Source organism: Onychostruthus taczanowskii, unplaced genomic scaffold (assembly GCF_017590055.1).
Source record: "Onychostruthus taczanowskii isolate IOZ18803 unplaced genomic scaffold, ASM1759005v1 scaffold38, whole genome shotgun sequence".
Classification (NCBI taxonomy): Eukaryota; Metazoa; Chordata; class Aves; order Passeriformes; family Passeridae; genus Onychostruthus; species Onychostruthus taczanowskii.
The window spans coordinates 13953279-14097091 of record NW_024501237.1 but is presented as its reverse complement, the minus strand read 5'-3'; the positions used below and the strand labels follow the sequence as shown (position 1 = coordinate 14097091).

Sequence of the window (143813 nt, the reverse complement as noted above, 5' to 3'; positions counted from 1 at the left end):
CCATTCTTTTTCAGCTTCTTTAAACTGAATGAATGAAGTAAACACCTGAAATATGAAAACAGATAGCACAGCTAGAATTTATTATAATAAAATAGCAGGAAATATATTCAGGTTCTTAGACTAAACTACCACAGCATTAAGACCTTGCAGGTCTATGAGGCACCTAAATGAGCAGATATGCACTTAGGTAAGATTGGGAAAAGTGATGGGGAAAAAGATCATTTAGGGAATTATCCCCTGGGGTTATCCCTTACTAGAACTACTCTCACAGGCACAGTGACAATTATTAATTTGAAAATAAATCTAACTTGTTTGTTGAAAATTGTGTTGTAGACACTAATACCTCCTCGTTCAAACCAAATGATTTAGAGTTAAGAACCATCAACATGCGAGGAACTTCTAGTAATAATTTCCCTCATGGAACAACTTGTATGCTACATGCCAAATTATTATTTTTCTGCTTTGTTTAAAAAAAAAAAAAAAAAGGAAGAGTAACTTCCATGAAGAAACAAAACTGGTTTTTATTTTCTTGAAGTGACAGGTGAAGAGAAGCAAAAAGACACTCATGGTAATGCTAGAAATAGAATCCAGGTCGTGCAGTACATTGAACCCTTCTCTAATGTGTGTGTACTACTTTTACAAAAATTGGGAAGTTGGTGGGAATAGCAACAGTGTAATGAAAGCAAAATTGGCCTTCTTTGCCTCATACTGGGAATTTGCCTACTTGCCAAGAACCCAGTGTTTTCAAGGACATTTAGCTCCTACATCAAGGACTTCTATGAAAGTCTAAACAGGTTAAATCAGCGTGAAGGAAAAAGGAGTGATGTGATGTCACTGATCTGTAAGCAGATCTCAGCCTCAGAACTAATATTATGGTTTAAGGCTTTTTACATGAGATGAAAAGACACATTCCTGAGACTTGAGCTGGTAATTTCAGGCACCCTGTGCAGCCATTCATGCGAAGTGAGTGGGTATAAAATGCTGTCAAATCACCTACAGCAAACCAGGCCCCTAGAGCTGTGAATTGCAAGGGTACTATGTGGTCTACTTTATAATAATAGAAGGCTACTGAAGAGCCAGTGGTACCATGAGATAGACACTAGCTACATTTTAAAAGAGAAAATGGACAAATACTCTTTCTTTTTCTGGCATTAAGTGGCAACTACATGTACATTTACATATTTGCACCAATTAGTTCCTTTTTTCCTAAGGCAAGCCAGGTATGTCTCTAGACAAATCCAATCCACTTTTGAACAAGTCCACAGGATCCTGAGCTTGTGCCAATTAAGTTTTATTCCTCTCTTTTCAGTCCTACTTGTAGAAATTAGAAGTTAGCAGACTTGCCACTTGGAAAGAGACTGCAGAATCAATTTCCCTTATCTCTGCATTGCCCTGGGGACTGAATGTAGCTTATAACCTCTATAAACTTTACTTTCTTAAGGTTTGCTTATCGTTTATATATAAAGGCTGGATTTTTCCCCCTGGATTGGTTTCCCTGTCCCTGTGTCAGCCAATACTCCTTGAAAATGTAAACATGAACCTTAGTCTACAGCTGAGTGCTAGGAACCACATGTTAAGTAGATTTATTGTCACAAGCCAACATCTTTAACAAATCATTTTTCTTTTTGACAGTGATGCAAATATGGGTGGGTGAATGAAATGTGCCCTCCTGTCCCCTTGCTGGTTGACAGCAGAAGATACTTCAGGGGTATTTCCAGTGTTTCAACTAATGAGGCTGAGGGTTGCAATGGATGTGTGGAATGCACAGTAGCTCTTATTTTAGCAAGTTATCAATGATTTCCATCCTGTGTAAGTAATTAAGTCTGAGTATTTTTGGACACGGTTTCATCTTTCTCTGATTGGGGGATTTGAGTCACTGTGGGGATCAGAACAGAGGAAGCAGGACATAATAAAAATAATAGCAAGAGGCAAAAAGGTCAAGTGATGATTGAAAACAGTTCACGGTGATTTTTATACCCAGAAACAAGTGGCTTTTTCATGCTGTTTTTTGTTGTAATGTATTTTAATCTGTAGACACATTCTCACTTTGTGACTCCTTAGCAGAAAGAGCTTTAAGCAACAGCAGCTCACTGGTATGAAAGACAAATCTGAGTGAGAAACGTGGCTCCCTGAGGAGGAGAAAACCCTTCATCCAGGTTTGCACCATTCTAAGCCCCCTTGTCTAGGGTGTCTGGCAGTTTTGACTGAAAGATTACCTGATTCTGTCATAGTTCAGAGCCTACTTTCCTTAAATCTCATCATTGGATAAATACCATTTGGTCCTAACTACTTGCCTTGCCTCAGAGCATTAAACTCCTCTGGTTGGAAGAGGAGTAAATACCACAGCGCACAGGGTTGATTGAAAATGTAATCTCTCCTTCCATGGGCTGCTGTGGAATAGGTGATAACACTCCAGCAGAGGTGCTCTCTGTTTGAGTGACAGCAGCTCAGGGGGTCATCCCAAAACCCTGCTTTCCATCCTGTGTCAGAGGGATGGACTGCTACAAGGGGGAAGAGATCAAAGGAAGATCCTGCTAAGGTAGCTATGCTGTGAGTGGGAGCACATCCTCCTGTGCAGCTCCAGAGTCATTTGGGGCCAAGAGAAAAAAAAACCTCATTATCTGATACAGCAAAAATCATGTTTCCATCTCTACCAAATAATTCCTACCCTTCAAATGCTGTTCAGTGCCGAGTGAAGGGCTGAGCACTCTGGGTGTCATCATTCCCAGGAGAGCCGGAGATGATATTGGCAACAATATCATCCAAGATGATACTGGATGATATTGGTGGGTTAGTCTTAAGCCCCCTGGTAATAAACTTCTTATAAAGAGGCCACAGCTCACCTCTGAACTAAGAAGCAGAGACATTAATTAGGAATTAATCAGAATTGATATCAGAGGCATGGTGAAGCCTGAAGTATGATTAAAGCAGCCACAGGTGCCAACACCCTGCTTTTCCATAGCATAGAACACGTTTAACTCATGGTAAGTTGAGGTGTTCTGTAAAGTTGGGGCTCCCATATACTGTGTTATGAAATGAAAACAAAAATCCTATATATACTTCTGTCACAGTTGTCCTGCCTTGTATGTAAGAAAAGCCACTGTTCATAAAAAGGAGTGAGGAAATGCCAACATTTCTAGCAATTGAGAAGTGCTCAATAACAAGAAGAAGAAAACCCCAAGCAAACAGGATATTTGGAAAAAGACTAGTCCTGTTACACTGCTGGTAACAATCTTTGAAACAAGTGACAGAGAAGATGAGAAAGTGTGGGAAAAGGGAGGTATGACATTATTATCAATTATTCCCTGCAGGCAATTTAGAATATATTGAAGATACAAAATCTTCTGCCATGAAAATTAGAATAACTCTTCTGTTGTCAATAACAGGTAATGTCCCATTGAATTAATATGTGTTTTGGGAAGGAAGAAATTTCTAGAGGTAAAAATAAGGAAAAAGAACCTCAGCATTTCTGTCTTGCATTGGTCCCTGTGGTACCCCAGCATGTGTGACCAGGTGCTGACACAGAGGTATGGACATCACATTTCCCACTTCACTTTCCAAATTAAGGAAAGCAAAAAAACCTTTAGGGATCTTTTCTGTTGTTTTGTTTTTTTTTTTTTTTCCTTTTTTTTTTTTTTGGGTTTTTTTTGGTTTTTTTTTTTTTTTTTTTTGTGAGTTTAGGTCAATTCCATCAATCTCATTGCAACACATTCAGTGAAGTTTAAGATTCATATTTGTCTTTCAGTAGAAACCCAGGAAAAGCTGGGAGAAATTTTCCTAGGGTTTCAGAGTAGAGCCAAGTCCAACTGGACTGGTACCTCAGACAAATTAAGGAGAAAAGGTAAAACTCAGGAGATTCCCCACGTTGCATTAATTTTTCAAACATCCATGTCCTGGTTTTTAGGAGTAAACTGCAACTATGGCTCCCATTAAAACTCAGAGGATGAGAGCTGAGGTGCTTATTCAGCAGAAGAGCTTCAGCAGAAGGCCAAGTATTTTGTGATAACATGACAGACAAGCACAAGGAAGTGTCTTTCATGCAGAAAGCATTTATATGCCTACAATAGAGGTATTTCCAGCTCCTTCAGTATTTTTCATTACATTACCAGAGCTGCTGTGTGGAAACTGCCTGCAACAATGAGGGCTTTGTCTAGGAATCCCACCCCCTCAGCTTCCAGGTTCAGCTAACAGGGATCTCTTACCAATAGAGAGCTCAAAGGAAATTCATCTGAATAACTAGAGGTAGAGTAAGCTCTGAAAAATTGAAATACTAAGCATCAAAATTAGTCCATAAGGGAAAAGTCATACAGTTTCCTTATCAGATGGAAAAGCTGTTGACAGAAATACGTGCCTGGCAAGTCAGAGATTTTGGAAGACTGGGAATCTGCACATTGTGGACTTTGATGTAGGCATAGAATTCATTTGAAGAGATCCAAAGGTTATTCAGGGGTTTGTTAAAGCCAGATGAGTATATATACATTAAGTATTCATCCTGTGTGTAAAACCAGTATGTTGAAAGACTTACAGAAGCATTTTAAAAATTTGCATTGTGGCCAAATAGGGTTCTCAAATTAATAAAATCCCTTTTACACATGTAATCAGCCAAAAATAACTAACCTGCAGTATTACATTAAAAAAGAAAACTTCAAGAGCCTTGCACATTTAAACTTTCTAACATTTACATTTGCATTGTTAAAAGGGGAGTGTGAATGTTATTCTGAGCATGAGCAAAGTTCTGAAAAAGGCCAAGAATGATACACTGACTTGTCCCCAAACCAGTGAGATACATAGGAAATTACTGAAATATTTTGAGGAAGAGGCAAGAGCTTGTTTCAGCCATCTTCAGAGGTGAGATCACCACAGAAAGGAGGTAGATATTGAGAGGGAAGGAAGCATATGTTTATCAGCCTTTTTGCTCTTTTCTCCTTGTGACATTCCCACAATTAACACAGCACAGCTCATTAGATCCTGAAAGGACTGCTAGACACCGTCCTGAGCAGTGTCTCCCTGCAGCCCTATTAGATTAGATATGCTGAGCCAATTAAATAATCAGCATCCAGTTTTGTGGAAACCACAAATAAAATCCAGATATAAGGCACAAGGATGCTCTTGACTTGCAGGAACTGAAAGATCCCTGTCACATACTGAGATGTTAAACCTGACTGTGCATCCCATGAAGAAAAATAAGCAAGAAATTTTGTGTTCCAAGGCACACAAATCTTGCTTGTTCCCATGTGAGTTCCCTGCTTATATTCCTTTACTTTGCCCTCTTTTCCCTCTGCTGCCATCCCCATGCAATGCAGCAATAATTATCAGTAGCTCTTACTGAGGCATCTGGACCCAGTTCAGCAGCAACAGAATATGATTCAAATGATGGTAATTCTATGGAGCACTCCTGCAAGGCTCTGATCAGTGCATCCTGTTTGTAGCTGTTTAATAGAAATATCCTCTTATGTCTATTTAAAATCAGAAGTGATTTTTTAATACTGGCCCAAAATGGTGGAGATTTGTGAATACTACTGATTTATTCAGCTGCTGAATTGAAATAGAAATGGGAGAGGTAATGAGAATGAATGTGAGCAGCATTGTGCACAAAAACAATTGACAGTTCAAGAGAAACAGACCCAACCAGAGCACAAACACGGCCTTAAATGTTATTAAAATATTAAACCAGTACATTGGGTCATTCATGCCATTTGATTACTTCAACATTTGCAACCACATGGGACAAGGACTTGACATGAAGGATGGAGTGGCTTTTGCACAATGGACTATTCAAATTGAAAAATTGGCCAAGTGCATGACGGACAATTTGCCTTCCTTTGAAGCATCTTGCGTTTGCCAAGCAGAGGGGACAGTATTGGACTTGATGGATCATGGGCTTAATGGAGCATGGCAGATCCTATGTTTCTATTAAAACTGACTGGCAGAGGGCATTGTTCCAGACAAAAGTTTGGGATTGAAAGTAAATGTATATATTCTTCTGAGCCTTGCCTATCTAAAAAAATTACAAGTTGCATGATTTTGGTAAAACTCATTATTTTATGTAGTTTGATTTTTTTGTGAATTGCTCTGATTTACAGATTTATTTATGAGACACAATATTATTATTAATTATATTACTATATGATAGTAATGTAAGGTGTTAAAATTTGCGTGGCTGGGACGTGTGGTCGTCTTGTTACAGAAGTACTTCTAGGTAAAATGGAGGGAATAGTCCTGGGGAACCAGAGATACAATTCAGTGATGGCTGTCTTTATAACCTTTCAGCCAGTGTAATGCAACAAAGCTACCTAGCCCACAGCCATAAAACCTCTTATCAGAATTAATTTTTTTTTTTTTTTTTGTGAAAAAAAAAAACAAAAAAAAAAAAAAAAAAAAAAAACAAAAAAAAAACCATTTAAACCTTTTTACAGGCAAAGGCAGGGCTGGAATGGATAAGTATCTCTGAATGACATAAGCTTCCACTCTGTCCTCTTTGCGGCAGGTCTCCACCCCTAGAAAAAGAGCAAGGCAGGGATCTGCTTCCTGGGCACCCATTAGTGCTACAAAATGCTCTCCCTAAATCTAAAGGGACTTGTTCTGAAAGGAATTATGTGTTTCACCTGCTTCTGTCTTGTGCTTTGTTAGAACGCTACTCTAGAATCTTTCATCTTTGTCCAAGAAAATAATTTTCCATGGCTGGAAACCATTGTTGTCTAGGGACTACATGCAGCAACGCAGTGGATTTGTGCATGTCATTTTTTCAAGCTAGAAAAATATTGCAGTATTAAAGGCAAAGAGCCTTTTAAATCCATCTCCCTCCAATTTGCATCATAATTATTAAATTGCCTCAGAGCTCAGGTGAACATCCTGCAGTGAGCCATAGCAGGAGCAGAGAAGACTATCACACTGTATAGCTTCTAAATTAAGTAATGAATTAAGAGCCTTCCTACCTCCTTTATGTATAAGTGGAGAAAAGGAGCATCTCTTCCAAACAGTCGCTCTAAATGCTTGCATTAGGGAATGTAATAGGGCAATCTAACTGGCTTTTCTAGTTTAGCCACCTACATTTGGTCCCAGAGGTCAGGTGGTACATTACGGTCAGAAAGGGGAAGCTCTGAAAGGGATTGCTTTACCAGCTTTATCTAAGTTTTTCTGTATTATCACAGGCACATTAGAGGCATGGTAAGAACTTTGAGACAACAGCTCTACCAGAATCCACTGCTGGTAGTGGGGGTTTAAATGCCAAAAGGGTAACTGCAAGATTTCCTCTGATTCCTATCAGACTTGGACACTTCCTCGGCGAAAACACAGGTAGAGGGCATGAGGGAGAAGGTGAAAAGGTCCCAAGTAAAAAAGCCACCTTGGATTTCTACTCAAAGCCTGCAGTGTTCAGTTTCCTCCTTCCTGATAATCCCAACTCATCCAGGGAGCTTCACTTGTCAGAGCGATGTGAACATGACAAGTGGGCACTGCTAACAGGGCCCATGGGCAAAGTGCAGAAAGGAGACCTGAGTCCACCTGAATTTCATGCTTCTTAAAAGTGTTTTCATTTTAGACCTTTCAGCCTTGTGCAAGCACTCACCTGGGAACGCTCGTGTTGCCGTATGAACAGATGTTTAATGCTTACAGAGTGCTTCATTTTTTTTCCAAAGAGCTTAAAGAACATAAATAATTGCTATGGTGTATCCACTACTCAAAATGTTAAGTTCAAGTTTAGGGCCAGATGATCTGCCTGTACCTCAAGAAAAGATTTGAAAGTGCTTTCAAAAGCAGTCATAGCTGGTAGCTGTAAAGAGATGATGATAATTTCTTCCCTTTACAGAAGTCAGAGAAGACATTGAAAAGGCACAAGCTGTCACAAATAACCACTTCCCTGTCAGAGGACAGGCAGGATTTTGTGAGAGCTGAAAAAATATGAGCCAAGTAGTAGTTTTTCACACTGATGACAGCTTGGGCACAAACTGAAGTCATCTCTGAGAACCCTGAAAGTGGAGGTGGCAAAGAAGATAGTGGGTAATAAGCCAAGACAGTTATATGACGAGGTTTCTTTTCAAGTTTTCAGGGTTGATGATTCCTGCTGCTTTCTGAACATATTTCTTTGGAGCATGGAGGTAAACAGGTATGTCCCTCGATGCTGCAGATGCCTGCAAATGCCTCCTGGCTTCCAAAACACAGTAAAACCTAAATTTTTACTACATCTTTCAGCTTGAAGGGATTTATGAGAAGCTTGCCCTCATCTGTGCAGCTCTGTGCAGCCAGGGAATATGAGGTCTCAAGGGGTTTCCTTTTTATTAGAACAAACCCATTAGTTTTATGAGCTTTTAAGTAAAGCATTGGCAAAAAAGCGAAAAATAGTAGCTGATATAAAAGATGCATACCTCTTTATCTGTGCATGAGAAATTAAATAATTTTCATTAATTTTCAGGAATAAAAAAGGACTTTGACATACATCTAAAATCAGGCCAGGCTGGGGATAAGGCAAATAAAGCATTCTGTGTGAGAGCTGCTCTTAACCAAAATGTTCATTTCTCATTCACTAAGTCACAACTCAGGCAAATATATTTGGGTCATTGCCCAGCTCCTTTGCTCTGAATTTGGATTGGCCATCTTGCTGCTGTATTAGCAGTCACTGTGCTCTACTCCAGAGTATGCTTCTGGGAATACATTTTTATGTTGTGATTGCAGTAACAGTAAAGACAACTGGTCTTTCAGATTATGAAATACTGAACATGTACAGGTCACTCCACTTAGTCTGGCTGCTTTTTGAGTGCATTTCCTCTCCTGCCTTTGGAGACAGCAAGGTCAACCAATAGGTTGGCCAAATGTGATGAGAGTTTCTTACTCTGGTTGTGGAAAATGGGTATTCATATACATCCATTACTAGTGTACAGAACAACTTATAAATTATGCATCAAGCTTTCTTACCTACAAAACCATTAAGGTGAATAATATAATATGGCAGGGGTTGATTAGAGACTACCATGTTTAAACGAAAATCTGCTTTGCTACAGTAGAGGTCTATGAAACCAGATATGTGGGACTGTGTATAATCCCAGCCATAAATTCTGTTTTCTGGGATCAAGTGCAGTGACTCACATAGATATTTGTATAGCCTGTTCTTATGCATGCCCAGAAATGCAGATTCCACAAATTCTATCAATTACCTCTGCATTGCTAAAATGTAGTTGGAAAGTTAGAATTTTTAAAATTATTTTTTCCTTTCCATGAAAAAGTAGATTTAATTTACAAAATGACAACTCTGTAATTTGTTCTCTTGGTGCACTCAGGGCCTTGAAAATGCTAAGTAAGCTCTTGCTAACTTATTTCCCTACTCTTCCTCTTATTATTTTAATTTTTAATTTCATTGTGCAATGTGTAGATCAAAAATTGATTTTTTGGCTGAAACCATTCTAACCCAATTTGATTTATTCTGAGTGCAATCAGGGTACCATATTATCACAATCTTTTGAAATCATAAGCTTCAAGGACAGTTTCCCTGCAGAGACCTCACAATGGGAGTGCTTTATCCACTTATTTCCATAGACTGGACATAATTATTTTTACACTAGATAGACTATTATGTATTTATTTTCCAGGTAGAGTGGTACATCTTTGGCATGTAGAAAAAGGTGTTTTGCAGACAATTATGGAACAGTTTGGTTTGGAAGGGACCTTAAAATCACCTCATTCCAACCCCCTGCTATGGGCAGGAACAGCTTCCAGTAGACCAGGTTGCTCCAAGCCCTGCCCAACCTGGCCTTGAACCCTTCCAGGGATAGGACATCCATTTATAAGCCTCTTTTTTTTCTCCTCAGTTACTCCTTGGCTGCTACTCATAAGTAAGGGAAGTATCAGGCTGCTTCGGTATCTTTAGACAGATAAAACAGAGAGGTTGTGTTCTTAAGAATAATAAAACAATTTTTGTAGCCATTAATAATAAGTAAATAACGTTGAATTGATAAAAATAGAAGAATTAGCCTTAACTCAAGCATTATTTTTGAGGGATCATAGTTCTAGCAGCATGTTATTGGACTGCTTTGCTTTTGTATATGGATTTATCAACATTTCTGGAGGTAATATCACTGTTTTAGCAAGAAAAATACTGTATGTTTTCACTGGCAGGCATGCAACATTTTTTCACTAAAGCAAGGACCACATCACCAGGCATGGGGTTGAATGTACAAACTAAATTAATAGGATAGCTTCACCATCTGATAGAGCCTGCAAGTCCTCATCTCCTGACCACCCAGCTGAGGGAGATGCAAAATACTTGGCCAGACAGCATGTGTGCACAGCCTTTATAGGACCACATGAAAGAAATTTTTATGAAAACAGCATTTCTGCAGAAGCTGGTGTGGAAGAGGAGCCTGCCTGCTGCTCCTGCTCTACCTGCCCATGAAGGGGTAGACTGGGCCTATTTCCACAACTATCAGTGAGCATTTTCACAATTAGGGTATCCTCTCCTCCCCTTTTGTGTGAAAGGTGCTTGCTGGGGAATTGCAGCTTTGCCTCATTCTTTCTCCCTTTTCTGCCACAAGTCTTGGTGACAGGCTGGAATAATGTCAGTTGTCCTGATAATAAGAACCACTGATTTTCTTGCCGCTGTGAAGTAAAACAATAAGTTGCTTTACGATAATATTTGCCTCGAACCACACTTAGACAAAGCTCTGAATTCCCCCTGAGAGGCTAAACTCAGCTCTGTGGGTTATTTATAGATCCTCTGCTGGCTGGTGATAATGATCCTCCTCAGGCTTAAGTCACAGGCAGAATAATCCCCTGAATTGGAGACCTTTTATTAATTGTTCCTGTGGTTTTGCTTTGTGGGAGGAGAGCTACGTCCTACCTGCGTGCTTGGATGCTATTAACAAAACACCTCAAAGAGCATATTGTACTGTTCCAAAGGAACCTAACCTCAGAGAACAGGGACCTGCAGTACCTTGGCTCAGCTTCCCAAGAAACTGCACAAACTTTATCCTGTGGAGGGTAAAATTCTCAGGCTTTATCCTGAGAATTTGCTTATTCCAAACCACCATGGCTGAGGCATCCTTCACATGCCCACAGCAGCAAGAGCCAAGAGCAGTCATCCCAAACCACAGAGCCAAGCAGATGTGTTGTCCAAGGTATTCAACCCTGTAGATGCTAAAATAATTTTTTCCTCCTTTTTATTTATTTTCCCTTTAATTTTTAATGAATTTGGAATGTAGCAAGCCCTAATCAGATAACAGAAATGATCGCTCATTATTCAGAAAGAAACAGACAGAGAACAAATTCTCCCTCCTCTTTAATGTGCCTTTGGGAATGAAGAAGCAGGAAAATTGGAAAATTGAAATTGGAGCAGAGAGTCTTAGTGCTTCTGTAAGGGAGGAATAATGTAGCCTTTGCTACACAGTTCTTCTGACCTCCTTCACTCAAGCCTCTTCCATGATGTCCTCACTAATGGTGCAGGTGCTGTAGAGGTACTTGGGAGCAGAAGGTGTTAATAAAACAATTCTCTGCTTTTATTCATTCTCCTAAGGCTTGTGTAAGTTTGTGGGGGCGGGGAAATAATATTCTTTTGCTGGTGTATGGGAAGAGAATGCATTCTTTGGGGGTTTGTCATCATGCTTAGCAAGGTATTATTTTCATGTGACTCTCACTCTGGAAAACAGATATTTCCTGAAGTGATAAAATTATTTTCATCACAATTTTATTTCCTTCATGACATTTTACCCAGTTTTCTGCAGGTGTATGTGATGAAAAAGAAACCACATTCCATGGAAATCTTGAAAAAGATGGGAGCACTTGAAAAATCATTGGCATTACAGATCTCCTACCAGCAATTCCACTGAAGAGTGCAATGAGAAAGCAAATGGCAGATTATTTCCCCTCACTTTTCATGCTTCCAAAAGAGTTACAGGTGAGAAGTAATATCATAATGAAGTCAATGAAGAAAAGCTTTACATTGCCCCACAGATTAAGAAGGGTCAAAACGTTGTTAGAGGGTCAGGTCCTACATTAAAGGAAAAATAATTGTATAATCAGACAGTTCATTGGTGACACAATGGAGCATTACTTGCACCATCAATAGCTGCTAGAATGCAGCTCCATTCTGGAAAATGTTTTAAATTAATTTCTAATAGACCATGCCTGCTATACAAGAGCAGGCAACAAGTTCTCATGAGATTCCTTCAGAGAAACATCTTACTGAGGGACCTGAGGAGAAATCTCTTTGGGAAAACACTTTAAAGTTGCTTTTAAGATTAGAATGTTGTACTACCAGATAAAAAGACAAAGTTAAAAGTGCTGCAGATTTGCTGATAGGAAGAGTACCTGCAGAAATTTCTTTGTAGTCTCCCATAAAAGTTGAAAATATTCATATTTCTAATGTTGAGGAACTGGTCTCTGTTAATCTGCTTCAGTATTTGAGCTATTGGAACCCAGAAATAATAAATTGCCCAAATCAGGGTTATGTGTAATATGTGCATTAACTCAGAAAAAGAAATGCAGACACTGCAATGTTAGGAACTGCCCAGTGAATGGGAGGAATATCCAGAATAATTCAACAAGGAATACTGATAATGTTTGAGTAAGTGATCCTTCACAGGTATTTTGTATAAACCACAAAGTTTTACAGCACTGCACAGACATGTCGAGCAGTTTAACCAGATGCTTATGCTTAGAAATTAATATTATAAAATATAATTTAAAAAATCATCTTTTTATCCAAATTTGCCATATCTGAGGCTCCACTGGTAATTATGGAAAAGACCCCCATAACCAGCCACCCCATTTGATTTCAAAGAACTAAGTTAGTAGCAATAGAGCAAACACAAAATATATTATTTAGTCACAGTTTTGCAAAGCATCTGTGAAATAAGTAAATAAACAAAACCCCAGAGATTTTTTCAAAAAAATCTTCAAATGAGCCTACAAAACAGCACTTAGTACAGAACTTCATTAAAGAGAATTAATGACATAATCTCTCTGTGTGTTTACTTCTTCAGAACAATTACTTGAGGCAGGAAATCTTTAGATAAAAACCTTTAATGATGCTAAGTCTCCTATCTAACCTCCTTCCCGAAAACATTACAGTTAATGATGACAAATTCTTTCCTTTTGTACCATAATAAAATTCAGTCTTTGTATGTGGTTCAATAAAAACAAAAGACAATTTGCCCTTCTCTTTCTGATTATAGATTGACAGTGGTTATTAACTTATGAGAAGTTTAAAAAGGTGGAAAAAACTGTTTTTCTTCTTTTGTCAGTGTAGTTTTTATTTCTTCTGAACTTACAAGCAGATCAATTTAATTAAATACCAGTAAATTCAGAAGTTGTAGGGTACAGTGAATGAGGGACTCTGCATTTGTTTTTCTCTTTCATAGGCTGCAAAGAGAATGAGATGAACCCACAAGATGCAGTCAGACCAGGTGAGAAAGATAAAAATGTAGCTACAGATGGGGAAAAAAACCTACCTGGTGGTGTGCATCCTGTGAGAGTCAGGAGCTGTGAGAAGAATTTACAAACCAGGAAACTGGAAGGGAAAGCAAATACTGCCAGCCTGGAGTGTGGAATGTAGGTACTGTGGTGGGAAAGCTCATTTCCAGATAGTCCTATCTAAGGGCCACATGCTGCTTGGGAGCACAAAAGTGCCAGCAGACCTGCTTACCTACTGATACTGCCAAATATATTGGGAGTTTATCACAAGTTTTCAGTTATTATGCAGAAAATTAACTTGGGCCAGTTTTGTTTGCATCTAATGAGAAAAGTCAGTTTTGCAGAAGAAATTACGGAGCTAGGGATTACACACAGAGGACTGCAGGGCTGTTCTTCAGTTTAATTATGATTTTGCATCTGAGTCTAAAGTAAGTCCTGTCAGTGTTGCTTGTGGCAGTAAGTCCTCTACTACTCAGAGGATTTGCAGAAACCTTTTGCCCTTTCAAGAACCCACTGTTAGGGACATGCATGTAGAAAAGGCTCTGAAGCACTTTGGTGACATCATGTACTCCTGAGAAGGTGATATGGGGGTTTAAATCCTAACAGCAATTTTAGCATTTCCTGTCCTAAGGCTGTGTGCTGACAATCATTGCTGGGAAGGTGGTGGCAGCTTTACACACACAGAGCTGCTTGTTAGTGCTGTGCTAGAACTCATCTCAGCAGTTCAGCCAGGGGAATGAATCACTGGAGTGCTCCTCACCAACACTGCTGCAGCAGTCAGCCCATTCTAATCTGTGCTGCTGCTGTGGCTGCCTGAAGTAACTCGGCTGATTTTACACTGGAGTGGCTGAGGAGAGCTCATGTAAACTGTTCCCTGGCTGAGTTGTGGGGATGGAACTGCCCTCAAGCAGCTGCTGTTGACAAATAGGAGAGATTTTCTGCATAGATCATCTGAAGGACACCTAATGCTGCTGCCAGTGCTACCTTTGTCAGGCTGGAATCAATACCAGTTGCTTTAGAGGCTCCTTATCAGTCTGGGTAAAGCCAGAGACTCTACAGAAGCAGCATCTTAAAAGCTTGAAAAGCATAAAAACATAAAACTGATGTTTGAGGCAATGTAGGTCCACCAATACCAGAATTATTTTATGAAAGCTCTTACTGAAACAGTAAACGAAATTGTCTGAGCAATTGTCCCTTAACGTTGCACATGCAAAAGAAACATGTTTAATTTAATATGTCATGTCTTTGTCTTTTACAGAACCTGGCTAACAGAAAGGCATTGATAAAGTTCAATCAGGAACTTTAGGAAGCTCTTAGCTGAACAGAAGGTTCTGGTAGGCACTTTGTTACTGGAGCTGGGCCAGGGCAGTTGAGGAAGGACTCCCACAGCTCAGAGAATTGCTGATACTTTCTTCTAGGTCCAGCACAGAATGTAAAACAATACATGATAATCTTTTGAAGTACATGCTGGAGTTTCCACTTTTTGAATTGAAAATACACAGTACTGCAGTTCAGGCAAGAAAAACAAAACAACACACCCAGAGTGGACTCCCTCGCCTGAGTCTAAAATGTAAACAGAGCACACACCCTCAAACAAATACCCACCATAACCCCCAATCCCAAACATCAGCCCTTTTGAGTATACTGAATTCTGCTGTTACCTACAGGTGTTATCAGCTTTTATTATCCCCTTCTCTCACTCAAGGTAAAATCATGCTCAATTTCAGCTCTCAGGTCACGGTCTTTTCCTGGCTGAAAGAAAACACCTTTCCCAGAGAGAAATACCCAAAGAGCTCAATATTGCTGTAAAACACAAGAGCTTTGTTTAAAGTGATTTTCCATCTTTGTGGTTGCTGTGGCTGGGCTGAGGCAGAGGTGGCCATCAGAGGTGACTGAGGAAGTAGGAAAGAAGCTCAATGCTCATTTTCTCAAGGTCATTAGGTCTCAACTATGAGATCAAGGGCTGTGCTGTGTGTGCTCACATCTCATCCCAGTTGTGCACAGCCTTGCTGGGAGACAAACTGGGGTACTTTCAGCCCAGCATTCCTGGTGATACCCTCAGCTGGATAGATTAGAGTTGCAAGTTTTCAGCACATGCCCCTGCTGGCAGAACAGGCATCACCTCTAAGTCCCTGTCAGACCCACACTGAGGCCTGTGTGTCTTGGGAGCTGGAAAACTGCTAATACCACCAAAAGGCAGTGTCAAAGTCAGAAGACAGATCAACAACACAGCTGGAAAGCATCCAGGTACAGTTTCCAAGCCCTTTCTGAGTTCCCGGCCCTCATCATAACTCTTCTCCTCTACTCTCTTACTTCTGCAGAAGTTGTATCCACCTTGGAGAGGGGAGCAGGAGCTGCCAAGTCACCCTGTCAGAAACTCACTGCTCTGCTGGTGTGCAGTTTGTCCTTGTCCCTGCTCTCCTTGCCTCTTTCCAATCTGTCAGCACCAAACTCCTCCATCCCTCTGCATAAGATACACTCAGAGCTCTGGAGCTGGGGAGGGGCAGGTGGGTGATACAGCAGTGTCAAAGAGGGAAATGTAGAAAATTGAGAGCTCATAGTAAAAGAATAAATGAGTATTCAGGAGGATTTTGTGTTTGCAGATAGTTACACTGCATCCATCACTTCTGTCATCATCATCAGAGCCCTGTGACACAGCCTAAAACCCACAGGTTTTAGTGGGCTTCAGATTAGATCTGTAATCAATACAAAGTATTAAAAGAGCTGATTAAGAAACAACTCCAGGAGCTTGGCTGGTCAAAAGCCATTTTGGTGCTTGAATGATGCCCCCTGCTCAGCAGCCAGCTGCATCACTCTTGGGCCCTTTGCTTTCAGAGGATGTGTCTGTGGATGACAGTGACAAAGAGAAATACACCTATGGGACACCATTTGATCCAGGGCTGCTCCCTGCAAGGAAGGGCTGACTCTGGACTGATGAAGATGCTTGTTCTTAGATTGAAATATTAAGTTGGCATCTACATTGCACTAGGCCAAAAGGGAGTAGGCTTGTTTTTTTGTGGGAGAGCTGGTGCTAAAGCCAGCAGTTTTCCTTTTTGCTAAGTCTGCAAAAGCAATGACTAATATGGTCAAAGTCAAAGGAATACTGCCAGTTTAGCAGAAACCCTGTTTCTAAGGATTTTGAAGTCTCTTTTGTAAAATCTGGTAGGAACTGAGTTTCTTATATTGCACAGTTAATACTGAAAACACTTTCCATAGCAAGTTTGATTTTTTGTTTCCTTCCCTGCCTCGTGCAAATGTAAATTGAATAAAATTAAAAGTGTAAACTCCATAAACACATTTCAAAGTCTATCAACAAACCCTTTCCTGTGCACATGTTGAGCCAGGGAAGTGGGATATCTGCAGGCTGAAAGAGAAATTCTGCAGCTCCTTCTGCCAAAAGATAATGCTTCCCTGTCTCCCCATTCTGGCCACTGCTATAGGAAGCATCCAGGATTCCAGATAACAGCTTTTGAGGCAGCACAGAAATGGTGAGCAGTGCTCTCTTTTCAACAACAGTTTCAGTAACTTTGACCTGTGGTTCAAGAGCACCTGCTGGTGTTGACTGTTTTCAAGGATGGCTCAGGTAGACAGATAGGACACATTGTGCAAACAGAAAATGTTCAGCTGTCATTTTCCAGCTACCCACGAGATGGAAAAAATGAAGAGCTGATTTTATTTGAAGGCAAAAACCACCTCACTCTTGCAGGGTGGCAAACGGCAGAATAGTCAGAATATAATCAGGGAAGCTGCTTAGTTTAATGAATGCAAATGTGATAAATTGCTTGTTTATAAATTACTTACTCCTTGTAAATATAATTAGTGAAGTATTTATTAGTTAAAATCACCAAAATCATATATTTCCAAGCTTGTGAGCTGTGTATTAGCAATGCTAAATGTTACCATCAGCCAGTTTTCATCATCATATTTTATTATCAGTAACATTATATTTATTTGCATGGCTTTGTGCACTAGCCAGGTGGGATCTGCAGTGATTTCACTATGCAAGTGTCAGCAACATTTCCTCTGGGTCTCTGGGGAGTATTAATGGCATGCACCCTGCCTCCATGGATGCCATGGTCACAACTTCCAGTAATTTCACTAAGAACAGGAGCAAGCCTCACATGTGGTGCTCTGCTCTCTCCTGGCATGATCCCACTCTCCAAGATCTTGGGAGCTCCCCATGGGCCAGAGCTCCATGGTCAGCTGACACTTCATTAATTTATCTCCTGGATGCAGTATGTCTTGAATCCTTTCCTCTTCCATTTCTACTGCTGCTTGTTAATTTAGGGACATTTTTAAAGTCACCTTGCTCATGCTGAAGTGCTGTGAGCTGGAAGGTAAGATGCAGGAACTTTGCAATTTGACTCTGTAGCATTTGGAAGTGGAGGTATCCACCGTGAATTAAGACACTGTCCTTACAGCTTTTATTTTTCCCATTAACCCTGGAAAACACAGGAGACCTGGAAAATACGTGTAAAGAAGCCACTTTACCCATTCACAGGAGCAGACACTGCTGTATCTGAGTGTGGTCACCTCTGTGCCTCAAAGTAACCCTGCCAAGCAGCTATCCACAAAAGATTGGGAAAGATTACATTAGAGATGTATAATGTGCCAGAGGATCTCCTAGGCAACTTCCAAAGCCCTTGGTCGCTTAGGGCACAAGGATTTCAAGCACTGAACACAGGTAAGTTGCATTGCACAGTAATTTACAATACTAAACCATCACTGTTTTCTGTGTTTAATGGCTCTCCACAAGCACAATTTTGACAGCATTCGGTCTAGTTTTTGTGCCACAATTATTACCTTCACATCCCTTCTTTCACCCCTAAATAATTTTCCTAAAATCTGCACTTAAGCATCATTATTCCCTCAGTGGCACAATTATATCACCCCTTCAAATCCATGTTATATTTGTGCATGAAGAATTCACTGTTGGATTCCTCCATCCTTTTCACTTTTAAACCAAAAAATGAACAAGTAATGAAAGGAATAAACTCCCACAAAGTCTCAGTATGGTCCTGCCACACAGCAGTCATTGAGACACCAAGTGAAAAGTAGCTTCTCCAACAAAAACGCTGGAGGAGGTTTAAAAGAAATGTAGGTGGATATTTGCTATTAAAAAAGGCTTATTGTACAGAGCTGGTATTAAACATGGGGTGATACCCCTGTGTCTGTCTTTGTACACCCAAACTTCAAGTCTGTGGGAATTTCCAAAGTGCAAAGAACATGGAGTATAAGCCAGAATTATTTGTAAACATGGAATAGCTGAGATTTATATAACAGGCATCTGCAGATTTATGAATCCAGGAAAGGAAATAATTACAAAGGAAATTAAAGTTAAAAATAGTCACGAACCACCAAAAAGAATGTGCTTGCACCTCTTTCTCTGGCAACAGAGTGTAACACCCACTTGCTGTGTGGCAGTTCATTCTTGTAGATAATTAGTAGTGCCAGGAATGGGGTCTCCAGTTTAAAAAAGAAACTTTACTTGGTAAATACTTCTCATTATATGTTCAAAATGGGTTTTAGATTGCCTAGACAAAAGGCTTATACTATATGCCTATACATCTAGCACAAAAAGTCTAATAATAGTGTGTTTCAGTATAATGCACTTCTTTTGAGAGCCGGAATAACTAAAAATAAGAGAAATTTTAAAGCCTAAAGCTAACCTACCATCTGACGCCATTTATTACCAGCAGAACTGCGTAAAATGCAGCGTGTGAAATGTAAGATATGAATACTGGAGGAATGGCCACAGCTGCTTCTAGTTACCCTGCAGATAACTATTTATAAGGCTGGAGACACACAATAAAATCCAATATAAATCAAGAATGCAACTGGCCAGAAACAAGATGGGGAGAAAGAGCTCTACACAGCTGGATATTGCTGTCACCTGTGGTGCATATGGTGACACTGAGTCCATGTCAGGGAGCTGGGAGGATGTCCAGGATCTTTAGGGGCATCCAAATACTGCCCTGAAGCCAGGCACAGGTTTTTAGTGGGTTCAGTGAACACATCATAGCAAAACACAAGAGTGACCATTTTCTAAAGAGTAAGGAAATTATAATCTGTACCAAAAAATTCCATACTGAAAAAAGGAAGTAGTAGTACAATTAAGCTTCACGTGTGCACATCCAGCAAGTGATGTGGGGTAGAAAGGTGGGATTTTAAAATAATAAATGAAGGATTTTGTGAAAAAAAAAAAAAAAAAACATGTGCAGGTGCAACACAAGGACACTCAAGTGTGTTTTATGGACTGCCAAAATACAGCAATGGGATCTCATGGAATCCCTACTGGTTGCTTGCTTTCATCTGTCATTTTCTGAAATTAAAAGTACCAGTTGTTCACAGAAATAGGATGTTTAATGCTGTCTGAAAACACTTTTCATAGATGAATTTTAGCAAGTTTTTTGGTTTCTACAAGCTATACCCTGGACTTGCTGAAATCACTGTCAATTTTGTGTGTTTGATGCCTGTTTCCTCACAGGACAATTTGTTTCCAATAAGTCTGAACGAGAGGCACAAGAACAATCCTGAGAATCTGGCTAAATAACACTCGTATCGAAAATGCAGATTTTATTATCAGTGCTGGTTTTCTGTCACACTCATTAATTACACCAGAAGGAAATAGTTTATGAAAGTGATCGTTTGAAGAAATTAATAAAAATGAACATGTTTTGTTAGTATTCTCATATTCTACTCTGACTGCTGATCAAAGTGAAAATTATATTGCTTAGTTTAGAGGAATATGACAGCATATCCTTTATATAAGCTAAGTTATATTTTCCTTTGCATTTTATTTAGGGATTGAATTAAGAATATCTTGATCTTTCTACATTTTTCTTATATTCACATAAGATCTGGGTGCACAGATCCAGACAACAGTAAATTATTCATGGAGCAAGGATGATTTCCTCAGTTAAGGAACCTGTTTGAGAATCAGTTTTTGGGTGCACCACAGAATGGGGAACTCCTTTGGAAGACAGGCAATGTTCAGTGAAACTCCTTGAGCAAATATGCTTTGGAAGTTAAAAAGACACTGAGTACTGAAAGGTCAAGTATGAAATAAATTAATTCTGTAATTGATAAAAAGTGACTTCCAGCCCTGGCAAATTATGTACTTAAAACAAATTATTAATATTTGTTTGTTTTCTGAACTAAGTGTCTGTGATTTTATCCTCAGATGAAAAGAACCAAGGAATTTAAGATTTTGCCCTGAAGTTAAAGGATGTGGGTGTTTTGACCCAGCAGCTTCTGGTTTGTTGAAGTGAGTTTTCGCAGTGTTGTGAATATTTTGCATAAGGAATATTTATATTTCTTTATCTCTAAGCTCAGTGGTTGTTTGTTTTTAATGTAATCTAGAATGCACTCTTATAGTAAATGCTGATGTTATTTAGAGGAAGCATAAATCAACCACTGATATCCTCACAGCTCCAGCAACTTCAAACCCCTAACTAAAGCAGAGCTGAAGACAGAATAAAGCACAGAGAGACAGTAATATGCTTTTCTCTTTCCTATTTATTTGCAATTGTTGTCTCAGCTGGGAGCAAGAGGGAAACATTTGGAATTCTGAGTTGATTACATGCTGCTCTTGGTCCAGCAAAGGTGTGAGATGCCCATGTCTGTACCCTGCAGCCTCCAAACACAGCATCAGGAAAACAATTCCCTGGTATTCTTAGAGAACTCCCTGTAAGAGGATTGCCTTACAAGGGCTTTTCAATCTGATAAGGTTATGGAAGGGCTCTTTACAGCCTCCTGATTAAATGAATTGTCTCCTCAAGTAACTGATGCCACTGAATCAGCTTCCAGCTCCACGATAGTGAATGCCTCATTCTGCTTACTGGGTTGTTGAAGGATTTTTAGAGGGGTCTTACCTGTGAGTGTCATTTAATGTCAGTTGCAGTGACTGCTCCATTCCCCTAGAAAATGCCAAGGCTGCCCTAAAAAGGTGAATGGCTTAAGTCCCAGAAAAGGCTATGAATATTCATAGTCATATTTTTGCTTTTATTAAATAGTATCAAGTACCCAGCAGCTTCTGGTTCTGTCTGAATAAATTCTGGCAGTCTCAACATCAGCTTGTCTTTGACCCTTGGATGGCATCACCCAAAGATAAAGCAATGGGCTAAATGACTTGGGAGCTTTTAGAACAGTGTTCAGAGAAGCATGTTCCACTGCAAAGCAGAAGAGGCATAAATAATTTAAAGACAGCGCTTTTACTCAGCTACTCCTCTTTGCTTGCGAAGAAAGTCTTGGAATTTCAGGCATGAAAATAAACACAATGAGGTGAATGGTAATGCCACCCAATGTAAAACAAGTTAAAGCATAGAGGATGTAACTTTCCTTATCTTTCCTTAACTTGAAAGTTATATAATGAGACAACATTTATAAAATCTCTTTTCATTTGCTATGCTAATAACTAAAGATGCAACATCATATGCTGGGAAAAATTAAGGGTGAAATATTCTCTGTTTTCTGGACCATGAGAAAAAATTTGGGCAAGATTGAAAAGTTATACCCTAGAGACAACATTCAAGCCTGGGCCGTTCTTGCTGTGTGCATATACATAACACCATCAGAAGCTGCCAGCCTTGCCCCAAAAAGGAAATGAACCTCTGGTATGTTACAGAGCAGACAGGGGTTAAAGAACCCCTTGATTTAGCCCCAGCCTGCAAAATGTGAATCTAGATATTACAGTCATTTTGTTACTCTGCTTTAAAGGTATTGAATTGTGTTGCAGTGCATTATATTTCATCTGTTAATCTCAAGCTGCCTCGAGAATGGCTGAATGTGTCAGGAGAGGCTTTCCTGGTGCTTCAGATCTGAGTCATCAACTGGGTTACAGAAGAAAAAGGTAATTAATTTCTCCTAGGACATGAGCTTTTTGGTTTGTGTGGCTAAGGTATCTTGAAGCTTTGATTATTAGTTTACCCTTTTAAAAGTAACTTCTACAAATACATTTCAAATGTCAAATATATTTTATTGTCTGGAATCAGCGTACAGAAGGAAGGGCTGAGAAAATTGATTCAGCATCATTCCTTACTGGAAAGAAAATGAAGGAAAATCTCCTTCGAGAGAGAATGAAAAGAAAGCAGAGCAGGGGAAAAATATCAGGAACTAATTTGTAGACACTCCCCCAAAAGGTCATGGGAGGCAATGGAAGGAATGAAACTGGTGATGGAAATCAGCATCAGAGGCAAACATCCCAAAAATGCAATCTTCAAAAAAGCAGCAGGCAATCAGGCAGGGGTGCTGTGAGAATCCACAAAGCTCACGTCAGCACTAACCTACAGCAGCCACCAGCTCCAGTCCCTGTCACACCCAGGCAACACTCCTGCTTCCAGGGAGCTGCACTCAGGGGTCAGAAACGTGCACATAACACCAAGAGGCCACCTAAGAAGAGAAAATCCTGGCACCCATTTTCCATGGTCCCAGGCTGGGATACAGTGACACTGCATTGTCCATGTGCAAGGCATGGTGAGAGCCTGAGAAGAACCAATTTCCTTGAACCGAGTAAAATGATGCTGAAAAAATAATTCTCAGGTGTAAAAATAGAGGGATCAGAAAACAGAACAAATCTAGATCTTAAAAATTATATGAATTGTTGGCACTAATTGCTAAATTTACTCTTTGTTATCAGTTTTGGAAATAGTTCTTATTCTTGCTGCATTAACAAAGGAAGCAACAAAGACATAGAAAACTGCAATGCTGCTGACTCTCCTAAGGCAAAGTGAAGCTGTTAAATCCCAGGTTACAAATACACACAGGGTAGCTCATTTTTTAGATCAACATTTTGGACTTAAGCTGACCTTTGCTTAAAATTACTGTGTGGAATAACTTCTGCACTTGATTTTATCTGTTGCACAAGTAGAATTAAAGCCCCTCCATTTCCTGCCCACCAAGGGAATTGGAACAAGACCCAGAGTTCTGGCTATCCTGGCTTTTCTATTTCAAACCTGGTAACTTCAAGTTGTGGCATTACACTAAGAATAGAAATAATTTCTCCCTCTGCCTTATTTTGGTTGTTCTGGGACACATTCTGCCCTGTATTGATAAGAGTTTAAAAATAAGTCTAGTCAAACATAAAAATATTTTTGTGAGAAGAAAGTGCACATTTCTTTTACAGAGAATGTGAATATTAGTGTCCTTCAGAAAACAAATAAGTTCAAAGGTGTAGAGAGGTAAATATTTTTCCTTGTGTTAATTCCATATTTCAGTTTTCCAGCCAGGCCTGTATCAGCATTAAAGGTTTAACCTCCATCTCTTACAGCAGGCACTGGCGCACCTTCCCCAAGTTCTAATGATAGCTTTGAGCTAAAATTTCTTTGTGTGACTTATCTGCAGGGACCTCATTAAAGCCTTCAGGCACCATGTGGATAAAATAATTCGGAAGAGCCTCCCAAGGCTCCATCCCTTCGGCACAGCAGACCAGTGAAGAGTGCTGGAGTGCACCAGCAGGGAAGGAGGTGGAAGGGGGACCTTCAATACGAAAACCAGGAATACTTAAACAATATTTTTCTTACTATGCTTAGTATGATGGGAATGTAACAGACAACAGAGAGGATAAACCTCGTTAGGTAACGCTGGCTTTGATTCTGGTCCATCTGTGGGGTGGAGCATGCCTGGAGCTGCGCTGAGCACGGCTCTGTCCTGCAGGGTGCTGGAGGCAGCTAGGGTCAGGGTTCACCCGTGGTTTGTGGCACTGCTCAAGGGATAATCCTGCCAGTGCCTTTCTGTGCCAGGTTAAGAGCTCCTGCCAGGCCCCCAGGGGCATCCATGCCCTTGTGCAGCGAGCGGGCTCATGCTCCCTGTTTGCTGATCCAGCTGAAAGTTGGCTCTGCAGGGAAAACCATGCGGAATGCTGGAGCAGACATGAGCTAGGAGGCAGGAACACGTGGCTCACAGAGAGGAGCCACGAGTCCTCTGCTCAGCTGGGCTCAATTTCACTTTTGGCCCAAGCAAATCCAGGCAGCCCACAGACAGGTCTCACTGTCCGGCCAGTCAGAGCAGCACCATGGCTTAGGAAATCTGTGTTTCTCACCCACAGGATTTATTTTGCAGGTACAAGGGGATACAACAACCTTCTGATCCAGGAGCCCAAGGATGGGTATCCCTCAGGAAACACGGCATGGTGCAGCTTCTGGAAGCCTCGGGGGCATTGAGGGAACGTGGAGCTCAGCACCAGTGTTGACAGTGTGGAAGTGACCTCGTGGAAGAAGGTACATGTACACACACACACAGAGTCACTGTTTTGGTTTCCTCTAGTGTGCTACTGAAGGCTGGAGGAGGCACGCCTGGCTGATTTTAAAGAAATCTATGCGTTTTACCATGTCTGGGCGATTCTACAGAAATCTGTGTATTTATCATATTTGGCTACACCTGGCAGTCAGTCATGGCCACATGGGTCCAAAAACGCATGAAAAATTCACTTTTTATCTGGTGTCCGGGGGCCAGCTTTCTTCACCTGCTTCGGAGGGCACGGGAAAACGAACAGCCCGTTACCGGGCGGCTCGGCCAACAAACCCCTCCGGCACCTCGCAGTTAAGCGCTGCGAGGACAGGGGGAGCGGCAGGTACCCGCGGGCGCGCAGGCGCTCGCTCCGCCAGCCGCTGCCAGGCGGGCAGCACCCCTTCTCCCGACCTAACGGGCAGCCAACCGCGCCGGGAGCGGGATCCATTAGCGAGCCTCCAATTTCGGGGCCGTGTGCCCGCCAGCTCCGCAAGGCTCCGGCCCCGGCCACGCCCGCGGCCCCCGGCGCGCCGCGCACATCTGGCCGCTCCAGCTGTGCCCGCGCCTGCGCGCGCCGCGGAGGGGCGGGCGCGGCTCCCCGCACACACACACGGGGCAGGCACCGCCCCTCGCCATTGGCGGAGCGGCGTCTCTGTCCCGCCCCCGCGGGGGGCGGACGGCCTCGCCATTGGCCGTGCGGGCCGGCGGCGCCTCTCGGTTGGCCGCGGCGGCGCCGTGGGCGGGGCCGCGCCTTCACCGTGAGGTGCGGGAGGGCCCCGGCTGCTGCCGCCGCCGCCGGTTCCGGGTCCGCGGGGGAGAAGCCGCGGAGGGCGATGGCGTAAGTGCGGGGGGGAGCCGGGACCGGGCTGCGCTCCGCTCCCCACCGGGATGGGCCCGTCGCGCAGGGGTCGGCCCCGCCGCTCGCCCTGGGCCTGCCGGGAACACGCAGCCGCCCCCGCACCGGGAGGAGCCGGGGTTCGGCGCGGGGCTCTGCCGGGCCGGGACGGGGAGGAGGCCTGGTGCCTGTCCTTCCGCACCGGAGGGCGGTGTGGTGACCCTCGGGTGCCGGTCCCGCCGTGCTTCCCGTGGTCCTGGCCGCTCGGCGGGGGAGCGGTGCCAGGAGAGCCCCTCCGGTGTCTGGGATTCAGTGTTTTCCCTTTGGCGTGGGGTAACGCCGTGCAGAAAGGCTGTGAGGCCAGGGGGCGGGAGCTCAGGCGCCTCCGGTTGTGTTTGGCCTGCGAGGGAAGTTTCCCTGTGCTGGTCCCTGGGTGGTGAAAGGCGATGTCTGCCAGTGCCTCTGGTCCTGAGAGGGTTTAACACACACACGCTGTGCTTTAACACGACGTGCCCCTGCTTTTTGGTGTGTCTGAAGTTGTAGTGGTAATGATACATAATGATGTTATGATAACGTGTTTGCACTTTGCATTATCAATAAAAAACTCGATACCAATGTAAGGTGTGCATAACAGATATAATATGTAACATAACACTGATGCGGGGGAGGTGTGTTTTGGAGGTGGCCATGTAGCAAATATCCCAATCACAATTTCTGTCTGGACTGGTTTCCCATCATAAGACACATCTCCACAGCAGCTTTCACTCAACTTTGTGAAAACTTCCCAAGTTGGCAGTTTGCTGCAATGTGTAACTTTATCAGGTTTAATATAGAGAAGGCAACGTTGTTGCCATGTGAGTTCTTCTGTTGTGTCACTTAATCCAGTAATTCTGCTTTTCTGGCTTGTTCTTTTTATTTTGGCTGTGCAGGGCCTTTTTTCCCCACCTCTGCTTTTCATGTGTAGTGAGCAGTTACAGTGGGACCAGAAATTTTGGCAACTGAGAAGAAAAACTGGACGGGAGGAGGGACTATTGGTCTTGCTTGTTAAAGTATGTTAATAGGTTACTCAAACAGTCATTGACAAAAACAGTATTGAGCATCCACTTAGGCAGTTGGCTCTGAGTGGATGTTCAGGGGTGTTTGTTTAGGGTCATGGCCTGAATTTGCGCATTCTGACCGTGATCATGAGTAGGTTTTACCCGTGGTGGATAGTCTGGGCTCATTGTGTGAAGGTATGGACACATTTAAGGAGATCTTATCCTTGTTTATGGTGTGCTGAAATCACTCACCCTTTTGGGAATGCTGTTAGAGAACTTTGGCATGTGAAATGTGCATCAGCTGCTATTTGGTGCTTGCTCTTTTGCACCATTTTATCTGTGGGAAATAGGCAAGAGGTTAGTTAATGCTTTTAGTTAGCAGTGTGCAGAGTTATCCTGTGTTTACTGTCATGTGTAATAACTTCTCCTAGTCACTTCTTATCTCCTCACATAACTTATTCTAGCACTTGTTGCTGCACCAAAATCTTTGTGGTAACTCCAGGTATAGGTAGTTCCCTTAAGGATGATGATGTGTGTAGCTACAAGACTGACTCTTAGTTTGATTTATGGCAAAGACTTCCTCTTTCCCCGAAATTGTGGGGAAAGAGAAATTTAGAGGAAGTATACTTCTGGAAGAATTCATAGGTGTGGAGAAGATGGCTTACTTTCATAGAGTATTTCAAACGTACAGTGCTGTACTCAAATGAAAAAAAGAGGAGGCAAAAAAAGTTATTGCCTTCTTGTTGTTAAGACCAACAACAAAGGCCCCAAAGGCAATATTTTTATTTTTCTCTTGAAGTTGAGGAGTGTGCATGAGGGAAATTCTTATTTATTTCTCCTGTTGTAAGCCTTTAGGTTCCGCGTTTTGGGTTTTTTTTTTTGGTTTTTTTTTTTTTTTTTTTTTTTTTTTTTTTTTTTTTTTTTTTTTTTTTTTTTTTTTTGGTTTTGTCCTTCCTTTCCTCTGCAGCATCAAAGCCTGACATTGTAAGCAGGAAAAGAACCGGCTCCCCTGAAGAAGTCTGGAAAGCAAGGTTAAGAAGTATTTTACTTTTAAGCAGTTAAATGAAAAATCATCCCAATTCAACCTAGGGATTCCTAGGCTAGCAGTGGAAGTACTGTGTGTTGGTTGTCATAGCAGGAGTTTGTCTTTGATCTCTTTCCTAGGAAAACTCATGTCATGTACTATTAAAAATAGATAAATAAAAGCTACCTCTTGTGCTGTGAAACTCTGCCTCATTGGGTGGGTTGTTGTGAGAATGGTTTTTATCTTGTATCTTACTGTTCCTTTGAGTGTGCTTTAATTTTGATTTAATTAATTTTGAAGTAGATCTGTTATTTGCTAAGCTACTGTAGTGCAAATTTTGTTTGACTAAGGCTGTCCACACACCGGCTCAGCCAGGTGTGGCTGTGCTGGGCTCTGCTTTCAGCACAGCTGCTTCTGCTGGGGGTTGTAGCAGGATTTCATTAGTATAATTAAAGCTCTAGTTTATTTTGTTTACAGTTTACCGCTAGTGGGACTTCAAGCACCGGCAGACAGGAAGGGAAATAGACCTGATTCTTTGCTGTTTTCTTAGAAAAGCTCAGAGCTAATTTTAATTGGGTACCAGGTATGAAGGCAATGCAATTTGCCCTGTGGCAGAATTGCTCTGTGGGTGCTGTCACTTCCCTTGGTTTTTTGTCTGATTTTTTAAAAATTTTTTTTTAGTTTTTTTTGAGAACAACTTTCCTTCTCTTCCTTCCTCTTTCCTTTGCTTGCTGACTGAAGAGTAGCTGAGTTTGCTAAGCTGTGCTGGGATGGGTTTGGAGTGTTTGACCTAGCTGGAGAGTTTTGGGACAGGTGCCAAGGTTGGCAGCTTTTTGTTTTGTGAGTTGTGTTTAATGTGCCTCTGGGTGCTGACAGTGTAAGAATATCCTAAGAGGAAAGTTGAGTCTGTGTTGGTGAGCCTCCTTTATTATATCATTTACTTATCTCAACTTGTGATTTCAGAGCAGAAGTGCTGGAGACCCTTTGAAAGGCAGTGATGGAGTGGGTAATGCAAAAAATAACTTTTCTTTCCTTTAAAGAGCTGCATTAGGTATGGCTTCTTTTTTGAGATGAGGCATCCAGACGTGTCGTCTGTTTGCATTTATTGAGACCAGGGGGATTTGCCTCCTGTCATTTAATGTGTCACTTTGGGTGTAATTGTAACTCCACTGATTAGTAATTGCTGTAGAAGTTGGTAGTATCTTCGGAATGGCAGTTAACCTCTAATAACACCAATTAACATATATTCGATAAGCACTTGATTTCTGTGAAGATCTGAGGGATAGGTCTGGCAAATTTAACCTCCTGGTTTATTCCCCCTGAGAATTCCAGCAGTAATTAGAGAATTGGCCATGTCCATTATATTTCCCTACCCACTTCATGACCATATAAAAATATTTCTTATCAATATAAAATGCCAGTTTTCCCCCCACCTTTGGACACCCCTTTTATTCAGCTGTGTTTACAAGGGAGTGCCAGGAAAGTTACTTTACAAAGGATGCGGTAAACAGCCATTTCTTTTTCTTTCTCCTCTTCTTGCCCAGCTCAAGACCCACATCCCCCTAAGGTTCCCAGGCACTGAGTAAAACATTTGTTGCCTTTGTGCTCAGCTGTAGGTGCAGGACAGACCTTTTCCAGGTGGGTGCAGCTGTCCCTGCCAAGTGGCTGCACTCTGGTCACCGAGTTTCTGGTTTCTCTCCTGCCAGCTCTTGCATCTATGCATGCCTCCTGTAAATTTTTAATGACTTAGCTCAAGCAGAGGTTTGTTCTTGGTGTTGAGTTAATTTGCCAGGCTGAGGTTAAAACGAGTTTACCTATCTGATGTGATTGGAATGAGTTTATAAAGATTAGGAGCAGCTGCTTTTGAGTACTTGGCATTTTAGGGATGGAATATTTGCGGTGAAAATTGGTTTGGACTTGTAACACCGGAAGCAGGCTGAAAATGATGTGCATCCCCCCAGGATTATAACTTCCCTTGCATCTTTTTAGTACTGTGAAGAAAGGATTATGTGTGACACAAGTAATTAAAATTCACTTTTTACAGTGTGTTAAGTATATGTGTTTGCTGTAAAAACAGCCTGGCTGACCATGAGGTTCAACTTCACAGTAAAATCAAACCCTCATATCTTAAAGGCAGTCCAGTGTCTGCCTTGAGCCTGCTAAGTGTTCCAGACATGCATAAACTCAAAAGCAGGTCCCTAGTATTTCAGTTTGGGCATCGTAAATGAGGGATTTGGCCTTTATCTCTCCTTGCTTCAGATATTCATTTGGAGAAAGACAACTGCATGACACCCTAAAGGACTGCTGTGAAGATAAAGTATGAGTATCAGTGTTCTGTCACCTCAGTGCCACAGAATATTTCTTTTCTCCTGTCTTCTTCCCAGGAGAAAGCTAATACATTTTGTATTTATTAACGTGGTATGTGGTAAATGAGAGCCACAAGTGACATAATGAATAGTAAAAATGTGCTTAGAAAATAAAGCAAGGGGGAAGGCAAATAAATCCAAGCACTTGTCATGGTTTTGGACTGTATTTCAGCATGCTGACTGAGCTGTTCAGCACAGAACAGCACAGGCCTTGAGAAAAGATGATAAAATAAATGCAGAGATACAAATGTGAAGTTCTGGGTTTCTGTTCCTCTTTGTTACATTTTCTTTTATGTATTTTTATGGTTGGCAAGAGTCGGTTTCACACCCTCGGGTCTTGTCATTCCAAGAGCAGTTCCTTGTAGAGTTGACTTCAGCGAATACAGTAGGCAGTATGAAAGAACATTCCAGCCCCAGCAGCCTGTGGATCACCGTTCCTGGAGAGTGTGGTTTGCTCTGATGGCCAAGTTGTTTACACGCAGGAGTAAATGTAGCAGCGTGTGGGCAGCGAGAGGCCTGCGGGACTCCTCGCTGTGGTTACAGTGTACAGGCATGGAACAGGGAGGCTGCCAGGCCCAGGATTTAAACCAATAGTTACAGTGTGTAGGGGCTGGAAGGTGCAGCACTGTGGGCAGAAAGAAACGCTGGTTACTGAAAGTAACAAATACCCGTTCTGAAAAGACTGCATCCCTACCTCTAAGCAATCCTGATGGTGCAGATCCTGCCCCTTCATCCTCTGGGCTTTATAAATGCACAGGGACATTATGAACTGTGTGTACTCCTTAAGTCTCTGCTTGTATCCCCTTTTTATTGCAGTAATTAATCAGCTAAGTGGATTAAGCGCCTGATTGCTCTGAGAGGTGTGTTGAGAGCTTACATCCAGTACAGGTGCTGCTACTGCCTGGTTTTGGGTGGTTATACTTTTATTGCCAGCATCCTCCCGCCAGGAACTTGATCAAAGGCAAAGACTACCCTAAGTAAAGAAAAAAAAATCTGTGGGCCAGGGTGTTCAAGGATCATCTTTGGAGCTCAAATATGTTGTATTGACACGTGATGAATGATGGGGGATTCCTGAATTTATTTGCATGCAGGTAACAAATGTATCCCAGAAAAAAATTGAAAGTATGTCCAGTTTATGGTTATGGATAGTGATGACAAAAAAAAAAAAAAAGAACTCTGTCTTTATTTAAGTAACTAAGTATCAAGATTCAATACTTTTAGTCTCCAAGTTGTCTTGCCACGGTTTTCTTTAATGATTTTTAATCATGTTTCAGTATCTTGTGGTTTTGGGTGATAATTTCTTAGGAAAAAGCCATGGATTGCTTTCTTGATGAGATAAATATTGATGGTTGAGGAAAGAGATACGCAATCCTCACCTACTGACAACATTTCCGTGGTGGTCTTGGTCACAACAGAGTGACCCTGTTGTCCTTTGGTGAGAAAGGGCAAGGCCAAGTCCTTCCATCCTTTTATGCTGGAAGTGTTGATTTGGCTTTCTCTCTTTACCCTGTGATTCAGGGGTTAAAGGCTCCCCGAGGCTGCCTGCAGAGGCATCGTCTGCTCCATCATACAAACTGGCATGTGGCTTTTTTATTAAGGTACTGTGGATGTCTTAAAGCAAATCACAGTGCCATTATGTGATTTAATTTGCTGTTCTAAAGTCCCTTCTGAAACAACGGCTCCTTTCTTATCCTGTGTGCCTGTGCATGATGTTTATTCCTCTTATTCCTCCACCTTGTAGGGGAGTAAGGTGGTAGCTTTTTTATCATCCCTGCTGGAAACTGGTGTTGGTTCATGGTGTTTCTTTGTTGTTTCTTTTTTTCTGTTGTTTCTTTGTTCTGTTGCTGCTTTCATGTTATTTCCTCCCCATTCTATTCCTTCTTGCAGGAGGGGTAATGAACAAATTATTAACCCTTATTCTTGGGACTGTACTCCTATTGTTGTTCTAAACACAGGCTGTTGGTTCAGGGTACAACAAGATAAACAAGTGCATTAAAAGTAGTTTTTTCCCCAACTTCTTCCAGTTAAAATAATTAGAGTAGTTTGAGTATTAAAGGGAAAAACAGATGAATAGCTGCATTTACTGCAAACATTTGCAAATACTGATTATTCAAAGCTGTTATGCTGAAAAATTAAGGACTCATCAATATTAGTTTTATGTTCTAGAGCCCTTGATGGAGAAACCAGCAGAGACTTCATAACAAAGGGGAATCAAATCTACTCATATTTTTTGAGGGGTGAATGCTGTCAGGAAGACAGGCTGCCAGGAGCTGGAAAGTGTTAGAAAATAAAAAAAAGGAAGCAGAATTAATGCTTCTTTCTTTGTAAGGAGATTTGACTGATAACATCCAAGGGAGAAGACTTCAAATGAAACCAATGCAACAAAAATACTGCTGTGTAATTACAGATGTTGCTGAGTTGAGCAACTACCTGCTAATCACATTTAATTAATATAAACCCATTTGCAAGTGATTTGAATGTGTGTGTAAGATCAGAAGGGCTGGTTTTCTGTTCTCTATAACAGATCAACCAGATAGTCGGTTTTAACAGAATGATACAAATCCATCCTTAAGCAGAATTATGGACACAGCAGATCAGAGGGTTTTGGGAATTTTCTGTAACTCCTAGAAGTGTCGCCTTTGGCCTTCCCTTCTACAAGGGCAGGGGTTTAGTCTCATGTTACATTTTTGCATATTGGTAAGCTTAATACAGCCTCATTTTTACTTGTATGTTCAATTGCCTTTTGACTTACTGCCATGGCACAACAGTTTTAGACATTTATTTGCTTTTGTATGCTGTGCAGGGCATCCAGGGTACTAAATTTGGGGAGCATATTTTGGTATTTTGTTGCTCTGTAGTTTGTTTGGAGCAGTCTTGTGCCAGGAAACTGTTCCAGCAGAGATGAGTGAAAGTGTTTCTGGAGCTCTGGAGTAGAAGAGGAGGTAGCTGAGAATCATGAAGTTGTTATTGAAGGAATAAAACAAGTACATTTGTATTTGTGTGAAACAGACTGATGGAGATGATTTAAGATGGCACATAGTCCGTTTTTTCCGAACTGTACTGTGCTTGTTACTCATTTTGGTTTTGGAATGGTTTTCTTTTTCTTTCAGTTCTATAGGTGCTGGTGCAAAAACAGTGTAGCAATGGATCAAAGAAAAAATGATAGTTTTGTCCCAAGTATCACGCAGCTGGAAGATTTCCTCACAGAACATGACTCCAACGTGGTTTGGCTGTTAGTAGGTAAGGTTAACTCTTCTGTTTTGGTTAAATTTCTTCTATGATACCATGACAAAGGATTAGCATGGCAGTCAGCTACAATAACTTCCAATATGTGCCTACCTGCCATTTAATCTGGCGTAGTTTGGAAAGTGATCTAAGGAGTATTGTGTTTAATGACACAGCTTCCTGACTAAATTTTGTTCCACAATGAGCCTTTAAGCCCAGCTGTCATTTAATCAGTTATGAGCTGCATTTGTAAACATGCCTGATTTAGGTATGCTGATTTTTTTTTAGCACTAGTGCTATTGCTTATATTGGTGTAGGCATTTTTTCATCTATGAACAAGTGGCTCAAGGACACAAAATAAATATGAAGTTGTACTCAGGTCCATGTAACAATACTGAAAGTGTGAAATGAATTCAGACTTTTCCAGAGGTAGATAATGCCTGCTTTCCAGCCTTGACTCTTGGACTTGGAGTGAGGGGCAACACAGGATCAACAACTTTATTTTTTCACTTTCACTTCTGACAGGTTAAAGTCTACTGGCTGTTGACATACTGGAGTTATTTTTCAGTAGGCCAAATGGAACAGAAAGGATACAGATGAATTATTTGAGGGTGCTTACTGTTTGTTATGTATTTCACTTTTATTGTGTTGAAATGGAAAGTTTCTACTCAACATAAGAGTTCTCAGTGTAGTTGAGATGAAAATAGGGGAAGTCACTGGTAGTAGCCCATGGTAAAATGTGGAACAGACGCAAATAGATCTGAAAATTTTGTCTTCAAAAGCTTTGACTTGCTTCCTGTTATGAGGTTTGGATAGAAACACATTCGAGTGATGTTTATTAACTTATCCAGTTTCAACCAGCCTCTCCTCCTTTGCTTTTATCTGCTGACCTATGGCATCCTGTTATAAGGGGATATAAAAAGGCATCAGTGTTTTCCTCTCCTGAATGCTGAAACAGCTAACTACTGCTCTCAGTAAAAGGTGATCAATTCCAGAAATGAGCGTGCTCCTCAAAGAGCCATTGCTCACTTCTGGAACCATTTCTAAACATCACATGCAGGAAAACTTTGGAAATGCAGTTTCCAAAACTTGGTTTCAGTGAAGAGGCTTTAAAAACCAAGAATATAATAATGAAGTTAATGAAGTTTATGGGATTTGGTGAAGGAAAAGGCTACAGTTTGTGGCAGAGGTGAGTCTAGTAATGCAGGCAGTGGATCAAGACTGGAAAATGTACTGGTTTCCTAATTTTTCTCAGTATGTTTAACCTTGAGAGGGCATCTTCTTGACTGCAATCATCTAGCAGTGCCAAGTTGAACTTTAACCTCAAATTAAACTCCATGGACCCTCAGAGTATGAGTCATCCCACCTTTCTCCCTCCCCACAGAGGACCAGCAGGGAGGAGCTTACTCACCTGAAAGTGGGGGAGGTGAGCATTGTCCTTGGAGTGTGCCTGCCTTCAATGGCACCTGGAGTTTCTTTCCTGGGATGTAGCTTCCACCCTCCCTGCTCTTTCCTGTGTAATCACCCACACAGATTTGGTTTGTTTAACTTGTCAAGCAGCTTATTGCCCAAGGGTATGACTTGCTTGAATTTTGGTCACACTGGATCCATTTTCTAGTAAGGAAATGACAAAAGTCATGGGAGTCATTTTCACCTTCTCTTTCTCTTTCAACAAAGTACTGTCATGAAGCAGTGGAGTATCCCACTGAAAAAAATAAAGCAACCGTGGAAGAACAGCTAGGTTGTTTTTTTTTTCAGCAATTATCTGAACTCTCTTCAAAGTTAAGGCTCCTATGTGTTTCTGCACTTCAGTTTTTCCATAAAAATTTTCCATTTTTAGCATAAATAAAAAATTCTTTTGCAAAGTTCAGGGTTTTTTTTCCCCTGTTCTGCTGTGGGTGAAACAGAATGGTAATTATCAGTAAGGTGAATTAGAACTAGTCCATTCCTTGGCAGTGCCATTCCTTTTGGGTTTGTCCTTCTGGAAGCTTAGAGAACCCTTGTAATTAGAAATAGGTTACTAGCTCTTAATCAACTAAAGTAAAAATTACTTTGGGGATTAGCAGACCTAATTTTTTTTTTAAACTTGTTTCTCATTGGATTGCTATTTCCTTTTTTCCCTATCAAATTCCATGCTTGAACTGTTGAGGTATTTCTAACCCAAGGGCTGTGGTACATTTCTCTCAGGAGGCAGTGTAGGAAATGGTTTTGTATGTGATAATACTTCCTGTGATAATATATGAAAGACTAGAAATTTAAGTTACAGTTCACAATTTGGAGAAGAGTAGGGAAGGTATGTGGTATGACTTTGGTGGTGTTGGGGTTTTTTAGGGTGTTCTGAAATAAATGTCCATGTGGGACAGTGCATGTTACAATTCGATTTATAAAGTTTAGCTTCTTAGATGGTGAGTGATGTAATGAAATAATGTGGTGCCTTCTGCAGGTCCTCTGGGAGCACAGGTTTTTTTTTTTATATTGGGGAATGGAAGAGCAGTGAAGAATCTATATTTTTCTGGACTTCCCATTTCCCCTTTTCCCCCCCACCTCTTCATACCCTTCTCACAGCATCTCTCTGAAATCACCCATTAAATTGTCCGTTGGTTTCAAATTTTTTGGAGAGCAGGAAGAACACTGCTGTGCCTTGTAGTCCTAATGGGTAAGGTTTTTATCTGGGTCAGTGTACTTTAAAAAATGCTTTAATTCATTGTAATCTTTCAACAGCAACAATATTGTCCTGTGGATGGATTATCTACCTAACTTACTATAATTCCCGGAACATTGGACTCATTTTAACGTTGGTTCTTAACAGATTATATAAACATGGCTACATCCATATTGGTAAGTTATGATTAATGTAATGCCACTCTTTGTCTGCTGCTGTTTATCATACCTCAGTTTGCTAAAAACCTGAAGTAAACTCAGTGTTCCTTCGTTAGAGTGATTTGAAAACATTCAGTGGATTCCAAGCAGAGACTCAAGCATTCCAGCACTGCCCTTGCTTTCTAAATAAGCTGTCAGAACAACTAATCACAGGTTGATCCATACTGGGACTATGATATGTAGAATTGATACTGGCTAGAACATTTTGCATCAAAATCCATTAACTTTTTATTAAAATATTTTAAACTTTTTTCAATAAAACAGGTCAGTGCAAATCACTTGGGCACTCACCCACTTACAAAAATATCTGGTGCTGAGTCACCGAGGGCTGTAGCCCACAACCTCACTGATCACACTTTTAATTTTCTTTCACTTGCTCCTCTGCCTTCCTCTGTCTGCTTCACAGAATAGCAATGACTTCAGTTCTGGACTTTTTCTGCAACTATACCTCATAAATGTAATGAAAACTTAAAACCAAAAAATCCCACTCACACTTGGCCTGCCACAGACACCCTTGCAATTCAGTTGCTTATATCCTCAAGAACCAAAGAACTGTACTCCAAACCATGTTCAGATCCAGGTTTTTTGAAGAGCAAAATAGATTAAATACTTACTGGCTGCTACACTTATCTATAGCCTTTTATTAAAATTTCTCTGTGAGATTGCCATTAAGTAAGGGCAGCTGATATGGCTGGCCAAATATGTGGTATTCTTTATGAACCTCATCAGTAAGTAGAACATAACGTTAATTAAATCCTATGATTTGCAGCTTGGTTTCAGTTGTTTAATGTTGATTTTGGGTTTTTTTAAATTATGGTGTACTTTCTGTGAGTGAGGTGAAAAGCCTTAGGAGAAATCTGGGCTATTGCATTACCTGCTGGTCTTTTCATACTTATTAATCCTTTTTGATGCAAACATAATTTGTTGTAATAATTGGACCAAAATCCTTACAGCCATTTAATTTTTTTAAAAACAGTCCATCAGGAATCTTTGTTCCTCTGATTATGGTCTTGCACACCATGTCCTAGGACTTTAAATGTTCAAAACAGCTTTTTTAACTCTATTGAGATTTACATGGCCCCTGGGTGTTTCTGAGTGACTTTTGTACCTCAGGGGCTTGGTTGTATTGTTGGGTGGTGCCAAAGCCAGCATGCCTTAGTTGTGTACTTTGTCTTCTGTGTTCTGAATTTCTGACTTCCCATCCGAAAAGGAACTCAAGATACCCAGTTAACCCAGTTCAGATAATTGATAATTCTCTCTGTTCACAAAATCAACAGCTTTAGGGTAATAAGCATTTTTTTTTTTTTTTTTATAATTAGGTTCCTTTTCATTTTCTGTGCTGTCTGGAAAAGTCATGGTGCGTGAAATCTATTTCATCACAGAGGACATGTCCATCAGGTACATATTTACAAGGGAGTCCCCTTCTAAATAAGTATTTTAAATACAGGTCTAAATAGCACAAATCAAAATGTAGTTTTCCAAACGAGCAGTGTATTTATAAATGTTAGACTGTCTCTTTTGGTGCTAGTATTTAACACTCCTGCATACTTGGGAGCTCGTTTGCTGCTTTAGCCTTATCATTTAGAAGTGAGTGCTGGATAAGATGGTAGTTGTCCTTCATATTTGTCAAATAAACCACTTTGGAGTGCGAAGGAGAACGGTGTTTTCTTTTATGTCTTTGACTCGCTCTTGCTCCTAAATCTGGAAGATTCATGTTGGCCAAGTAGCTGGCATTTACTTACTGGGATACAGAATAATTTGTTTTGTGAACAGTACACCAGCAAATAGTTTGTAGTCTTGATTCTTGCTGTTAGAATTGGAAAGCCTTGAGGAGGCAATGGATGTGGGGTTTTATATGAGTTTCAGCTAAAGCAGGAATTGTGTAATACACCATGTGCAGTAATGCTTTGTGCTTTCATGTTGCTTGTAGACTGCCTCAGCTGCAGATCTCTGCATAAATTGCTTGTAGGATGTTGGATTGTCACTCTCTCAACTTCTGTTTTATTCCAATTTATTTGATTTAGAATTCAAGATGGATTTATCATTTTTCGCTGGTGGAAGATGTACAACCCAAAGCAGAAGCAGCACGGTAGGTTTTCCAAAAAGGTTTCAAAATTTCAGTTTACAGGTAGCCTACAGAAACACACTTCCTTTGCACAATCACAGGCATGCAATTGCTTTGTTAATATGTACCTGAAGTACTCTGGATCCTCAGAAGGTATGGATTTGTTCACTGGTTGCAGAGGAGATGAAATAAATACAGGATTCATTATCGGGGACACAAACCCTTCCTGATACAAACCATTAATCTTAATAGTAGCATTCATTAGCTGGAGTCCAAGCATAATTGTCTCTGTATTGAAGTTGATAACTATGATGAATAGAGATGTCTTATGTTCTGCAAGTGATTTTAGTTTGAGTTTCAGCGAGTGTGTACTTTCGGTATTTTAGCTAAAGTGTTACGGTAAGGGACATCCTTTAGTATTTGACAAGCCTGTGTCTTGGTGACATCTGTGGTTACAGAAATGGGGAAGTATAAAAAAATTCATTTTTCTTCCTTATCTCTGGCTGAAGATGGATGATTAACACAGATACAGGAGATTAATTCTATCTGCAGAAAACACAGAGAGAAAGCATAAGTAGCCTAGGGCTGTGTGCTTAATTATTTATAGGATTAGAATCTTGTTGGATGAGATTCGGGTTGTGTTTCTCTTGACTTTTGGAGCCATCACAGTTCCATTGCTCATTCAAGGAGGTCTGGAAATGTCAGCTATCTACAGCTGTGTACACGAATTGAGAGGGTCATTGAACTTTGGAGGGATTTTTTTCCCCACCTTGTCTTTGGAAGTGGCTTCTGCTTGTGTGAAGCCTCTTAGACTTGTCAGCAAGCTCATGGAGCTGTTGCTGTGTCAGTGCCAATTCAGCAGTGGCAGCAGTACTACATGCAGAGTCAGTCAGGTGAATGTGAGACACTGCTCTGGGCAGTGATAGGAGTTTGGAAGAGCTGCTCATTTCTATTTACTGAGGCACTGCTCACCCTATGAGGTGGTAGGGCACCATTCAAATTCATTATACTATAAAAAAGTAATTCAAGAAGTGGAACCCAGTCTTAGAGTTAATTAGATTTTGCCAACCACAGGTTGCTGTCCAATGGGTTTTCATAGGATTGTCTTCATCTGCTAGTTAAAACATATTTGTCTGGTGGCTCAGAGAATGAAAAAAGGAATTGAATTTAATGCAGTGAAGATGGTTGCCTGTCCTCTGTGGTGGCATTTTTGCTTGGCATCATTGCAGGTCTTTAATGTTTCTTGCTGGCATTTAAGGCCACGTGATTAGTGGACAAATAATCCAGGTAACCACAGAAGTTAGAGGTGTCCGGGTCTGACAAAAAAAGTAACGTGACTAAAATGCTCTTTAAGTGTTAAGTCATGCTGGGACTTGAGGTTTTGTATATATTTGGGAAATGAAAGTGGTTTAGGAACAAAAGGTGGAGGATCATGTTGTGGATAGGGCACACCCCAATGACTTGGCTTAGGTGCCACAGCCCATTATCAATTTTCACATTGTGAAACAATCTGGTAATTACTTGTACATAATCTACCTAAATGCTTCTTTGAATCATTTAGTATCATAACATTCAGATTTGCTTGTCTCTTTTTCCTTGCCCCTTTTTTCTTTCTTTTCCAAAAGTGTTTTAGCCAACCAAATTGATGTGTGGAGGTCAAACCTTATTTTTGTTGTTAGGAAAAAGAGATACTCGTCCCTTTAAATCCCGTTTAAGTAAATGAATTAGTATATATGATTTCATTTAGTAAATCAAGTCTAATGCTTGCATCCAGGAATTGAAAAATTACATTTATTTGTGTTCTTGATGCTGCTGAGATCTCCCGGGTGAGCAATTGTGTGTCCCAATCTTTGTCCACGTCATTGTTTGCCTGACTCTTATTGATGCAAGTTAAGATTGGCAACAAATGGATTTGATGGTGGTTTTATAAAAACAGGAAGGAACTGAAGCTGGCTCATTAACTTTTCTCTGTCTTCTGTTCAATAAACCTGTGATGTCAATGGGTTCCGGAAACTTACTTTCTATGTGTATATATTTTGATAATTACATGGAAATTTCTGGTACTTTAGGTGTGCTGGGGAAAAGTGGGTTGTTGTTGGGCCAGTGTTGCAGAGATGTGTGATTTTGAGGGACAGATGAGTTTTTTATCAAATTGGGTGCATTTAGTCAAGCAGATATCTCTAAACCTTGGATCTTGGGCATCTGCATTTCTTCATTTGACCCTGACCACGAATGTTTGCTCTGAGTTTTAATTTTCTGTTTCTTTGCTGCCTTCAGTTTGTACCCCCTGAATTACAGCTTGGAGACTGCTGTAATAACCATTGATTCTTCAGCTGCCTGAAGTCTGTTTGACTTAGAAAGACCAGATGAGGTTTTTAGAGCAGCTCAGGTCTCTTGAGTCAATGTGTAATGGGCACTCTTTCAACTGGGTAATTAGGGGGAAGTGGTGCAAGCTTTTCCCTCACATTAACTGCATAATTAGGTCACACTTTCTGAGGCAAAAGTATGTCAAAGTATGTCACAATCAGCTCTCTATATGATCAGCAGATGTTAAAATAGATTTTAAGGATCAGAGAGCCAAGCTGATATAACAGTTGAAATTTTAAATTTGTGAGAATGTTGGCTGATGGTGCAAAATGAGTATGATCTGGTTAATTCTGCATATTAATGTTTTCTGTTTCTCTGTAAAAGAAAGCTTTTTCCCACTTCAGGCATGCTGTACCAGGGAGCTTGGCTAGAAAACCATTTGGGTTTTGAGACTGAGTTGCTCTCAGTGATATCTGTGCTAAAAAGCAGACATTTTTGCCAAGGCTTCTGTTCTATGCATCAAGCGAGATATTTGTTTGTTTGTTTTCATACATGAGACTGAAAAACTTCATTTACCATTTTGTGCAGTTTTTGTCTGGGTTTATTTTTGGACTGTGACCTAGGGGTGAAATGCCTTTCAGATTTAATATTTTGTATGCAGCTGTCTTATTTGCCAAGTTTTACTCATTTGCTTAGAATGCTGTAATTATTTTGTGGAGTTTTTTACTGCTTTTTAATATGTACTTCAGCAGCTGTTCAGTACTGTGTGGATTGGTTTTTGCAAAATGTGCATTTTTGAGAAACTGTAAATATTCCAAGGGAATGTTGAAATAGAATTAGAACCTCTTTTCCTACTATTTGGTTAGATCCAAAGGCAGAAACTCGACTGTATATTATGGTGAATGACTTTGAATTTCATGTGTACAACCGCTCTGAGCTTTATGGACAACTTCAAGAACTGTTTGGCCTGGACCCCACAATAATTCCAGCAAAGAAAGATGATGAGAGAGCACAAGTGAATGGTAGGCAGAGAACACACGCCAATCTTGAAAGGTAAATAATTATTAATTTTGCTGTTTTGTTGATGCTTTGTTCTGCAAAGTGCTGAACTAATTGGGGAATGTTTTGTTAACATGTGCTCTGGAGGCCAAACGAGGGAAGTACAGCTGAGAGAAATTGCACTGACAAGCCTGACAGTCTGAATCTTTTCCCTTTCCTCAGATTTCCTACCAGTAATAATTAAAAAACACAGCCAAACAAACCAAGCACTCTTGTTTAATGATCAGAGACAGGCTGAAAAATCTATTTGAAATACAGTGTGGAGGGGAAGCATGTGTTGAAGAGGATTATGCTGGCAGAATAATAGTGGTTTTGCTCAGTAGAAGTAACAGCTGCTCAAGACATTGAATAGGCAAAATGTGAGGATCTCTATGGTCTTGTGTTCAGCTACACAAACTGTCTTCTGTTAATTGCTCTTTTTGGGGTACCCCAGAAAACATGGAGTGGAAATATAAAGAGTATTACATGGCTTATGTGCAGTGCAGTCAGATGTTCAATAATCAGCCTCTCTTTGGACAGGACCTCACCAGACTGATTTACTGTCAGGAGCAGAGAGGATCTAATGAGACTTGAGTCCTGCCACTGCTGCTGGCCAGTTGCTAAATTTCAGAGTGGGCAGCTGCAGGATGCTGTGGCAGTCCTGAGTTTGACTAAGGACTCTGCCTCCCAGCCAGTCTCATTGTGGTTTTATCTCAAGCTCTTATTGACAGGCACAGGAAAGATTTCTGCCTTTGAGGAGGATGTGTCTTGGGAAATGAAAAATCCCATGCCTCAACAGGAGTATTTAGAACAGGCCAAGATCCTCTGAGGAAGATTTATTTAACTATTGCTCTGAATTAAACAAGGCATGCTCGTTTCCTACCTGTGTCCAGCACCAAGGTGTAGCTCCATGTGCTTCCTGCTGTTCTCCCAGGCTTGGGAAGCCTGGCCAGTCATCTGCTAGCAGGTGCTTTGCAGGAGGCACTCTCCTGGGGAAGGCGTGTTTCCCAGGATCTGTGTCCTGATGTCCTAATGTTAGAAGAAATGGTTTTTGCATGGTTCTTCTTCAGAAAAAGCAAAATAATAACTCCCATATTTTTTTTTTTTGTTTTAAATTTAGTGTTAAAGTAAAAACAGAATCTCAAGACCCCTCTTCTTCATGGAGATCACTTATTCCAGTCATTAAAGTCAATGTGAGCACGGTGAGTGAAGAGACCCTTACAAGGAAACTATCAGTATTTGCTTAAAAAATGACACTTGCCATTCATTTTTCTTACACATTATATTTAAAATTTTTCTTTGCCTTCATGCTTTAAAAAAGCTAAAATTACATCATCAGCACTCCCCTGATAGAGTCACAAATCCTGCTGGTGCAAACACAGCTATGTTCTAACTTCTGGGAAATACTCATGCCTTAGGCTTAGTAATGATTTCCAGAATATCACCAAGTAATTAAATTGTGGGTGTAGTACAGTATAGGGTGTGTTGGTTTTTTGGCAGGTGTTTGGGGTTCTTTTTTTCCCCCCCCTGCATGTTTTAATATGGGAATTTGGACACATTGTTTAAAAGTTGATGTTATATCCCAAAACCACACCCCGCCTCAAAAAACCCAAATGAACGACAGCAAAAAAGAATCAGGAAAGCTGTTATTGAGTTAATAGAAGAAAAAAGTCAGAGTTTAACATACAAGGTAATATTTATAGATATGCACAGGTTATGGCCAGGACTTTTGTCCATGTACTTCATTTGTCCATGGCTGGTTCAACTGCATTTTTATAGGTAAATAAATACTTAAATGTAAGAGTTTGAGTGTAATGTAAATAGATATGTAAATATAAGAGATCAGTGATTACCTGTGAGTTACTGGTTTTGCTTTTTGGTTTAGGGTCGCTTGGCGTTTGGGAATCATTATCAGCCACAAACACTTTGCATTAACTTTGATGATGCCTTTTTGACATACACCACAAAACCACCTTCAAGCCACCTTGATCAGTTCATGCACATTGTGAAGGGAAAATTGGAAAATGTTCGAGTCATGCTGGTTCCGAGTCCAAGATACGTTGGTCTTCAAAATGATGAGTAAGTTTGGGGTATTTCTGTATCCATATTGTTTTATTATTTATTTTAGGAACACAAAGAAGACAATGGTTTTTTGTGCTACAATGTCTTTATTTTACTCGGTGTGTTTAGATAGTTGCCATTTGTTACCACTCTGAAGGTTTTTGATTTTGGATCTTTGAACAAATTTCATTTATGGAAAGCACTGGTTTTCTGTGTTATTCTAGGTTTGTGGGTTTTGTGTGTGTTCTGCTCTATTATTAATCATAGAATAGTCTGTGTTAGAAAGGTTTCTTTGAATGCCATCTAGTTCAACCCCTCTACAATGAGTAGGGACATCTTCAACCAGATCAGATTGCTCAGAACCCCATCCAGCCTGGCCTTGAATGTTGTCAGGGATGTGGCATCTTGTGTCCAAGGCCTGTTTTCCTTCTCTCAGGTACAAGAGCTGTACCTAGGCTTGCCACCACTGAATTTCTAGCTGAAATGCAAGGGTTTAAGGTGTTGACTTTTGTGAAGCTGATTCATGGTTTAGGAAATATTAATAAAAACTGGGCAAAAGCTGTGTAATACTTGGTAGAGGGGAAAATGTGTTATCTTTTGAAGACAGATTGCTGATCCTTTTACCTCTGTGTGTTTTGCATAAGCAGGGTTAGGCAGCTTGAACAAACTGAAGGAAGTCAAACACAAGCCTGAGTACTTGCATGAAATAATAAAATAAACTGTACATCATTTGTACCTTAATTGGCTTTTTATCAGCCAAATACTGCTGTTTGTAACATGGCTTTATGTTTTTCGAAGAACATTCTGTGGCTGTGCACAGAATCTTACTCTTTCAACATGACGACAAAGGAAATTTCTGCAACTAATATTGAAAACAAGATTAAAACAAAATAGGATTAAGATACTCAAACTATTAGCTTTTCCTCCTGCTTCCTCTAAGTATTTGCTTTTTATGCTCTTACCATCCCTGCAGCTCCTGATGGCTGAGGGATGGCATCTGTGCACAAAATGTGCTCTAATTTACTGGACAAATTAAAAAAATTGCTCAGTTCACTGGAAATGGAGAATATTTGACCCTTTAGAGCCTGCACTCTTACCCTGTTTTGGCTAAAATTTAAGCTGGGTGTTTTAACTTACAGAAATTTCTGCAGCCAGTGAACATATGAAAAACAGCCAAGTGGCTTGATGTAATTTGCAACAGACTGACAAATCAATACAAACATCAACATTTCACCTTGGAAACTGACATTTTGTTTTAAAAACGTCCATCTCAACACTTTTATCACTCTTTGCAAATAAGTCCTCTGAAATTGAAGAAAAGAAAAAAAATGGTGCTAGGGAAAGCAGGTCAAAGTAGACGTTTGGAGGCAGCAGGCTGAAGGTTCAGGATAGATATTAGGGAATACTTTAAAATGATAATGATAATCTCATTTTAAATTATTGCCAATATCTAGTTTGTGTTAAAGTATTTGGTCTTTTGCTGCCGTTGTTACTCTCAAAGTAAACTTAGTTTCAAGGTTCCTGCTCTGTTGCTTTTGAAGTTTCTGGCAGTACATGATTTCTACATCTGCAGTCTTCCATGTTTTCCAAGGTTTCCTGCCTTTGAAAGTGAGCTGTGGTAAAATGGGCTATGTGCTCTAACAGGTCACGTTCAAACAGTCATAGGAATTGTCTTTTTTTTTGTCAAGAAATGACAGTTTATGAAAGTGGCTGAGAAGCTTCAATAGTGCCTTTTGCAGTAAAACCAGAATTATTAATATGTAAATTAACGTGGGAAAGGGATTGTAATATACCAGTATAATAGTGTTAGGAGAAATGTTTCATCTCTTAGCTTTATCACTTAGATCCTTTTATACTGAGGGAAGTGTTATTGAGGCAGAACAGCTTTTTTTTTTCCTTTTTTTTATTAACTAATGGTCTAATTACTGAAAGTCTTGTCCCTTTGGTGTAGAGGGCTATTTTAGTGAGAAAACAATTAGCAGGTGAAAGAACAATATAGGACAAGGAGAAAGGAACTCTTGACTGAAAGAAACACTGAAAGTAAAACTTCAGTACTTGTGGTTTAGAATGTGAGGTACCTTTGTGGAGAAGAACCTGGTACCTTCATGCTTGAGTTAACTAAACTTTTAAGTTATTTAATGTAATAGTTATAATAGTGGTAGCAACGTTATGATCAAGGGTTTGTTTTTTTTTCTCAAATCATTATGCAAATCCATTATGCTTAATATGTTGCATTTGAAATTACTTGAATTCATCAAGATCTATCTTGGCATGTGGATTTTTACTCTTCATGTTTTCACTCTTTCCTTGCAGACCACCGAGGCTGATGGGTGAAGGTTTTGTTGTAATGCAGTCCAATGATGTTGATATTTATTACTACATGGATGAACCAGGTACAATCTGTTAAATACAAAAATAGTTTATTTTTTTTTAAAGGTGAAAAATCTGTATGCTAAGAGAGCTAATGTAATGCTTTGGAGCCAATAGAAGTATCATAAATATGCTTTTGCTCCACCTGCCCTTGAAGTATTGCCTGAATCTTGAAAAAAGACAACACATTTAGTAATGGTGTGTACAGGTGTAGGATAGGTGGCAATTTTGGATCATTTCTGGTCATATTTCTTGTCCTTCCACTGGAAGTCCGCATTGAATTGTATCTTGATATGTGCACACTGTAGTGCTCTCAAGTCAGACTGCTGTGAGGACACTAATTGTCTTGTGCTGAAGCAAACATCTCTCATGCTGACGTGAAGCAGCTTCCTTTAATAATGTGTTTAATATTTTATGTAATACAGGTCTTGTACCAGAGGAGACAGAGGAAAGTAATGATGGAGAAGCCAGCAATGAAGACAGCAAATTACAGGACCTGCCACCATGCTGGGGTTTGGACATTGTGTGTGGGAAAGGGACAGACTTCAACTATGGGCCTTGGGCTGATAGGCAGAGGTATGACCATGATTTACAGCTTTCATCTTAATATCCAGTATTACTGAGAAAGCTTTCTCAAGTTTTCATTGTGTGATTGCTCAGAATTTGTGTGTTTTAGGGCAGACCAAGTCTGAAAGTAGAGTCCTGCCACAATGGTTTAAGATTAGTAAATTCACTGGTGTTTGTCTTGTTGACCTTCCAAAGTTAGGATTACTCTCACTATTAAATTAACAGATTATGTTCCTTTTTTGTAAGCAAAGTATTTTTACTGTTTATCAAGTAAAAGGTTTAACTTGTTAATTGGTTATCTTAGATTTATCAAGCTCCTCTTAGCTAATATGGGAATAAACTGCATATTGATGAGAAAATTTTAGGGAAGCGGAAATCTGGCTATGAGAATACTAAGGGAGGAATAATTTATCCTTGCTTAGCATAATCAGCTACTTGATGTTATCTCCAAAGTATTTATTATCTAGCTATTTTAATACAAAATATTAGGCTGGAGTTCTATTGTTCTTCACTTGGCCCTGGATGTTTTGCACATGAGGGTTTCTGGTGAGGACAATAGGGTTGTTTAGAGAGTGAAGGACTATTAAGCACAAGTGACATAAGCAGTGCTTTCCCTCTTTTCCCCTGTTAATTACAGGCTGGCACTTGGCCTTCACTAATTCTCCTGTGAAACTGTTATGATTTCCTGTCTCTCAGGAGTGTGAGGATGGCAGCCCAAAGACTAGTCATTAGATATGATAGTGCATTTAAGAGAAAATGTCGCTTTCTAGAACTTTTGGCTAGAAATATGAGGTCAATGAATCATTAATGATACTTTTAATACTCCAAATAAAGCTTGCCCTATAATGGACTGCTTTTTATAATCTTAACTGGCTCAGTAGAAAGCAGTTTAGTGCAGAGTGCATAGAGTTCCTAGATACATACTAGGAACACTTTTGCATCTTGCTGTGGATAGATCATGGAAGTTTGGAAACATTTAAGCTGCTACAACAGCCAGATACAACAGGGTGCAGGAAGGAATTCCACCCATTGAGACCTATGTAAGCTCTGCTGTCCGTGCTTCATCACTCTGCCTTTCCTGTCAGGTATTTCATGGCACGTTCAGCTATAAATCTGTAGAAATGTGGCTTCCATTCTGAGGTCTAAAGTTTTGTATTTTCTTCATTTCTGGGCTTACATCCATTATTTATGCACAAACTGAAGAATAAAAAGATTACTTCCTACTATGCTTTTGTAACAGATTTTATAAACCAAGGATTAGAAATAAGAAGAAAAACAAGATTTCTTTGCCTTCTGAATTAACTTGAAGACAAAAGCCACAAATTTTAACTTCTTGCCATTGGCACTTTTGGAGATTTCAATAATGAGTTGGAAGATGAATCTGGAATGATAAAAATATTCAACAAACATTCTTCCTTACCACATCCACTGCTTGTCTAAAGACAACCAGTCAGAGTGAAGACCTCTCAGCTAAGATAGTTAAATGAACCAAGTAGATGCACAAATATAAGTATGTATTTCTTCTGAGAACAAAAAGCAACTCTGTTTTTTCTCTTTTTCTTCTCCACTAGGGATTGCTTGTGGAAGTTTTTCTTCCCACCAGACTACCAAGTTATGAAAGTCTCAGAAATTGCTCAGCCTGGGAAACCAAGACAGATCCTTGCTTTTGAGCTGCGAATGAATATCATTGCAGATGCCACCATTGATTTGCTTTTTACCAAGAACAGGGTAAATAATGAAACTTTATCAAGAAATTAACTTTGTCTACTGTGCTTTTTGGGTGTGTACTGTTTTACTTGTCTCAGGTGTTTATTACAGAACTATGGATTTAAAAGCTAGGTGATTTTTATCTTAGTTTTTTATAATTATGAGCAAACCTTTCAAACAGAAATGTATTCTTAGTGGCATTACTTTAAGTTTGTTTTAAGCTTTAAAGGTGCCAGCTCCTACAGTCTTGGGGCTTCATGATCTGGGCATGTCCTGTGCAATCTTAAATTCTGATGAAGCTCACCATGGTAGATAAAAAACCCAATTTCCTGTGATATTTCTGAATAAGGAGATTGTATTGGGGGCCACAAAACTTGTATGTGTAGGAGTTGGGATTTTTCTTGTCCTTTTGCTACTCTTCTAAGTGGGGTACAGCATCACTTCGTTGTACCTCTGTTTTGCTCTTTTGTGGGGGGACTGAAAGGGTTAGAATTGTAGTGTCAGATACATAAATTACTCTGTCCTCCCCGGCCTTGGATCAGAATATTTTATGCTGTTTCTCTAGCTGGACTTCAGTCAGCACTTAAGCCTAAAAACAGTGTTATTTTGTATCAATATGTATTGATAGTTCATTAGTGAATTTTCTGAAGGTAAGAAAGACTTCAATCATCAGGTGCTTTAGTCCAGGTGTGGATAATGGCATCCAGGGGCATAAACAAACCTAGAAATCACATTTGAACTGTTTTGCTTTCTTGCAATGCAGGAAACAAACGCTGTGCATGTAAACGTTGGTGCAGGATCCTATTTGGAAATAAATATTCCCATGACAGTGAGTGAAAATGGTGAGTTAAGGCTAAGCCTGATTTGTTTCCCTACTGTTTTTCCTGAGCAGTTACCTTAATTCCTGTGTGTGTCAATATATTTTCTATTTTATCTTTTTCCTTTGTAGTCTTGAGATTTGTATTCCTAAGGAAAGGAACAAAAATACTTCCTTGTAGAGTTTACTGCAAGATATTAAGGGAAATGTCCCTTAGGGTACTACTTGTAGTGGGCTACTGAAATCACTGGTAAAAATTGTTTAAATATTGGTCTAACTCTTGTGTCTGAATGATCGTTTGATAACTTTTGTTTGCCAGGCTATTCACCTACAATTAAAGGGCAGCTCCTCCACGTGGATGCCACCAGCAGCATGCAGTACAGGACTCTCTTGGAAGCAGAAATGCTGGCTGTAAGTGTTCATTAATAAGCACAAAGCTTCAGTCTCCAGAGGATTTTTTTAAAAAGAACATATTTATTTTTCCGTGGAGCAGTCTTTAGTTTCTTAATGCAGGAAAATGCCTTTTTAATATGTTTTGCAGGACCTTAATATGTAAGGAATTTATATATATCAACATAATTGTGCATGTATGTAACCTTTAGCAACTTAAAAAGCACTAACTTGGTGTATAAATTACCTATTTAGAAATGTTGCCTCATTTGCTATGTAGCCACGTGTTTATACACGCTTTGCCTTAATTAATAATTATGCTCACTAGCTCTGCTAAAGGATGTGTGTGCACAAGTACTTAAAAACACTCAAGTGTGCTTGAACTACTTGAGATAGTAATATTTAATGCTGCATTAATCTTTTGTTTGCCTAATATTTAACTTCTGCAGTATTGTGGTTGTGTAGATTACCCTTCTTATTGGTTTTTAAATGATCTTATTCAATTGATATTTTTAATATTTAAATTTGAACAATATATCGATGGTTGAAAAATATTCTGGGATATTTTCTTTTTTCCTTTTCACTAAAAGTGGTGCTTTTAATGAAAACTTTACATTTTAAATTGCTTTGTACATCTACAGCAGCAGATGTATCTGAAACTCATACTATACCTTTCCAAATAAATGAATACACTAACACTTGACCTTCAAACACAGAAGGAGAGACAGAGATTAAATTATTAAGGAACTGGAAGTACCTTCTGTTCATCCCAGCAGGAAAACAGTTTTAATTATTCAGCAGGGTACATATGTGAAAACTACTGAGAGACAGGGTCGGGCATTGTCATCTTTTCAGGTAATCCTGATGCTTTAATTTCTTGCCCACAGTTCCATATCAATGCCAGCTATCCCCGGATATGGAACATGCCACAGACATGGCAATGTGAGCTGGAGGTCTATAAAGCAACCTATCATTTCATCTTTGCTCAGAAGAGCTTCTTTACAGGTAACCTCTTTGCTAAATAAGTTATGTGACAAATATTGTTTCTTTGGGATTTCTTTTCAAATTTTGCTGAGTTGTGCAAGGTCAGGTTCTCTGATTTCACGTATTTAAGGGAACAAATTGTTTCTGAGGACAAAGTTCCTGATGCCTATAGAATGTCCAACTACATGGTATTCTTACATTTGAATAGAAGTACAAATAATTTAATTTTCTAATGTCTAAATAGATTTGATTTGCAGTTAAGTGATCCTAAATTTATTTCTTACTAGAACTCTTACCACAGCTACTGATTTGCTTAGTTTGTCACCCATGATGTTGATTTCTTCTGATATCTCTCTTTGCTTGGCTCATTTTCAACTACTTGGGCTTTGGATTGTGTCCCTGTGGCTGACAGATGATGAGGAAAAGTAATTTGCTTCTCAGGCTTCTGGCTGTGAGGAAGAAGGCGATGCAAGGTGGAACAGCACCACCCAACTGCTGCTGGAAACTCCAGCTGCAGTAATGGAAAGAATACAGCCCCATCACTGCGGTGCTGCCTGGGCTAATTAGCCCTGCTGGGAGGAAGGTTTAATTAGCGCCAGCATGGTGCCGTGCTAATAAAGTTATCCCCTGAGTGAGGCCAGAGCCATTGTCTGGGTAGTGCCACAGTGCCCAGTGTAACCTGCTGCTGTGGTCAGGGCAAAAAATCATCTTCTCCAACACAAAAATGCTAAGGAATCACTCACCTGATGGCTACTAACTCACTTTTCATTGCTTGGGGTGGGTCTAGATTTGATCCAAGACTGGTCCAGTGACAGCGCACCTGATATTTTTTCATTTGTTCCATATATGTGGAACTTCAAAGTCATGTTCCATCAGTTTGAAATGATCTGGGCAGCAAATCAGCACAACTGGATTGACTGTTCCACCAAACAGCAGGAGAATGGTGAGATCACTTTTTTTATTAGGGAGAAGTAGCATATACAACAAAAAATCATCAACAAAATGCAGTGTGTGTAAATGTACATAAAGTGCTAGAATTACATCCAAAACCATGTGGGTAAAAAAAGCACCAATATATTATAGTTATTTTTATTGTTTTCCTGCAGTTTCCTTGTGCTAAGTACAGTGTCTTTTTAGAAAGAACAAGCTGTAGGTAGCAAATACTTTCAGAATAATTGATTACAGTAATTTATTACTTCAAGTACAGCATAGTTAAATGGTAATATTCTGTGTCATGAGTTCTTTAATATCTTTTAATTATTACTACCTTATGTTTGATATTTTATCTAAGAATGAAATAGGGGGTAATTGTGACAAATTTGTTTGTTTTTCCCTTTTCCCTCCCAGTTTATCTAGCAGCTTGTGGAGAAACACTGAACATTGTTTTTTCTCTGCCTTTCACTGACTTTGTTCCAACCACATGCAATACTAGATTCTCCTTAAGGGTAAGGAGATGTTATAAATGTGAGACTTGTCTTGTAAATGTGAGACCCTTTCCTGAAAAAAAATAACCTTTTTCACTTTCAATTCATAGAATTTTTCTTTTAGTAACCCAGAGGTAAATGGTTTCAGTTTACTTGTGTGAAGCATTTAATCATAGGCTGTTGTAATTTATATATACATATATGCACAAAAATGAAAATATTTCTGAAAAATACAAACATGCATATGCTTCACACAATACATATAGATACACATTTAGTATGTATATTTATTATACATACTTAAATTGTGTGTATGTGTTTTATCACTTGGAATTCTGTTCCCCTTTATTTATGGAATGTGAAAACCTAATGTGTGTTCAAAGATAGAATCAAATACTGTACTGGGTACCTCCAAACCATTTTGGAAAGCAATCTTCCAGATTTTTAAGGGGTTCTGTAACATAAATAATGATCACAAAGTGTTTTTAACAGATGCAGATAATTCTTTGAATTACTGTACTTTTTGTCTTACTTAATATAGAAGCTGTCTACTGCTGCTAAAAATAAAAAACTAGTTGATGGTGATGTTGCTCATTTGGTATAATTTGATAGCAAAGAAATCAATGTTTTATAGATTTCATTCTTTTTAAAGTGTGATTTAGTTGAGATGTGGAGTAAGCTTGTTTTGGTTATTTAATTTCTGCAGTAGAAGAACAGTGATCACTAAAAGCTGCCCAGTGTTTTATAGATTGCTCTAGTGATGTGAAAGTTATTGGAATTGTAAGCATTCAGAACTGTAGAGCTCTTGGGATTGCATCAAAACTTGCTGGGAAACAGATTTCTTGTCTAATTATGCCTTTATAGAAAATAAAGATGGTGGCACATATAAAAATGAAAATAGCTTGAGCCTTGTGCATAAAGTGAATGTAAACTAACTGTCCTGTTGCTGATGTTTGTTTTTTAGGGAGAAGATGTTGATCTTCATTTGTATCTGCCTGATTGCCATCCTAGTAAATATTCCCTTTTTATGCTGGTCAAGGATTGTCAGCCCAATAAAATAAGTCCTGAGTCCTGTATTTCTTCAGAATGTCAAAGTGGTCAGAAAACAGGCAAACCCAAATGGAGGAACATTACTCAAGAAGAGTGAGTTTTATTGAGATATTTCAATATTTATATATTTATGTTGACTCTTCTTATTTATTTGCTTTGTTTGTGATTCATGAACTTTTGAGGTTGCTTTAAAAATACTTAAAAGAAGTATTGTGCTTGAAATAAAAGGGTGCTGTTTCCTTTTGAAAGGGCTGGATGGGTTGAATGTTGGACAGTACCAAGTGTTGTGTTTACAATTGACTACTCCTGGCACCCAATTTATCCTCAGAAGGCAGACGAGCAGTTAAAGCAATCCTGTAAGTGTCACTACCTTTTCCTTGTTAGCTTGGTTCATTTGGGAAGCTGCTGGGACTTTGGATCACACTGCTTCCATCTGTAGAGATGAACTTGGAACTGAATTGCTGTTTTATGGCTCAGGGGAGTGTTTTGATCATTAGAATGCACTGGGATTGATTTAAAACCTGACAGGATTCCATGCTGCTACATTTCAGGATGTGTCCCAGTTCCTGGTGTAAAAAAGAGCATACTGTCTGCAGTTCACTTCTCCTTGTCCTTAACAAAGTGGATCTCTTAAATAGGTTGTTGCACAAGATAAAATATCACTTGGTATATTAAACACCAGGATATTAAATAGGAAGTGAAATATTTTTGGCCATATCATGTTCCTTAGGTTTTCTAAGTTTTTTTTTTTATTTTTATTTTTGGATGTTGTGATCTGATCTTATGATTTAAGTGTTTAAATACATTGTATATGAGATGTAAAATACTGTCTTCCCTTTATGGATATCAAACTGTGACTTCATTGTTCACTGTTCAAGTGAACCATCAGAAATGAGTGTTGGACTGGTCAGTCAGATTCTCAAGTCCAAGAATTTATTTTAACTGTCTAAATATTTCTAGGTAACTAACATCCTATAATTATGTGCTTGCAAAAAAAAATGTTATAAACACAGAGATTAAAGTATGTTAATTTAGATGCAGAGGAGGTGTGCAGGAGGTCTATGGGGTTACATAAAACTCTTTCCAGTTGAGATTCTAGAAGCAGAATTGATGGAGGAGAAATGTTAGAAGAATAATGAGGGCTAATTTGAAAGGGCCACAATCAGCAGGTGTTAGAAGACATGCTGGATGGCATTTTTAGGGTTTGAGTTTCAACAATTCACATCTAAAAGAACTCTAATTTGTGAGGGTGAAGCAGAAAAGGTGAGATTGATTTTGCAGATGCTCATGAAGTGCTCTTGTGAGACTGTCAGCTTGTGTCAAATGTGCATCCCTCACATTCTGCGAACATTTCCTCATATTTGTAGCAATTGAAACCTGCATTTGCAAGTTTGTACATACACAGGTAATTCATCTGCAGCTTCCTCAAGTGGTTAATTCAGCAGTCCACCTCATTCCTACTCTGTGGTGCTGATGGAACCTGCAGTAGCAGCATCTGTGTTTTATTTTGAGTCAGTCCATAAAACTCTGAGAAATCTGTTGCATTACAAAAGCTGTAGTTTCCATATAAAGTGGTCATCTCACTGCAGCATTTGGCTGATGCATAACTCATAAGGTGGTGCAAGCACTGTACACAATAATTGGGAGTTCAAGCCTTGGAGGTTTCTGGCTGCATGTGTCTGCAGTTTTGTGTGTGCCAGTTCTTCCCATTAAACTGGCACCTGAAATCTTCCTCCAGCTGGAGCATCAATTTTTGATGGTTTTCCCACGGAGTTCTCTACTCCCCAGCAATCAATTCATATCCCCAAAATACTTCCAGTTACTCATTACATTCTCATTGCCTTTCCTCACTTAAGAAAGACAGTTTTTGGGCGCTCTTGTTCCTAACTCCAACTAGAAAGAAGGGGTAGGAAGCAGGATTTGAATTTCCAAACTGTTTTGTGACTAGAGTAATTGAGGTGTTGGAGACAAAATTTTGGCCTACAGAGCTACTAGTTCAGAATAGATTTTTAGTACAGCTTTGCACTTTGCATGTTTATTCTCTCTTGTTTATCCTGCAGTAGCTGTGTGGTTGTGGGAAATCTGCTCTGCTGAAATGAAAGCATGTCTCTGTTTAACTTCAAAAGCAAGATAAATACACTGAATACTTTCTTTTCAGAACTTCAGGGATTGTTTTTCTCTTGCATAATTAACATTGACTAAAATATTCAATAGTTTCTTGTCTTCCCATAGATAGTAGAGATGAAAAACTAGATCTGTAGCATAGACATGCTAATGTAATTATACAAGTTAGATGCCAAAAGTTGTGTATTTAATGCACATTCCTGTTGGCTAAACTTTGTCCAACAGAAGTCTAAGTTGTAATCAGAATCTATTTTCTACTCTTCTTTTGCTCCCAAGTGTCAGAAATGGAAGAAACCATGTTGTCTGTGCTCAGGCCGTCGCAGAAAACCAGCGACAGCGTGATTTCATCTCCCACAGCTTCCACCCGCCTCCCCCTTGACCCCTCGGAGCTGCCCCCAGATAAGCTGCACGTGGAGCTGGAACTCTCCCCAGATTCCCAGATAACCCTCTATGGACCCTTGCTCAAAGCCTTTCTCTCCATAAAGGTAGGCAGAGGAGCACGACTGGTCAAATTTATGGGTGGCCACTTGTAGGAAAGGGAAAGAATTGGTTTTAACATGGAAAGTTCAAATTCTGAAGAATAAGTGAATTTGGATGCAAACTTTTGGTAGGCACTAGTTCTGGCTGAGAATTGCTTTGGTGATCTGGTATAGCTGGGATGAATTTTATTGTCACAGGCTTGTGAGAAGACTTATTCTTTCAAGAAATACTGCATGTTCTGGACATGTGCAGAAAATTTCTTCTTTCAGTTTTCTACTAGTAAAATAAAAAAAAATTCAGGATCATGACTAGAGCTAATCTAAACTCCAGTTTTTATGCCAAGTTACACCAGAGCCCATGCTTTTGGTGCATTTTAAGTTCTCCAGTGTGTTGTTATTCTTAGCTAGATTCCATGACATTTCTGGAGTTGGGATCATGGAGGGGATTGGGGAAGGACATGAGAATAAGCTTAATTTAAAAGCTTCTTCAGTAAATATTAGAGAAGGATTATGCATCCTTTTCTTGGCATTAGTCTATTATGCTTTAGAATGTGTGTTTTGTTTGTTTTTTTTTTTTGCTGTTTTGTCTTCTATGACTGTTTTTTTAGGGTGTCTAAATTTACTTCCTTCCTATCTCCCTCGCCCTCCCTTGTGGTGACAAAAGCCAAGACCGTTGAATGTGTCAATTCTGTTTGACTAACAGCAAAATGCTTGGGGTTTGGTTGATTTTTGTGGTTTTTTTTTTTTTTTTTTTTTTTTTTTTGGTGGGTTTTTACTGGTTTGTTTTCTCTGAACATCTGTTCAACCTGTGCCAGTCTAGGCTAAGGTAATGCTTCTGGAGGGTGGCATTTTGGAGCAGAGGTTGAGGAATTTTCTGAGACAGGTGATCAATATAAGGACTCACTGAAACAGTAATTTTTGTGAATTTCTATAAACTATAGCATGTAAGCAAGGAACAGCAGAAAATACTGTTGTGTAGAGTATAGGACTTGCAAATATGCTCATTATTTTTTCATGTTGTCGATAAAATAAATAGGATTAAAATTAGGCCAGTACTGCATCTTGAAGACTTGTTTTCTCCTGGTACAGAGCAAATGAAGCCATGTTTGAATTGTTTATTGGACCCTCTTTTTGAAGCCCATAAATTCATGGGGGAGTTCTGGCTTTTCAAGCAAAGCAGCACCCTTTCAGTGCTTTTTGCCTCTGGAGATAAATGCAAACAGTGCTACATTAGATCCCTGATTCTGTAATGATTTCATTTTTAGGTGCACATTTCTCACGTGAAATTTAGCTTTTCTATTCTAATTCTCAAAATAAATTTTTGATTAATAGCTTGTTTATGCAAATGTGCACCTATTGCTCTTTTTAGCATTTTTGTGGCTCTGTTTAGAACTTTTAGTCCAGCTGTGCTGGCATCATCTCTTGAAAGATTTCTAGGAGGGCTTTTTTTTTGTTTGTTTTCCTGACTTGTGGTTGTTTTCAGTTTGTTTTCATTGATTTTTTTTAATACATGGTGTAGAGATCCCTCGACACACATTGTCTATGCAGCTTTGTTGAGCCTTCTAGCCTTGGGAGGTAGTTTTTTGGTGTAGCACACCTTGCTAAGGGTTTACTGTCTGGAAATGAAGGATTCACAGCAGGAGTTGTCAGGAGTGAGTTACTGGAGCACCTACCACCCTCTGCTGGGTCTGCCTTATTCAAAATCTCTGGAAGAAAATTCTTCTTCAGAGTTTAGCTGTTCTTTTAAGGGAGAAGATGTGATAGATTGCCAGAAACCTGATGGATTTTCTGTTTCCCAGTAGAATTTGGCAGTGTTACTTTGGCCTTAGATAATTGAAGAGGATTTGCATAGACAGAAGGTGGCTTTTAGACCAGAGCAAGAAATGTTTATGACGTAGTATTTTAGAAGCATGTTTAAGACTTTTAAGCCTGCTGAAAAAAATGTTCAGAAAGTTGGAGGAGGGTGACTTCCTGCAGGATCTGTTTTGTGTTCTTAGTCTGTTATGTATCTTTAAAAGCACAGAATCTGTTTAAAAGTGTCAGTAATAATATTTCAGTTACTTGTGTTGCATGTGTCTCCAGTACCAGTACTGTGAGAACTACTGAGCTGCCTTCATTTTCTGCAAAGCACAATGCCTAAATTTGCACATTTAAGCTATCCAGCTTTCATGAAAGTACCTATGTTCCTTTAGCTATAGATTATAGCTATGCCACTTATTTTAGGGAGGATTAAAACCAGAAGATTTGATTTCTATTTCAATTCATTGCCTGCGTAATTTTCATTTGTTTTCCCTATAATCATAACAATTCTTTTTCCTAGGAAAATTATTTTGGGGAAGATGACATGTACACTGATTTTGAAGAGGTTATTTCAAGCCCTGTTTTGTCTCTGTCAACATCCTCAAGCTCTGGCTGGACAGCTGTAGGAGTGGAAAATGACAGAAAAGAAAATGAAATTTCAGTCAAGCCCGTTCACCCCCTTACTTTGCGCCCATGGGATATCACTGTCCTTGTTAATTTGTACAAAGTGCATGGGAGATTGCCAGTGGTAAGTACTTTATAATAATAAAAGAATTTGCTTCATGTATTTTTTATTTCTTTTTTTTAGTTTTGTAATCTGGAATCTCATTTAACTGCCTGGAACATTTAGTTGCTGTGGTGCTTACCAAAATGTAAGCATACATACCAAAATGTGTAGATACTCTCTGCTGAAACTGTGGCTGTCTAAACAATTTTGAGACAGGATTGATTTTGCTTATCTGGGAGGCAGAACTGAATAATTTTTTAATGCCTTTGTTTTTCCCAGAACATGATTTGTGTGATATTTTTGACTGACCATTACAATTGTTCTGCTGATTAGCAAATTTGTCTTATAATGGTGCAGTCTGCTCTATGCTCCTGACTTCTGAGGGAACCCCAGGAATAATCCAGATAAAACGTTGGGTTCACCCCAATCTTTTTAAATTACTGTTTATGCAATTGTGAAAAGGTTTTTGAAGTGGCACAGGCTTATTCTTGAGTATCCACTGAGAGGAAAATCAGCGTACTTCCTGCTCACAGGTTTGCAGCTGATAGTAAAGTTTCAACCATGTTATGTGCTTTCAGGTTCTGAAACAGATGTGTTTATCTTTTATTTCAGCATTGCAGTCCAGATGGTCCAGACTGCCCTACAGCTTTCTTGGAGAGGCTATGTTTCGAGATGAAGAAAGGATTTAGAGAAACAATGCTTCAGCTTGTATTGTCTCCAGTGAATCTGTTTCTGAATGACAATTATCAGGTCAGTCAGTGTTTGTGTGGCTGTATTGTGGAAGTTGTGTTGATGTTAAAATCGAATTATTTTTTGGTGGAAATTTTCCTGTTGTGCAAAGGTTTCATTAAGCCTTGTGAATCATAAGAAAAATCTGATGTGTATTTTGTAGAAATCTTTATTTTTGTGCAGATTTTTTTGTCAGTAAAATAAATAGGATAAAATTGAGCTAGTGTTGCATCTTTTCCAAGAGTTGTCTCTCACTTCCTTGTCCTTGGCAGCGCCCTGCAGTGGATGAGGTGCTCCGGGAGGGTCACATCAGCCTGTCGGGCCTGCAGCTCCGTGCCCATGCCATGTTCTCTGCAGAAGGGCTGCCCCTGGGAAGTGACACTTTGGAATATGCCTGGCTGATAGATGTGCAGGCTGGAAGCCTCACAGCCAAAGTGACAGCACCACAGGTACCATCCAGAAACCAATCTGAAGTACTGAAGTATTGCCCGTCTTCCTTCTAGAACTGGCGTAGCGTGGATTTCTGGAAAGCACATGATCTGTGCCTGAAGTAACCTTTACTTTATAGCTTTAAAATCTAATAATTTCTGTAAAGGGACTGGAGATGCCAAATGAGCCATTGTCAGAGTGATGTTTTAAAGCAGGAGGCAAATGAGATCATTTGTGGGAGCATAGTATGGACAGGCCTCTGGAGTGGCTGCTCACTGTATAAATTCTCCTCCTTGGTCCCACTGGAACATAATTTTTGCCCAGTATTGCATTTTGTTAGGTCAGTCTTAGCACTAACCCCTTTTAATTTTGCCATTTATGTTACATTTGTCTTTCCACCTAGATGAATGACTCCAAGTGTACAACAAACAGATCATTCTCATTTATTTCTGCTGTGGTCTGCCAGATCTTTAAAGGAGGGTTGCTTTGCCAGTCTCTTCTGGGGCACAAGAAAAGTCCATACGTTCTATTTAGTAGTTACTATTTGCTTTAATTATTTTTAATTTTTTAAGACACTTCTACGTCTTCTTATTCCTCTAAAAATTGCTATTATTTTCTAGGATTAAGCCCAGATTTAATTGGGAGATTTCTGCAGCAAATAAAAGAAGGCATAGAAGCAAGTTTAGTAAATCTAAAGAATAGACGTTTTCTTGCTACATATACATACATTTGTGGTGGTACTTCCCAAAATGCTGCCACTGATTTAGATCATCACTGATTTAGATTTAGATCATTTAGTAGGATTTGCTCCACTGCTCTATGGGTCAAAATTAAACTTTATTGATTTAAAGTAGTCCAAGGTTAACAAACGTTTCTTAAGGCTTAATGCAACTGAAGGATTTTCTTCCCTTATAAAGCCATTCTCAGTTGTATGGAATTGTATTTTTTTTTAGTTGTCAGTGCTTGAATTTGCTGTTTCAGGTTCATTGGCTTTTTTCCTTCCATAGCGTGATGTATTGCAAGAAATTGTGAAGGGACTACACTGAACGGAGAAGGAGAGATTTTGTGCGGGATCCTACCATAGCCAGATTAAATTCCATTCAAATTACTGCTGATTTTAAGTGCCCTTTCCTTTGGCAAGCCAAAGAAAACCCATTTCCCTCTCATAAGAGACAGACAGTCATGAATCATTTCCTTTATGAGCGAGCTAACTATATAAAAGACTTAAATCAACAATAGGCTAATTACTAGGTCTAGGAAGAATCAGCAGTGTTTTCTTGAGCCAGTTTCCTCCTGTGCTAAATGTAACTTTGTTGCTTTTATAGAAGCAAATCTGACATTTAAATTATGAATGGTAATGAAGCACCTTGAGCTATTCTTTGTGATAAAGTTGGGGGAGCTCTGCCTTTACAATGAAGTTCTCAGCTGACTGTAAGAGCAAAAGCTGCTGCCTTTTATTAAGAAATAATTTAGGAAATTGTTTAATATCACCGTGCTTTTCCATTGGGAAGTACAGTCTTGCATGTTGTGGTGCAGACAAGAATTAAAGTCAGCCTTGAGAAGCAGGAAGGTGCTGCAGCCAGGAGGGTGTGCTGAAGCCTCCTGTCCACATCCCAGCCCTTGGGGTTGTTTTCTGTTCTCATGGAATGCCACAAGTCCATTTTGTGTGGGTGGTGATGGACAATGTGCTGTTGTTTGCTTACAGCTTGCCTGTCTTCTGGAATGGGGGCAGACCTTTGTGTTCCACGTGGTGTGCCGGGAGTTTGAGCTGGAGAGGCCCAAATCCGTAATCCTGTGCCAGCACGGCATCGATCGCCGCTTTTGTGACCCAAAGGTACCTTTGCATCCATCCCTGCTGCTCACTGCACGGGCACAGGTTCTCTGAGCACTTCAGAAATCCACCCTTAATGTTATCAGAACATAAATAAAAGGCTCAGCCCAAATTAAGCTCCTAGTAGATGTTTATATGTTTTTTCCTTTATTCTTTCTTTTCCTTCAGACAAACTCTGTGCCTGGGCCATGCCCGACATCGGATGACTTAAAGTACACGATGACACGCTTAGCCATGGATGGAGCAGATCTGTACGTGGTAGAACATGGCTGTGCCACCAATATCAAGGTAAAAATAGTTCTCTAAACAGCAATTAAAATACTTTGTCTGTTTTTTGATAGAATATCTACCTACATTGATGGCTTGCTTGCATGCAATGAATTAAGCAGAATTTCTAAAACTTTAAGTGATAAAAAGTCATCATGGGCTGGGCCAGGAGTAGATCAATTTGGCTTCTATTTAATAATTCCATTAATTATGTTGGCAAATGGTAAGGGGGAGTATGTCTCCCGAAATAAAAGTGGAAGCTGTGGCTTTGGTGTAAATTAATTTCAAACACCCTGGGCAATATAAATCTCAGTGTTTGTACCTGAGAGTTGATAAGAACTTGTGCTGTGAATTAATAACTCAGCAAATGGAAATTATTGATATGGATTATGTGCAAGTCAGTGCTGGATAACTCAAGATCCTCTTGTGAGAATTTAGATGTATTTTTGGTAGAGAAGGGAGAAGTTTATGCCACTGCCTGACTGAATCCTCTGTTCAAAAAGGGCTGTGCAGAGAAGAGCTGATATTCTCTCCATTATCCTACTGCACAGGAAAAAAAGGAATCATTTACTCAGGGTAGCAAAATATAAGTTTAGATACAGTTGAGTTATGGTAACAACAGTAAAGAAGAAAACCACCGTGCTGACATAAATGAGTAGTAATTGTACTGTTAGTTAATAAATGCAGTTTTAAATGGTAGACTTAAAACTAGAAGTTTTGGGCACAGCCTCACATTATGAGCAAGAATCTAACTCAAGGGCACTGGTAATTATTTTAAACATTTTTTTAATGACGTGATATCTCATCATTTGAATGACTTGCTGCCCTGTGGCAGTAAAAAAACCAGTTTGAGTCTCCAAATCGTTTGAATCCAATATTAAAAAATGCCATCATAAATATTAACAATGTCTGTAGGCATAAATATGAATGGCAGTATTTTCAAAGGCAACTTAATAACCTGAACCACTCTAGAAAATTATATCCTGAATGTGTTTCATTCAAATTAAAAAAAAAATAAAGAAGGTTTCCTTTATAATCTGTGACAGAGATGAGAAACAGTAATTTAATTTTAACCCTGTGGGTAGCTCTTCTATGGCTGGGTTATCTTTCAGCTTTTCTTGGTTTAGATTTGGCAAACTCCGTCTGAAATTTCAGGTACTTCATGGTGGCATTTCAGAGAGGACTCAAGCTATGCAGGAAATCTGGTCCAATGTCTTCAGATTATCTGAAGTTTGAGGACTAAACAAGTTTGAAAGATTCAAATTTTTTGGGTTGTAGATGACAGTGAAAAAGTTAATGATTTAAGTTTTTTAAAGTTTCGTGACAGTGTCTATTGACAGTTGTTTTCTGTTTTGTTTACAAAAGGGTGCTTCTAAGTAAATTTTTTTTTTTTTTTGTTAGGTAAAAAGTGGCTGGGATTAATTTCTAAGCTTGCCTTCTTTTGTGTGTGTGTTGACTTGCAAATCAAACTGGTTCCCCGGAGAGAATTTTACTGAGATCTTTTTGGGCTGTAGTTTGGTATGTGTTAACTGGTTTAAGGCCACTCTTCCTTTGTTTCACTGACAAATAGTCCGAGTTCCTGTGTAAATCCTGTTTGCAGATGGGTGCCATACGCATTGCCAACTGCAACCTCCACAACCAGTCTGTCGGGGAAGGCGTCAGTGCTGCCATCCAGGACCTGCAGCTCAGGCAGTACGTCGAGCAGGTGAACAACTGCAGAACTGGCCTCCAGCCAATACTGAGGAGGGCATACTGGCTGGAAGCTGGCTCTGTCAACCTGGGCCTCATCACTGCTGACATTGCTTTGGCTGCAGATCATCCTTCTAAACACGAGGTGCAGAGGCATTTCTTGGAAACGCACGATAACCGAACCAAGAGGTGAGCGATGTGGTCCAGGGAGGTGCATTTGAGAGGGTTATTTGTTCATCTTGCTTTCACTAAGCTTTCAGCATGGTCATGTTTTTCATTTGTTTTCTGCTCTTCTTCCTTTTATAGGTTGTGGTTTTTGTGGCCTGATGATAATTTGAGAAATAAGAGAAGCAAGAACAAGTGTGGCTGTCTCGGTGGTTGTCGATTCTTTGGTGGCACCTTAACGGGACTGGACTTTTTCAGACTTGAGGAACTGACACCTTCAAGCAGCTCTGCTTTCTCAAGCACAAGTGCAGAATCTGATATGTTCTATGGGCAGTCTTTACTGCAGCCAGGAGAATGGATAATTACTAAGGAAATTCCTAAAATTTTAGATGGTGAGAATTGACGTACTGTATTTTTACTCTATTTTGCCCAAAAATATAATTTCTTAACATTTTGTGATTTGTAGTGTTTATACATCTGATTAGTCAAGTACAACTGCTTGTGCTCTTGTGGTCTGACCCCTTCTAAGAGCGGGCAGAGCTTGAGCAAGCTTTCATGTGCTGGGTTTTTATATTAACATGCACTTCCTTGCTGAGTAAAAAGGAGATTTTTGAATTCTTCTACGTATATAGAGAGCAGCCATCTGAGACAATCTGATGTTTTGCTGACATGGTTTTATTAATTTTTGTCAGGACAACATGCTAATATGTGCATGCATTTCAAAGCTAGGGCTTTTATTTAATAATTTTTATTAATTTTATGTTTATTTAATAATTTTTATTTAATAAGTTAAAATTATTATTTATTTAATTAATAAATTATTTTATAATTTATATTTTATCTATTTAATAATTTTTATTTAATAATTTTTATTTTATGCAGGGAAGAGTCCACTGCAGTTGTGTTACCAGATATTCAGTTTTTCTTTTCCTTCCCTGATCCTAGGTAAAGCAAATGGTGTCAAAAGAAAAGATTGGGACTGCAGATCTGTGGGGATAGAAGTGGAAAGGAAAGCACAACACCTGAGCCTCCAAGTGCCGCTGCGCTCCCACAGCTCCTCCTCCTCTTCAGAGGAAACAAGCAGCTCCAGTGCTGCCTTGCCCTTGCTTGCAGGTGAGAAGGACAGCCCCTCATCCACTGCTGAGGATCACCTGGGACAGAAGGAGTTCCTGCCCAGTGCAAAAAGGGAAGATGCTCATGGAAGGTTAGTACTCTTGTCTGGGTAGGCATCTAATTCAACTCTTGAATGCTCTAAGAAAAACCTTTGATTTAGCTATTTTTCAAGAGTTAATGGTGCTGCTGAAATGTGTTTCCTAGTTTAAATGCTGATTTGGACCCCTAATAGGGGCTGGTTACCTGAGCAAGGTGGAAAATTCAGCATGTAAAGATACCAGCACTTGTTAAATGCTTGGTTTTACATGCCCTGTATGTAGACAAGTGGCAGAGTTCAGTATGTAACCAGCATTATGAAAATAATGGCTATGCTAGTAGAGAGCCACAGAATCACTGATGCTGCTGCAGTGCAGGAAGAGAAGCATTAGTAATGAAATAAGCAAGTGAAGTGTTGGTTTGTGTTCCCAGTGTCACGGTTGAGGGTGCAGAGGGCCGGCCTGCATCCCCCGGCCCGCAGGAGAGGCCCGTGGGCCAGTCCCCCATGAGGTCCCCCCTGAAGAGACAAGCGTCCGTGTGCTCCACGCGCCTGGGCAGCACCAAGAGCCTGACGGCGGCCTTCTACGGGGACAAGCAGGCCGTGCCCGTGGGAGTGCAGTTCAGCAGCGACGTGTCCCGCAGCGACGAGAACGTCCTGGACTCCCCGAAGCAGAGGAGGAGCTTTGGCTCTTTCCCCTACACGCCGTCAGCAGATTCCAACTCCTTCCACCAGTACCGCTCCATGGATTCCAGCATGTCCATGGCGGATAGCGAGGCTTATTTTTCAGCTGCAGAAGAGTTTGAGCCTATAAGCAGTGATGAAGGTCCGGGAACCTATCCAGGGAGGAAGAAGAGAAAAAAGCAAGCTCAGAAAGCTGAATACAGTCGGGGCTCTATTTATCACAGCGTGGAGGGACCCTTAACAAGCACAATCCATAGAGAAATCAGTCAAGATATGAAAACGTTGCCAATTAAGACTCATCCTTCCCAGGCTTCATTTGTTTCAGCTCTGGGAGGAGATGATGAGCACGCTGACAACATGTACGTCCTGGACTCTGAGAAGACTGTGGAACGGGAGCAAATCACTTCCCAGCAGCCTGTAATGGCATGTTACCAAAATTACCTGACACAGTTCCAGGTGATCAACTGGTCAGTAAAGCATCCAACTAACAAAAGAACTTCCAAATCCTCATTGCATCGCCCTTTAGACCTTGACACGCCAACGAGTGAAGAAAGTTCTTCATCCTTTGAGCAACTCTCTGTCCCAACTTTTAAGGTATGGAAGATGCAGGAGTAAGAATTCAAAATAACTTAAAATTGCTTAGTACCAGTTGTGTAAGTAAGTACAAGAAACTTGAAATTCCTTTGTTTTAGTTAAATAATACCTTGAATTTCTGACTTCAGATCAAGGGGCTGAGTGGCTGGAAGGTTGTGGGCAAAAAAAGGAGTTAGAATTCTGTGAATGTGTGTTCTGAATTATCACTGTTGCACTTAAAAATGCTGCCTGTTGAATGATATGCAGCTGGAGGACATTTATGTGAATTTTGTTTAAAATACATTATAGAGAACTGCAATAGCAGTACATTTAATACCGATAAAGTATAATTCAGGCTCTCAGTGCTTTGTTTCAGAATGAAATTGGAACTCAGATTTAGGGAATGATTTATTTTTTAAAAAGTGACCTGAGCATACATGCTTAAGGAAGGAGCTGAACTGAAATATATGAAACATAATGGAAATTGCTTGATATAAAACAGGTGTTTGAACTCTGGAATTGAATTTGTTATCATTTTGCAGAAAAGGTTTGTGTTGATGCAAACCTTATGTAGATTAGTATTTGAAGGTTTTTTTATAAAAGCAATAAATAAATGTTTATGTAAAAGCAGTGTAATCTGATTTTTGAAGGAATTTAAAAGGCAAACCTGCAAGTTCCTGTATCCTATATTGAAGAATCTAAGTGTTTTTTTAACAAAAAGAGCTTTAAGAGGAATTTTTAAAGATTGCTTGGCTGGGGTTTTTATCATATATATAAGGAATGTAATAAACTTCTTTGCACTTTTATCTTAGATTGTTAAACAGGGTCTCACAGCTAATTCATTACTGGACAGAGGCATGCAGCTTACAGGATCAACATCTAAGTAAGTTGAACACAGCCTGACATTATTATCATATTTTTCAAAGTAGGATTTTCATTATAGTCTTCTGAAATATTTTGGCTCCCACGAGCCCTTTCAAAATTTGATTTACAGGAGTAGTTTTCAGTACCAGATCTATTTCAGAACAGGTCATTCTATTATGAAATATTTGCGTTTGGTCAAACAGAAAGTACACAGTGCAAGCGTTAAATCATTTCACATATACATTTTCAAGATTATGGATGGTGATTTCATTTAGATTAATTTGGGGGTGCTTATGGCAAGTGTCCATTTCATTGCCAGAAGCTTAACTTGAATTTAGGGAAGGCCTTACCCTGGGATTGCATTTTTGTACTTTCTAAGATATACAGTAGAAGAAACCTGCTGTTATGTGGATTTTATTAAGAGTGAAAATGATACCAGAACATTTTTGTATTTGTTTTTACAAAGCCTGATCATTGATGTATGTTTGACTTGTTTAGCACACCTTACACTCCCTTGGATAAGAAGTCTGCAGAGAATACAGATGATGAAACAATAACAGAGGAATGGACGTTGGATCACCCAGTCTTCCAGACAAGGACCACGGCAATCGTGGAAGTAAAAGGAACTGTAGATGTAGTTCTCACTCCTCTTGTAGCAGAGGCACTGGATAGGTAATTTTATTTTCATGATACTAAAAATTGTCTAAAATCACAGCTGTTCTGTTCACCAAAGGCTTAGGTAAAAGGAATGAATAGCGTGGCTGATGGAGCAGCAGGGCCTGGTGCCCACCGGATGTAATTCTGCATTTCCTGTGAGGTGGCTGGAAGAATGGGAAGTGCCCATTGTGTCTGTCAGTGCTTGTTGTCCCTCTGTAGTGTTAATTGCACGTGGCTGTCGGTGTGCCATGTGGAACTGGGAGTTTCAATGGTCTCTTGTGGCTCTTTTCCCCTCGCAGGTACATTGAGGCCATGGTGCACTGTGCCAGCTCCCGGCACCCGGCAGCAATCGTGGATGACCTGCACTGCAAAGTCCTGAGGGATGCTGTGCAGAACAGCAAGACCAGCTTCTCAGAAAATGTGAGGAGAGAACAAGGAAATCCACATGGATTTGAGAAAATAGTCTTTTCTGTATCTTACATAGAAAATGTTATAACTGAATTTAGTGTTTTGAGATATAATAGCTAAATTAATAACTGTATTAATTTGGAATGCATACTTTCATGCATTTTCATAATCAACTCTTACATATTGTCTTTGACTCTCCAGGAATCTTACAGGATAGAAGTTTTTCTGTTTTGGATGGTCTAGAGTAATTTACATGAGATGAAATCACACATTCTCTTCTTTGAAATTACTATAGCTAGTATTCTTAAGTATTACATTTATCTCAGTGATATGTTACTTATTGTTTTATAGTAGTTAGGGAGAGCTGTGAAAGTGCCTGTGGGCTTTTTTTTGCAGTTCATCTGAGACCTTAAAAAATTAACTTAAATAGAATTGCATGGTAGTCCTACAGAATTAGGTCTTCTTTCTGTCCAAGGTAATGACCATATTTATATTTTATGGTTTCTTAGACTTCACAGTGTAGTGGACACTAATAACTTGTTTCATAGTAAGTTATTTTGTGTAACTTACATGTGTAGAATTCGAACTTCCAGCTGAAGTCTGGTTGTTGAAGTTTACTGCAGAATGGCACTGCTGCCCTTAGGTTTTAGACCTACTCTACGTCTAAGTGCTGCAGCCCTTGTTCTGAAAGTCATGGTAAATTGCCCGAAGTGAAGTCAGAATCTCTTTCTGCTTCAAAGCTAATAAAAAATCCTGTTACTCCTGAGCTCAGCAACTCTTGAGTTTGTGCTAATAAATTATTTTTCTCCCCTCTTCAAGTTGTCTTCGAAGCAAGACATCAGAGGAACAAAAATAGACGCGACCACAACAGGAACAACAAACCAGGGACCAGCACAGACCAATCTCTCACTTAAGCAGGATAATGTGACAATTAAAGGTCTTCAGGCCAATGTTACAGTTCCAAAGGTAACAACTTTTTTTTAGCTTATCAGTGGAAAAATGCTTCACAAAATGACCCTTATTTTGGATCCCTGTTTGTTACCCAAAAGCTGAAGTGAAGCTGTGCATTTGTGCCAGAGAACTGAAGTTTTGAATTTTGGAGCTGTTTAATTTTATGATGGTAGACATGCAGTAGTTAAATATGAACCATCATAGAGGTAACTGGTGCCATGTCTTTAAATTATATTCTGGTTGTCATGGTTTTATTTTTCTTTTTGCTGAAAGTGTAAGACAAAGTTCTGTCCAAAATTAGTGATTAATGTAACATACCTTTCTAAGTGTCTTTACTCTTTCATGGAATTCTGTGTGCAGGTGAACCTGTGTTTGCTACAAGCATCTGTGGATGAATCCCCAGGAGTTTCTTCCAGCAAAACAGTGACTCATGTTTCCCTAGTAGCTTTGTGTTTTGATAGAATTGCCACTCAAGTTCGTATGAACAGGTAACAATAGCACATGTCACTGTTTGTCATAAACTTCAGACATGTTTCATTTGATTGTTTTTGTTAATCTTGAGATTTGCTTCATTTTTTTTTCTTCCCTGATATTGTAAAGGGGTATAGTTGAGGAGACTTCGAACAACACAGATGCTGGCAGGAATTCTGTCACATTCGATCGCTACATCCAAACCAGCAAAATGCAGCCCCAGTCTTCTGGCTCACTGAGATCAAATTCTGGAGCAGAAAAAGGAAAAGAAATTGCTGCTAAACTGAACATCCATCGTGTTCATGGACAGCTTAGAGGTCTTGATACAACAGGTATTTAACAATATTATGACATTATGTGGAAATGTCACTTTTAATAGAAGCAAGTAGTTAGAGTTGGCCTTGATCTTGTAGTTTGGTTGTAGGTTTTTTATCAACATAGATAAAAAGCTACTTGCACCCAGAGCTTTTGCAGGTACTTGAAAAAGAAGTTTGGGATGAATTATTATTCCACTAAGTGCTAGATTTAAACTTGGGCAAACTAGAAGCTGTCAAGACAAACTTGGAAGCAGTTTGTGTGGCAGATGTGTTGCCCTGTAAACATCGACCTGCACTGCTGGAAGTTGAGGCCTGAGCTCTCTTCCTCCCAGCTAATCTCTTTTCAGCTACCATTTCTTGTCACCTTTGGCAGGGAATGAATTACACTTATTTGCTTTCTTACTGCATTCTAACACTTTCAATAATGTGCCTGTTGTGCCAGAAATGTCAGCATGACAGCCTGTAGATTGTTAACTATAACAGCTCTAAAGCTGAAAATGAGATCTACCCAACTGACTTCCTTGTTGGTTGTGTTAAGGAAATGTCTTCAAGAAGCTATGAGTTAAATTTTGCTATAACTCCTGATCTGGGAAAAACTAAGCAGGGAAAGTTGACCAAAAGTAGAAGCAGTTTTTGTTAAACTGCTTCAATTTTGATGCAATCTACACCAGTTTTGACTCCGCTCCATAAGGAACAGGAGTCTTCAGACATGAGGAAGTACTCTGTAAAGCCAGGATGATGAAAAAATACACAATAAATAAACAACAGAAAATCCCACTGCTGTGCAAAGATGAGGGAGCAAATGAAATTAGAGGAAAACGAAAACCAAGAACGCTGAAATGGTTACCTCCCTTTTTATTTAGTTGTGCGTAGAGTCTTAGGAGTAGTGCCCTGTCAAGTATGCTACAGACATTCAAGAGGGCCAATTTTGGAGTTCTAACCAAGAAATGTCATCATCTTCTATTTATAAGGTTTGAGAAGAGCCTTTCTAAAGATCTTAGTATCTCATATTTACTTCAAAAGTGGGTGCAGTTACAAACTGGAGGCAGAGAGTAAGGATTAGAAGAGATATCATTGACTCAGTGTAGTTCTTTTCCTGAGGTATTTGACATTTAGGTAAGAAGTGATTTAAAATTTGGCTCAGTCCTTGGGTTTGGGGTTTTTTTTTTTTTTCAAATTTAAAAATTATCCTGCCCATATTAACAAACCAGGAGAAAGGCTTTTTTTATCGTCTTTTTGTGCTTCTTTTTCTTGCTCATGTTTCAAGTTTAGACATTCTTTCTTTTTTATTTCCCCCTCCTGTTTGAGGAACACTAAAGGGATAACTCCCCCAAAATACTCTAAACTTCAGAGAGCTTTTTGGAAGACATAAGGTTTTTTCCATTTTGAAGCAAAGTTGTAAATATTTATTTATCTATTTATTTTCACAGATATTGGAACTTGTGCAATAACAGCCATTCCTTTTGGGAAATCAAAAGTTCTTTTTACTTTGGAAGAGTTGGATGAGTTCACTTTTGTGGATGAAACAGATCAGCAAGCTGTTCCAGATGTGGCTCGAATTGGTCCTAGTCAAGAGAAGTGGGGTTGGATAATGTTTGAGTGTGGAATTGAAAATTTAACTATAAAAGGTAAAGCTTTGCAAGGCTGTATATTGGGTTTTTTTATGAGATTACTGACAATTCTGTTGATAGGTCTTCTGGCTTAGCAATTATTTGATTAGAAATTCTTGAATCTGGATGATGCTGAATAATACATGTCTGTGGTAAATAAATTTCATAGGTTATACAATGAAAATATTTTTAGTTGTAAGTGCCACTAATAATTGTATATGAAATAAATTCATATAAACTTTCATCAGTTTCTTAAGGTTAAAAGTGATGCTTTCACTCATCACTCAAATCCTCACCTTATCCACAGGAAGTGCATTATAGAGTCAGAGTTTTGCTCTTAGAAGGGAAAGCTAGTTACAAAAAGTAAAAGAAATCCCACAGTATACATGTGTTTTCTATCATCCCAGTTACTTTTTTTCCAGTGAATAATATCTAAGAAGTCTTTATGTGAGTACTCTTCATCTACTTGTGGAAGAGGCTCAAAAGCATCAGAAGCTCAAAATTGTAGTGATAAGTTGTTGAATAGAATGGTAATACACCTTGTTTAACCAAAACCATGTGTATTTCTGTGCTTAAGCACAGATCTTCTCTATGGGCCATAACTTACAGCAGTTGATGTGTTGCCAACCTTTACAGTCTGGGTATTTTTCCAGGGGGAAGACAGTCCGGGGCAGTGCTGTATAACACATTTGGAGTCATGGGCAAATCAAGAGACACAGAGAGAGGTGGATTGCTTGCATCAAACAACTCTTCAGATTCCCCCACTGGTAGTGGCTACAACACTGATGTGTCTGAAGATAACCTCCCTTGTGACAGAATAAGTCCCTCGTCAGATATTAATGGAAATTCAGTTTCAGATGAGCAGGTATGTTCAAACTGGGTAGAAATCGTTAGTAACTCATCCTGTTTGCTTAGACACTAAACTTCCAGCTTTCTGCAGGGTCTCTTGGGAGGATTAGTGGACAGCATTAGTTTATTTTGCTTTGCCTAAATACCTCTGGAAAAAAAAAAATATGAGCACATATGGTATGTTCGTGCTTTTCAGTGTAATAATTTTGGGAGATGATTTCCCTTCTAACTTCATGATTCCTTGTTTTTGAAGGATGAAGGTGTTGAATCAGATGATCTGAAAAAAGATATCCCCTTGATGCCTCCTCCCCCTGACTCCTGCAGCATGAAGTTGACAATCAAAGAAATTTGGTTTAGTTTTGCAGCTCCCACCAATGTGCGCTCCCCAGCCCATATATATTCAAGGTATAATTTTACCTGATATAAAGGAGAGAAAATGGCAGTTCTGCTTTGTTAAATTGCATTTGTATTTGGTGGGTTCTGAATGGAATTTCAATAAATTTTGAAGCTTCTTTGGAAATGATAATTTTGAGTTTGTATATATCAGAGTAAGACTTCAGTTTTTTACTGTTGTATTTTCTGTGGAAGTGCTGCTAGGAAATTCTTAGTTAGATGTAATTAAAGGAAGAAAAAAGGAAGAGTGAAAAAGCCAAATGAAACCAAAACTTCTAACAACTTCTGGTGAGACGGAAATGTATGAAGGAGAAAGGCAGGGGAAGATGTTTGTTTTGTGTAGGTGAGATGCTAGTGAAGAGAACAGCTCAGTGCTTTTGGTATTCAACCTGATATCATGCATGATCTGACTGCCATTGCACTGTAAAGTTCTAGATGTGTGTTTCTAAGATAGTTTTTCACATCGTGTATGTAGAATTTGCCAAATATTTCGGTCTGACAGTATAAAGCCATAAGTTAGAAAATACTCTTGCCTCAGCCCTTTAGCAAAAGTCCTTCAGTACATGTAACACTTCATGTGTGATTCAGTCAGTGATGAGAATTTCAAACTGTGTGATTTCAGTAGGGAATACAAATGGGAAAAGGAAGGAATTGTAGTAGCAAAAGTGGGAAGAATCATGAGTGTGTGAGTGAGTAAAACAGAAATTGCCTCAGGTACTTTCTGCCAGTTCTTGTTTTCTGGGCAGTAAGTCTATGTTTATTACTTTGCATCAGTGTCCCACCTATTTGGCTGTCATTCATAAGAGCACCAGAAAATCCTGCTCATTGCTGCTGCTGCCTGTGAACACCCCTTTCTCTTTGTCTCCACAGGCAGCTGAACCTCCTGAGCACTGCAACACCTGCAGTTGGTGCTTGGCTTGTTCCCATAGATCAAGTGAAGTCTTCATTAAATAAGCTGGAAACTGAAGGAACCCTGCGAATCTGTGCTGTTATGGGGTGCATTATGACAGAAGCTCTAGAGGTAATTCGCCTTTATAAAATCAATGAGCATATCAGAACAGGACAGTGATAGGTAAAATGTAGTTTGTGGAATTCTGGATGTTTTCTCTGGCAAATTTAGAGCATCTCTTGTGAGCCTTTGGAATTGGTCACAAGAAAGTCACAAAAAGCTCTGCTTCTTGCACACAGTCCGAGTTTCAGAGCCAAGTCTCGTGCTTCTTACAGGAGTGCATCTCCAGGTAAAATAAGAGTAAGAAGTATGGCTGTGGTGCCTGGTATATTTTATGAAGTATTTTTGTTTGCTGTTGGTTGGATTGGCACCATCTAGTGGGAAGATTTGGACGTGATACTCACACTGAGATCCTGTCTTGCTTAGTGAGATGGATGACCTAAGTGTGACACTGATTTTCTGCTCTGTTCAAATATTATCCTTTGCAGCAGTCTCTTACTCCTACCTGCCTTCCTGTTTCTTCTTCCTACCCTCTCTCTAGCGTTAAACCAGATTTTAAAAAGTGCCTGTTTTGTCTTTAACTAGGAATAAACTGTTTCTTCAAAAACTGCAGCTAGCTTTGCATATGTATCTGTTAGTGCAGATGTAACTTTATAAGGCCTGCAATTTGAATCCATTGAAATTGAAAATTTTGAGTTTTCTTTTGTTGCTTCATATAAAGAAATATGCACCCAGAATTATTTTTCACATGCAGTATTTAAAATAAGATGGGTACCCATAAGGCAAATCCTTGTTGCAGAAGCTCAAAATGAAGTTAAAAGTTTGTTGTGTCGTGGATGAAATTTTGTCATTGGTGCTCTATTTGCCGTTATGTTCATATGTTGAAAATGTTTTTATTTTAATCTAGAATAAAAGTGTGCACTTCCCTCTGAGAAGCAAGTACAACAGGCTTACCAAAGTGGCTCGTTTCTTGCAAGAAAATCCCTCTTGTTTACTCTGTAATATATTGCACCATTACCTTCATCAAGCAAATTACTCCATTATTGAGGATGCCACTATGGTGAGTTACCCTGGAAAATTGGAAATCTCAGTCCTTTAGTTTCAAATATGCCAATTCTAATGTCTTAAATTTGGCAACAGTTTGAGGAAGGTTAACAAACAAGAAAATATAACCCAGACTCATATGCATCTTTGAAGTGATAAGTTGTTTCTCTCATTTCATTTTCTTTGCTATTTTTGTTATGACCTGTATATATGCATGTTTATCAAACTATTAGTAAATACATGAGATCATAAACCAAAAAGGGATGTCTTTAAAACTGTGTGTGGCTTTTAAAATCAGATTTCATTACATCTCTATCATATTTCAATGGCCTTTTTATAAGATTTCATTTTTCATCATTTTAAAATTGAATAAGTCTCAAATATTGAGGCAAGTGCATGAACTGGTAGTTTATTCCAAATTCTTTCCTTGGAACTAGTTTTCATGTGTTCTAGAAACACTGGGGTAATGCAGACAGTTTAAGGAAGGAACTAGAATTGTACAAACTTTAGGGTTTAAGAGTGTAATATTTTTCTTAATGGCTTTAGAATGATAATATCTAGATTGTAGTGGGAAATAATAGTTATTTGAACAAACATCAGGCAGAAGGGGAGGAGTGTTTATTCCTGATTTTGTGTCATTTTCATAATCCAATTCCACAGCTGTCAGATTTAAACACTTTGGTATTCAGCTGAGAGCCAGTGATCAGAAATAGCACAGTTTGTGGCACAAATAGCACAGTTTGATTTGTGGTCAAAATACCAAGCTTTTGTTTTCTTTAGGACAATTCAGTGATGTAATCAGAACAATCCCTGTATTTGGCCTCAGATTTATGCTCCTAAAACACTCCTTATGAACAATGGAAAAAACAATCTTTTTAATTTCAGTTCTGTTTGTACAGAGTTGCTATGAGTCTTAGCCCATAGCTCAGAGCCTGATAATTACTCAAATACTTTTAGCTTGTTATTTAACAAACCTGCTTCCTGTTGTTTATTTTTGGCCTCTTGGGCTAGATCCTCAGGTCATGTCGACAAATGTATTTACTGTGTTCAATGAAGCTGTAATTTTTTATCTCTCAGTTCCTTGGCTTCATGCTTGATGTGTTGTGGTGCCAGCATGTTTGTCATAAGCTTCTTAAGTATAGAGATTTAAGAGAGCTTTGACTTTTTCTCCCCTCCAGTTTACTTCAAAATGCTGTGATATGAATTTTTAATATGGCTTTTTTTTTTTTTTTAAATTTAAAGAGTGATGGTCTTCCTGCCTTAGTGACCTTAAAGAAAGGTCTGGTTGCCTTAGCAAGGCAGTGGATGAAGTTCATTGTGGTCACCCCAGCCTTTAAAGGAGTCAGCTTGCACAGACCAACCCAGCCCATGAAACTGCAGCCGAATGCCTGCCATGAGCATGAGGATGGCCTTGGATTGGACAATGGAGGGGGCCTTCAGAGTGACACAAGTGCTGATGGAGCAGAGTTTGAATTTGATGCAGGTATTTTCATGTTATCATCTCCATAAAAATTTATAGAGGCAAGCAGCTCCTCTCAGACATATGTATCTTGTTTACTTTTAATGCTTGACACATTATGGTCTCCTTTTTAGAATTATCAAGCTTCTTTTTTTATATCACCTTCATTCTGAAGCTGCTGCTAACAATGACAATTATAGTATTACAGTAACTAGTGATTGTTCAGGAAGAAACAAAATAGGAGACCTCTCTTTCTGCACATCTTTTGTCTTTTTTCCTGCACAAAATAAATCAACTTAATTATTTTCTACCTTTCAGTTAAAAGCCAGGCAGCAGTTAGCAGCTTTAAGAGAGCAAAGATGTTTGTGTGAGAAACTTGTATGTAATCATACAGTATAAAGGAAATTTTTGCCCCCTTCTCTCAAATATATTTAGATTAAGAAGAAACACTTAGATAATTAAACAAAACCCAGCAGACCCCTGTCTGAGGTGTTCTTTTTTGTCTGTAAATCAGACAGCACTGTGTGGGTGTGTGCCAGCACTTGAAGTTCATGACTGCTTGTAGATAAATGTGCCTGGTAATAGTTAATCTTGGTTCTCCAAATATATCTAAATGAGGACAAATGTTTGCTTGGGTGCAGCTACCGTGAGCGAGCACACGATGCTGCTGGAAGGAACAGCCAATCGCCCTCCCCCTGCCAGTGCATCCTCCGGGCCTGTCACTGGTGCTGAGATCATGAGGAAGTTGTCCAAGACTCACACTCACAGCGATTCTGTGCTGAAAATCAAGGTGAGTGCACAGGACTGGGCACCAGGGCAAAGGGGTTGTGGCTGGCCTGTTCTGGAGCAGTTCTGTAGCTGCAGATTTATAAATGCATGCAAAAAGTAGCTGTAGCACGTGGAAGGTGTGCTCCTGACCTTAGAAAAGGGATGCTCCAGCAGTTGGTCTATATTCTTCATCTGTTCTTTGTTGTTTTTCTTGCCAGTTAACTTCACGTGCATCATTTAAGGATGTGCCCTAACATTTACAGCCTTTGGTCTTTTATTTATGGCAGCAGAAACAAGGATTTAACTGTCATGGTACAAAACCGAAGACTGGCAAGACTCTCCAGTAACTTGTAGCAAAATTATTGTGTTCCAACCTTATATTGCTTTGTTTTTGCAGTGTCCACAGTACTTCATTAATTTCTTTGTTTTCTGCTTAAGGGCATCCATCCATATCATTCCCTGAGTTACACCAGTGGAGATACAGCTACGGATTCACCAGTGCACGTTGGCCGCTCCGGAATGGGAGTCAGGGAAAGCCCAAGGAAAGAAAGTCTGCTCAGCTATCTCACTGGGAGCTTTCCTAGCCTGCACAATCTTTTGGAAGGGACTCCTCAAAGAAGTTCAACTGCAGTTAAAAGTAGTTCTTTAACAAGAACAGGTAGGATGTAGCATAAAAAAGTATGATGTAGCATAAACAGGTATGATGTAGCATAATTTTCGAGTCTTTTTGAATGAATAAGGAAATAACCATTTTGTATTTGTTTTTTCTTAACCTTGTGAGTAGTTCAAAAAGAGAGCTGAAAGTAATATTTCAGTAACAGTTTGCATATGATAAATTGAAGACTTTTAGTAATGGTGTATGAAGATGTTTCTTTTCAACAAATATTTTAGAAGCTTGAAACATTGAAGTGTTTATGCTCTGTGTTATTTTTCAGAGTGTATTGTTATCAGTTTTTCTTAATATGTAAATTATGTACTGTATTTGATACTGTATTTTCTCTAAAACCTCTCTCCTTTGCTGTCAGGGACTGAAATATTGTTCAGAAAAAAAGGTATTTTGGTTTCTTAATGACTCCTTTCCTCTAAATGGTAGAGATGAGCAAATGCAAAGCCACGTGTAGTGCAACATCCATTAGTGCCACATGTAACTTCTGTGGTAGCACCCATAGTGCTGTTTGACACATAATTTAGTAGAATAAACCTTGAGAATTAGGCTTATTTTTATAGTTTATAGGTGTTGGCAGTGAAATCATGCCGTGTTCCTTGTTTCTCCTAGCTTGGATGCAAGAAATGCTGAAGTTTCTGCTTTACCTCCACAGGACACACCGTGGCCACAGACATGTTGTCTGAGCACCCTTTGCTGTCTGAGCCCTCCTCTGTGAGTTTCTATAACTGGATGTCCAATGCTGTGGGCAACAGGGGAAGTGTCGTGCAGGAAAGTCCAGCCACCAAGTCTGGGCACAACAGCCTTCCAACAGGTATTGCTAATTTGCAGCTGAGCTCCAGGAGGTTCTGGGTTGGTTGTGCCTGTCTTTGCCACTTTGTGACTGAAAGTAATTGAGAGAGTGATTTATGGTCAACAGGACTTAATTGGTTCAAAGTATTACTCGTAGGACTTCACAGCAACCTGGAAAATGAAAAGATGGGATTTAAGCAAAATTGTTGTTTTCTTTTGCCTCACCCTGCCTCCAAAAATTTAGCTTTTTCTTGCATTTGGAGCTGTCAGTGTAGCTGCCAAAGCCATGTGTACCTGCCAAAACTTACGCCATAAAATCATCTTCTGTTGCTGAGTTCCTTGGTTTTGTTGGCTATTTTTGATCTAATTTGCATATGCTTATTTTGTGATTTGTGCATTGGAATCCTTGCTCTTTCTCAGTTCAATTTTGAGACTAAACATGTGTTTTGAAATGGGTTAACTGGTGTAAGGGAATAAAGAAAAAAATTATTTCTGAAAGTTATAAGTGTATTAAAGAACCAGATGTAACAATTTATCGCAGCTCATTTATTTTGCTTCTTGGCCTGTCATAATTCAGACTTTTCAATGTGTGTCTTAATTTTCTTTTTCACTAACACTACACTGGAATCTTTTTTCTTTAACACCCCTTCAACTGTGTTATATTAATCTTAGGCAATAGGAAGTTGTTTTAGTTTGTTTTTAATATTGAACCAGCAATCTGATCCTACAAACATCATTGTGCTGTGCATATTGCTGAGCTATTGTGGCTCCTTTGTAAACTGGGATGTGTTTCTCTGCAGAATGACTCTTTCCAAATTTTAATTGGACAATCTCTACCTGTTCCAGCAATATCAGGCCGTTTCTTTGTCCTGAATGCCACCTTTGTGAGGTTACAGAATCCACTGTGGTTTGTTTATCTGTGTAAATAATCTTGCTGAATTAATCGAGTCAGCAGTGGTAAGATTTGCTGTGGTGTTAGTGTTCCATGGGTATTTATTTTCCAGGTGTGGCACCCAATCTTCCTACTATCCCCTCTGCTTCAGACTTCAACACAGTTCTGTCCAGCGACCAGAACACCCTGGATGGCACCCACTCTCAGCACAGCACCAGCCAGGATGACATTGCAGGAGTAGAAGAGGGCAACCAGGGCTTTCCTGCTGTCCAGCTGGCAGATGCACAGGTAACTGGGGTTGCACATCACTAAATGGTGAGCAGGAGTGTGGAAATGATCAAGGCCTTCCGTAACTAAATGGGTGGGTTTTGTTTTGTAGGTTGTTTTCAAACCTCTGCTAAGTTACACGGGGATTCAGTCGCAGGATGCGATGCCCCTGTGCTACAGGATGTACTTTGGAGAGTACCTCTCTTTCTCAGGAACTCTGGACTGCCTCAGAGCAGATATTGTTGATTCAGACACAGCAAAGGAGAGGAAAAGCAAGCGAGCCCGAAGGTATGATGAGAGGTTTAAACATGCGTGTATTGGCTAAAGAACAGAAATTAAGCTTTTCATGTGGTGACAGATTTCCAAAGCACTTTCACAGGATAAGGAGCAGCACTTTATTCTTCTAATCTTTCATTTTGTCTTCCTGTTAAAATATTTTTTTAATCTTCCTATGGAATGATTTGGGAATTGTAACTGTTTGAATCTCAGCTGCTTTTGAAAATTGAAGATTGTGGAAAGGGAAGAACTGGTGGGAATAATAGTGGGGGAGAATTTGAGTGGCTCTGAAATAGTGTTTACTAATTAATCCTGTAAATAATAATGGCGTGACTTTTTGTGAAAATGCTGAATCTTCCCCCACAGCAATTCTGGGCAAAGCTTTAGGATATAATGTAATTGTTGCATGCCAAGCTATGTTTCATAGAACTGGATGATTTCTATGTTAGTAGCACACAGTATGAAACTGTAAAAGTTCATTTTATTATATTTAGAACTGTGGTAAAAAGGTGGTATCCTAAGGGAAATAAAAGGCTGGGTTCAATAAATTAGATGTAAGCTGTGTAAAAAAGGTATTTGACACTCACTCTCATAAAAAGCAGCACAGTAGTAACTTGTACCTTTCATTTCCTTAGGCAAGGAGCTGTCAATCTTCCTCCTCTGGAATTCAAACCAGCTTTGATGTTGGAGACTTTCAGCATTAGCGCTGTGGTGATGGAGAAATCCATGTGCACGCCTCACAACTCCACCAACGCCCTTTCCTTCCACGACTTGAACAAGCGCTATTACAACACCTTCCACTGCAACTTCACCATTTCCTGCCAGTCCATCAGCCAGCACGTGGACATGGCCCTGGTACGCCTCATCCACCAGTTCAGCACCATGATTGATGACATCAAGGCCACGCAGACAGACATCAAACTGAGCAGGTACACGGCTGGCTCGGCCTCCCCAACCCCCACCTTCAAAACCCGCAAGCACCGGGACTTCCGCTCCTCGGATTTCAGCCGCAGCTCCCGGGGCAGCCTCAACGGGGGCACCAGGGTGAACAACACCAAGAACAAGAGAGCAAACAACGACAACAACAAGAAGGAGGCTCGCAACAAGAATTCCCTGGGGAGGTCGGAGCGAAGGACATCCAAAGTGTCCAGGAAAGGCTCCAAAGACGTGGTTGACCACGTGACAATCCATATGGATGACTCCGACTCCATTACCGTGTCGGAACAGAGCGAGCCCTCTGCGGAGTGCTGGCAAAATATGTATAAGCTACTGAACTTCTATTCACTCATTTCTGATCCTACCGGCATCTTAGAAAAGTCTTCTGAAACCTTTGGGCCAACAGGTAAAGTGGTTCATGAACCCAAATAACCAAGTGTGTGTGCTTTTGCTTAAATGGTGCTTCTAAAGCTTGCTCATCAGGTGTTTTTTGTCAGCTGCCCACCCCATCTAACTTGGATCAGAGGGGAAAGTGGTGAGGACAGAGGTGAGCTTTTGAAAGATTAGTTCACCAAGATGATGTACAAAAGGAAAGCTTAACTTTTCTCACTAATTGCATAGTGTGGATTGAGTTTGTTCCTTGTGAGGTGCTGTTGTGTGTTCAAGGGGGCACTGAAAATGCTGTGTATTATCATTCTGTGAAAATATGCAAGCATGTACATAAGCCACCCTGAGGGAATTCATCTCTGCCTTGAGAATGACTGACAGTAAAAAAAAAAAAATCTGTGAATCTTGCTGTGAGAGAAGGAAAGGTGAAATAGTGGTTTTGGTCAAGTCCCACGAAGATTACAAGTGTTTGGGCCATATTTTCACTTAGAACTTTGAGATCTGGTGTGATTTTTGCTATTTCCAATGTATTTCAACACAGCAGAGTAAGTCTGAGAGCTGACTTAGCATCATTCTCTTTGTTGCTGAACTTATTTGCTGTGAATATGCAGGGGATGGTATAGTTGCTCTATTGCCATATTTTCCTTGGACTTCTTTTAACTAAAGAACAAAAAGCTTGAGAAAGTGTCAGAATGTATTGAACAGATACCAGTGTCTTTCATGCACAGAATATCATATCCACAGTTACAATATCTGCACAAAATGTAAATTTTCTTGGATTGTTTTTAGCCTCCTGAATGTTGAAAAGGACAATTTGTTCATCCAAAACAGAATTATAAGAACCTTTGCCTGTGGAATGATCAAAAAATAAACAGGACAATTGGAAGCTCTCAGGGCATTTTTCTGGTATAACAATAAAATCAGATTATTACAAATATTTATATAAGGTTCATAAGAGCATATCAATGATTAATAATGAAACCACATCACTGATTACTGTCTTCATTGTGTCTTGGATTCAGTTCAGTTGCAATGTTATTGGGGTGGAGTGAGCAAGGCACAGACAATTTTCCTGAAGAGTTTTCTTGGCATGAAAGATGTGTGATCCTCAGTTTGAAATACAAATATAAATGGGATATGCCAAGGATTTATTACAAATGAAGCCTTGAATAAGTGCTGGTGTTTCTGCAGGTGTCCGAAGCCCCACGGAGCCTGCCTGCAGGGTGGTGTTTGAGAACGAGCAGGACAACGGGCGGAAGCGCAGCCTGGTGACCTCGGAGCCGCAGCACGTGACCCTCATCGTCTTTGGGATAGGGATGGTGAACAGAACCCACCTGGAGGCTGACATTGGTGGCCTCACCATGGAATCTGAGCTGAAGAGGATCCATGGCAGCTTCACCCTGAAGGAGAAAATGAAAGGTGGGATGGGCTAAAAGCGTGCTCTGTACTTCAATTCATGACAGCTTTACATGTGTATGTGCAGTGTGTGTGTAATATAATTATATTCAACAAATGCTTTTAAAAAATTATTACTAGAAGGCTGAAGGATTATAAAAGGATGCCAGCTTTTCAGAAAGTACCATGGAGGAAATTCTCTTAGAAGACAGTCACTCATTTTCAAAAGCTTTCTTCTTGTCACAATTTATACCTGACATCACTTATTCTGACTGCTAAAGCTGTAATTTTTCAGCTTTTTTCCTGCTGCAGTATTTTAAAAAGCAGTAAGCATACCTGAAGTATGGTACTGACTGATATGCTGTTAAATATATTTTTTTTCCTAAAGATGTGCTACACCAAAAGATGACTGAGACATGTGCCACTGCTCACATAGGAGGTGTCAATATTGTTTTGCTGGAGGGAATTACTCCAAATATCCAGTAAGTAGGAGGTCTCACAATTTAAAATTATTCAAGTTCATAGAAGTGGTATGAATTTTGTTCTTTCTCTTATGCTTCTAATTCCTTTTAGAAACTTGTAGGTTGAAATCATATGAGATTTGTAGGGAGTAGTTAATCTACTGATGGTAATTATTCCTGTTTAAGAGTTATAGTCTTTCTTTAATAGATATATTTTTTCAACACTCATGATGCATCATTATTTGTTCTCTCATGTTAGTTTTACAGTTCTAATATCCCTTCTCCAGCTTTTATGTAATTGACACAACATGGCAGGGGAGAGGAAGAGAACCACTTCTTATGCATGAACATAATGAATCACTTGCTCAGCATCCACATTTTTCTGGCTTTTTTATTTCTGCCAGGTTCACAGACTCAAAAAGGCCATGCATTGTTTTAATTTGTTCCCAGCTGCATCTCTTTCTGTTTGAGTTGCAGAATGAGCTGAACCACAATTCTTTGTAGCACAGATCACCCTCACACAATTTGGGTGTTAGCTGGGTAACCCTCAGTATGTGTACTGGTCTTAGAACAGGACTCTTGTAGAATGGGGCTAAACAATGTCACTTGAGTTTCTCTCTCCTTTTAATTCCTGGGTACTTTGGAGGATGTTACCTAGAAGTTAAAACCTACAGAATTTTATCATTTCCTCAGCTAAATTGCTTCCAGTAAGTTTGTTTCAGGGGGTTAAATAAAAGTTCCAATCTGACAGTCATGAAGGTGACCGAAGCTCTTCATGCTTGTTTTACGTATAGGGAGGGTACAAAAGGAAAGGGTGGAAATAATGATAAATCTTAAAAACAAGAAGAGCAAAAAACAAACATGAGCAAAACCAAAACCTTCACCTTGTTAATTTTGAAAATAAATGTCATATTGTGGGTTACAAGTAATTAACTGACTAATTTTGCATGACTGTTTATTCTTTATTTGCTTTGTTTTTGTTTTTCTTGCTTTCTCTTCAATCTTCATCTGTAGACTGGAGGATTTTCCTACATCTCCTACAAGCACAGCCAAACAAGAGTTTCTGTATGTCATATTATTATGTTTAATAGTCTTGCAATTAACACTGTGTTGTGTAGATAATGGCTGCTTTCCTACTGTGTGTGATTGTGGAGGCAGTTGTTGCTTGAATACATCTTGGTTCACCATCTAGTATTACCTAGATAAGTCTTTTTTAATGAAGCCTGCTAATACTGCCTGAAAAAGCCCTTGTCAATCTTAGCAAGATAGTTTTAGGGACTGCTATTACACTGCACTGACTGATGCAATGTTAGAATGGTTTCACTGGCCTTTAAGTTCTTTAGATCTGCTTCTGTACTTAGGTTAATGAGCTGAAATACTGATGATAAATGTAAGGGAACACAGAGGTGAGATTTGCTTTGAAACTACTGTGCTTGGAATGATAGTTGTGGTATCATGAACAGGACCAGTCCTTTTTGTCTTTATTTCCCTGTGTGCTGGTTTAATTCCCAGGCATGCTGAAGATCTGTGTGTGTGGGTGCAGGTCTCCTCTTTGTGTCTGTTTACTCAGTGTTCTGGTAATGCAGGATTAACTTTAAAATGTCCTTATAGCTCTGGAAGGAGAGGTGATGGACTGAAAAACTGCAAGTGATGTAGGGAAAATATTGGGATTTGTGTTCCTTTATGTCTGGTAGCAGCATTAAACCAGTGCATCACTGAGTTGTTGAATTGGCTGCCATATGGTGTGGTCAACAAAAGTATAAATGATTAAAGGGATTGGATAAATCCATGTTGGATAGGTCTGGTGGTGAGTCATGAACATGGAGCAGCCTCTGGCTTAGAAAGTTCCAGTTCCTTATGGCTGAAATTAAGGGAAGGATCCCTTTACTTACACCTCAGGTATCTGCTGCTGCCTGAGTTTTCGGCTGACTCAGTGCAGTAGCTCCTGTGTGTTACAGGCCTCCTGCTGACTTCCCCCGCCCCCCCCCCCCCCCCCCCAACATGCTTGTTACAACATTCCCAAAAATCTGTTGAGTACTGGCCTTGTAGTAGGTTCTGTAGTGGGACAAAGACTTTTTGTCACAAATTTGTCTGGAGAGTGATCATTTATGGTCTCGATGTGAGAATACAGAATTCTTTCTGGAAGCATTACCAGCATATAACTGAAATAATCATTAATGATTTTAATGAGCTATAACCAGATGTGTTACAGGCATATCACTGTGGTTGAGCAAACTGCAGATCTTTAATAATAAATGGATACCCAGACAGTTGTTCCACATTTCATTCTTGTCATGGAAATAGTTTTTTTGTAGGCAAGCAGCAGTAAAATTAATTTGTTGCATGAAATATGGAGAAAAGCACAGTTAATTTTGCTGAGCTTTTTTTCTTCTGGACCAGCTATACTGGTGTAATATATTTTTAATTAAGGAAATGTTTAAAATTGTTTGAATGCAGTAGTATTTTGTGTTATAGATGGAGATGGAAGTGTGTTCTTGATTGGCTGCACAACAGTTGAGTCAGAGTGGTAGCAGGAAGAGAGTGGGAAATGAGCAAACATCAAGAAAAATAATGATGTTTTTCTTTTAAAGAGGTGGATTAAAGCAATTCTGGCTTTAAGTAATGTTTCTTTGTATAATGTTTTTTCTGAATATTGTTGTGAATTATTTCCTCCTTCATCACATATTTTGCAGTAATTTTTACTTGATGGTCTGCCCTAAAATATTAATTCTGAACTGCTTTAGGTCACTTGCATCTCTTGCATAGCTGTGAAAATCTGAGAGTTCCTTGAACTTCAGTCAATTAATTTGCTGTTGATAGGCCAGTGGTTGCCTTACAGTGCTGTGTATTTCTTGATTGTAAGCAGAAGGGTGATGTCTTTTTTGGTTTAGTTTGTATTTCCATATCTAGGTTGCTTTGGGCTTGCTGACATTTTAACATAACAAGAAGAAGAAACATTACTTAGAGAGTAGAGTTCATAGAATATCGTATCTTCCACCATGAGACCAAACTGTCTATAAACAATTTAAATATGATACAAAAAGTGTTTGACCCCTTGAAATACAGTATTTGAGAGACTTGCATTGAATTTTGCAATTTTATGGTCTATTTTTCAGCCGTTTTAGCTGATGTATTGCATCTTGACAACTACATTCCTTCTCTTTAAGGCTGTAATTCTGTGTTGGCTGCATAATATACTTCCATTGGGTAACCCTCCAGGAATTGACCATAGAAACATCAATGTGTTACCCCAATGTATTTGTAATAGGAGTGTAGTGAATTCTGCTATGCCGAAATTCTGTTATGACATCAAAAACTGTCAGCTTAGTGCAGTTCTATTTTTTTTGTCTTGGGTAACCATTGTGAACCATATGCTCCTCAACATTAAAATCAAGTTTAGATGATGTATTTTGGAATAATATGTTTAAATTAAACATCAGTATAATTCAAAAATTCATCTATCACATGCTGTGTATTTACTGTTAAGTATTTCCTCCAACGATCTACTTGGATGCAAAACTCAGATTTGACTTTTTACCAAAAGGATGATTCAAGATTATTCCTGAACAGGAGTTGAAATGGAAGGCTCTTTTTTTGTTTCTGTGTGTGCAAATTTGTCTATGTGCAGCCTGGTGTGTATGCACTGAAATGACCTTACTTTGAGCAAGGATAGCAGTTTTGAATAGATATTTTTTGCCATGCATGATGTGTAGTTCTCTTAAGTGTAGCGTAGTTGTTTGTGGCATGTAGTGCATCTATGTGTGAAGTGGAAGAAAAGGGATGTATGTGGGTGTAGTTGACAAACAGTACTACTTCAAAATTCAGCTAACACTTAAAAACGCAGTGTAAGGTGCAGCTGGAAGGGCATGCAAATGACTGCTGTTCCCTTCTGCTGTCAGAACCGTGGTGAAGTGCAGCATTGCCAAATCCCAGGCCCTGTACAGCGCCCAGAGGGGGCTGAAAACCAACAACGCGGCCGTGGTGAAGGTGGGCGCCATCAGCATCAACATCCCGCAGCACCCGGCCACGCTGCACAGCATGATGGTGCGCAGCTCCCACCAGCTCTCCAAGCAGATCTCCGACCTCATCCGCCAGCCCTCCACCGCGTGAGTGCTCCCAAACCCCTCCGCCTGCCGGGGTTTTGTTACCTCAGGTGTCTGTGGCAGATTAACAGGAAGGGTTTCCTGCTCTTTGGTCTCGGTCCACAGGCCCCAGCCAGCCAAAGAAGATGTGGCCACTCCTCTGCCCTCTGAGAAGACTCCAACGAGCATCAATCAAACGCCAGTTGAAACAAATGAGTTCCCCCAGCTGCCAGAAGGCTTGGAAAAGAAGCCCATAGTGCTGAAGTTCAGTGCCATGATAGATGGGATTGCTATCGGAGCAGCGCTCCTGCCCTCCCTGAAGGCGGAATACAAGATGGGAAGAATGAGGAGTCATGGAATGACAGGTGACAGTTCTCTGGAGCTTTAAAAACATTACTGCTTTTAAGCAGCCAAAAGCACCCGGTTTTTCTGTTGAGTCATAGCTAGAGCTATGAATCTGTTGCCATCTGCTTTTTTTTTTTAACATGGGCTTCAGCCAGATGGGCCCACATGGAGAATTTTCACTGTGGTTGTTCTAGACAATTCCCAGAGGCAGAATGCAAGAGCACATCAAGACATGTATACATTCATATATAGCATCCTACCAGGAAGCTTCCCTCTAACTGCTGAAATAAGTGTATGATCTTTGCTTAATTAAATTTTAATTTGTAATGCTACTTGAGAATAGTATGGCCTCAGTACTCTTGAGGTGGTTTGTGTGACTTCCCCCTTATTACTGTGGAATCTTTGTTTTCTTTAGGAATTAAGACAATTATATGGATAGGTATTTATAGTTCTTTGGGTCTGTGAACTCCAGTAACATTTTAACTATTTACATTTTTTTTCTACTGTTCCAAAACTGTTCTTAAATTTGAGGATAAATGAGAGATTCTTTTGCCAGTTCATACCTTTTCTTTCCCCGCCTTCATTTTACAGGTGCCCAAACCAGATTTAATTTTGAGCTTCCAAACCACAGACTGCGCTTCACTTCAAAAGTTTCTGCCACTGACATGTCAACCATTCCTCCTTCGGCCAGTCTCAACCTGCCTCCTGTCACCATGTCAGGGAAATATGTCATGGAAGAGCACGACACTTACTCTGACCAGATCTGGAGCATTGATGAGCTCCCTGCCAAGCAAGGCTACTACCTGCAGGGCAACTACCTGCGCTGTGTGGCTGAGGTAGCTCTTGAAGGCTGCAGGCATCTTTGATAACTTACTTCCCTTCTGTTACGATTCTGTCTGTGCATCTTCACTTTTTTTTTAAACAATCTGCCTCCTCCAGAACTCTCAGGTTTACAGGTTGAATCCAATTAGTGAAAAACTGGAAGATTTTTTTTTATTGTTTTATAGCTGGTTTGTTTTTTGGTTTTTTTTGTGATTAGACAGCTCCATAAGTGGAATAATGACATAACATAGAACCTTAATGATAGAAAATGTTCTGTTCGACACAGAGTGTTCTATTCATAAATTCTACTTGTGTGCCAATTTCCATAGTTAATTTTTCCAGAGAGAAAAGGGATGCTGCTTAGTAGAAAAAGCGGGGCATTCCTACTAACTAATTTCCTAGTCAGAAAAATAGTCTGGCATGTTTGTAATTGATAAGGCTGATGTTTCCAGCTAAAAAAAAAACCAACCTAAAAATCCACTGTTTTTAAAACTAAGGTTTGTTCTCAAATGTTCTATTTCCACAGGTTGGCTCCTTTGAACATAATCTCACGACTGATCTTTTAAACCATTTAGTATTTGTGCAAAAAGTGTTCATGAAGGAAGTAAACGAGGTCATACAGAAGGTTTCAGGTAAGCAGAACACTTAAAAGCTGCTTTAAGTAAGATCCTCAGACCTTGTTTGATGGCAACTTTGCCATGTAGCTCTCAGGATCAGCTCATTAATTTCACAGACACCCTCATTTCACCTCTAGCACTGTAAGCAGCAGCAGGAAGCAGAACTGGACTTTGAAATGATAGCAGAGGCTCTGGAAATTATTCTAGGTCTATCATAAGCAGGACTTTTATTGGGAAGCAGGGTTGTTTGGCATTCTGGGGATCAGCCTCTATGTCTCGCTGTGGTGTGACCTTGGCTGGGATACTTTGTGTGTTCACTTTGTTTGATTTGAACATTTTTTTGAGTTACCCTAAAAGGCTAGTTTTTAGTTTAGGAAGATTGATCAATAGCTGGAAACATCATGAGGAAAGAAAGAATAAAAAGTGGTAACTAAGTAAAAAGAGTGTCTGTGTGTACATCTACCTCCTTTCATGTCCCTGTGTGTGTGTGTGTATATATTCAGGTATACAAATGCAATAAAAGAATGGTGCAGGTCCACATGACATGCCCTTGAGGCAGTTAGAAAATGCAGTAGAGAAAATGGAAAATGCCAAATTCCTTGAAGGCTAACAAGAAACACCCTGATATTTGTTCCAGCCAAAATATATTAGTATTGGATAGTAAGAAAATGCTTAGGGAATGAATAAATCTTCTGACAGCTGTCATTATTCTATTAGAACATTATTTTGTGGAGGAGCGTACAGTGCTGAACAAGGAAACCTGTATTAGCTTCTACAGTATTTTTTAGAGCCTGCCTTTCAATCTCCACTGCGTTTTTATGTGAGGAATTTATTAGCAGTGCTGGTTCTCTGCTTTTCCAGACTGTAATGTTGTATTGCACGTTAGCAGCCTGATGATTTTTGAAATGTGACTGTTGGCTTTCATATTGGGGTAATTCAGCAAGGACGTGGTCAGGTCAACAATCCATGGGTCTGGATGTTCAGTGTAGAACAACAGGGGCAGAAATTGGCTTGGTCCCTCTGGCTTGGAGCAGAGTAATTTTTTCAATGGCTTGAAAACACCAATTAGTGTAATGTGCTGCAGTATTTTTTCTAATTACTGTTTATGTTGCACTAAAGTATTGTTTGCATGTTATCCTTATATAAAAACTGTGTAAGTACCAATTACTGAAGGTGAAGTTGCACAGATTGAGAGCTAGTTAATGAACAGAGCAGTCTGTAATAATTGCATCTGGAAATTGAAGGCAGTGTTGATTAAAAGAAAATTATCCAGATACAAAATGGAGTGATAAAAATTTATTGCTGTTTGGGGTTTTTTTGAATCCACGATTCAACTGCTTGTCCTTACCACCAAATAACTGTAACTAGATCAATTGGCATATTTGGAGACAATTAATCGCTTGGCCTTCTCCAGCAGCAAGCCCTTCCTATGAACTAAGTTGGGATGTAGATAAATATCAAGGAGAATTAAAACCAGATTGCTTCTTCAAGGGTATATAACTTGGAATGAAATGTGCCAGGATGAGGAAGTACGCCCAAAAATAAAATAATTGCAGAATACTCTTTCCTCCTCTCATGGAAAAATACTGATATAATTTGAATTCCTCATTTTCATAGGATTTGCATAGTATTTGGTCAAGTATTAAACTTGTATTGTCAGATAACTAGGAGATACATTGGTGCAGGAGACAAATAACATTTTTTTGAGAAGTAGGTGTCACTACTTACAGGCTTTGAGACTTCCTGTGGAAAGATTCCCAGGAGGGGGTAACATGTCTCTGTTCCTTCATTCTTAGTGGAGAGATATTAATTGTATGTCAGAAGCTGAATCTGCGCTGATGTCTCCAATCCTCACTTGTTTTTATAAACCTTCAACTGGTGACTGTTTAAAAGAGGCTTAATTCATGGTCACCTTTTTATATGCATTGGTTTTTAAATGTTTTCTGTGATGAAACTGTGACTGCATATTTAATGTGTACAGGAGGGGAGCAGCCAATACCCCTTTGGAATGAACACGATGGCACAACAGATGGAGATAAACCAAAAATTCTTCTTTACTCCTTGAGCCTGCAGTTTAAGGTAATCTTATGATGACAAAACAGTAGTGGATTTTTTTTTTTTCCATTCTCATCATGTCTCTGAACCAGATGCTCCTAACTTGGTACCTTCCTTATCCATTAGGGAATTCAGGTGACAGCTACAACTCCCTCGATGCGTGCTGTGAGGTTTGAAACGGGCTTGATAGAACTTGAGCTCTCCAACAGACTGCAAACCAAAGCAATGCCTGGAAGTAGCAGCTACCTCAAACTGTTTGGAAAATGCCAGGTGGATTTGAATCTGGCACTGGGACAGATTGTTAAACATCAGGTTAGTGCTCAAAATCTTTGCATGTAATGTTCTTAATAATGTGTGATTGAAAAATTACATAATCAAGCCAAGAGGTTGTTGCAGTGCTGGTTTTTTCTGGGTTTTTTTCCCCATATTTTTAATATCTTAGAACTTCTTAGCCCTTTAGAACAGTAATAGCCTTTCTACTGAGTCAAACTCAAAACTTTTTTTGATATTAATATAATGATTTAGAATATTTGAATGAAATAAGAAGATCAGAGGAAATCCAAACTTTGCTAGACCTACATTTTGACCTATTTGTCTGTCTTGGTTTGACAGTTGTACCTCTTGTACTCTTTTAAACCTGCTGTTACCTGGAATCACTTGTTCTAGGATATGAAAGTGTTTTGTGATGCCTAGAAACAAACAGACAAAGAGACATCTTAGGACATATAAATCGACTGTCACAGTAGAGGATCTGGATATATAAATAGCTACGTTAGTTAACAATTTATGAAAAATGAAGAAAATAATGCTGTGATCACACCTTAATGCAAGAATACTGAAGATCCTCAAAGGGACTTTGGCTAGAGGAGAAAAAGAGGAAAGGACGCAACTTGTTTTAATTTTATATTTTGTCAAATGCAATAATTTGGGGGTTTTTTTCTTCCCCTCCCCATCCCTGAACTCTTCCCTGCTGCAAACCCCTACCTCTTCCCATTTTTTGGACTGTTTTAAGGTTTATGAAGAAGCTGGCTCAGACTTCCATCAAGTTGCCTATTTCAAGACAAGAATTGGATTAAGAAATGCTCTCCGAGAGGAAATCAGTGGCTCATCAGACAGGGAAGCTGTGCTCATTACTCTGAACAGACCCATTGTTTTTGCCCAGCCCGTGGCCTTTGACAGAGGTATTGTAGAAACAATTGCTACAAGTTTGTGTTCATACTGAGGAAGAGATTTTTTTCTCAAAAATCTTGATTATTCAAGATTCAATATATTGCATGTTAAGCAGCTGAAAAATTTGGGAGGTCTCCTCCGTGCCAACAGATTGATAAATCTGTCATCAAACATCAAAAATTCGACATGTTGAGGTGATTAGTTTTCAGATGGTTTGGAGAAGGTTGCTGTTGTAAATCCTCACAGGTGAATAAAGCTGAGAACAGCAGGACTTTCTGTATTTTAATGTATTAACTTTGATGGTAAGTGATCAGGTTTTCCATCTTGTCCTTAGAAGCACAAGCCTGATTGCTGCACCCTGAACGTGTTATATACATTGTTCTACCCCCTCTGACTTCAAGTAATGGAGGAGCTGTAAAAAGGGAGAACAAAAAGCATTTATTTAGTGAATGTACATTATTTTTTTCAAGGTGTTGATTTCAATAAAGCATTTTTGGTTTCCTCATTAAGCTGTGCTATTCTGGCTGAACTACAAGGCAGCGTATGACAACTGGAATGAACAGAGAATGGCTTTGCATAAAGATATTCATATGGCCACAAAAGAAGTGGTGGATATGCTGCCTGGAATCCAGCAAACCTCTGCACAGGCTTTTGGGACCCTGTTCCTTCAGCTGACTGTCAATGACTTAGGAATTTGCCTGCCTATCACAAACACACCCCAGGTAAGCAAAAGCCTGAATACTGGAAGTCTGTTAAAACACCAATCTGTGTGTGGTGTACATATGCAAGAACCAGGTGATCGAAGCTTCAAAAAAGGTCTAGTTTATAAAAGGAAATATGTGGGCTTTTTTACAGGGAAACATAATTATAGATGTACATATACAGAGCTAGAAATTAATCAGTCAATCTGTACACTTAGGATTGTACATAATTGTACACATCAAAACAAACACCAAAAAAAATCACATAAAAACTAAAGCTACTTTTTGTCATTGTTCAGTCAAGTCAGGTGTCATCTTTCTTGGAGAAAAGAATTGATCCTTGGCTTGTGTTCTGTGGTCATGGGGCCATATGGATTATAGCCCTTGATCAAATAGGGATTTTTGTTCCTTTTCCAGATGAGCTTGACTCCCACTGCCCTAATAAATTTATAATGTAGATGTTGAATTTAGGAGACAGCAATGCAAGGCATGGTATGGGCAGAGGTGATGCTTTTGAAACTCTCTGCAGAGAAGAAAAAATACAAGGAGATACGAGTAGGAAGTCAGTTAATAGGGAAACATAAATGGCATTTAGTAAATTTAATGACTTTGACATTGCATTGACCAGTAAGTTCTCCCTGTGATTTTATTTTCCAGTCTAACCACTCTGCAGATCTTGACACTGGCTCTGCTTTGGTCCTGACTATTGAAAGCACACTCATCACTGCCTGCTCCTCAGAGTCTTTAGTTAGCAAAGGTCATTTTAAAAACTTCTGCATCCGCTTTGCTGATGGCTTTGAGACAAGTTGGGATGACTGGAAACCGGAAATAAGAGGAGATCTAGTCATGAATGCATGTAAGTGCAGGTGATTTCATACTGGACAAGTGTATTTCAGATATAAATCCACTTTTGCCTTTCCCATTGACTTGAAAAATAGCTGAGCTTTCCCAAAAAACCTAAATAAAATACTTTGGCCTTTTGAAAGCAAAATAATATGGATCCAAAAGGTTATATTCCTTTGTTGTTGTTGTTTTCCTTTATTAATGAACTTTTCTGCTTTTTAGATCATTGTAATAATATAAGCTCTGCCTGAGAGATATTGTAAGAGTTGGATACATTGCTATTATACAATTACATAAGATCCCAGTAAGATTTTAATAGTCTAATACAGAATGTTTTTTATAATGTGAAAATTCTAAAATTTGTATGGGTTTTGAAGTTGATTCAATACATATGTATATTTATACAAAATACATATGTAGAATTTTGTGTTACCAAGTAGGTTCACTTTACTGAATGAGAAGTCCTTCAATGGGTAATAAAACTAGAACTCCTGTCATTATTTAATTATGGCAGGCAGGAGACTGAGGGTGGGATTGGGAAGGGCTGCTCTAAAGCAGCTTTTACTGGCTGCCTAATCAGTGACTTGCTTTGTGTGCTTCATGTAGGTGTTGTGCCAGATGGTACCTATGAAGTGTGCTCTAGGACAACTGGCCAAGCTGCAGCAGGTAATGTGCTTGTTTTAATAAATCAATTACTACATAAAAAAACATTCACAGAATATGAAATTGAAGTCCTTTAACTGTGTTTTAATTTAATTGGTTGGAGAAGAGTCAGCAAGGGTTGCCATAACAGTCAACATTGCTTCCTGTCTTAGGAATTGCTCAATCTTCCTCATGCTGAGGCTTTGCACCCTGAGCTGCCATCCCTCCCTTTCCTCTCCCAGAAAAGGCTTCTCTTTTTCCTAAATTCCCTCTCTGCCCAGTCTAAGTAGTCTGGACCTTCTCTAGAACATTCAGAAATAGCTGTCAGTCTCTGTATTTGTCGTACTTCCATCTAGAAAGAAAACCAGTATCTTGTGTTGTCGTGCTTAGAGCAAGGGTCTGTATTTTGATGTTGAAAAATGGCACTCAGAAAAATCCTGGGCAGACAAGATATTCACTAGGCACACAACACATATAATATCTTCCAGCATCATTGTTCAAGACTTGAATAAATAGGTCAGCATTTGTACATGCAGAATGACGTGCTTTATGTTTCTTGCTGTTAGAAATTCTGTTTTGGAATAGTGAACTTGCCTGCATTTGTATCACCTGAAGCTTGAGATGCTCTTTACTTGCTCTGAAGGGAATGTATGTTCATTAGGTCTGCCTATGTTATATCAGTTGTTAAAGAAATACTGTGAAGTATTTTCATAAAGCATTTCAGTTGTGGGATGTGTTTTTCTCAGAATGGGCAGAAAACACAGTTCTTTGTAACTGAAAAACACTGTTTTGGCTAATGGATAGGTAATCCACTATGGGGGATTTTTTAAAAGAGGAAAAACTATTTAAACTGATTTATTTCTTTTAACACAGAAAGTAGTAGTGCTGGAACCTGGACACTGAATGTGTTGTGGAAGATGTGTGGTATTGATGTCCACATGGATCCAAACATTGGGAAAAGACTGAATGCTTTGGGCAACACCCTCACAACTTTGACAGGAGAGGAAGATATTGACGACATTGCTGACCTCAACTCTGTGAACATAGCTGACCTTTCAGATGAGGATGAAGTTGACACCATGTCTCCCACTATACATGCAGTAAGTGAATCCACCAAAATAAGTGCTACTAATTGGAAAAAGTCTTCTGTCAAATGGAAAGGTCTTAATCTTGAGTCCAGCATGCAAGTCTTTATAGCTCATGCAGGTCTCATTGCAAATAAGAAACGTTTGTGTGTGTGTTTTCTAACTCCATATTTCAAAGGCAACAAATTGCAGATCATATTTCTACTGGTGTTATGTGGAAATAACGATCTGGATTTGAAAACATGGAGGGGATGCAGCACCTAACCTCAGGTACCTGAACTGTAAAAGCTGTGGCTTTCTTCTAGGTTTTCTTCACAGGAGAGTAAGTTACTAATGTGAAAAAAATTTTTAAAAACCTACTTGTACTCAATATGCTGCTGACCTTGCTTTTTGGTTTTCTACAAAACCATTTCAACAGCTGTTCCTTAATGTCTCCAGCCTGCTGACAGAGGAAACATTATCCCAGCACACTAATGCTCCTGTTTGTTGTTCAGAAATCAGGTGGAGGTTCCTTGGGTGGAGATGCACGCAAGCTCACATTTGGGCAGCGGATTGTAAATCACCTGCTGGGTTTGAGCCCCCCAACACACCGATACTCTGTTCCTGTAGAATATCTCTTGGGCTCAGCGAAGCGGGATTTGCTCCAGCCTAGCAGAGCACATATGAAAGCAGGCAGATCCTGCTCATGGGGACATGTATGTAGTAGTTACAGTGTGTCTAACTGAATGATGGGCTTTGGATCACTGGAAAAAATCCAATCAGCTGCCTATTCACACAAATTGATTCTTTTGCATGCACTAGTCCAAATTTGAAGGTGTGAAATTCACTTTGCCTGCTGTTCAGAATGTACTGATGTCCAATTTTTCATGAGGACATTAATGAAATGTTCATTTTGAACAGGAGATCGTTGATCACCGGCGGCAGGGAGCTTCCAGTATCCAAACTGGAGAACAGCGAGGAAGGAAATTTATGAAGCGTTTGGTTGATATTAGAGAGCTCAATGAGCAAGCAAAAGTCATTGATGACCTAAAGTAAGTGGGATTTGCTTCATATTTGTATCATACATCTTGTGGCACTGTTAGGGTGAAGTGCAAATCGTTGGTTTTATTTGAAAATAAAAGGATTCCAAAAGCAAAGGCTATGTATGCAAGTACTCTCTCAAATCTCTCGGGTTGTTCCATAAGTGTCAGATTAGTCTGTATTTTTCTGACTCTGCATTTTAATGACTGATATATAATCCTCTTCCTATTGATTCAAAATCATACTTCCATCTTGATTTATTATGCTGATTACTTTAGCAAAATGTATTACTTTGAAACTGTAATAAGCTTAGGAAGAAGAAAAATATTTAAATTGACTTTATTTTGCATCTTGTACATGATGTTTTCAAGATAAAACTTGAAAACTTTCTTATACTGTACTTGAGAAAACCCTTAAGAAAAACTTATTTCAGATTTCCTGAATTTCATCTGACATTCTGTGTGTTTTATTAATAGTATTTTCAAATATGGTTTGTTGGGCTTGTTTGGGCTTTTTCTCCCCTCTTCCCCAAGACAGACTTAATATAAATGGATCTGTCTGTGATGGGAATACAGAGGTTGGTATTTATGTGTTAAATAATGAAAAGGGATATGCATTTTACTGTTTGTACTTAAAATGAAATTGCTGTCACCATTCAGAGGGATATTTTAAATGAAATCAGGAATTTAGGTTAAATGTTTGTTTTCGTATTTCTTGGCTATATTTGGCACTGGTCATAAGTATTGCGACAAAAGAGAAAATGGGGTAATTTCCAGATAAAGCATTCTTACAACACAGTGTTTTGAAGTCGTGGAAATAATATCTGTAAGGTAACTCAGCCATGCTTTACCTCCAGGAAATTAGGTGCAAGTGAAGGGACCATAAACCAAGAAATTCAGCGCTATCAGCAGCTGGAGTCGGTGGCTGTGAACGACATCCGCAGGGACGTCCGCAAAAAGCTCCGTAGATCCAGCATGAGGGTGAGCAGGATTAGGCTGCTTTGAGTGTTTACGTCCCAAAAACCCTTTTACTTTGCTGACACTCCCACGTACATTAGCATTTTAGCTTGCCAGAGTTTTTCTCTGTGTTCTCAGTTGCTGCATTTCCGTATTATTTCTGGTTTAGGCTGCCTCCTTGAAAGACAAGTGGGGTCTGAGCTACAAACCCAGCTACAGCCGATCGAAGAGCATTTCGGCATCAGGGAGGCCACCTCTGAAGAGAATGGACAGAACAAGGTGAGCCTCTGGGAATCTGGGATCTGTGATAGCCACAGCAGCACATGGAACAGGAAAAAAGTTGGACTTTTTTCTCAAGAGTCCTTTTACCACAGGCAGCAGCTGTTTGTGGTGGAACTGGATAGAAAGAGGTAATTTTGCAAGGCAGGCATGTTCTAAAAAGCATTATTTCTCATTTTTCTGAAACCTCTGGGAAGATTTTACTTCTACAACAACTTGGGGTTTTCTACAGAATCCTGTTTTCAAAACACATTGAAGAAATATATAGAAGGAAAAATGGTGTAGTGTAATAGTCTTGTTTTCTACATCTGATTTGCAATCATCTGCCTTTTAAAAGGGCTGTTGTAATGACAAGAAGAAAGGGAGATGCTTTTTTCTGTGTGAATAATTGTCCCATGTGGCAGATTACCAATAGCTTACTTTTCTGTAATTTCTGCATGGTGGCTCAGGATTGAAAAGCTTGCATAGAGAAATTAGCAGGGATAGAGTACTGGCCAAGTCCTGTGCAGCTTCCTTCTCTTCTCACCCTCCTTCCTTTTCATGTACCCAAGTGCTTCAATTATGATTTTATATATCGTCCCTTAAAAAATGATAAGTGTAACCTTGTATTTGTGTCGTTAAATGTTTGCATGACCCTACAAAGTACTTGTAGTACTTTGAGTGGTACAACTCAAGAAGCTGTTTTGGTTTTGTTTTGCTTGCAGCTCTCGACTGGGAGACAGTGAAGACCTCCCAGATATCCGTGTGGATGCTGCGTCCCCTGGGCCAAGAGTAACCTTCAATATACAAGATTCTGTAAGAATTACTTTATATGCCATATAATTGTATTTCCTCTGCCATCTGGTCACCAATTCATGAGATAATTATAGCCAGGCAAACCTGAATTGTGTCTGCTTTGCCTCAAATTACAGATATGTTTTTGGAAGATGAACTTATGTTGTTAGATGTATTTTCATTTCTTGGCACAGAAATTAATTGACTCATGAGAGAAAAATATTTTAAAATGGCTTGATTTGTTTCTAAGGCTCACACAGTAGTAATTTGCTTGGAATTTTTGTCAGAGGTGTGCAAAAAATCACCTAGGATTTTTTTGTGTTTGAATATATTTAGGCTTTTGGTATTAGTTGGCTGTAGCTCTACAGGTGTATCCTTCTCAGTGTTTGAAATGGATTGTTGAATTGGTTTGGGGTTTTTTTTCTCCTTTTTTTTGCTATATTTTCTCATGTTTAAAATGTTTATTTTGCATGGCTGAGATTATTGTAATTATTTTAATTTCTATATTTTTTTCATTTCTGTTAAGTTGAATCAAACAGCTTTGGGGATTGCACAACAATCCAGCTGTCCAGGGGAAGGGTATTTTCAGGTATTTCTGAGCAGAAACAAGTATTCTTTGCCAGAGGACTAATTTATCTCATAGGGAGCTGCTTTTCAATATTTCATCTCTTTTGCACTCAGCTAAACAGAATGTATATCGAGCTTGAAAATATTTAAATACATAAACTAAGTAGAGGAACGTGATTTATTGTTGATGAACAGCAATCAAAGTGCTTCTACACCCTTATGTAGACGTAAAACTTCTTTTAAAATGAATTACTGGCTTTTTGCTTAAAGGCTGAGCAAGGCTGATGTCAAGTGACCCAAGTCTAGCCTTGAAATGTGCTTTAGAGGATGATTTTAGTGTGTGCCTTCACCTGTTACATTGTGTTCCAATGTGACGGCAGTCAACACTGGTACAAAATAATTACCAGGTGGGAGGACTTCTTCTCACACTCTTATTTCTGTTTAAATTCTTGTATTTAATGTGGAATAAGACATTTTCAAATAACAGTAAGTAGGGAATGTTCCAAAACTTAATATCCCGAGCACAAGGCAAAATTTTTAACTGCTTTCAAAAACATATTTAGAGAAAATAGTATTTTTCTAAAAAAAAGAATTAATCAAGCAAACCCAAAACTCAAAACAAATCAGTAAAGGCAAAACTAAATAAGCAAACAAAAAAACCCCCCAAACTTAAGAGACAGTAATGTACTTTTTCTCCCTTCTGACTCTCCTTATGCTCCCAGGAAATAAATTCCTATTTCTGAGAGAATGGTGGAAATGACACATGGGAATGTGCTTTGCATATTTAAATATGTTCACATTTAAAAGCTACCCTGCCTGTCGTTGTTATGTAAAAGCCCAGTTAGCTTAGGTTTTGTTGGCAGAGCAAAAAACTATTCATCACTTAGAGGTATCAAATGTTGAATATTTTTTTAAAACTGTGTTTTGCTGACATCATGCCAGTTGTTCAGCAGAGCTCTAATTTGAATTTGCAGACAACACTGGGTACACTTACACAGTGACACAGTCACATTACAGTGACACTGCATAGGAAGTGCTGGTGTTTAATACTTGTAGATGCTTTTCACCGGCATTTTAAGAATTTAATGTTGGAAAATGGCTTGTGGCATGATTTCTGGGAGAAGCAGGAGGCTCCTTTAGGCCATTTGGTTCCGTGCTCGGGCTGGGATGCCTGGGGCAGTGCTGTACATTCTGTCTAGTGCCCTGCGTGCCCTCACTAACGCTTCCTGCAAGTCACGGGCACTTGGGCTGCTTTCTGTCCTTTTCTTTCAAAATAGTTCTTAAATTTTAATGAAATGTTTCCTCTTCTTCTAAATTGGTAAGAGCATGATGAGTCTTTGTCCACCAGGCTGAGCTCAATCACTAGGCAATGGCAAAGGTCTCCCCACCAAGCTTTCATTACCTTCCATTCCCTTCTTTTTCATAATCCCTCTTGCGATTCCTTTACCTGCTCTCTCCACGTTATGAGGAACTCAGAAGTGAGAGTTTCTCATAGCAGGCCTGCTTCTTTATTTCCAGATCTATCTACTGCATTCTCTGTGGAAATCAAATCTGTGGAAATTTACTATCTTTTTGTCTTTTCACAATCAGTTTCCAGAGGAGACAGAAATGGACCTTTTGTCCGTAACTATTGATGGTCCCTCCCATTACTCATCTACTAGTGAAGGCTCATGCTCGGTATTTGGTTCACCCAAAACTCCAGTTGTCTTCTCACCCGGCATTCCCTTCCAGCCTGAAGAAGGACGCCGGGATGACAGCTTATCCTCCAGCAGTGAGGACTCGGAGAAGGAGGATGACCATGAAAGGGAGAGGACCTATTTTTATAGGAAACCACCGTAAGTAACGGTCCTGAGGAACAACACAGAAATGAAGAAGATACCTGAATATACTTTCAATATTCTCAATCTTGAAATATTGAATTTAAAGCTACAAATTCTGTTGCTGATGAAGTACTGAATACAGTCAAGTGTGTGTGTGAAAGGCAGGTGAGGTGTTCACTAGAGGTGATTGTGTGGGAAGGAGGGATCCTGATTGGAAAAGAAGGTAACTGTTACAAATGTCAGGTCTTGGAACAGAATAAGAAAACTTGTAAAGTGAGTTGTTTTGAGGCACAGAAGAGGGTGTAGTTCCATAAACTGGATGTGAAAATGTGGATACTTAAAAATCTGAAATCTATTGTATATATATATATTTTTGTTTCTTTTTTGATTGAGAATTTTAGGAAAGCTTCAGTTTTTGTATTACTATTGCTGCATATCAGATAAGGCCTTTTCCCAAAATGTTTTTGTAAGACCCTACAGTGTGGACATAGTTTGGGAATGCCTTGTAGCCCCTGCTGAGGTAAATATCCTGCTGATTGCTGCCCCCCACCTGTGCCTGTGCAGGAGCACCTCTCGTAAGAAAGCCACGGGCTTTGCTGCTGTGCACCAGCTGTTCACCGAGCGCTGGCCAACAACACCCACCAACAGGAGTGTCACTGGCACCACCACGGAGAGAAACATTGACTTTGAGCTTGATATCAGGGTTGAAATTGATTGTGGGAAGTGTGTGCTGCATCCCACTATGCTCCAGCAAGAGCACGATGACATCAGTTTGCGAAGGTAAGAAATGCGTGCATTAGTTTATTACCAGCACTTTTTTTGGTAATTATAACTGCTTAATAACATAAGTTGCAATTGTTCTGGCACAAGAAATGACTTCAATAACATGAGTGTATTCATTTCAGGAGCTATGATCGGAGTTCAAGGAGTTTGGATCAAGAGTCTCCTTCAAAAAAGAAGAAATTTCAAACTAATTATGCATCTACTACTCACTTACTTGCTGGCAAGAAAGTGCCATCATCTCTACAGACAAAATCCAGTGATGTGGAAACAACAGTGTTTTATATTCCTGGGGTGGATGTAAAGGTAAAATGAAGGGATAACTCAGCAGGGAGGCAGTGACAATGTTTTCTTTCCAACACAGTCAAACTGTACACTCCCTTGGTTTTCTAATAATTGTTTCTATGTCCTAGCATGAACAGGTCTCAACAAAAATGTCCTTACATTTTGTGATTTGAAATCGTAATGGAGTAAGAACAGGGAAAAATCTGTCACTGCTGAATGAAAACTCTATGTAATTATTGAGGCAATGTCATAAATCCTCACTTGATACAGCTTGGATTTTCTAGTCTTTCAATGTGGAAGGACTATGTGTGTCCATGTCCAGTATTCCATGCTGGATTCAGGGACAACAGTTATACCTCAGGTCCTGCCTGTTGCTTTTAGTCAAATTCAGGAATGACTAAACATTCTCTACAACTTTTATGTTCTGTGTTCTCAGTAGTAGTCTACTGTGCACATGGAGGAGGTGTGAACTCCTGGGTTCAGAGGTATTTTGATTTTTTATGCCAGTTTCTGTAAGCCTGTGTTTAGTAGTGGAGCAGTTGCGCCACACATTAAGACAGAAAGGAGGCTGTGTGCATAGGTGGCACAGGATGCATGTGATGTAACAGAGAGAGAAACAAGCTTTAGTGTTCCTAAATAATTAATTTCCTCTGTTTCTCTGTATTTTGTTGAATTTTTTAATAGTTTATTAATTTATCTTTTTTTTTTTGTACTAAGTTTTCAGTTCTTTTTGTGTATAGGATGTGAATTGGAATGTAATGTATCTTACAATGATATTTCTGTAAAGAATGAAAAGAAATAAATTTTGGAGGGAAGGAGTGATACCAAATGGCTGTACAGAAATTGAGTTCTTCATGTGGAGTAACTTGATCTTGCTTTGCTTTCCAGCTGCACTACAACTCCAAGACTCTAAAGACTGAATCGCCAAACACTTCTCGAGGATCCTCTTTGCCACGCACTCTTTCCAAAGAGTCCAAGCTGTATGGTATGAAAGATACTGCCACATCTTCTCCTCTCTCTAGCACTATCCAGAGCAAGACTAACACCTTACTTCCTCCCCAACCCCCACCCATCCCATCAGGTACTTATAGAGAAACTTTCTGAACCTTTCATGGATATATTTTCCCTTGGTGTAATCTACTGCCTTTAGATCTGGCTGCACCTTACCTGGATGACTATGTTTATCCAGGCTTGACTTTGGCTGCAGAAATCTGACCCCAGAAGCAAGAATGCAATTCATAAAGCTGCATTTTCAGATGTTGTTTGCCGAACCAATGTCAGTAATATTTTTGTCATAGTCACTATATCCCAGTGTTGGGCTGTCACTGCCTTCTCCCAGTTTTCATTTAACAAAAGAATGTTGGAAAGCAGTGTAAATACCTGTAAATATCTTGCCCATTGAAGGCCTTTAAATAGCCATGATTTGCAGTAAGATGAGTTCTAATACAAGCTTTGTTGTATCTCCAATGATTGCTGTTTTCAAGCAGAAGGCTTTTGTTACATCATGCTGGATCCAGAGGCAAGTAGATTGCATCTCCAATTTCTGAGACATTCACTCTTCTCCCCTTTGGCATTTAAATACTGCTTTAAACACAAAGCCAAAGGTTTTATCAGAAGCTTTATCAAGTTTTATCAGAACTTGATCACCAAGCAAAATGAGTAACTGGGAGTTGTGCTTGTGGGCTGTGCCTTAGAAAATCACCAGAGATGCTGGGAGAGAACAGTGAAATGGGGGTACCTTCCTCAATTTCCATGCTGTTGAACCACTAGCTCTTACTCCTTTAGGTGGCCATTCTCTTTATGATTACTGGATGCTATGTAGTGGTTTATGCTACTTCTCTTCACTTTTGTTCTCTACTCTATCTTCTTTCTAATCTTTGCCTTTGAATTCTTACCACATGATGTCCAGGTACTGAGTCTTGCTGCTTAAATATCTGTAAGCTCTGCAATTGGTGTGGAAATTGCACTTGTACAATAATATATATGCCGCCCCAGGCTAGAGATTGGCTTGTAATTATTTTATTTCTTTATGCATTTTATTTCTATAAGTATTTATTAGTCCTGAATGGTTTTGAAACACATCTATTGTTGTTTATACTACTTATTTGTAATAGTACTTTTCCTCTGGAATGGAGACCAACTTGTCGTATTGTCTTTGGTTTCCAGTAAAAGTAAGATAGGACAATGTAGTCAGAGACATGAGACAGAACAGTTTGCACAGAATGAAAAATCAGTGTTTTCTTTTTTTTTAGCAAGTGAAAGGATTTTTAATCTCTGTTTTAGTAGTTAATTTTTATATTTGTCTTGGAGAATTTAAAATCTGTCTCCATTGATGTATATTCATTCTAATAGCTATATTGCATAGAGACAGTAAGTGAGCTGGTACTAATATCTTCTCTGCATATTAATATTTGAGCATGGATTCAAGATTCCTCTTCCACAAATTTACAAGACAGTAACCTTTTTATTAGTTTATACTCTGGCTAATTTCAAACTTTCAAAAATTATGCTTTAAAATATTTAGTCATTCTTTGCATAAATATAGTACGACTTGCCGTTTGCAGTTTTAATTTTTGATGTATTTTCTCTATTTAAATTGACATTCTTTCCAGACTTGTGCATTTATTTTTCCTAATACCACTTTCATTTCCAGTCAGCTGTGGTTACTTCGCACAGGGTATTTGGAGAAGAGCTGTCTGTGTTTACTTTCAGTGCTATTTTCTAAGAAGTGATGTCTTGACAATGACAACAGTGTGCTTGGTTGAGAACATGAGCAGCGATGGAATTACTACAATTAAGCCTTACAGACTAATGGTTATTTTTGTAAAGTGAAAACTTTACTTCATTGCTTCTAGCAGATGTGATCTGGATCTCTTCAGATGATAGAGAAAATTAAAGGACACAGCTTGATAAGTTATGAAGTGTCTTCAAATGTTTATCAGTTACTTCTCAGTGGTCTTACCTTAGGCAAATGTATCTTCTCGATGTTGCAGCCAAAGGGAAAGGAAGCGGTGGAGTGAAAACTGCTAAACTCTATGCATGGGTTGCGCTCCAGTCACTGCCAGAGGAGATGGTGATCAGCCCCTGCCTCCTGGACTTCCTGGAGAAAGCCCTTGAAACCATTCCCATCACACCCATTGAAAGGAATTACACAGGTCAGTTGCACAGTTGTGTTCTGGCCCTCTGTGCTTTTTTGGTATTGAGCTGCTTTTCCCTTCAAATTCCACTTTCTAATGAGTTCTTGTACTTGTTAAAAGCTGTTAGCTCCCAGGATGAAGACATGGGACAGTTTGATATACAAGATCCCTTGGAAGAGTCCACAACATCCTTGGTGTCATCCTCAACATCAGCATATTCCTCCTTCCCTGTAGATGTAGTGGTTTATGTACGAGTCCAGGTGAGGTTTTAACTCAACATTCATGCTAGTAACTTGCTTTAGTCACTGTCTTTTAAGCAATCCATTCTTCTAAGTTTGATTTTTAAAGACTAAAAAGTCAAGTGTCCCTTCTGAATCCACTATTTTCTTTCTGCCTGCCAGCCCTCTCAAATCAAGTTCAGCTGCTTGCCAGTGTCCAGAGTTGAATGTATGCTGAAGTTGCCTTCCCTGGATCTTGTTTTCTCTTCCAACCGAGGAGAACTGGAAACTTTAGGCACAACATACCCATCAGAAAGTGTGTCCATTGGTGGCAGTACTCCGCAGAGTGGCTCAAAGAATTCAGCTGGTAAATCTGGAGCACCAGGTAATGTGTGTGAATGTTGATTCTGATTCAGAATATTTAAGCTATATTGCTGATAGAGGGCATAATTTGAAGTGTATTTGATCTGTTTAATACTGCTGTTAACATTAAGTATTATTTAATGTTTGAAAATGCTTTAAAAATCTGATTTTTGCCCCATAAAAATGACTGCAGGTTCCTCGCCTGGTCTCGGCAGCCCTCTGGGCAGGACGAGGCACAGCAGCAGTCAGTCAGATCTGACGACTTCCAGCAGCAGCTCTTCAGGCCTGAGCTTCACTGCCTGCATGTCTGACTTCTCCCTCTATGTGTTCCATCCCTACGGAGCTGGAAAACAAAAATCAGCTGTTACTGTGCTAACCCCTGGATCGGGAGCCTTGGGTACGGAGCAAGGTTTTGTTTGCTTTTATGAACATGATTCAAGTGTGGCATGGGTTTCTGAACTGCAGATTTGAAAGGATCACAGAAGATGAAAATGTTTCCTTCCTGCTTCTAGGGAATGTGGATGAGGAGCCAACTTCAGTCACTGGCCGGAAGGACTCCCTGAGCATCAACCTGGAGTTTGTGAAAGTCAGCCTGTCACGGATCAGGCGATCGGGGGGCTCCTCCTTTTTTGAGAGTCAGTCTGCGAGCAAAGCTACCAGCAAGATAGACACCACATTGATCAACATATCTGGTAAATGCTTCTTTCATTTTAATCCCAGCTAATTAGAGAACTGCTGTTCCAGTGATTGACTTTACTTCTAGCAGCTTTTTTTTTTTTTTTTTTTTTTGTAAGTTCTGTGTATTTATTTTCTGCCCCTGCACATGGGATCCTGACTTACTGGGAAAACAGCAGGATGGTTGTGCTTAATCTGCCACTACAATCCTCCCATGAGGAGTCTGAGGCACATCCAACACAAGCAGGACTCAACATAATCTTTGTTCTTGGCTTCTACTGTGTGTTTATCAAATGCATTTGTATCTAATGTTTGGACTTGGAGAAATGGCAACACTTCAGGAAAACTATTTTTTCATGACAGCAGAGACAATACTACTAGGTAAAGGAGAATATGACTTATTACCAAAACCTGTTATTCCTGGGAATTTTCAACTGTGTGCATGTGCTTTTTCAGCTGTGTGTGACATAGGATCTGCTTCTTTCAAATACGACATGCGCCGCCTCAGTGAGATCCTGGCCTTTCCCAGGGCTTGGTACAGGAGAAGCATTGCTAGAAGGCTTTTCCTGGGTGATCAGACAATAAATCTGCCAGGTAGGAGACTGCTGCTCATCACAAAAATACTTGTTACACAAAGAGTTACAGTAGGAATTTTATAAGCCTTTATTACCTCTGTCATATTATATCATTGAACAGACGTAAATGTATTATTATTTACTCCATATTACTTCACTCAGAGGCATTTAATAGGAAATCCTAGACAGAAGAAGTGAAAAATTCCTAACATAGATCACTGAATAATTCAAAGAGCGTATTCCAAGGCCAGGTTGGATGGGGCCCTGAGCAGCCCAATCTAATAAATGGCATCCCTGCCCATTGCAGGGCTGGAAGCAGATTATATTTAAGGTCCCTTCCCAAACCATTCTATAGTTCTATGACACATAAACAAAACCAGTAGAAAACTTCTAGTTATGTTAAATTAAATGCATTTATTTCTTAATACTTCTTAGTATATGTGAGGATATGGTTAGACACAAATGAAATAGTGTTTCTGTATTTCCTGTGCTGCTTTTTCTCCAGTAGCATCAGGCCCTGGCACACCAGATTCAATTGAAGGAGTGAGCCAGCACCTTTCTCCTGAATCCTCAAGGAAAGCATACTGTAGGACATGGGAGCAGCCCTGCCAGTCTGCTTCCTTCACTCACATGGCACAGTCCCCCAATGTTTTCAGTGAGCACAGTGCCAGCAGCAGTATGTCACCTGGGACAGCATCTCACAGCCTCAAGTCTCCAGCTGTCACAAGATCCAGGAGCGTGTCTGACTCCTCAGTGCCTCAGAGAGGTGAGATAATGACTTGGAATTTTTTTTAAAGTATGTCCATCAGTTGTATGAAAAAAGTATGTCATTACCGCTTTGAAAATATTCTTTTCCACAGTGCTTGGCACTGGAGAGTCAATGGCTTAGAGAAGGGAAAATGCCTAAAATGGGATGAATGAAAGTTGTTAGCATATTTTCCATAAAATTTCCCCATCTGTGAGTTAATTTCTGTGACAGCTAAAGCAATGCATATTGCAAATCCTCTAGTTCTCACTTATCTTCTCTCATGGTTTTGTGTTCTTTATGAATATGGTTCTTGTCAGTCCTTTTGTAATATTCAAAATGGATATATTCTGCCAGTTTTTCCTAGCATGTGGAATAATTTACATTTTTGTCTATTTTCTTTTTTCTGTTTAGATACTCTCTCAAAAACATCAACTCCATTTAATAAGTCAAATAAAGCTGGCAGCCAGCAAGGAACGCCGTGGGAAACACTGGTTGTGTTTGCTATGAACCTGAAACAATTAAATGTTCAAATGAATATGAGCAATGTAATGGGCAATACTACGTAAGTATAAAATATGATCAAGCATGTTTTAACAGTTGGTGGTGTTTTGGGGGCAAAACCCCAATGTTTTCCCCACAGACTGTTAACAGTCTGTTGCCTTTTAGCTTTAAAATCCTACCCTTTTCAGTTTTGAACTGAGAATCCTCTCATGAATACTGTAGTTGCTTAATCCTGAAGTCACATATGCGTAAACCACTTTATTTACTGCTTTCCAGTAGATAATATTTAGTTTCTCTTTTGGCAGCCTAGAAAGTTGTCTATTTTGACCTCTGTTCTAGGTGGACCACCAGTGGTTTGAAAAGTCAGGGCCGTCTGTCTGTGGGCAGTAGCAGAGATCGGGAAATCAGCATGTCTGTGGGCTTGGGAAGATCCCAGCTGGACTCCAGAGGGGGAGTTGTTGGAGGTACCATAGATGTTAACACCCTGGAGATGGTGGGTAAGTTAGAAAGCCTCCTGCTGTTAGCACGTGCTCCAGTCAATAAAGGTGATATCACTGGAAAAACTGATTTTCATCTCTAATTTTTTATTTCTCTATTGCTTTGGTTCTATTTCAGCTCATATTTCTGAACATCCAAACCAACAGCCCAATCATAAAATTGAAATTACTATGGGTTCTACTGAAGCACGTGTTGACTACATGGGATCCAGTATCCTAATGGGAATCTTCAGTAATGCTGATCTTAAACTGCAGGATGAATGGAAAATTAATCTGTATAATAATCTGGATTCGAGCATGACTGATAAAAGGTAATAATATTTCCTGTGTTTAAAATGTATGATGTTTGATAATGTCAAATGTCTTCTGTCCAATACTGCTAACCAGAAATGTAAGTGTCTGTTAAAATGCAAAGGGTTCATTGTATGGCTTTGGTTGATGGTTTTGGTTTTTTTTTAAATTGTCAGTAGGGAATATATTAACTGCTAATTTTCTTGCTATTTTTAATACCTAGTGAGATATTTGTCCATGGGGACTTGAAATGGGATATCTTCCAAGTAATGATTTCAAGGTCAACTACGCCAGACCTGATAAAAATAGGAATGAAACTCCAGGAGTTCTTCACTCAGCAGTTTGATACAAGCAAGCGAGCTCTGTCCACGTGGGGACCTGTTCCTTATCTCCCTCCCAAGACAGTGGCAAACAACTTAGAGAGAACTTCACACGAGCAATGTAAGTGCTACCAAAAAATAATATGATTCCCAATTAAAATGTGTTTATTGCAAAAATTACCTAGGAGACAGTGTCAGTGAAACAGATAAGAAAAAAATCACTCCTAATTCCAGTTTTTACTAAAAATATAAATATGCCAGCAGTTTTGTCTGTATCTTGCCTGAGGTTTGTTGTTCTCCTTTGCTCTGCAGTGTTGGATGCAGCCCACCATCGCCACTGGCCGGGCGTTCTGAAGGTGGTATCTGGGTGCCACATATCCCTGTTCCAGATGCCACTGCCAGAAGATGGGATGCAGTTTGGAGGATCCATGAGCCTGCATGGCAACCATATGACCCTGGCTTGTTTTCATGGACCTAATTTCCGCTCAAAATCATGGGCCTTATTTCACCTGGAAGAACCCAATATTGCATTTTGGACAGAAGCCCAGAAAGTTTTGGAAGATGGTAATTTAAACTGTTTACTCATTCCTCTAAATTTCTTTAAATGAGTTTTTAATAATGTATTATTACATAAGAATAAATCAAAGAAAAATTTGTTTTCTTTGTCTGAATCGAGAATATTTCCCAAAAATATACCACTTACCTAAACATAATCTGTTCCCCCCACATCTTTACCACAATTTGCTTTATCTGTGGAATAAAGTACATTTTCAAATGTATTGGATATGTTCCTGATAATGAGCGTACTGAGTGGATTGCCTGGCTTTTTAATTGTGTGTATTTGCGTAGTTCTTTCTAGCTGTATGACGAATTTTCGTCATCTTATTGCTTGTATTTGTCTTAATATTGTCAAGTTTTATTGTCTGTAGCTACGGAGGATTTAATTTATGGGTTTTCTTTATACCAGGTTTTATTCCACTGGCACACTAATTATTCATATTAAATACCTGTAGGAGAATGGGGAAAAATTCCACTACCCTCACTAAGCTGCTTTTACTTTTTTTTTTTTTCCTCTCCCACTCCACGCTGCCCACACCTTCAATGCAGGTACCAGTGAACACTCCACGTACATTGTTCAAACCCTGGACTTTCATTTGGGCCATAACACCATGGTCACCAAGCCCTGCGGGGCCCTGGAAAGCCCCATGGCCACCATCACGAAGATCACGCGGCGCCGCCACGAAAATCCCCCCCACGGAGTTGCCAGTGTGAAGGAGTGGTTCAATTATGTGACTGCCACGAGGAATGAAGGTTAGACTCAGGTTCATGCAGTCTGGGGAGTGATCTGCTTGCAGATGGAGCTGTTGAAAAGCTGCTACATCTCAAGTGTATAAGCAACAAATTGGATTGACCTGTTCTGGCCACGCTTTTGGGAGCAGAATAAAAGATAAAATCTTCTCAATAATCATACAGCAGCAGTTTTACAAGTGACTTTTCTTACCTTTTTTGCCTTGTCATGATTTAACATCTCCCATTGTTCCTGCAGAGTTGAACCTGCTACGGAATGTTGATGCCAACAACCCAGAGAGCAGCACAACAGTGAAAAGCTCAAGCTTGTTAAGTGGCTTCAGGGGTGGCTCCAGTTACAACCATGAGACTGAAACCATCTTTGCATTGCCAAGGATGCAGCTGGATTTTAAATCTATTCATGTTCAGGAGCCCCAAGAGCCTTCATTACAAGGTGCAGTAAAACATAATGCGGTTTTCCTTGGTGAAAAACTATTTCTCGCAAGTTAGGAGTTAAAGGCTAAGGTAATGTGCTGATAAGAGGATTTAATATGAGAATTGCTGCAGATCTGCAAGACAACACTTTGTAGTAAAATGTAGAGGGAATTATTTTGAGAGAGTAAAGATCCAGTGCAGAGACTGGTTGCTGTAGAAAAAAACCTAAGAAATTAACATCAACATTTCAGCTACACTGGCTGTTTTCATAGGCTTGGTTTCCTTATATTTATTAAAATAATAACTGTGGTCCTTCCTCTCAAGAGTTGCTGGTTCAATGAAAAATATTATTTTCAAATGATTTGCATTAAAATTCTATGTACTTTTAGTTTTACTGTATGTACTTGTAAGTGTATTGATGCTATTTTTATCTGGCTGTAGATACAAGTGTTAAACCAAAGGTGGAATGCAGTGTGGTAACTGAATTTACAGACCACATCTGTGTGACCATGGATGCTGAATTGATCATGTTTCTGCATGACTTGGTGTCTGCTTATCTAAAAGAAAAAGAAAAAGGTGAGTTGTTGTTCATCAAGTAGCCCTTGTCTGACAATCTGCAGTTGTCAGATTATTTGACAGTAAATACTCTAAGTCATAATCATGCTCCTATTCTGACACCTGGTGTTTAACTTTTCTTCATAAGATGGTATAGGCAGATGAAAACTTTTAGAAAGCTTTGTTCTTGTTATTGCAATCCTTTCATCAGTGGAGTCCTTTCAAGACATGCCTTTTTTTGATTTCAGAAGGAATTACTTTTCTACCTTTCTAATGTTCATTTGCAGCATTCAAATTTGGCCTGTTCATTCTTAAGCAATATGTGGCCTTCTGCAGAAAATCTGGACACATGAGGTGGTTTTCTTCTTGTTGAGGCTTGTGCTTTTGTTTTATTTAAACTGTGTACAAAAAGAATCCAAGTGAGCTGCTCGTGGCTGACTGGTGGTTTTCCTCTCTCCCCTTTGCAGCAATTTTTCCTCCTCGCATTCTGGCTGCTCGTCCAGGGCAGAAGAACTCTGTTGGTGTCCTTGAGGACAGCTCCACTGACAAAGAGGCAGAAGAAAGCATTACCTACACTACAGTTGACTGGAGGGAGTTTATGTGCAATACTTGGCATTTGGAACCTACGCTCAGGTAGGAAACATCTTTAGTAGCTGCGGTCTTCTTGGCTGTGCATAAACTTCTGGGTTAGAATTTTTGCAGATTAAAGGCATTGTTGGAGGCCCTTCTGAATTAGGTTACAGTAAACTTAAATTCATTAATTTCAGTCCGATTTTTCACCTCCTTAAAGATCTTCTTCCTTTGAGAAAATGTTCCCTTCATCATCTTGAGCATATCTGTCTAAATCAAGTTCGAAACAGTGCCTGTTAGATTTAAGTTAGTCATGAATAACACTGGGGAAAATAGATGTTTTTGTATATACAAATGCCTGTTTGCTATATTTATATATTTGAGACTGAGTCTTCTATTTATTGCTTTTTTAGATTAATATCCTGGACTGGGAGAAAAATCGATCCTGTTGGTGTTGACTACATCCTCCAAAAGCTGGGTTTTCACCATGCAAGGACTACTATCCCTAAGTGGCTGCAGCGTGGTGTCATGGATCCTTTGGACAAAGTTTTGTCAGTCCTTATAAAGAAACTTGGTACTGCACTACAGGATGAAAAGGAAAAGAAAGGAAAAGACAAAGAAGAATATTAAAAGTACAATGTGACAACCCTAACTCCATTTGATTTTATCAAAGTGTTTTATTATATTTTAAGAACTTAAATATGGTTTAAAGAGAAACCTAACAGCTTTTTGCTACTCTATTTAAAACTTACATTGTGAGTAACTGTTTACTGTGGTACTTGATACCATTCTGTATTTGAAGTTATTGCATGATGATGATGATGACCAATGTATATTCTGTGAAGGAATAGCTGGAACACTGTAAATCTGCTCCTCAGCGTCCATTTTATGATGTGCAATATGATCCTGCATCTTTACAATACTTGCAGATTAACTGTGAATTTTCTTAAAATTTTACTTGCCATAACACAAACCCCTCGTTGATGTGACCAGTAATTGATTTGTCAATGTAGACTGGTGTAAATTATATATATATATATAACTTATGAAACTGTGATTGCCTTAGTGCTAAAAATCATGAAGTTTATTACACTTGTAATAAAATTTAACTACTGTACAGGACCTTTTTTGCATTGATCAAGGAAGATGAGCAACAAGAAGAGTGTTTTAAGTGTATCTTTACAGAGTGTGATTTAAGTGAGGTAAAGCCCAGAGGCCGGGCGCCAGGAGCTTGGGAAGCAGCCTGAAGGCAGGAAGCGCCCCCCGACCGAGAAGCGGGGACGCGGCGCTTTCGCTGGGATCGGAGAAGGAGCTGCTCCCGCTCCCTGGCGGCTGTGGCGGCTTCGGGTGCCGCCCTTGCTCGGTGGGAGCGGCCCGAGAAGGCGAGCAGGGGGCCGGGAAGGTGAGCAGGTGGCTGGGAAGCGCTGCTGAAGCCGAATCGGTAGCGTAGGAGCAAAACTCAGCGGCGGCCTCACCCCCGCAGCCGCTCCCTCAGCTCCTCCCTCAGCCACAGCTGCGGCCTCGCGCTCCTCACCAAAGGGCGGGAAGGGGCGTGAGGGGCCGCCCCCGGCTCTGGCGGGCTGAGGCGGGCGGGCTGCTCGGTGGCTATCGCCTCAGGGCGGCCGGCACCTCCCCGGCGCCTCCAGCTTCGAGTGCCCTCCGGGGTGCTCCGCCTGCCCGCGGGGTGTGAGCGCTGGGGAACCCTCCACAGCAGGACCAGGGCAGCAGGTGCAGGTACGAAATCCTTCAGCTCCAGTGACGGCCTGTCCTGGAAACTTGAGAGGGATCAGCTTTGCTGCTTTAGTTCGCCTCACTCCCTCAGGAGAGTTGGCTTGAGGAGTTGGTGTGTCCTTCGAGGGGCAGAGCCGCGTTAGGCGTGAGGGACGGCGGTCTAACAAAAGGGAGAGATGGCCGCCGTGTGGGGAATGATACCGGGTCTGGGTTCTACCCCAGCCCTGGGCGAGTTGTTCCCGGTGTTCCTGTGAAATGGCTTGACCAGGAGAACTGCTGGGGTTTTTGCAGGGTGTTTTTACTGCTGGCAGCGTTAGTGAGTTAAGTTTCCTTAGGTCGGTCGGAAATGGCGAGCAGCAATGGCTGCTTTGAGGGTGCGGCGATGTTCGCCTTCGACCCCGCACATGAGAAGATTTTGCTCCCCGAGGTTCTCAGACAACCATTTTCAAAGGATCTCTCCGAGGCTGTGACTGCAAGGCTGAATCTTCCACCTTTTATGACGTGCAGTGAACCAGGGGTGGTGAAAAATCCAGGTATAGTTTGCAGTTTATGCACCGGGATTGGCTGTTAATGCTATTGGAAGTAACTTTGCTTTTTCTTACTGCAGTATTTTCTTACATGACTTCTTTGGCATCTCCTTAAACTTGTCCCTCCTCTTCTGAAGTATTTTTGTCTTGGAAGTTTTTTTAGCTATTTGTTGTAGGGTGGCCTATGTAGTAGCAGTATTACCTGCTTATGAAGTTCAAGTTAAAAAGTACTGTAGAGTGACAAAGTATAGACTATGTTCTGCTGCATGAATTTTTATAAATAACTTGTGAAGTGTTTAACTGCAGTTTGAGATGTCCCAGGATGTATTTTCAATTGCTTTGAGTAGTTGTGTTGCGGTAAAGACGCTTAAAAATGAGGATTTCTTTCACTTGTGGGTTGGGAAGTGGTTGTACTTGGGTGTATCACATCCCTGAAGTTGATAATTTCATCCATCCAGTGGTTGCTGAAACTTCTATAGTGTCTTAGAACAAGGAGTCCTGCAGCTGCTCAGCTTTGTGTGGAAAAAACACAGGTTCCACTGTTTGGTGTCTGCCATCAGCAACTTGGATTTGATTGTTGATTTACAAGAAAGGGGAGGGGGATATATATTGCATTTTTTTGTAGTATATCTCTCTGTATATATTCAGAGATTAAGGGATTTACTACAGCGAAAGGTTTGATGCTTGTAAAAGAGGATGCACACACTGCTTTGCAATTGCTGTTGTTGCTAATGTAGGGTTAAGTACAAAGCAGTAATGCTCTCCATCAAATTTTGGTTTGGTTTTTTAAGAAGCATCTGAAAATCATTTATTGTAAGTAGATTTTCAGGGATTGTTTTCTGTTCTCGCCTTAATTTTGTTTAAGGACCTTTTCTTTTTAAAGGAGCTGACACCACCACATTTTCAGCCTTTCCCTCACAGGGAGACCTGGATTTGATTGCAAGATACAAACAGGGAGTAATAAACTCAGTATCTGCCTTGCACCTATTTGCCAAAACACACCAGCTGCAGCTTGAACTGAAAGAAACAAGCGTGGCAGGTAAACACTTCTGCTGCCAAATAAAGTGGTGTTTGCTTATCCTTGAGAGTATCTGAGTTGATGTGACGGTGCTGATGCAGCTGAACCTTGTTTACTGTTGATTGCACTGCTCCCTCGTAGGCTGGGTTTTAGCTGTGCTTGTGTTGCCTCCACAGCTGCTTCTCATTTTGAGGTGCTACAGAAATTGGTCAGGTGACTTGGATTTAATTACGGGTGTTATCAGAACTTTTGTGAGGAGTGAGTGAAGTGAAAGCTGCCAGATTTTTGGGGGGAGGTTAGGGATGAGGGTTTTACTTTGGAAAAACTGTCTTTTTGTCTTGTATTTGTTCTAGGAATTAAAATAAGGACATAAAGCTAGGGAAGAAGTGCCTTAAAATAATTTCACTGATTGTACTTGCTTTTTTCTTCTCCCTTGAAGGCGATGTCATAAGGCCTTATTTTGCCTTTTGTGCTGTGATAAATGGTGTTTGCTACAAGACTGGGCTGGGAAAGACCAAGAAGGAATCTAAATTGAATGCAGCTAAACTGGCCCTTGCTGAGCTGCTGAACCTGGAGAACACAGGGGCAAAATCTTTTGAAGATTCAGGTAACAATTGTAGCAACACTTAATTGGGCCTTTAAATGCTTGGCTTAACGGCGGCCTGTGCAAAACATCTGTCATTTTATTAAAATGCTACAGTATTGGTCTCTGTCAGGCTTTTTGAATCCTTGGGGCAAATCTGTGGTGTAGTTCTGAAACTGTTCTTTATTTTTGTCATTTGTGTATTAATAGTTGCATCAGCTGATGCCAGGAATACTGGAGGAATCAAGTTGTGGCTGTTGCACTTGATTTGCTATTCACTAGGTGCAGCAACATGAAGTACATCTCAAGTGGGTTTGAAGTTTTATGATTAAAAGGGTTCCTCGCTTTCAGCAGAGTTCAGTTGCCATAATATTTTATCTTCTTTTGAGTTTTGCTGTCTGAATCATTCTGATAGTACAAGGACTTCAGAATCAGAATAGAATGTTCATTCAGAATTAGAAACTTGCTGCAAATAGTGTGAGATACATGTTTAGAAATTAGGCATGTCCATCCTTCAAAATGTTCTTCAATTCTTAGCTTTTCCCTGTGTTCCTGCTGAGCTCCGACCTCCAGGAAACTCTGCTGGTATTTCAAGGACTGGTAAGGAATGGTCTTGCTTTTTCGCTCTTGATTCAAATTGCTCAGCAAATAGTTTCTTTTTAAAATTTTTCATCTTTTAATACATTCAGTGATCTCCATGTTAGTATTGTTTTAAACATATTTGAAGGCTGTAAGAACTGGTATTACTAGGAGGGTTCCACAAAAGGAATTTACCTTCAGTAAATTGCTTGAATTCAGTGAATGGCTTGAATTTCTGTCACCAGTCTACACCAGGTGTAGAAATAGCAACAATATTCTCTGTCCTTACTTGAGCTAGTGTGCAGTAGGTGATCAGACTTGGGCTTTATCTGTTGTTACTGTAATGGATGATAAAAGCATCAAGTATTTGGGTGTTCTTGAGCTGTTTTTGATCCTGAGGGTCTTCAGAATCCCAGAAGTATGTGTGGTTGTGTTTATACCATGTGCTGAGGGTTATAATTTAGCGAGTTGCTCATGTCTGCTTTTTCTGCTGCCTGCAAATTTGCACCTTGATGGATTCTATTGTTTCATTTAGGAGGAGAACATATCTATCAAAAACTCTCACAAATGCTTGAGGAAGTGTTTAACCGCCTGACTACCCAACACCCCGAGTACCAAAGCTGTGGCAGCTCCCTGGCTGCCTTCATCATTGAAAAGGGCAAGTCTGGTTTGATTGTGAGCTTTGGGGAGTGCGAAACCTGCTCCCACGGAGCACTGAGAGCTTGGGAGCAGCTTGGTGGGCAGCCAGCCCGGGTGAGCCCACCGTCTCTGGTTTTAGGTGGGCAGCAGGAAGTGGTGGCTCTGGGGACAGGAGAATGCAACTACAGCCGGCGCTCGGAGTCCTGTGGGAGGCTCTTGCATGACAGCCATGCCATTGTCACTGCCAGGCGTTCCCTGCTCAGGTGGGAATGTCTCTGCAAATCCTTCCCTTGCCGCCAGTTTGTGGCAGTTTCACTTCTGCTCTTGAATTCTGTAGTTATGTAAACAAATAATAATAATAATGTAAATATGTATCTAGATTATATATAAATACATAATAAAATATATAATGTATTTAAAATCAAGTATTTAATGTAAAATGTATTGTTTGTTTTTCTTTTAGATATTTGTACAGGCATCTTTTGCTGTTCTATAACAAAAATCCAGCCAAGGCAGAGAGATCCATATTCTGCACAGCCCCAGGCTCAAAGCTGCTTACCTTAAAGCAAAATATAACTCTCTCTCTCTACATGAACCAGCTTCCAAAAGGAACTGCTCAGTTAAAATCAGAGGTGTAAGTGCCATGGCATTTCTCGAGATATAGTGGAAGATGAATTTTTATCTTGTTTTGGGAACATTAACGTGCAGGGTAGTTGTGATAAATATGCAATACAGCTCAATATGAAGATAGAGAAAATTTCTATATGGGTTATGGTTTATTGGTTTTGTTTATTACAGACATTAAATTCATTAAATAATGAATTTAACCACTGAGCGAGTGGATGTAATGATTTAATGCCATCATATGCACTAGAAGATTAGAGTACAAGAAGCCTTGAATTTTGGAACAAAAAGCACTGCTTTGATGTCCTACCCCTTTATAACTAAGGGAAAACACTGTTTTGCTTCAGAACAGCCACTGGTTTGTCTCCCTTAGGTGTTGTATCTTCTTATTTAAGTGTTTTGAGTCACAGTGTGAGTTAAAGGAGACTTTAAGAACCTTACAGCTGTTTTTTCACAAGTAACTTCTGTTAGAGTTTGAGTGGACAAAAAGTGACAGCTTGTTCGCAGCTGATTTTTTTGATGTGTGCATTAAAATTAGACTGGTGGGTAAGATTAGATTGAGTGGCTCTTTCCTATTTAAATACTGATTTCAGTATTCCAGGCACTCAAGCAGCTCAGTCTGGTGTTTTAAAGAATTACAGACATTGAAGATAATACAAGGCCTAGCTCTACTGATAATTTTTTTCTCAGAAACGGCCTTAGATACCGCTTACTGCAATCTCTGATCAGAGAGCTTTCTCACTGAAATCCATTCTCCTGTCCTGCCGTAGGCATCTCGGTCCCCAGTCTATATCTGCTTACGAAGCCAGTGAAGAACTGAGTCTGCACGTTGCTCTAGAAGGCAGGATTTACCTGGCTGTTTGCTGTCCCCCCAAAACTGTCAGAGTGAGCAGCATGTCAGCTGGTGACAAACTGACCAAGTGGGAGGTGGTTGGTCTTCAGGGAGCCTTGCTGAGCCACTTCATCGAACCTGTGTACATCAGCAACATTCTCGTGGGTATGTTCAGTGCGAATTCCAGGTGGAGGGGATCTTTGTTTCTGTATTCCAATTCGATTGCGTTTTATAAAGCATGAACTAAACCAAAAATTCTTCGAAGAATTACAGAATTGTTCACTGAGATGCAGTGGACCGAAGTGTATTTATTTAGTAGGCAGTCAGAAGTGTTGTTGGATGTGAGGTAATGTGGGCAAACTCCTCAACAGATTTTCTAGTCTGAAAGGTTGAAATTCTGTTTTAGCAGGGAACATAAAGAGTTGGTGAAAAACAGTGGTTCAGAAAAAGAAAACATTCAGTGAAAATAATGGTGCCTCCAGAGGAGAAAGTGGGAAATCATTGTTGTTCTGTGAATTGAATATTGGAACTGATCTTTACAAACCTGAATTTTATGTGAAAAAAATGACTGCAACAGATTAAGAATGCAGAAATATCTGCATTTTTAACTGTTTAATTTTGTGTGCTTGTATGTGACTGATCCTGTCCTGTTTACTAGGAAACGGCAGTTGTAAGGATACAAAAGGACTGGACATAACCATAAAGCAGCGTCTGGATGATGAACTTATTTCAAAGCTTCCCGTGCATTACCTGGTCAATAGATCTCATATTTACTTGGTGAAAGCTGCATTGCCAATCCAAACAGATTCGAACCAGTGGTCGCTTAGTTTGAATTGGACCTTGTCAGATGCGTCTCTGGAGGTTGTGGATGGATTAAGTGGGAAAACCACTGAAAGGTCAGCATTTATCTTCATTTTGTTGGATATAATGGGTTTGTGCTGGTTTATTTGAGTATTCAGTTTTTAAGCTATGAGAGAAATTCTCTCCCGTGTTAGTGAAAGCGTCGTGTGATTAGGTGAAGTTTTTGAGATCTTGTAAGTTCACAGTGAGGTACCGAGATACCAAACAAAACAGTTCTCTCAGTGGAGATTGCCTGTAGTAGTGAAAATGTTCTAGCTTTCACAATGCATAAAACTAATTAGGATTCCAGTTGAGATACATTCCAGCATGATGGCATTCACAGAGTGTTAGGAGGGAGGGGAGAACCGCTGTAAGGATTAGAGCATCTCCGTGTAGTGAGTTTGTTCCCGAGTTCCATCCCCGTTTTCCCGCTCTGCCTGCAGCTCCCCGTTCCGCAGCGGCACCTGCCTGGCCAGCCGCCTGTGCAAGGCTGCCATGTTCAGCCGCTTCAGGATGCTCGCCAGGGAAGTAGGACGGGCTGACCTGCTCCAGTTTGCAACATACCACGAGGCAAAGGTGAGCTGACACAGGGGGAGGCATAACTTGTGCAGTGTTTGTGCTTATAACATGTTGGTGGTAAAGAACTCACCTCTCTGTAACCCTAATCCTTGAGATTTTTCAAGGTTTTTTCTTTTTTCTTCTTTTAGGTTCAATCTCAGTTGTACCAAGAAGCTAAAAGCTTGCTGCAGAGCTACTTAGAACAACACAGTTATGGATCATGGATTGTGAAGTCTCCACATATTGAACAGTTCAGTGATTGATGGAGGTGGATTAAATGTCAAGTCAATTTGAATGATCTGTTTCAGTAAATAGAGTTCTGAGTAGTAAAATGTTCAACTTCAAGTTTGTAGTTACAGGAAGAAAACAATTCCAGAACTGCTTCTTGTCAGTTTAAATGCAGTTATTAAACCACCTGTAATAGTTCAGTCTTTTCCCAAAAATTGATGTTTCCTCATAGGTGGGAGTATCCAACAGCTTTGTTCTCCTTTGTCCCCCAGTGCCACCTCGTTTCAGCTCACTGACCCTGACTCCTACAAATCCCCACTCTGTGAAATTAACATGTTTTTTCCCCTGATAGTTTCAGGATTTCTGTATATTGATTTTTTATTTTTCCCCCCTTTCTCATAACTTTAGAAAAGAAAAAAAATTAGTAAAAGCTGTGTTTCTTTAAAAAAAACACATACTAACATGAGCGTCTTTCAGGGAGAAAAAAGAAACGGACCGTCTGTGCTCTATTTGTAGGCATTCCTCCTTTGCTGAGAGTTTTGTTTTAATGTGAATCTGCCTACTGGCTTATTATTTATGTCGTTTGTGCTAGAAGAGTTAATAATTTTTGTATTTCCAAATGTGAAACCTGGAATGACCAGCTGCTACTCAACTGTTTTGTAACGATTACTGGTTCTGGTAGTAAGTTTAAAGCATTATGCAGGTGTCAAAGCTGTAATTCAGAAAATAATGCCATGTAGTACAGAAGTCTCCAGAAACAAGGTTTTTCCAGCTTTTGTGGGTTGCCTCAAACCTCATCAGTGTTAATGCTTATGGATGAGTTGGACTCCTGCGCTGAAGGTGACTTCATCACTGCACAAGTCCTAGTGGAATCATCTGCGTACACAGTAATCTGGAAAATAGTGCCTGTCCCAAGGGAATTTACTTAAAATTAAGTCCTGTTAAGAACATGGTAGCATTGAGAAGGTGTTGTTAAGTGCCCTGTTTGGAGTTGGTGTGGTCTTGTGAACAGTTGTGTGTTTGTGCTAGGTAGTACGCCTGGATTATGTTTGTGATTCCTGTAAATCATGCAAGTGGGGAGTTAGTGTTCTCATACATCAGGGATAGTGAGCGTACTGCTGTAGTCATGTTTCACCTTCTTAGTTTTAGAGGATTCTCAAAGAAGTTCCTCCTCCTGGTGTTTTTTTTCCTTAATTTGTTCTTTGAGCTGATATGTAGAGTCTTCTGTGGGGGTGATCTTATCGTGATTCACAAGTTGTTGAAACTCGCTGACTTGTTACTGCTTGGTCCTTGACCTTTTTTTGGCTCTTGACCTTTTTTTGGCTAATGTGCTCTCTTGTTTTCTATTACTGTCCCTTAACTTTTTGGGGTTGTGTGGTGGTTTTTGGTTGATTGTGGCACATGTTCCACAGACTGCTTGTTCCTTGTAATGTTTTCTAAGAATGGCCATCATATTCCGGGAATATGCTTGGGAATGGCCATCATATTCCAGGCTAGAGCACAGTGTTGCCTTTTTGTTGGGGTGTTAAAAGTTCAATAAATGTCCTTTACAATGCATTAGCTGTATCTTCATGCGTACAGGTGATGGGAAGTGAGATACATGTCAAATCTGACATACACATAGCATACCACACATGTGTTTGCAGTCTCTACACTCCTGGATTGTTTTTTGTATGGACTTAGTCTTCTGCTGAAATATTGGCACCAAGGTGTTTCCTGTTGTTGACTCAGAAGCTTGAAATACGCACAATTACATACTTATTACAAGCTTTTATTGTGTGCTTTTTGTTAATTGAACAGCAAACTGAAGTTTCCATGGAGCTTCGGTGCTGCCTTAGGAAGAGAGATGTTTGTTAGTGAAAAGGATGTGTTTGGCTGGACATGATCACTGTGTCCTTGAGCAGTAACTTGATGGCACCAGTGTAGGTCCAGTTCTTTTATCTGGATTCTTCTTGGTTAAGTAGTAGCATATGCAGCATGCACTAAGCTAGTAAATGGAAGCATGGAGACGTTGCATCCAGGTGTTTCCTCAGCTACTTCAGTAATTCTGATATGTATGATCCTACAAGCTTGAGAGAGGCGGGAGTGCTGCAGTTCCAGTGCTGAGGCTGAAGCTGTGTTCCCAACAGCTGTGTTCCATGCACACGGAGCAGGTGTGCGTCGCACAGATGTGGCACAGAGCAGACAGAGGCAGGTGAGTACCAGCAGCAGAAGTCTGTGGCGGAGCTCAGCCTCTCTCCTCCCTGCTTGAGAAGAAGAGGGAAGAATGGATGTACACATGGATATGGAGTGGGGTGGTGTGTGGGCCTGTGCTTACCAACTCAGGAAGCTCTACCTGGCTCACACAGCTGGAGTTACACACTGTGACCTTCAGGAATGGTACTTCCCAGTTGCGTGCCCCCAGTGAGACTCCAAACCACATGCTGCTCTCTCTACTTCTCTGCTTCTCCCTTTACCTTCCCTCTGCAGTGGGATGGCGTAGAAAATTTGGGGCAGAAAGGCAAAGGCCATGGAGTTGGGATAAGAACAATTCACTGGGAACGGCGATGGTTCACATGGGGAGGGAAAACGCCAGTAGTAGACAATAGTGGACTGCTCCCTTCACCATTTTCTGAACCAGAAGGAAATCTTCCCTAGAAGAGGATCCCTTTCCTCCACCCCTGGTAATGATGTGAAGTGATAGAGAATGACCTCTGTGTCTTGGCTGTGCCCTCTCCTGGATGGAACCAGAACATTATTCATCTTTACATAGGAACACAGGTCTCATTTCCATAGCTGAGGGCGCTCCCTCCAGGATGTCAGTTGAGTTAATTTGGTCCATCACAGGGGGTTCCATCTATCCTAGATGTACACATAATGCATACAATATTACACAGCTCAACATTACAGACTGTTCTCACCCAGAAATCAAATCGCCTTCAAGTACAAATTGCATTTCCCCATCTCTCTGCATTACTGGTTACGTGCCCCTGGGTTTGGGGGCAAAAGCAATCCCACAGCTGGTTTTGCCTCTGCTTGAGGCAGAGCTAATCCACTGTATGATGTCATGCATCATAGCATGTGGCACCACATCTCAGGCTTCATACATTCAGGAGCATGTCACATAAGTGTCATGTGCTACGTATGTTCACATCCCTGTCATGTCACATGTCAAACATCTTGATTTGGTACTAGAGCTGTGCAATCAATCAGGAGAAGGCAGCTCAGGAAATCAGTTTTGATAACTTTTTAGGGGTTCTATGGATTTTTGACAGCATAGCACGGAAAGGTATGCTAGTCAAGTTCCCCTTGTTACGCATTTTCAGATGCTTTTAACAACACTCTTGCTCTCTAAAGGCATCTTTTAAAACTTAGGCAAATACAGAAGCTGGTCCTGCAGATGCTGTTTAAGAATGTGAACCTTCCTATAATTAGATGTAGATTTGACAGACATAACCATGTGTAGCACAAGCACCTTCCTCACACCTCAGCTAGCTCTTTGTGTCAGCAGTTTTTGTACAAGTACTGGAAAAAGCATTTTGAACTTCTTGCTGGAGGTGCTTTGTGTGGAGCAAGGTAGCCTGAACGTGGTTTGAAATTTGACATCGGATCTTGGCTACTGTGCAAGTGTGATATTGTTATCCCTAAAACTAGAGCCAGGACAGGCAAAACCTCCTTTTTCCGTGTCTCTGAACCTGCATGTGTCTCAGAATAGCCCAACTCCAAAGCAGTTTTTGCAGATCAAATGCCACAAAAAGTGTACGTAGTTTCACACTGGTTGTGTTTGTGAAATTGTTAGCGAGCTCCAGCTTCTGCCTTTCCTTAAGAATGCATGGGTGAGTATCTCTTTACCGTCCTTTCCTGCTTTCTGAACTATTTGACTGTTTCTGCCTTACTGAATGCTTACTGTTTAGGGATTTAGGAAATGTCTTGGTTATTCCACGTGGGATGTCCAGCTGCACAGACTCACTCCAGGGTAGGTTTAATCCGACTGCAAAAGCTGAGGGCTCTTGGGCTTAAGGAAATAATAAAGAAAGCCTTACTTATTAAGAGAATTGTGTTTAGTGAAAGCTGCTCCTTTGCTCTCTCTCTGGTTGCTGAGAGCTGGGGCAGCACTGCCACAACACTGCCCATGGACAAATGTCTGAGGTGATACTGAAAGGTTTGTTTGCAAAGCCATGTGTTGTGGGTGATGCTGTTTTTTTCTACATGCTGCATTTAAGAACTTTTAGAGAAAGAAGGAATCTATGTAAAGAGAAGGATTTTTCTACAAAGATTGCCAAGGTAGAAGGAATTCTTAGGCAGAAGTTTCTTGCCTGTTTGCTCATCTTGTGTGTCCTGTATTCAAGTGTTTTTGTTGTTACTGTCCTCTGATTTGAGGAGAGGGTGGGGCTTATCTCTTTGTGGCTGAGGTGACTGACAGTATTTACTTTCCTGAGTCCTTGTGGGTGGGGACAGAGCGCTCCTTCACCGTGGGAAGAGAAGATGAGTGGAGAAACAGGCGGCAGTGCTGTGAGTATTTTCCCAGTTTTGGCAGAAAGCTGTCATTAACACCCATTTTCTCTTTACAGCATGCAAGGAAACTGCTGTTTTTTCCACTGTTAGTCTGGTTTTAAGTCTAAGGTGAAGTACTCCATACCACACCCACCAGGAAAGCACATCAAAGTCTAAACGATGATAGCTGATAGCTGTTGTAGTAGGCTCACTTTCATCAATTATAGCCTGCCTTGTTAGTATTGACTTGGGGCTGTTGTGTAGTAAAATATGCTCTTACATTGTTTCTCTGTCACAGAACTGAGTCCATCTGCGTTGGGACTAAGGGCATTTCTGATGTTCCACAGAAAGATTTTTGACAATGCAGTGTGTTCACATGGATTTATACATTCCTCTTCAGTTTCATGTCAGTTTTGTTGTTCTGGGACTTCAGTTACCTGCACAGTTGTTATTTCAAGTGTGTTACTGTTTTCATAATGCTTCCCTGTCTCAGAAGAATTCTGAGAACTATTTTGCTTACACCAATGAGAAAAATGTGTCTTGTAGGAAGCTTGTGTAGATGAGTAGTACAGCTCAGGAAAAAATCAAGTTTTCTTTTCTGAGGGGAAGCAATTTGGTACTCTATACCTTGTGCTGTATGCCAGCATAAACTGCCATTTTATATTGCTTAAAAAAGATTATCTGCAGGTGTCTTGCTTTGAGCCTGGTACCTGCACACTTGCTTGCTGCTGAATGCTTCACTGGGGGTTTCTGTGTGTTTTTTTTAAAAAAAAATACAGTATTAAGTCACCTGTAGAAAAGACAGTGTCATAACAAAGAAGACTCTAGACATGATTTTTATATGTCCATGACGTTTATTAAATATAATCCACAATAACTTTTAGTAGCTTTTTCAATAAATAGTTGTCTCAGGTTGTTGACAAAGTGATAATGAGTTTTCCAAAGAACATTGAGCCCCTAGGGCTTACAGAAAGGATCAAGTGTGATCTTAGAAGAGACTCTTACCACCCACATTAAGAACATTTAGTGGTCCCAAAATGGACAAGCTAGTAGTATGCCACATGGCAAAATACATAAATTATTCAGAATTAAATATTTCAATAAATAATGTAGCAGTAAAAATAAAAATTGTTATAAAATTTGTTTCTGCATAGATTGCAGGAATCTGGTCATTTCTTGGTGAAATTCAGGAAACTTTTTCTTCTCATTTGCTTCACACTTCTTGCATGTCGGGTTTGAGAAATGAGGGCCCTGCAATACAGAGAATTTTATTGATTGGTGGTAACTTCCTTGCTAGCTGGTTTTAACAATGGTGCATCACTTTCTGTAAAGATGTTCCTTTAACAAAAAACAACCCTTAATATTTGTAGCCTGAGGAGTACACCTAAAATGCTACAAGGATCTCTAGGCTATGGATTTTAGTCTAGTAGTATGTCAGGGTATACTACAATCATCCCTGGGCCCTCCAGTCGTAAACTTTTTAGAAAATTGGCAGAGTTTTCAAAGCCATTGCTATGTAAATATTTGTTATGCTTTTGTCAGCATAAGATGCTTTCCATGATTCAGCAAAGAAAAAGATGTTTTGTTAAATGTTGGCTTGTGTGACCCATACGGCTCAAATCTATTTTACTGTATTAGATTGCCATGCAAATAGATGTTTTCACGTAGTTAATGTTAGAATTTTTTGGTACAAAAGCCTGTATTTCATGAGTTGATAACACAGATCTTGATGTATGAACGTGCTGATTTTGGCATGGTTTTTCACTAATGGTGAAACACTTTTTTTTTTCTTTTTTTTTTTTTTTTTTGTAGTACTTGTAAAAGATTGCCTACCATAAACTCCTCAAGATTCTTCTCGATATTTATTACAGGTTGCTTGTACTCCTCTTCCACATCTTGTTTCAAGACTTTCAGTTCTTTCAGGAAGCATGCTATAGTTGTGTAGTTGCACTCCTAGAACAGTCAGCAAAATTGTTATATTAGTGACTTCTCTTGCTTGTTCCAGTTTCCAAAATCTCAATTCTGTGGTTTTTTTTTTTTACCCTCATCTCAGGAACTGAGCTGTTTGTTTTCTGCCGTGCATTACAGTTCATTTTTTTTGCCCTCAAAGTTGTATTGCGGGATGTTACATGTGGCCTTAATTCTGTAGATTTTGAAAAGTGAGTAACCTTTACAAGACACTTGAAGTGTGCAATATCTCTTGGGGACACAAAGCTGCAATATATACTTCTGAAGTGAGCCTTAATCCTGGTTGCTATCTGAAAATCATGGATTAGCAAACAGGTGGCCTCTCCTAGAGGCATCTTGAGTTGATGCACTTTGGTTGCTCTATCTCATCAGTCTGCATCAGAGCTGGCTTTGGAACAGGGTAAATAAATTTACACACCCCTTTTGCAAGCTATTTCAGGCACTCGCTGACAATACCTTACTGATCAGCCCCAAACATTTGCATTTAAGACTTGGAGCTCTGAGATAGCCAGATCTTAATGCTGCCAGCACATGAGAAAAGGGACACAGATAAGGAAGTGGTTGCAGAATCTGACTTTAAATCTATACTGAAATAAAAGTGTTGTTAAGTGGGGAAGTCTTCTGAATTAGAAACTTACCAGAGGTTCAAAGCAGCTAACAGATAACTTGTGTAAAGATTTTAACTACTTCCCAGTACTAAATAATTCACGCTCTTGTTTATTGGGCTGTTTGCATGCTGAATGAAAGGTAGTACAAATCAGCAGCCTGTCTGCAGTAGATTATTCGGAATACTCTCTGCACGCTGATGTGCTGAGTTTCAGAGAGAGGTGACCACAATGATGGTGTTCTTGTGGGAATAAGCCTCAGGTATTAACTCAGTGCTGTACAACATAATGTACAGCTTATGTATCCAGAAGGGCTTGGTTAAGTTGTATTCATGAAGAGATTTAAGTAGAGCATAACTGAGTTTCATCTTTGATGGGATGCAGAAAACTTAAAAAAATCTTAAACAGAACCAACTCTGCCTCTAGTTTAGATAAAGTCTAGATATAGTGTGACTCTACCTCTAGTTTAGATAAAATGTGGGTGATTTCATGTGGATACTCCTTTAATCTATTTCTAAGTCTGGTTTCATTCTTAGAGTTGTTCCTGTGTCAGAGTTAACAGTATTGCCTCCTGCAAATCTTATACCTTCTTTAAATTTTTCATGAACCACGTTTTTCCTGTGAATTCCAGCATGTTTTAAGTAGAATGAATACAAAGTATTCATTTTGTGTTAATTACTGCACAGAGGCAATGAGATAATATTGCATGTCAGCCTTTTAATGCTTGAGAATAAAAAGCAAAAGCATCAGTTCCTTTAAGAAATTGCACTCCCTAAATTGAAATAAAACTGAAAAGAAAATTCCAACTCACCTGTCTGTCATTCGGTGTGTAAAAGTCAAGAAAATCCTGTAGAGAAGGAGGGGGGGAATGTTAATTTTTCTGAAAAAATTACATAGTAAAAACAAATACGAATTAATCTTCAGATAGAAGAAAGTCACCACTTACGTTGTTGATGTCTTTCAGGAGTTCTAAATCAGCTATTGAAGCTTGAAGACGTGCCTCTTTTTCAGTCTTATTAAGAGGTGCTCCATAAACTGCAGTCATGAGAATTACTGCTCCAACACAGCCAAAGATGAGGGCTTTGCACATCATGTCCGTGTTATCAGGATGCCAATATTAGAGTTGGGATGGAAGGTGAGAGCTGATAAGTTGTCATTAAGCTGTTTAGTGTATTTATACTCTTCTTTCTGGGGGGGGAAAAAGATGGGGGCGTCACGAAGAAGAGGTTTTATTACACATTTTTTCATATGTTCTACCTGTATGGCAAGAATCATTACTTTTGTTTTCCCTCCCCTGACGACACTTTGGAATTTTTATCAAGGAGGGATTTTACCTACATTCACTGCTGTAAGAGAAGCCCACACTCACTTTTGGCAGCCTCTCTTTGTACTTCCTGCATGAAACACTTTTTCCCTGCACTGTCCTACTCCCCCATAGAACAGGCCACAGAATATACTCCTGCCATACAAAATGTTGTCCTAAAGGTGTATCTTTTAATCATTACTTTAGTGAAGAAGAAAGAAGCCTTCTAATTTTAGTAATTGTTGATTAAACAACAGGAAGAAAGTTGGCTTCCTGTCTGAAGGTGGTGTTTTTACCTGTCATCTTTCGCGAAGGCAGCGTAAGCTTAGGTGCCTAACTCAGTCTTTATAAAAGCATCAAATTTGTAACATTTATGAAAAAAATCCATCAGAATCCCTTGTTTGGAGATGAGAAGCTATTCCTTCTATTGCTCTTTATCTTAACACTACTCTTTTTTCCTTGTGTGCAGCTTTCACTTTTCTGCAGCTTTGAGTGAAAATGCAACACTGTAAAATGTTTACAGATTTTATTGCTGATACCTAACCCGCTGCATTTTGTGGTGTGTATCACAGCACTGAAGTTGATAGTAGGCAGTCATTTGACACTGAACTCTGGCAAAGATAGTATTGCTAAATTGTTTTCTTTTTCTGCTTCATGTGCCTGTTGGCTGATTTCTTTGGGATGTGAAGTGTTTAAAATTCATCGTTTCCTTCATTTTGCATGTAGTTCTGAGACAAATACTCCCCCTGCTGCCCAGCAGGTTCTGGCATTATGTGAAACGTGGTTCTGCTCAGTGAATTCAGCTGCTGAAGCTGTGTGGAATAAATTCTGGTTTGCACACTGCTGTCGTTTGAAGTTTTGTAGCATTTAGGATATGCAGGACTGGGTTAGTAACTATTTCACCTGCCATTGCATTATGGAAATCCACATTGCATGTTCTGATCCTGCCATCAGAGAGGATGTGGATGTGCTGGAAGTTGGTTAGAATGCACTTTGACTTGGATTAAACACAGCCATTAGTATAATTATTTTTATTAGTGTGTGTCTGTCCCTTGGTCATTGACTCAGTGCTAATTAGCAGTGCAATCCCAGCTCTAGAGAACATCTTAATTTCCTGGTTTTGAAATAAGTACAAGCATTTCATGTCTATGGTCATAAGCAAGTCCTAGTAGTTATTGGAACTTGCAATTTTGTAATATTTGTGCAGTTTCAAACTTTTTCTGGCACCTTATATTTGTATCTTGTATTTATTCTGGATAGTAACCAGTTGGTAATGAGGTGAGCGGCTGAGCGCTGGGTTGTCAACTTTTCTGCAGCTTCCTACTGTTTTCTTTTTCAGGTCTTGGAGATCTTAGACAAAAAGAAAGCCTGAGCATTCTGTCAGAACTTTTCAGCAAGTTTGCAGCCAGGTCAGTACAAAGTAGACTATTCTAGTTGTAGTCTAGATGTAACTGGAAACAGCTCTTTATCTGTTCGTTCTTTTCAAAGACAAAGAGGCTGGCACATCCAGGCAGGAAGATGGAATCTTAATAAGCAGCATTTAATAAATTGTGCACAGGATTTTGAGTGATTCATTTCTGCTTAACATTGTGCTATAGGATTTGTTGTCCAACAGGATAAAGCAACAGATCTTGTTTTGACCATTTTTATTGGATGTACCAGGTGAGGAAGAGATGGCTTGGAATATATTGATGAGCTGAGAAACAGCAAACTCTCAGTTAATGGTAGCACACAACTTTGCTGTGCTGGTCAGATTTCAGTTATCATGCTCAGTCTGTGCTTATATTTATTACAGGACAAGGAATTACTTGGGGTTTTATTAATTGATTTAATCCTCCCAGCTTTACTTCACTAGAGTTGCTAGCGTTTTAATGGGAAATGAAGTTACTCTTTTAAATTGTCCTGAATCACAGAGGATAAAGTAGTGCTACAAACACTGAACTGGAGAAATCCTGCCTTAAAAAGTCATGGGGCCAGGTACCAGTGATCATATCATACAGTGGGATTTTTTTTTTGTTTTAATGCACTATTATGAAAGGTAAGTTGATTTGTATCTCATTTTATCTCCAAATTTAATTACACTAAAACAATGATATAAGAAAATGCATCCTGACTGAAAAGCTTTAAGAAACACTGTAAAAGTCTTGCCCACATTTTCAAGGAAGATTAATTAGCAGTAAACCACATATTTTAAAGAGAAACAGTATTTGTGGGTCAGGGATTGGGAAAGGGAGAAGATTCTTGTTTTAGTGGATTGTTTATACTTTTGGTAGTACTTGTACCTAATTTAAAGAAGAAGGGCTGATTTTCTCTTTTAGAGAGTGACTAAAATGGCACACACTCACTAAACCCCTAATCTGTACAACTTCAAAGTCTGGAAAAGTTTTTACATAGGATCTGACTCCTCTCAGTTTAGACTTAGTTTTCTTCTAATCTGAAAACTTCCATCTTTGGGGTTTTTTTGTTTTGTTTTTTCATTTTTCATTTTCTGCCTTTGCAAACCTGCTGACTGGTGAATTTTGGGGACAGGTTGTAGTTTCAGGGAGGCATTTGGCATCTTGTTGACCAAGGTGCTTGCCTCCTTTCTCCATCCCCAGAGCAAAGCAGTATTCAGCTGAAGTGAATGTCTTGATTGGTACTTTAGTTCATATGCAGGTTTTTTTCCAAACTCCTATTGTGGTACAAGAGTACTGTCAGTAGAGTCAAGGAACCACAACAGAGTTCATATATCTGATGAAAGCAATAACCAATTTTTGGTCATGGTCTGTTGGTTTAATATTTTCTAGCTGTGTTTCAGAGAATTGTGGGGAAACCGAGGTTGACTTCTGCTTGCAGATCTCATAATTTTAAGCAATAGCCTGTAGAAAATAAACCTTTAGTATTCCTGTTCTGCTCAGTAGAGAGACTCGTGAAAACATGTTGAAGATTTGAATAAAGGTTTGATAATAATAAGTTGTTTTAAAATTTATTTTACACCATCAAAAGGAGACATTTACCACTTTTCTTTAGCCTTTTCTCTGTCTTTCTCATCTTTTTCCTAGATGCTAAAAGTAGAATAGTTTCCAGATAAATGCAGCGGATTCCCTGATGTATTAGTATTTAAATGTAGGAGTGAATAATGGATTTAGCTGGTTGAATATTGTACTTGATCAAGGACACTGTTTCAGGAGAAAGTGCCAAAAACCCCCAACCCCAAAGTGAGTAATTGTTAGAGTGAATTTTTCCTGCAAGGATGACAGTGGGGACTTTTTTTTAAGAAAGACTTTTGGTTTTGGAGGCTTGACTACAATGATCTGGAAATAGTTGACAATTGGGAATCTCTTCACAAAACCAATGTTTGCTATAATCGTCCATTGAAAGGACCAACATTAAGAGGGTATACTTTAAAAATTAAAAAAAAAAAAAAGTTCTAGTTATGAAAGAGCCTGTCCTTGGGGAAAGTAACTTTAATCTCTCCTTAGGAGCTGTGTGACATGCAAGTTTCATCTTCCTAAAAATCTTGTCTGTGGTTGTTCAATAGGTGTGGATTTAGTTAAGGTATGGGGAGCCCTTGGTGTTTCCTGTCACTGTAGGCTACTTTTCAGGAAGTAATTTTACAAAGATTATGAACTTTGGAGGCAGTGTTTTTGTTTTCTGGTGAAATTTGGTTTGATTGCAAGTCTGAATGAGAAGATGAATTACTGTGAGAGTTACGGCCGAATGCAAAGTTGGGAAGGTTGATCAATAAAGGGTAAGAACTAAGGTTGGATGTAATGCACATTAAGATGGTGTGCTGTGTTTACAGATGAAATAGTTTAATTTTTGCAAAATTCCTGGGTGAACTTGAATGGCTTCTTTTTGTCTAGGGATAATCTATCTTCGGGAGGTCCAGCATATATTTACAAGGATGATAAGTCCTGTTTACTCATGTTTTCCTTTTACATCCAAATGGACTTTGTAAAGCTGTCTTCATAGTGAGGTGTTGCAAAACTTTAGTTACCAACTTCTTCTTAGTACCAATGTTGTTGGTATACCCAGAAAATAATGGTTTAAGAAGTGTTAACCTCTGCTAGTTTTGGTTCACACTTCTCTTTAGGTGCAGAGCTGTAGAGACCAATACAAATTCACTGCTGATGAGGCACAAATCTGTTAGGGAAAGCCAAATGGAGGTGTCCTGCAAAGAGGAAATCAAATTAGAGCATCCTGGTGAATTTAATAGGAAAAAGTGCTTTGTTCTGGCTGGAAAGAAGCAGGTCTGTCAGCTACTCTGGGTAGCTCAAATTAGAACAGTGCTTGTTTTCATTTTGGAATGAGAAGTGAAAGCCCAAAGGCGAAAGATTTCTGATTTTCAGTATCATTGTTTTGCAGTGGAAAAGAGGCTGGTACATACACTGACAAGCCAGGTTGTTGCCAAACTGTTTTCAGGGTCTAGATTTAAGAAATGTATGATAAAATGCAAGTTGAAATCGCTCTACTGGGTCAAAAGGCCAGTGTCAGGTTATAACCATACAGGATGCTAACTGCTCACAAACAAAGAAGCGTGTCTTGCCTTGCTGAGTGCTGTGATAGTGCACATGCTGTGCAGATGGCCTAGATTTGTCACTAGAGAGGGACAAAAGGTGTTCAGGTACCCCCTCAGTGCTGGCTGGCTCCCAGTTGTACGCAGGCATTGTTACGAGCGTTGTTCCCTTTCTCTCAAAGTTCCCTTTCTTGAGTCCTTTTTCCCTTTGCTCGCTTTTCCTGCTTTCTTCAGACTGGTTGTGTGGAATTTGCCGAGGAACAGCAGGGACTTGCCCACACTGATTTGTTTTTCCCACTGCCGTGCCCATGGCCAGTATCATATTCCTGTACTTCCTTGAACCACTCTTAGGACCCACAGCACAAATGTTTGGCAGGTTCCACGCATCAGCCTACTGTGGCTCTGCATGTTTTGATCCTCGGTCCTGTTAGGACTATTTTTTGTTTTTACCTTTTGATCCTGGTATTGGAAGAGGTGGTGAGTCTTCCTGTCTACCTGTGCTGTGATACTCAGAATTAGATGGAACTTTGTGGACAAGAATTGCTGCTTTTCTAGCCTTTCTTTACTGTCCTACTCGTTTGCTGAAAAAAGAACAGAAATTTTATTGTGTTTGTTGCCCTTGCTTTTGAGCCCTGTGAAGCTCTGCTGTTCTTTGGAAATGAGGGGACTGCATCCCTTTCCCTTCTTCACCAAAAACAATCCAAAGTTGCCATTTGCTTTATTTTTGAGTGAGAGTTTTAAGAGATACCCCTCAGAAATAATGAATACAAATGCAAATTTGTGATTACAAGGGTAAATTTCCATACGAGTGACCTGGCATGATGTAAATTTGAACGTAAAACTGGAGAAAAAAAATCTTTTGCAAGGAAAATCCTGTGTCAGTGGGATTCCGAGCTAAGGAGTGTTCCTGGTTCTTTAACTTTTACTCATTATGGAAATAATTTCATTACCATAGATGGAGGAGAGCCGTCTTTAGTCCTAATGCAAATGCTGTAGTAGACAAGCTGAATTTCTTATGTATCTGTAATGCCTCGTTACTACTAAAAATGACAGTTTAAGGAGTTTACATCTGTTCCTATTAGGCACAGCAGTTCAGTATCTTTAGTTCGTTCAAAAACACTCAACACAAGTGTTTCATGTATAGAAAAATTATGTTCAGTTGATTTGGCACAAGAGCATCAGTACAGGGATCAGAGCTAAATTTTATACCCTGTCCAAGGTCTCAGTAATATTTGTGAGGTATGATGAAATTTACGCAGTATGGTACGAGCATATTTCATAATTCAGATCCTGTAGTGATTTTAGAAGGGCCTGCCCCTAGAGCTGCACGTCTGCCCCAGCCACACTATGACCCCGTAGCCGAGCGAGCCCCGTGCGTGCGTCACCCTCCCTCCTGCAGCGTGGTTTTCTCAGAAAGGAAATGCTCTTGCGTGGGCTGCAGAGGAGATTGGGTGTTCTAGCTCACCTCTGATCTGGACGATTGGGGTCGCACCTGTGTCAGCTCCCGCCCAGCTCGCAGCCTCAGTGGAGAAATCAGACATGACAGCGTGTGTGGTTCTTCCCTTTGGTGCCTAAAGAGCGTCATGAAAGGCTCTGGAAAATCCATGGATCTTGGTAGAAGCAAGTTTTTCCAGGGTTGTGTTGGAATGGGGAGGGTAAGTTTCTGCAGTACTCAGCCAGTTAGGAAACAGGGTATTACATTCCAAACCAGTGAAGACTTCCTGGGTGGCAGAATTGCAAGAGGTCTGAAACACTTCAGACCTAGAACGTTTTCTGTCTAAATGCATGCACTGTTATTGTTATTCCCGTTATAATAATGCCCACCCATGACCAGTGAAATCCGAATACTGTCTGTTCACTGTATGAATCCAGAAGGAAGAATGCTGTCACGTTACATTGAGCACACCACTGAGCAATTATGGGTAATAATAATTCCTAGAAGACTTGAGTTAAGCAGGATTAAGCTGTAAAGTCTTGCACATCAAGGTTTCCTGGAGTTTGGTAAAGATGCTTCTACACTTCTGCAGCTCTGATGGCTGTTCACAGCAAGGTGAGACTGAACAGCACAGTAGCAGAAAGAATATGACTGATTTTCACACTTGCTGTTCTGAAGCAATGGAATGTACTTTGAGAAAAGTGGGCTGAAGTATCCAAATACTATAAGACCATTTGGTCTGTGACCTCATCACATCTATTACCATTTACTTTTTCTCACTAGTATTAAAAAGTGCAGGAAATAGAAACTTTGATCATGTAGTTAGAGGTTTCATAAGGGACCACAGTGATCTGATTAGAGTTTATACTCCTCCTTGGTTTCTGCAATCTTAATAGAGTAGGAAAAGTCTATTAAACCACAGAGTACAAGGTTTAAATTACACAATTACAACGTGTATTGGATCATTTTCTGCTTCAATAACCAGATATGAAAGTCAGTAGAACCTACTATGGAAAGTGAGGTTGAAATTTTGGTGCTGGGTTCTCACTTGGTCTTTGGACTTTCTTTGTGACAAATTTGGCAATGGAAGCAAAAGCGATGGAGAAATTTGCTGGGGTATTAGTCTTCCCACCGTTATTCAAATTTCTGTACTTTTTATTTTCCATATCTCGCTGAAGGAAAGATTGACAGTGATTTATTGGTGGCAAGTGCATCACAGCAACTTCAGTCATATATTCCACAATGAGATGCATGAGGGAGTAAGCGCTTGGTCCCCTCGCACTGTCCAGATCCCGCTTTGAAACTACAAAGGGTTTTATATCAGTGAACAGGAGCCAAGAAGTCCCTGAATGTGTCATTTTGTGCCTATTGGATTTCAGAGTTTTTAAGAAAAGCGTCTTTTGGATTTGGTGCATCAGAAGTACAGCACATGAGAAAGGCTTCCAGGAGGTAGAGTGGGGACCAGCAAATGTGTGATGGGTGAGAAGTTCCTTTTTAACCACAGAAAACACCAGTTGTGGAACCAAGAATGAAAATTACTGTGGTTTATTCTACTGTAATCACCTAACTATGCTGCTGGCCATGGAGTGGCATTCACATCCAAATGCTAAGGTCTTGCTTTCTGGAAGGGGAGAGGCAAAAAGGTGGGAGAGGAGGATGGGATGGACAAAAAAACCCCATATGAAAACAGATAACTGAATGCACCTTCCACCCGTGGACAAGGGAAAAGTGAAGGATTTCAATCTGCTGCAGGATGTAGCCCATGAATATCACAGAATCGTGGAATATCCTCAGTTGCAAGGGACCCATCAGGATCAATTCTAACTCCTGGCCCTGCACAGGACATTCTCAAGAGTCACGCTGTGTACCTGAGAGCATTGTCCAAACACTTCTTGAGCTCTGTGAGGCTTGGTGCTGTGACCACTTCCCTATGAAGCCACTTCCAGTGCCCAGCCACCCTCTGGGGGAAGAAACTTCTCCTGATATCCAACCTAACCCTCCCTGGCTCACTTCATGCCATTTCCTCAAGTCCTGTCCCTGGTCATGAGAAGGAAGGGATCAGCACCTGCCCCTTGTGAGGATGCTGAAGACCTCCATGAGATGTCCCCTCAGTCTCCTCAAATACAAATGAATATCTTGGACACCTGAGGATTTCCTGTAGGGAAATAGAGGATTTCCTACACCTTAGAAGCTCAATGCATGAAACTGCTCTTATGTATTATCACAATAATGATAAAAGGAATTTTCAGTGTAGTTTTTTTAGATTTAGGCTACAGAAAGAGAAGTGAGCATGCAATTTTGTTACTATTTTGATTCTAAAGAACTGCTTTTATATTTGTGATAATTTTATATAATTATTTCTTTTTGCAAAACACTCTTCTTTTTTTTGGCCTTTAATGACCAATCTGACACAAGCCATTTGTTTCTAAATTGAGGTGTAAAGATTTGAGCCAGATATTGAAATAAAGTACCAGGCTTTTGTCACTGGTTCCTAATCCCTGCTTTCCAGAAGCCTTTTCTGGTAATTAGCTTTCCATGCAAAATAGGAGGCTTTGATCAGCTTTTGAGTGCCCCCGACAAACCTCTTTATGTTTCCAGAAGGAAACAAAACATTATTGCTGTGAAACATCTCCTATTCAAAGGATTTTCTGATTGTTTTGCTGTAGCATGATTTTTATTTCTTTTTTTCACGTGTTGATATGGAGTTACCATCAAAATTTGAATCTTGCTGTTTTAAAGAGATTTTATGCTGATGGTTCTTCCTGATCCTGTCAAGATGGAGTAAGTGGTTATGGAGTATAAGAATTAGCCATTGTTAGCATGAGCATCTGAAAATTGAAGTTTATTAATAGAGTTATATGTATTTTTGGTGATCTTTGTTCCCTTTCTGGTGAGATGTTTTTTGTTTTGGAATTTGTAGTCAGTAAAACACTTCATGGCTGAAAATTACTTCCCCTAATGGCAGAGGCAAGTCATTATAATACCCTTTTTGAAGGGGAGATGGTATCAACTGATTATATTAGACATTAAAACCTCTTAAAAATAAGAACAATTTAAGAAAATGAGGACATTTACTGCTGAAATAACTGACCAACTGTTTCCTAAAACAAAAAAGTAGAGCCAAGAATATCTAATGGATAGAATGAAGAACTTTTTGGGAAGACGTCACTTCTTAGGATGCCAACACCTAAGCATGGCAAGAGGATTTTCTGACTTTTTAAATCCAAGAATCCATTTCCTATTTATTTAGGAGGTGTGAAAATGAGCCACTGAGTTTTATTGAGTCCTACTACACCTCTTCTCTTCCATTTTTGAAGGTGTAGTAGCAAAATTGTTACTTCTGCCAAAAACATCAGAAGTGATCAAAAGTCATGTTGGAACAATTGGGATTTGGATTTATGTGGAAAAGGACTCAGCTGCTGTGTAAAACAGAGTAGTAAGAGATGTACAGATTTTCCTGAGGCATGTTGTGACATCAGTACAAAAGTTTGTTGTAGATTGTTTGTTTGTTTGCATTTACTCCCAAACCAAAAATGTCACTCCTTAGAAAACACTGATCAAGGCTTAAAAATTTAGGAAGAGTTCCATGCCTTTCCTCTCTTTAAACCTAGCCTTGGCTATGTTGCTAGATTCATGGAAGAGCCCAGTTATGTTGAAAAGTTCTAGCTGATAAAGCACAGGGTAGAGGAAATGTAGAAATGGCACGTGGTAGAAATTTGGATCAGATTTCAGCTGGAATTTTCCCAGCTTGAATCTTTCAGCACTTAAGATTGTGTGCATTTGTCTGTGAAATAAGAGATTGCTGCTTATCTCATGCTATTCAATGGCTGTAATTTCAGGAGGTTTTTTAGAAAGTGGATATGCATATGGGTGGTGTGTAATGAAGGTAGCTCTAGTACAAGGGAAGTTTTTTGGGGGTTTTTGTTTGATTTTTCCACACTTATTATCCTTTTGGCAACCTGGGCTGGTGGAAGGGGTCCCTACCCATGGCAAGGGGGTTGAAACTAGGTGATCTTTAAGGTGCCTTCCAGCCCAAAACATTGTGTGACTCTATGTTCCTTGACTTAAACATCTATCTAAAATTTTGCTTAATTTCAAATACTTGTTATTGCAAATGTTATCTTCCAAAACTGATCCCCCAGTGTTTCACAATCTTAATGTGCAAAAGCCTGTGTGATTGAGACAGATTATTTCTCTTACAGCACGAGAAACAGTAGCAATTCTGACCCTATTTCCTATCTTTAAAACAAAAAAAAAAAAAAAAGGGTTAGGATACAGAATACCTCTTGTGGTTTGGGTTATAATTTCATTATTAATGAATGTGGTTCATAGGTATAACATAGGGGTTTCCCCCTATGCTATGTAGTAGATCCCTGCCTGTGGTAATTCAGGGTTTTCCGTCTCCTGCTTTCTTAGCTGGGCTATAGCATCTTAATTCTTCCTGTTCTCCTAGATGACTGTGTATTAATTTCTTCCTTTCTGCCCAGTCCAGATGGGTTTTTGTAGGATTACCTACAAGGTAAGTGGTAAAGTGTGACCTTCAGCAGGGCTGTGGTTCAGAGGCTCCCATGTTGTCATTCTGTCTATGACACTGCCTCCCCCGTGCCTGGGGAAGGTGCTGACTCTGCTTTAATCTTCATGAGTAAATGAGAGTGAAATTTCACTGCTGCATTTTGCAGGAACTTGGTGCCTCCTTCTGAATAATCCACTGTTAATCCTGATCTCACAGAAACCAAGAACTGATTTGCATTGATGAATTTTTTCATTTTGATGTATAGTTTTGGAACACTTACCTTATACATCTGTCTCCTGATTTTGTCTCATTTTTTTCCCCTCAATGGAATTGGTGATAAAATAATGCACTTTGGCTTAATAATAGTAGGAAGGATGACATGTAGTTCTGAAAAAACCCACTCATCTCCAGAGCATCTCTCCATTCCAAAAGTAATTTTATTACTTTATTCTGATTAACTCCTGCATTGCTAAATGATTTTTCCCTAATGCTGGTTTCTATATCCATGTAAAATTTTGTAAGTTGTTCTTTGTCTGGTATCTATGAAAATCTCTACATATGGATTCTACATTCAGAAAAACTGGGGGAATATTTTCTGAGACATTGTGTATTTCATGGTCTATCCCATAGAGAGGTATTATTACTGCCTGTAGAACTCATAGCTATGTGTGGCTAAGCAAAAATGTCAAAAAGTTCCACTTAAATGCCTAAGGAAAAAAACAAAGTGTGGGAGAGAAATTTCTGATGTTAAACAGGAACTACAAATATTCAGCAGAAATATTAGCAGACGCATTGTTAATAACTCTACAGATGTACACATGTTCATTTTCTCACACATTTTATCTCCAAGTAATATTAGTACATTTATGGGAAACTTAAAATTATTTAAGCTGCCTAATTTAATATTTAAATTGGAAATTTTGTGAGAAGAAATAATAATAATTTTTGTGTGTTTGCTAAACAGCTGATAGGAGGAATATCAACCAGTCCTGTAGCCATGTAGCTTAGCCAATGTTAAAAAAGGAGTTGTGTTCACTCTTTGACAGCTCCAATACTAAAATTATCTGAAGTTTGTGCTGTATATGGAATTTCTTATTCTTTATGTTCTGTAATAATACCCAACTCCTGCAGAGCATTTATTACATTTATTAGGGTATTATTACAATTGCTACTAATTGTCCAATTGTTAATTGGAGAGTTAGTAGCAATTTTCCTCATGTAGAATTTGGGCACAAAGATACAAGTATTCATTTTGAATCTGTGTGTGCCTGGACATTCTCTGCAAATCAGTAGAAGCAGAGACAGGAAAAACCAAACCACCAAACAGCAAGTTCCAGGTCATTGTATTTGGGAAAACTCCAGACCTGCTATGTAGTGCCCTGAAAGTGAAAAACATTTCCTTTGCTACTATAGATAAAAGGATTGTGTGGGGCCTCTTGCACTGCAGCACTTGTGAGAATCCTGAATTCTAAGCAGAAGTGAAAGGACTTTTACTTGTGTTCAGAAACTAAGCTGATGTTTTTTTCCATACAGAAAATGATTGAAAGGTTGTAAGGACAAAATAACAAAAGAAAAAAAATCAGAGTGGCCTTGACTCAATGTTTTATTATATTTAAAAAGTACAGGTGCATTAGTCATATTCTCTGAAGGATTTCTTGTAAAAGAGCTTTGTTGTTTGTAAGCTTTCCCTGTGATTAATGTTTTGTTTTTGGTTTGTTTTTTTTTTTTTAATAAAAGTATTTTTTAAATTAGGTGAATTGGTACTTTGAAAATTGATAATGGTGGAAACTGAAATTATCTGCTCCAGGCTTTCAGGGACACTGAGTGCTGTGAGCAGAGAGCTGTGCAGAGGAAGCCATTTCTGGCAGGGCTGGGCCGGTGTGTAGTTCTCAGGAGGTGACACAGGACCTGTCGTGAGGCCCCATCTGCTGGTGCCTCCTCCTCCAGCCTGTGGCCGTGCATCAGGTACAAGGTGTAGTCTGTGCTCTCTCTGAGGTCACATCCCTCTGCTTTCACTGAAGAGGACCTATTCTCACCATTTAAATCTTGCAGGATAAGCTAGGAATTGAAAGTGATGCAGTGCAAAATAAGGGAGAAGTATAGAGTAATGGGGAAGCATGTTTGTTATGTTGCAAAGCAGCTAAACCAAATAAAATCTGTGTAAATAATAATAAAAAGGTGGGCTACTTCTAGTATGATTTTGGGTATCAAAAGTCTGAGATCTAATCTCTGTCAGGCTCCTGTGAAGGTTATATTCTAGAACCCATCAACATGGCGAGTTTTCAGCTGATCACCATTAGGAGCTGGATGCTGTCAGAATAGTTTTTTCTATATAAGCAACATTCAAACAGAGCAGCAAAGAAAGAACTGGAATTTTAATCATATTTTTGATAACAGTTAGAAAATAGTGTTTTAAAAATGTTTGGAACTACATATCTGTCTTACATTTAGAGAGTTTAAAATATGTTTGTCATATCTTTTAAGGCATGAATCATTGTTCTTTACCTGAAAAACTGAGCATGAATTATCCAAAGCCATGTGACTGCTGATATCTGACTCTTGGTGCAGAGCAGTTTCACTGGACTGAGCTCGTAGTGTTGGCGCTTTGTCTTGATGGAAAATAAGGAGATCTGTGGGGCCTGGGAAAGCACCCTGGGTGCTTTTGATTGCAAAACGTGTTATTGATGGATCAATACTCATACAGAAACTTTCACTGAGGGAGAAGTTTTAAATGAGATTACTATCCATCTTTGTTCTCCCAGTGACTTTCAACCTACGGTTTCTTTCATTCCACAGAGGAATTTACTGTTTGCTGTGTACCTCTGCTGCTCTTCATCTGACCTTTATTGCTCTGCTGCCCACTGAGTTGTTCTTAAAGCCTGAAAAAGCCATATGTGTCAGAGTGGGAAATTTGCCAGAGAATTGTCTCAAACACTGAGACAAATCATATGAGAACCACATAGAAGTAGCTAGAAAATATTTCCCCATCTCACAGAAGTGTCACTTTTCCAATTTTGACCTTTATTTCCCTCTGTGTCACTCTGAAATGATGCTGAGAACTCTCTGCTGTTTTAATAAAAAAGCACTCAAGAAAGTGTAAGACTGATCCACAGCCATCAGTAGCCTGTGGAGTAGGCACCTCCTCTGGCACATTGGTGGAGTGTGTCCCAGTGGAGAAGCCAAACAAAGCAGAAGAGGCCAGCAATCACTTCCTATCCCAAAAACCTGCATTCTGCTCTGCTTTTGTTTACATGCTTTTGTTTATAACAGAAATTCCATCCTGGACCTCAGAAAAGGTTTTTGTCAGACTGTTGCAGTGAAAGTTGTAAAGTTTCAGTTTCAACAAATTGTCTTCCTCCAGTGGGAGAACTTGCGCTGAAAATTTCCCAACCAAGTCTGCTTCTGAGTTTGCCTTGTACAACATATTTTTAAGGGAAGTTTTCTGATGCAGAACAGTTACACTTCATGAGGGCGTGTTTTAAAAGGCAGTGTCTGGGTCACAGAACTGACCCAGAGCAAACATAATTTGCCACCTCACTCTCTCCCCACAAAAATGCAACTGTTGGGGACTGGTAGGGGGAAAAAGTGGGAATGGTTTAAGCCAATCCTGCCCAGTACAACAGGTGGAAAAGGAGCTTGAGGTAGTATGTTCCCAGTATTCTGTTCTTCAGTGCCATTAAAAAATTCTTAATGCCAGCTCAGGTGTTTAGGGATTTGTACTACACCTTTCCCACCAATTCCAGCTGCACCTGCTGCATTCCACATGTTACCTGGTGTTTGTTCAGCTCTTTGCAGGGTGTAAAACAGGAAATGAATTGATAAAAGTAAAATAAGGGGGCAGTAGAGTGTAGCAGCTGTCTTACAGGATGTGGAGCACCTAAAGGGAGAGGCAGTATGTCCATAAGGAATGCTAGGAACTGTTCATCTGCAGGTACTGGGTTAGCAATTTTGAAATGGGCCAAATGCTCCATGCTGAAGGGAAGTATGAATCTCCCAGGAACAGTAAGGTGGCAAGTTTTTCCAATGCTTTGTCCTGTCTGGTGTTAATGCAAGAGTTGTAAGTGTCAGGCCCTGACATAACTGACATCAAGTTACCCCCATAACTAAAGTGGTTTCCCTAAAGGAGAGATGGAGGGTAGAAGGGAGGAGTGAAGTGAATGACGAATGAAGTGTTTGGGAAAGAACAAAATGTAGGAAGAAGTAGGAATTACAAGTAGGTGGTATTTGAAATGTGCCTGTAAAAGATCACAGAAATGGGAGCATTTTTACTTAAGTCCCCTTTTTGGACTGTATTTCCCCACATTTGAGGGTTCGTAGATTAATTTGTTACGAGCTGGGCGGGGTCAGGAGGAGAAGGAGCAGAGTGAAGAATTCCTTTCCTTTCTCAGCTGCCTGCTGCCCTCTTGTGCAGTGATTTGCTCTCTACACTGGTGCATTTCCTAGGCATTCAAAAGTTTATCAAAGTGATAAACTTGGAGTTGCTTCTTGGTTTGATGAAACGCTGGATTTGGGGTGCCGAGCTCTAACACTTTTCTGTGTTTCACCCCCTGCAGATCCTATCCTCATATCAACTGGCACTGGCCTTGACCCGTTTGTCGTTCATTGTCTCTACATCTTTTAAGGATTTTTTTAAGGGAGAATGGAGAGACCTGCTTTATCATTGTGTTTGTCTGATCTGTTGTGATAAGCTTCATATGAAACCTACAGTATTTCCTGCTACAGCTAGTTTATGAGTGCTTCCCTCACTTCTTTGGCTTAGAAGGGAAAATCTTTCTGACTTCTTTATTGTCAGGATATTCTCCTGGGCATGCTAAAGAATTAAACTTTATGTGGGCCACTAGCATTATGTTCAACTCTTTTTTCCATTTTAATGGAATTGTGCGGCTGATGATCTTGTGCCATCTGAGTGTCTGAAAATTCCCTGATAACAGAAAGGCAGCTGGAGGGAGTGTAACAGGAGGAAGAAAGTGAACTGGGATTGGGAGAGCAAGTGTTGAGAATTAGAATGTGAGGAAGATGGAGAACCAGGAGTGGGCAGTGAAGTTTAATTATAAGGTCATCTTCAAAAAATGGTAAGAGGTAAGAGGATTGTTTACAAAGAGTCTAAAAAGAGCAGGAGAACTCCTGGTAGGTTGTTGGACACTTAAGGAACACGTGGACACAGCATCCATTTGTACATTCTCTTGCAAAGGGAAAGGAGCTGCTGAAGAGCCTGGCTGGTGTGGTAAGGGATGTTTTTAAACATGGGCGTCATGATGTTACAACACTAACACTATTGGACCTTCAGCTGTGTGAAGTGGAAAAGGGAAAACGGAACGGGAAGTGGAGAACTTAGTTGTTATGTCTGTGGTGTATCTCAAAGCTCACTGTCATGACAGTGACTCAGCTTGCCGGTTCTGTGTCTGGAACTGCTTTGAATTTCCAAACTGCCATCAAAAGGTGGCAGTACAGCAGCGGAGATCAGCAGCTCGGGCAAAGATGTTTGAGTAGGAAACGTTCTCTTTCACCTTTGCTCATGTTACAACATGGGTCACCAGCACAAGTGCAAAGCAGAGAACACTGTAGGGAAGTTTTGTAGTTATCTGTAGTGAGAACTATTCCCTGTGGGTTTTCCCACCG

General features: G+C 39.7%; 2 protein-coding genes across 3 annotated transcripts; both read left to right on the top strand.

Moving 5' to 3' along the window:
- The first annotated feature begins 25359 nt into the window (after positions 1 to 25359).
- On the top strand, positions 25360 to 112362 carry KIAA1109 (KIAA1109 ortholog). Of its 2 annotated transcripts, XM_041411921.1 has the most exons (87): positions 25440 to 25462; positions 31405 to 31484; positions 32997 to 33126; positions 35833 to 35949; positions 37311 to 37389; positions 38016 to 38080; positions 41230 to 41416; positions 42522 to 42603; positions 43287 to 43480; positions 45776 to 45855; positions 46258 to 46408; positions 47971 to 48127; positions 48870 to 48948; positions 49243 to 49334; positions 50201 to 50318; positions 51085 to 51240; positions 51645 to 51742; positions 52686 to 52864; positions 53021 to 53127; positions 55172 to 55380; positions 57695 to 57922; positions 58514 to 58651; positions 58903 to 59079; positions 60765 to 60893; positions 61059 to 61178; positions 62758 to 63035; positions 63153 to 63403; positions 63957 to 64215; positions 64593 to 65436; positions 66228 to 66298; positions 66778 to 66951; positions 67236 to 67356; positions 68164 to 68310; positions 68656 to 68783; positions 68896 to 69098; positions 70514 to 70711; positions 71347 to 71558; positions 71796 to 71947; positions 72806 to 72956; positions 73792 to 73944; positions 75171 to 75411; positions 76029 to 76177; positions 76594 to 76813; positions 77475 to 77633; positions 78616 to 78791; positions 78883 to 79058; positions 79682 to 80388; positions 81561 to 81788; positions 82153 to 82246; positions 83240 to 83290; positions 86125 to 86331; positions 86434 to 86672; positions 87244 to 87488; positions 88001 to 88106; positions 90073 to 90170; positions 90273 to 90458; positions 91159 to 91327; positions 91827 to 92038; positions 92675 to 92873; positions 93467 to 93526; positions 94376 to 94602; positions 95488 to 95618; positions 96464 to 96587; positions 96733 to 96842; positions 97547 to 97637; positions 98143 to 98205; positions 99774 to 100018; positions 100568 to 100783; positions 100909 to 101089; positions 101957 to 102149; positions 104062 to 104223; positions 104326 to 104465; positions 104607 to 104808; positions 104980 to 105183; positions 105299 to 105478; positions 105918 to 106055; positions 106542 to 106802; positions 107196 to 107346; positions 107625 to 107782; positions 107901 to 108093; positions 108297 to 108514; positions 108706 to 108957; positions 109501 to 109704; positions 109940 to 110134; positions 110557 to 110691; positions 111138 to 111303; positions 111654 to 112362. In XM_041411921.1, exons 3-87 carry the CDS (start codon positions 33030 to 33032, stop codon positions 111868 to 111870), a joined length of 15060 nt encoding a protein of 5019 aa, XP_041267855.1. In that variant the 5' UTR covers positions 25440 to 25462; positions 31405 to 31484; positions 32997 to 33029; the 3' UTR covers positions 111871 to 112362. The 2 variants fall into 2 exon arrangements, with proteins under 2 accessions (XP_041267854.1, XP_041267855.1); XM_041411920.1 differs by lacking the exon at positions 31405 to 31484 and having other exon boundaries at positions 25360 to 25462.
- A 258-nt stretch (positions 112363 to 112620) lies between these two features.
- On the top strand, positions 112621 to 119769 carry ADAD1 (adenosine deaminase domain containing 1). Its single transcript, XM_041412121.1, has 12 exons — positions 112621 to 112974; positions 113307 to 113504; positions 114385 to 114537; positions 114956 to 115123; positions 115637 to 115699; positions 116214 to 116336; positions 116457 to 116580; positions 116781 to 116951; positions 117712 to 117938; positions 118432 to 118669; positions 119057 to 119189; positions 119321 to 119769. Exons 2-12 carry the CDS (start codon positions 113318 to 113320, stop codon positions 119432 to 119434), a joined length of 1701 nt encoding a protein of 566 aa, XP_041268055.1. The 5' UTR covers positions 112621 to 112974; positions 113307 to 113317; the 3' UTR covers positions 119435 to 119769.
- The last annotated feature ends 24044 nt before the right edge of the window (positions 119770 to 143813 follow it).

Excerpts from the sequence above, each read along its gene's own strand:
- KIAA1109 (XM_041411920.1), top strand. The coding sequence starts at position 33,030 with ATGGATCAAAGAAAAAATGATAGTTTTGTCCCAAGTATCACGCAGCTG. Across the intron at positions 51,241-51,644 it reads CACCAAACAGCAGGAGAATG|TTTATCTAGCAGCTTGTGGA; the intron begins GTGAGATCACTT and ends TTTCCCTCCCAG. Across the intron at positions 90,459-91,158 it reads GACAGATTGTTAAACATCAG|GTTTATGAAGAAGCTGGCTC; the intron begins GTTAGTGCTCAA and ends GACTGTTTTAAG.
- ADAD1 (XM_041412121.1), top strand. The coding sequence starts at position 113,318 with ATGGCGAGCAGCAATGGCTGCTTTGAGGGTGCGGCGATGTTCGCCTTC. Across the intron at positions 115,124-115,636 it reads AAAATCTTTTGAAGATTCAG|CTTTTCCCTGTGTTCCTGCT; the intron begins GTAACAATTGTA and ends TTCAATTCTTAG. Across the intron at positions 118,670-119,056 it reads AGTGGGAAAACCACTGAAAG|CTCCCCGTTCCGCAGCGGCA; the intron begins GTCAGCATTTAT and ends CTCTGCCTGCAG.